Source organism: Sinohyriopsis cumingii, chromosome 19 (assembly GCF_028554795.1).
Source record: "Sinohyriopsis cumingii isolate HCF-2022 chromosome 19, ASM2855479v2, whole genome shotgun sequence".
NCBI classification, from domain to species: domain Eukaryota; kingdom Metazoa; phylum Mollusca; class Bivalvia; order Unionida; family Unionidae; genus Sinohyriopsis; species Sinohyriopsis cumingii.
The window spans coordinates 60352514-60462753 of NC_142979.1; the positions used below are offsets into that span (position 1 = coordinate 60352514).

At 36.0% G+C, this 110240-nt stretch overlaps 1 protein-coding gene across 1 annotated transcript; it reads left to right on the forward strand.

The window, feature by feature from the left end:
* Nucleotides 1-934: 934 nt before the first annotated feature.
* Nucleotides 935-80049, forward strand: LOC149775799 (uncharacterized). Its single transcript, XM_089943836.1, has 16 exons — nt 935-1087; nt 7146-7534; nt 9857-10111; nt 18551-18726; nt 28212-28412; nt 30281-30413; nt 39626-39851; nt 43955-44077; nt 46273-46520; nt 51843-52408; nt 55894-56260; nt 65842-65963; nt 67671-67970; nt 68427-68599; nt 70687-70816; nt 73857-80049. The coding sequence occupies exons 2-16, from the start codon at nt 7198-7200 to the stop codon at nt 73962-73964; spliced, it is 3465 nt and encodes a 1154-aa protein (XP_089799962.1). The 5' UTR covers nt 935-1087; nt 7146-7197; the 3' UTR covers nt 73965-80049.
* Nucleotides 80050-110240: the final 30191 nt, after the last annotated feature.

Below are 110240 nucleotides of genomic sequence, written 5' to 3' on the forward strand. Positions count from 1 at the left end.
ACCTACCGGCAATATTTCGTGTTTTCTATTATTTTCTATTTATTATTAATTTGAAGACGTTTGCTCAATGTTAGGTCTCAATATGTAGCTGTTTTTGTTGTGTTTTTATTTTCTATCCGTGCTTAAATGCACCTGTATTGAATGTGTGATTGAGATTAATGTGCTTGTGTGTGTGTGTAATCGTATGTATATGCGTGTGTAAACGAGCAGAGGTGTTTGATTAACATAGCTTTCTTTCGTGGATTTTTATATTCAGTATAATATAATGCCTTTATTGGACGTGTGTACAAGTGTAAGTGCGTGTTTTGTGAGTATAAACTGGCTAAATTGGAGTATATATGTTCGTCGTGTTTTAATTATTCCGGTTATTATACATTCGTATAGATTTTTACATAACATGCTTTTACTCTTTTTCTTGTAGATTTCTTGTAGATAAGGTTATATGCAATATTAGCATCTGCTATGTAACTCGCATGAAATAAACATTATTATTATTATTATTATTAACATTGTGCCTATTATTTATTTTTAATTACTTATCAATAAATGTGTCACTTTTGTCAAATAAAAAAGCTTTTTATGTCAGTAAAATATAGCATTTATTCTCTAAGAGTTTGTTTCTTTTCTTTAAAAAATATTAAACACTGACATTTTTGTTGGGTGTCACGGATTCAGTGTTTCAGGCAAAAGCGGTTTTTGCTTTTTTTCCATCTAAAGATGAGAATTGAGTGGCGAAGATCTAATTGCTTTAAATAATAAAAAACAATGGCGAAAATCTAATTGCTTTTATATTTAAAAAAACTCCACTTCTTCAATAGCACCCCCCCCCCCTCCAAAAAGTATGATGTGATCTAGCTGGTTAACTGGAGACGACACTTCCCAGCTTAAACTAGCCGGTACTAGTTCGGTCTGGTGAGTGATTGGTTAGAAAATCAATATGGCGGAGATTATGGAGAAGTGATAACAAATTGGGGAGAGAAATATCTCCGTAATTTTTTTTATTTATAAACATGCAGCTGTCTCTATTATTTTGATTCTAGCTGTCTGGATTATGTAATTCATCGTGTCGATGAAATATTATATACTGGTGAGTTAATCCTTGTGGAAGATAGTCTTTGATTACGTCACGAAGTACAACTGTCAAAAAAGGGGTGGGGTAGAGCGTGCACCAAACATGATCACTTGGAAGTATTTGTTGTTATCAAGGTTCATTCATCCCATAACATATTAAGAAAGAGTCGTATATTATTTTCATTTATAAAGCTTTTAATATGAGAAAAGCTAGAGTTCCATAAGTAGGATGGTACGATTTCCTGTGAGATGAAGATAATTTTCCGTCCCTACAACCAGGTTAAGTGTTGACGAAACAGCATTACTTACCTACCCAGTAAGGAATTACCAGTATTTAGTTCATTTAGTTTGCTACATTGTTTATGTTTACAGTGAAGATACACCAAGGTGGTCATGTATTAGTCATACATTATAAGACATCGACCGAGTCCTACAACGTAAGATCTCGACCCTGATACGGCGGCACGATTTACCCAAATATACCCACATAACCAAAATACTACACTAATGCTGCCCAAATACGTCCCAAGACATCCCAAAATATATCTAAATACTACTAAATACATACAAATACTCCAAAATATATTTAAATATACCCAGTTGTGATGTTTCTAGTCTATCACTTAACTTCAGTCTATATTTTCAAAGGCATGCTAATTATTTCTTCGTTTGCATCAATTCAAGTTGTAATTTTCACTGCTGATTTTGTTTGGCAATTTGTTTAGTTCCATTTTATGTAATCGCCGACAAGTTAAATTACGGGTGGAACTATCATATCTTTCTGCTATTCAGATCATCATGTGAAGTCATTATCTGATAATTGACAATGACAGTCATGGGAGGAGTTAATATTGTCCTGTTCGTTTTCTACTTTTCTGTCACAGTCGATAAGCAATTGAATTGTTAAAGGCACAATACTGTGTCTTTTTGGTAAATGTTAATGTTGTAAAGGTGATTACATTCATCTACAGATTCAAATGTAAAACTCAAATTAGAATTAAAAACATGTTTTATCTTGCATTAAATGAGCAAAACACATTAAAATAGCTATTATTTCCCAAATACAGACGTATCTGTCACACAACAATCAATAAAAGCAGTTACAGCATTATAGTATTATTTAACAATGCAGTCATTAACTAGGTACATGTACATGTTAGAAAATGTGTAAGATTACTATCAGTGCTTTATAGAGGTCGTCTGTTCAGCTCTTATCTTTTTCATTTGCCTGGTTTCCGACCAGCAGTTTGTTTCGGCCGCTTTCACTTATATATTCCATCTGATGAATTGACATAATTGGATTCAGCTTCCATAGTGATCCGAGAAGCAAGAAATTTCTTGAAATTTCTTTCCTTCTCCGTTACACTTTTTGAGTGCAAGGTTTGTTTGTCCAAACAAAATGAACAAGGCTGACCAAAAAGCCTGTAATGGCAATGTTGTATTTGGTAGATCTCATCAGTTTAAACAAATTAGTAATTCGTGAAAATCACCCAATATCGAGTGTAGATCAAACTCTGGCAAAGGTCAGCTGGTGCAAAAATGTGCACGATCGTTGAAATATGGAGCTACTCAAAAATGTCTCAGAAGTTAGACCATATCTGGATATGGTTAGCAAAGCAATTCTCATCTAACAGCAGAAAAAAACAAAACTGCTGCAACATTTGCCAAGTAAAAACACCAAGTGGTCCAGGGTCATCCTCATGAGAACGCTTTCTAAGATGTAAAACGAGGAACTTCGCAATTTGGAAGTGTTAGCCAATTAAAGTCAACTGCCAGTCTTGTCAATTGATGCATCCTCATTTCATGTAGAGGCTGTATTATAATAAAAACGGCCAAAAAATTATCCACTGAGGCTAGTGGTATGTGTTTCAAAGTCAGTGTTGGTCAAAGTGCAAAGATATACTTAAACTGAGAAACAAGCTTTGACAGTCACTTCAGTATGCGAAAGTTTTCTGTGCACTTGCTTGGTCTGAAGTTTCACATGGGAATCAATCACAGAACCCACTATTCCTCTGTTGAATACAAATAATCAGTAGGATTTGTCTTTCAAAGATTTTGAATCCAATTAATGCCGTATCCATTGACAATGTCCCATGTTCCTGGGAAAAAAATCTTGTTAATTGTTGATGCACTTTCAAATGCTCCAGCCTCTCATGGTGTGCCAGGTTTCACTGAATTGGAAAATGAAACTAGGGCATTTATTGATCAGGCTGTGTCCCATCTACTAGCCACAAGCATGAGATTAGGCAAACTCGTGCAGAGGTATTAAAATTGATATTTTGACTTCTTACTTGCATTTTTTAACCCTTATTTTATTCACTTGATTTTAACCCTGATATGGATACACGTACATGTATATTGTTTTGTAGCATGTGATCCACTGGGTGAATTTGATTAATTAAAGAATAAAAATTGCATTATACTTTTAAACTATCTGTATTTTAATTAGGCTCAGCATTCTGCTCTTTGAACATTTAATTTCAGAATACCACTAATGGATCATTCCGCCTAATTTTTTGTCCATCTAGCATGTACATCTGACTCGTATTTAACACCATTTCAGACTCAGAATTACTCAATGTTGTTTTCATTAACACTTTCCCAGCTCCAATAATTTGATATACAAGTATTTGCAGAACAAAATTCTAATGAACCATGCAGGGAAGCAAATATTTGGGGTTTTCTAGGTAGCCCGTATTTTCAACACGCATTTGTAAAACTTTCTTCATGAATGGTTCAAATTATGCTATAATTTTTATTCCTGTGCATGTTGTTCTAATAAAATTTAGTTTCACAACCATTCATGTCGTGCTTGAAGATCCCAGATGTGGAACAGTTGTTACCAGAAAAACAGATGACTCAACAAGAATGGTTAATAAAAATTGTATATTTCGCCGGGCACATTTTCATATTTGGGACTTTCAACAAATTTGCGGGAGTTCTTGTTTCACTTTTCTCCAAGTGCACAAATTTGTACAAATTTTGCACAGTCCACACAATGGCACACTCTGACAGCATCTCGTTTAAGTACTTGACATATCTAATGACTTTCATGTAAAGTCTCTCTGTTGCTCTGCCAATACTTTCTGTTTGTCATGCAGAGAATAAGCTACATTGATTTCTGATTGGTGGTTATTGTTTAACCTGGAGCAGAACAAGCAATAACCGCAATAGAAAATTTAATGTAAGATTTTTCAATGTGCAACAGACCGCTAGTGTAGTTTTCAAAGTGATCAAAAGAGTCAAGATACAATTCAAAGTAGTTGGTCCTAAATAAAAAAGATTCAGATCTGACATGCACAATATCCACTTCTAGCAGCCATCTTGAAAATTTTGTTGTTGCTACTCCTTCTGAATGGATGGTTATATCAGCAGTGCATTTTAAGTAAAAAAACATCCAGTGGTCATAAATGAAATTGGTGCTGCTATAATATCTAATGTGACTGCTTTCAGTGTATCCCCAAAGGGTGCAAAATTGAGAGTTGAAAATCACTTTGGTGTCAAAACTGGGGTGGGGGTGAGACTGAGTTAAACAAAAAAAACTTTGGTGTCAAAACTGGGGGTCAAATTAAAATGTGTGGGTCTTTGAAGCACAAATGGAGGTAAAGGGAAATAATGGCTATGGATTTCTATCTTGAAAATCTTGTTATTGCTAATCCTCCTGAGTGGGCTGTCATGTCAGCATTGAGTATTAACTTAAAATAGCTTCTCCTGATGCCTAATTGGTACTAGATCAAAATGGTGCTGATCTGATATCCATTATGGCCAGCATGGTAGCCATCTTAAAAATCTTGTTATCACAACTCTACTTGAGCAAGAAAGTAACGTTGGCATGATTTTCATAAGAAGACTTGTTATGATGTCCAGTTGGTCTTAAAATGGTCCTGAGCTGACATCCAGAATGGCTACCACAAAATGGTGTTATTGCTTCTCCAGAATGGATTGTCATATTAATACATATTGCATGTACATCTAACCATAGGGATATATATATATATATATATATATATATATATATATATATATATATATATATATACATACAAACACCCATGTGTGATGTGATTTGGATTTTTAACGTAGCTTTAACAATTTTTCAGTCATATCACTATGATGTCTGCAATGTGGCAGTTAATTGTGACGTCTTGCACTGTGTCATCATGCCACAGACATGTAGCATGATGTCCCACCCAGTCACATTATCCTGACACCAGGCTGACCAGTCATAACACTAACCTCTTAATGCTGAGCACCAAGTGAGGCAGCTGTAAGTACCATTTTTGTAAGTCCTTGGTATGACTCAACTGGGGATCGAACCCACGACCTCCCGCATCCGAGGTGGATGCTCTAACCACTAGGCCACCGGAGCAGTCAACACCCATGTGAATATTGACACCACATATAGATTAAGATCCTATCAAGTTACTTAGAATATAATTTTCCTTGGCGCTGTGAATTGTGACTTGCAATACATTTGAAAGTAGTCTCATAATCTTTGTTAGTGCAATTGTCTTTGACACTTTGAGAAAGTGCATCTGGGTCTACCTGGGTTCAAAGAGAGGGAGGTGTTAGGCTTGTGTCCGTAGATAAAGGAGTAAAGAAGTTGGATCTTGCTTTGCTAGCACCACTTAGATTTTCATTATCTTTGTTTTCTACAATTTGATGAAGTCTATCTGGGCAATGTGTAGCTTGTGACTGCAGTCTTGCCATTGTTAGCTATACCACCATTTTAAGCGCTTTTAGTCAATGACCAGAAGAGTTTATGGGATGGTTTGTTGTCGATCATTCATCTAGTAGCTCTACTTTGTTATCATTACTCCTCATAAACTACTTGCAGCATTGCCATGAAACTCTAGACATACATTACTTTCATAGACTTGTTGATCTTACATGATGTTGGTGTTGCTTAGACATCCAGTCTGGCCACCACAATTACCTTTGTTTCTCCTCCTGATTGGATGGTCATATTAACATGGGGTTTTGACTAAAAGACATCTTATGGTGTATCATTGTGAAAATAGTGCCAGTCTGAAATAAATTTTGTACACCATGGTAGCCATCTTGAAAATACATTTATTGCTACTCCTCCAGAATGAATGGTCATATATCAGGATGTTTTTTTATATACTAAATCTTATTATCAGAACTCTAACAAAACTGAAAGATGTATCAGTGTTGGGTTTTAACTAGAGGACTTCTTATGAATGTGCAGTTTTAACTAGAGGACTTTATGAATGTACGGTATTAACCAGAGGACTTATTATGTTGTCCATTTGGTCTTAAATGAAAATGTTGGCTATCTGACACTCAATATGGCCACCAGACAGTCCATCTTGAAAATCTTTTTTATTGATACTCCTGAATGTACATATGTTTGTATGAACATGAGGTTTTGGCTAAAAGACTTATGATGTCTATTTGGTCTTAAATGGAGAGGGTACCTATCAGATGTCCAATATAACCACCACTGCAGCCATCTTGAAATCTTGTTATTGCGACTCCAGAATGGAAAGTTGTTTCTTGAATCTTCTGTTATCTCTACTACTCCCAAATGAATGAGTATATCAATATGAGGTTTTCACCAGTAGACTTTTTATGATACCTGGTTGGTCTTAAATGAAAATTGTGCTTGTTGTCCAATGCTGCTGCCACAATGACTGTCTTAAAAATCTTGTCACTGCTAAATGACGGTATCATTTTATCCTTGGCTTTTTCACCAAAACACTTATAATAAGGTCCACTTTTTAAAAAATGAAAATGGTGCCAAGCTGACAGTTAATATGTGCACAGCAGCAGCAGCAGCTAATTTAAAAATGCAGTTATCACTGAATTGTTGTGGAGATGGTTTAAAAACTTGACAGTTGAAAGGAAGAAATGGTCTTTTCTTGAATTTCTGGAAATTCTGTTTTGTCCAGTAGAGCATCATTCCCTTTGAGGGACTTTTGTTTCATGTGTAACCTTTAGCATTGTAAATGACAATACATTAGAAGGATTTGTATTGAATTTGCAATCTCTTTTACTGATCAAATGCACACTTGCACAGCCTATAAGGAGATGAATATTTTCTTTTTCAGATTTTTCAGTAATATCGTGATTTTAAGCTTCTTTGGAAACAAGGTTTTAACCATGCCCGTTCAAACTCCACAGTGGACAGAATTTCTTTCATGCCCAGTGTGTTATAATGCTTTCACTGAAAATGTGTACAAGCCAATAAGCCTGGCATGTGGTCATACTATCTGCAAATCCTGCTTGATGAAGTTGCAGCAGAAGAAATGTCCTTTTGATCAATCCAAATTTGTGAGAGAATTTGAAGATTTGCCTGTCAACTATGCTTTACTGCAACTTGTTGGAGCAGTCATCCCAGAATTCTCCCAGGCAGACATTGAGGCCCAGAACAAACACTATGAGCCATGTAGAAAAAGTGTAGAGAAATTGGCCCTTCTCCTCAAACCCCTTTCACCAGGTAAGAATTTTTTAAAATAGTCTGTTTGATGAACCTTAACTGTCTATTAAACATATATAATGTGTTTGAGGGACCTTGACTGCCCATTAAACATGTGTAATCTGCTTGATGGACCTTGACTGCACATTAAACATGTGTAATCTGTTTGATGGACCCCGACTGCCCATTAAACATGTGTAATCTGTTTGATGGACCTTGACTGCCCATTAAACATGTAGTCTGCTTGATGGACCTTGACTGCCCATTAAACATGTGTAATCTGTTTGATGGACCTTGACTGCCCATTAAACATGTGTAATCAGTTTGATGGACCTTGACTGCCCATTAAAAGTGTGTAATCTGTTTGATGGACCTTGACTGCCCATTAAACGCGTAATCTGTTTGATGGACCTTGACTGCCCATTAAACATGTGTAATCTGTTTGATGGACCCTGACTGCCCATTAAACATGTGTAATCAGTTTGATGGATCGTGACTGACTATTAAACATGTGTAATCTGTTTGATGGACCTTGACTGTTTTACTGTATTAAATTTCTTTCTTTCTTTACTCTGCATAAAGATAGGTATCAAAATTAGTTCAGTCAACTCTTTACATTATCATGTGATCGAAGGTTTAGTAACTTTATTAGAAATCCTTTATATTCTCAGAATAATACCTATGATTCACAAAATTTTAATCTTAGTATTTTAAAACTTACATTCTTTGAGCATAGACACCCCCCACATCAATAAGAAATTAAATGGTCTATAACTTAATTGAATATCTCAGTGCATATAACAGATTCAGATTCATTTTTCGGAAACTAATAGTTTTATAGTGTTTGGTTTTTGTGAGAACAAAAACCATTTTTATTCAGCAGTTAATGTTTATTTTCAAACATCAGTGATTACAATAACATTGAAGCTTGACATCAGAGTGCCTTCCAGTATGTCATGTACATTACACACAATTTGGCATTTCTCCACATATCTTGTTGTGGTGGTTAATTTGCTTTGTGGAATCTCTGGTGGATGGGTAGAAACTCATGTAACACCACCATGGAGGGGGCTGGTGGGCATACTTGATAGACATTAGTCAATGCATGAGGACTTCCATTTGAAAGACAGAGACATCATGGTGATTTACAATATGCTACCAGTTAAAGAATTTATATTGTATATTTAATATGCATGCATATAGGTAAAGTTGATCTACATTTGTACAGTACTTCTAATTGTAGGTACTGTTGAAGTATAAAAATTCAGTTGAATTCCCGATTCATTTTAAATAAAGTAGTCCAAAACACCTTATAATGGCTAGTTGGTCCTAAATGAAAATGGTGCTGATCTGACATCCAATATGGCCACCATAGCAGTCATCTTGAAAATCTTGTTATTGCTATTATTCCTGAACAGAAAGTCATATTGTCTTGGGATTTTAACTAGAAGACTTCTGATGATGTCTAGTTGGTCCTAGATGAAAATGTTGATGCCAAGACCACCACAGTGGCTGTCTTGAATATTTTGTTATAGCTACTCCACCTGGATAGATGGTCATTTCAGAATGGGAATTTTCCTAAAGACTAATTGAGATATCTAGTTGGTCTTGAATGAAAATTTTTACCTAAGTGCTTCTTTGTGAACTGTTAAAATGTAGGGTACAATTTTTAACCATTTTTTAAAAATCCTTGTAAAAGGACGCAGAAGCATGTCCAAAAATAATTTGAAGAGCAAGTTAAGCTATAATTGCTTAGACATTAATGATCTGGAGAAAATAGAATTTTATTGCTAGTCGAAGGACAGCAAATGGATTATACATACATTGAAAAGGGATAGGCACTGCATTCTCTGTCATCACTTGGGTTTGAAACAGATAGTTTTATGATCCCCGTGCTTTAAAAAATAAAAAAATAAAGCCACAATTGGGGATATTATGAAGACCTTATTCTTGTCACTTTCTCTATCAGTCTTTCACCATGTTATTATTTCCCCTTTGACCTTATGTCCTAGATAACGTGATGAACATTTGATATCATAGCCAGTACATTAGTCTGAAAGCCACAAACTTTAAAAAGATAAGCGCTTTATTTTGTCACTAAAAGACATTACAAATACATTTTGCACCCCTTCCAACATAAAGTATTGCTTTACAAAGGCAAATCTTATTATTAATTTCATTGCATAAGTATTATTCATGCACCAATGATAATTGTTCCCAACAGTATAATGCAGTTTGATAATTGTTCGAAGGAGCAAAGATAATTTATTATGAAAATAATAATTTTCAGCAATTCTATGACATATTAGTCATGTTTTTATGTTTTTCTCTTTTCTGCCCAAGGGGATGGTGAGGATAAAACACCCTCATTGAACAGTAGCAACTGTGTACTGAGTCGTCCAATGCAGAGAAAGCTTATTGCCCTGGTGAACTGTCAGTTGGTGGAGGAGGAGGGACGTATTCGAGCCATGAAAGCCGCCAGGTCACTTGGGGAGCGCTCAGTTACTGAACTCATCCTCCAACATCAGAACCCACAACAGCTTTCCTCCAATCTTTGGGCTGCAGTGAGAGCTCGGGGCTGCCAGTTCCTTGGACCAGGTACATAACACATAGTCCCTAGTCTCAACATATTTTTACCATAGATACATAGAGAAAATGTGATTTTCATCCTGTTGGGCTGCCATTTCCTTGGACCAGGTACATACACACAGTCCCTAGTCTCAACTGATTTTGACCATAGATACATAGAGAAAATGTGGCTTTCGTCCTGTTGGGTTGCCAGTTCCTTGAACCAGGTACATACACGTAGTCCCTAGTCTCAATATATTTTTACCATAGATACATAGAGAAAATGTGGTGTTTGTTCTGTTGGGCTGCCAGTTCCTCGGACCAGGTACATACACATATCCCCTAGTCTCAACCTATTTTGACCATAGATACATAGAGAAAATGTGGTTTTTGTCCTGTTGGGAAAACTTTTCAAAAATTGCATCCTATTGTGGATTCTTTACAGCCAGCAAATACAAATTGATCTAAAAACTTTGGAATGTGTTTACATCATTGAAGTTATGACACATTTTGTAAGTGACATAAAAGTAGTAATTAGGCTGATATATAATGAAAATAATCATATTTTATTTATTTAGGGTAAAAATAAAAACATTTGTATGTTGTCTGTTATTTGATGTACATCAATCCATTACAATAAGTTTGTTATCTGTAAGCCTTGTAAACTATTTGGTGAGTTGCCATGAAACTTTAAACATGCATCCATCTGAAGGTCTTGTTGGTCTCAAATGAAAATTATGCTGCTTAGACATCCAGTATCTTGTTATTGCTATAGAGAACTTTATTGGATACACTAATTACATACTCTACAGTTGGTCGGGATCAACATCTCTGTTTAGATGGGATTCCAGGCATTTCTAGCTTGAAAGAAAATGGTGCCAATCTTATGGCCAATGTGGCTGCCATATCAGACATCAGAATCTTCTTATTGCTTCTCATCCTGTATGGAAAGTCATATTGGCATGGGAAATTTTGTGTGGAACTTTGTGATAGATTTTATTGCAGCTCTGTTGGGTCTTATAGCAACCCTTGCTGATTTTATTACATTCAGCCCACATGACATGTTGACACAACATCCATATAGGATACTCCATAAATCTAACTATGGCTGGTGTTAATTTCGCAGCTTTTGACATTTAGAAACTATAGTAGTAACATTGTTTGTGATATTTATCAATGACGTAGCTATGTGTAGGAGCAGATTAACTTGTGTAATGTAAAAAAATTATACCATGTTTTAAATTGTTTAAATATTCCCCCACCCCTGCCCCTTGATTGTGTGTTTCAGATAAATTGTCTAGCTTTGACATACGTCCCAATTTATCAACTACATATGCCTGTAAGGATTCACAAATGCAGAAATTTACATCCTGTCTTGCATTAAGTGGTACCTTCAGTGATCTTTCTCCATAAATGATATTTTATGAAAGCTGTTGTTGTACTGGTTGTTAATTTGTCATAGTTTCCCTTTAATTTGTATACTATTTGCAAGGCCTCATTTGAACAAATTAATGAATGTAGTATACAATTTAAAAAACCACAGAAAATTCCCATCTTATTGCAAAACAAGTTTAGGTAAGATTTGAAACAAGTATCAAGCATACATGTCAACCATTACCTTTGTGGTGTAATCATCATTCTTCTTTTTTAATTACATTTTAGCTTGTATATGGATTATACATTTTTGGTACATTAAAAGATAAAATGAAAATAAAGCAAATAAAGTTGCTTTTGTCGAGTTTTTTTATCATCTCTTTAATTTCACTTATATAAATTTGAGAATATTCTTAAAAAGAAAAACTGACAGGTTTCTTTAAATATGAACTTTGCCTCAGACTCATTATGTTGTTGTTGTTTTAGGGTTTAACACCATTTTTAAGGATAAGATAGGCTATACATGGCAGCCAGTATAAATGGTGAAGGAAGAACCCGGGAAAAGCCCGGAAAGAACCACTGACCCATGAGAAGCTACTGGCAAGGTTTCTTACATACCCACATTGGCCGAACCTGAAACTCGAACCCACACAGACAGAGGTGAGATGGCAATGATCCATAACGGTGAGTGCTTTAGACCACTTGGCCACTTAGGGCCTCTATAGACTCATTATATTGGTAAGCTAGTTAGTTAGTGGACCAGTCTATACTTTTAAAGAAAATGGTACTTGATATGAAGTGAATTGCTTTACAGTGTGACTTGTGGATGTTATATGACAGAAAATGTCAGAGCAGATGGATCTTTTCAAACTTCAAAACTGTCAGATCTGGAAAAAGGACAAAAGAAGAATATGAGAGTAATACAATACTGCAATATGAGCACATACTTATGCCCATAGCAAAATTCCATTTCACGATTATTAAAATAATAAAACAAAAAACCTATGCAAGAAAATGTTCTTCTGTAACTTTGTGAATAGACTTAAGAAATGGAATGTGACAAATCATCTACACTGTTTTGAAGGCTGCACTCAGTTGGTGGCCAATCATGTTATCATTAAAATATGTTCATTAAAAGAGTAACTGTTTGTTACCTTTTTTATGATCCTATCATAAAGCACCAGCTGGGGGTCCCAGGGAGTCGACTGGTCTAAGGTGCTCACCTTTACAAATCACTCTAATGTATTACCTCTGTTCAAGTCTTGGCTAAACCACTGTGGGTATGTTGGAAAGCTTGCCAGTACCTTCTAACCAGATCATCCTTCACAATATATCCTGCCTGCTATGCATAGCCCATCATGTACTAAACCCCACAAATCCAAATGCAACTAAAGCACCAGCTGTTGAGTGACATTCTTACTTTGAAGTCGGCAACCACATTTATTAGCTTCTTTTTGGTGGTATGTCAGGAAGTACATACGCTAGTAGTTCCTAACAGCCACTGAAAGGTGCCAAACTACAGTATGTCATAGCTGCCAACCCTCATGAATTTGGTGTGAATTTCACGACTTTTTCAGCGATTCACGAATTCACGCCGTAAGACAAAAATTCACGAATTTTCTGATCCTCAATTATTTTAAATCTTTAATAAAATAACAGATTTCCCGTTAAGCGCTAGTCGTGATATTCACAGTTGCCGAAACGGTCCGGTACCGCTGGTCACGATATTAGTAGATCTACAGCCGATTAGTACAGTTGGCCCGGTCGCAAGCATTTTAGCCTATTTTAATCTATATGTATTAGAGGAGTTTTACAAATGCTTTTGAGAGAAACTGGGGCCTAACCGGAAATTTGCTCCGCGCATGCGTCAAAACACCGATTCCGGTTAACGTTCAGCATTGCATGTAAGATTTTGAAAATGTTTTCCCCGCCACGGAAAAAGAAATCTATTACTCAAAAAGTGAAGTTTAATTTGGAATATATCAAAAATTGGCCGTGCATTCTGCCATTAAACATTGATATTCATTCATGCTTTTTGCACTCAGTGTGCCATCGCAGAGACGATGTGAGGAAGAATGTCGGTTGCAAAAAACACGTAAAGTTGGGAAAATTAAGAATTCGCAGATTTCATCTCTGGAATATTTTAAACCATTGGTGGAAGACCCGCAGGCTACCAACACTTAAGCATTATTTGTGAGTTTTCTTGTGTCGAACACAATCTACCTTTATCAGCTGGAGACCATGCTAAACATTTGTTCTGACATATGTTCCCGGACTCGAAAATCGCTTCCAAATTTTCCTGTGGAAGAACCAAAAATGCTGCAGCTCCTGTGCATTCCTCACAGCAACAGTGACAGCGAAAGAGTATTTTCTTTAGTGAGGAAAAATAAGACAGACTTTAAGGTCACCTTAGCTGCAGAAAATTTGTCAGCAATTTTAGTCCCCAAGATCAACCAGCAGGCAAGAAGTCGGAACTGTTTAGAAAACAAATTTATGATCAAGCAGTTGAGGAAGTTCAAGTCTGCCACAGTATCATGTCTTGATAAATAAATATTTCTGCATATATGTAGTGTTTTATTTTTATTTTGCGAACTTGATATAGTGTAGTATTGACGGTCGGAGTAGTCAGAGTGGACGGAGTTATTGTCATGGTATTATTCACGAATTCGTGTCCAAATTCACGACTTTTTATCCCTATTTTCACTAATTGTGAGCCTGGAAGGTTGGCAGCTATGGTATGTTTTTAGCACCAATGTATCAAAATAAACATTAACTTTTGAATGAAAATATTGTTGTCACAGAATCAAACATTATTAAACTTGTACTGTATTGTGAAAAAGCAACTTTAGACTTAATATTAACTGAGAAACATGGTCAGGTTAAGTTGTAGTATTTTAACATAAAAGTGGTTTTTATACCGCTTTTTTATTCCAAGTCAATAAGTAAATTGCTGCTTAGGAAGGATTGTTGTATGATAGTAATGCAATACTGCACTCTGAGCACATGATCATGCCCATAGCAACTTTTCCAACTTATGCACAGACTCGACAAGACCTTGTTGATCTTTTCAAGAGTGCCAAGTTATGTTGCTGTTTAAACATAAAAAGTAATTCTCTGATGTATGTATACATGTATTATCATATATAAATGCACAGACACATTAATTTCCTTATTTCTGTTGCAGTTCCACAATAAGCTTTGCTAAGTATCATATGAAGTTCAGTATTATTGCACTCTGCAGTGTAAGAACGATAATGAAAGATAGACATCACACAGCTTACAAGAAAATCACATTCTGGAAGTATCCCCATGCACAAGCATGGCCGGATCAGGTCAAGTGTTGGGGGAAGAGTTTTCAAAATTTCAAAAGGGCCCCAACTTTCCTCAAAAGTGCACCAAAGCAAAGGTCTGTGTGTCGATTCACTCAAAGGGTGCATAATGCCCATGAAACATGCATAAGAATAAAACTAGTCAAATTTCAAGTGATAAGTGACTATGTTTGTGTGTGTGCGTTTCATTCTTTTTTTGGTGGGGGTAATATCTTAGTAATATCTTGTACCATTTTTTCTGACATCCAGTCACAGGATAATAGAGGTGTGATTTAAACTTGAGATTTATATTATAAAAGGAACCATGCCATTCCTTTTCATATTTGAAAATAAATTTTTGTTTTGATGAATGTAATAACAAAAATATATCCTGGTCAGAAAGAACAATCTAGCCCCATAAATTAAATGGCCAGTCCCTTGTACTTAAAATTGAATCTGGACCATTACATGATTTGTAGATTCAGAATTTGCTCAGTTTGGGGTGGGGGGTGTTTTTTTAATTTTTTTATTTTAAAAAAAAAAAAAGTGGCTCTCAATTGCAATTTTATTGTCTAAACCTTAGGGTGTGTAAGTTGGTTTTGATTGCTTCGAATAAAGTAAATGTGTAAACCATATTGTAAAATAAGTAAATCAACCTTCTCTAAATGTACAGAATAGACAAGACATTTTTTTTTTTTTTTTACGGAAATTAAGATCACTTGGTTTTTGACATGGTATCTGATTGTAAATCATGCATGACAATTCTGTCTTTCTGTGGATGGTCATCATCCATCGACTTAAAATTTCAATCAGTAAGACTAACGTTGTTAATGACTGGACCATAATTTGAATTACATGTATTACATGCAATGTGCCAATCATTAGTGTGATATAAACGCACCTTTCTTGAGCTGAAAGTGACATCTTCTGGTGCTAACGTTTTATAACAGTGTTCACAGTGGTCACTGCCTTGAGTTCTGCTGAACATTCACCGAAGCCAAGTCTTAATTCCGCAGAGACCATTTAATTTCTAAACAGGGGAGGGGTAAATGCTTGAAAATTATTGTCATACATGTATTTTGATTTGAACACTGTGCCATTCCTTGATTTACTTGAAACAAACTTATCTTGTGATGAATGAAATAAAAAAAAAATAGCACAATCGGAAATAATAATTTAGCTCTATACAATTAAATGGCCAGTCCCATACTTTGCACATGCATTCAGAATTGAACTAGTTGGTGATTGTGTACATGTATGTTCAGTCTCGCAATAGGGCCATTATTACTTATGGACTAAACACATGGTTCGCATTTAAGTGTAAATTCAGTGTTTTCATTTTTGTTGTTTGTGTTTTTAAAAAGTTGCTGCTACTATCTGGAATTTATTTGTCATTACCTCAGAGGATTACTTTTCATATTTAAACGGTAGGATAAATTTACACTGTTCAACGAGGAAGCTCAACAAGGTAGGTCTCATCAAGTCAGCGCTTAAGTTTTCTATATGTACAAAATATACAATACTTATCAAATTAATTTTTATTTTCTATATATATATATATATATATATATATATATATATATATATATATATGATCGAAATAAAGATCACTGATTGGTGAAATGGTATTTGATTGTCAGTCACTCATAACATATTGGAGATGCCCTTGTCACGACAGCCAAGGCATTGTGGTGATTTGTTAATATTGTATTATTCCATGGTGGAATGAAAGTGGAGAGATTAAATCCCCCATCATGTTGTGTAGGGTTCTGAAAATACATGTGAGCTGTACTGTATTATACAGTAAATACAATCAGAGATACAGAACTATGTTGGCAACAATAGTGGACATTTCAGTTTAGTTTCAAAACGATGGTATAATTCATGTCCAGGAAAACTAATGACTACTGCAAATTGGACATTTTTTTCTTTCAAAACTAACCGACAAACTGGTCCCTCCCTTTTTTGTGTACATATGTAATTTTATAAAGCCTCTGATTATTATTGCTTTTAATTCTACTTCATCGGGTCCCGAGTGGTCTAAAGCGCTCACCGTTACGGATCACTGCCATCTCACCTCTGTCTGCGTGAGTTCGAGTCTCGGATTCGGCTAATGTGGTTATGTGAGAAAGCCTGCCAGTAGCCTCTCGTGGGTCAGTGGTTCTTTCCAGGGGTTTCCCGGGTTCTTCCTCCACCATTTATACTAGTGGCCGAGTGGTCTAAAGCGCTCTTCGTTACAGATCACTACCATCTCACCTCTGCGGCGGTTCGAGTCTAAGATTCAGCCAATGTGGGCATGTGAGAAAGCTTGCCAGTAGCTTCTCGTGGGTCATTGGTTCTTTTCGGCGTTTTCCGGGTTCTTCCTCCACCATTAATACTGGCCGCCATGTATAGCCTATCGTGCTGAAAAATGGCGTTAAACCCCACAACAACAACAACCATTTATACTGGTCGCCATGTATAGCCTATCTTGTGCTGAAAAATGGCATTAAACCCTACAACAACAACAACAACAACAACAATTCTACTTCATAGTCCCTGATGTGTTCAGGTCATTTTAAATTTAGTTTTTGTCCCCAAAAGATTAAAGAGGCCCTAAGTGGACAAGCCGTTTTAGGTGTTCACTTTACCGGTTACTGATATCTCACCTCTGTCTATCTGGGGTTCAGTCTCGGGCTTGTTATATCTGCATCAACTGAAAGTAAGCTTCCAAGTTTAACTCCTGCTGAAAATATTTAAGTGATTATGTTTTTTCATCGCTTTCACCCCTAAAATTTAGTAATATTAAGCTTGTCAGATGGCCAGACCAGCAATCATAAGTAAATTGTTTTGAGTTATTGTGCTTAGTAAGCTTAGTAGAGTTTGCATTAAAATAGTATCTCTGCAGTAAATGTCAACACTTGTCTGTCTTGCTTCTCAGCCCTTGTGGAAAATGTGTCACATATTCATGTGCAGAGATGCTGCCAGGGTCTGCAAGTCTGCAAAACAGGCAGAATTGTACAAAATACATGCACTTGGAAACCATTGATGCACAGCTCCCACAGATTGTTCAAGTTCATGCTTATAAAAATGTACTCTGCACAGTATATAATTTTTATTTAACTGTTAAGATATATTGAACCAATTGAATAAATAAGGATCTAAAAATAAAAATAAAAATAATGATATTTATTTCATCCATATGCCTCTGAGCAAGGGTGAACATGAAACCTTAATGCAGAATTATGGATCAGACAGGAAATTTGGCCTAGAGGTCAGCATTGAACTGATTCATTACAGTGAAACTTTGGCCGAGTTTATGTTAGTCAAAAATTGTGGAGTAGAGATATCTAAGAGGCAGTGCCTATGAGCAGTGGAAAATTGTACATGACAACCATACAGAACAGTGTCCCCACATGTTGAAACTGGCTAAGGTTGCTATGGATATGCCCCTTCAGCACAGAAAAGTATTCGTATAAAGATAAGGAACAGATTAAGTAATGTAGTTTATGTTATAATATTGCTGCAATTTCCCATTGAGGGTTATAAAACTTAATCCTTTCACTACAAGTGACATCATGGATATCCATGGTGACCACTATATCTGTTCTGTGATGGGCAACCAATTTTTCAAAACTGTGATGCATGTAATTTATTATTCTGTGCTGTTGGTTTGTACGTATAGAAAAGTTCATTTCTGGCTTGATTTCCACAAAGCTGGGTCCGTGGACATGTCTAAGAGTATCTAGTATCTGTGCTACAAATACAACTGTAAAACTTTTATTATTCAGATTACTTGCTCTTACAGCAATGCAGGAAGAAGTGTTGCGGTTGATTCTGCTGGCATTGGAAGATGGATCGGCCCTGTCCAGGAAGGTCTTAGTCCTGTTTGTTGTGCAGAGGCTCGAGAACCAGTACCCACAGTCCTCAAAAACAGCTATTGGGCATGTTGTCCAACTTCTTTATAGAGCCTCCTGTTTTAAGGTAGACCCTTGTTTCTTGTATTCTTTCATATTCTTATGCTGACCTTCTCCATGGTTTGCAGCTGACTTGAAAAACCCTTGAATCTGAAATATGGCCTTTGAAAACCCTTGAAAATTATAAAAACTGGGGGGGGGGGGGAATCTCTTAAATAGTCCTAAAATTTGCATCAGGTCTTTCAAAAACCTTTGAATTTCAGTAATATTGACTTACTACTATTAAGCATTCGGTATTTACCAGTTTAATTGTTTTAGGGAAACCTGAGTATTAATGATATTTAATGTTATCTGTTATTTTATCACACATTGCATGTATTCAGATATCTTTGGTATTATCCCTTGTCTTTTGGTAAGACATTGATACATTTTTACTCAGACTACCAAAGCATAACTTAGGTGTTACTGTTGGTTAACCAGTCAGTGCAAATGAAAGATGTAGTATGGTGAACATCAGATTTGTTGATGGCTTTAATGATGGATATATGCATGTTCAATCACAAATGGAGCATGGATCCCAAATACCTGTTGATTAGAAAGTCCAGAGGAGAAAAGTCCATGATATAGACTAATAGATTTGGGGAAAATGGTGTGTGTGTGCCCTTTCTTTGCATATGAGAAGTAAATAATTCCAGTTGTTTGTGAGCATTTTGAAATCCTCTGAAAAGTCATTGATGACTTTAAGTTTTGTTTTTGTTTCTAGACAGATTATGACAAAAATGATACATCAACTACAAATCACCCTCCCCTTCTGATGCAGCTGGTACACCAGGTCTCCCCTCTCAAATAATCACAGTAAAAGCTGACAACCTTAGTGAGAGAAGGGTACCTAATATTTACCATTTAGTCAAACTGTATTAGGAAATGATCTTAAGAAAATGATCAGGTTTTCGATAATCCTGAAGAAAAAAATTGAACGATATGGGTAGAATTACAAAAGAAGTAAGATGGACTTAGTTTGGTAGGCAGAATACTGTGATTTGACAAAGTACACAGTATACAATTTTAAAAGTAGTGGTGATGGTAACTTTGGTTGACATTACTATTATTGTATACATGTTGATGTTTACATTTGTTTTTTTAAAATTGGAAGATAAACAGAACAGAAATACAGTAAAAGCTGTTTCAGACTGAAAAAGTGGTCATTTTAATTCAGGCAAAGGGGCCCCGAGTGGCCAAGTGGTCTAAAGCGTTCTTCGTTACGGATCACTGCCATCTCACCGCTGTCTGCGTGGGTTCGAGTCTCGGATTCGGCTAATGTGGGTATGTGAGAAAGCTTGCCAGTAGCTTCTCATGGGTCGGTGGTTCTTTCCAGGGTTTTCCCGGGTTCTTCCTCCACCATTAATACTGGCCGCCATGTATAGCCAATCGCGTGCTGAAAAATGGCGTTAAACCCAACAACAACAACAACAATAATTCAGGCAAGCACTTCAAAAATTGTTTTAAAAAAAACCTGTTGAAAGGTCCTTGTAAAGTACTTAAATTTGGTTTTGATGTCATATGAACCATAAGCCAATTTTTATATTGTCATTGGAGTGGGGCTAGTGGTAGGGGTTGTGGATTATTTTAAAGTTCTTAAATGTAGATCAGAAAGTTGGCATGTATCATCATTGATGACAGGGCTATAACATATGGTTTTTTTTGGGGGATCACACACTTTGGTTTTGCCCATGGGGTTGGTATATGTTTCCCCAGGGTCATAACTTGAAAACTGTCTCAAGGGTATAAATAAATTGCCCAGGAGCTGATGACAACTGAGAGTTAATGCCAGGCAACAGTAGCATGGTAGGGTAAGCAAAGAATATTAGGAATGATCATTTTAAAAAGTATAATGGAATTTCATATCTTTCCCAGGTAGAGCATCAGACTTGTAATCTAAGGATTTCAGGTCTAATACCCACCCAGGCCAGCATTGATCAGCTGCCTTGGTATGTCCTAGGAAAAGGCACTTGATTGCCATTTTCTTTGCATGATATGGCCAACAGTGTATTAAAAGTACCAGTGGCCTAGTGGTTAGAGCATCTGCTTTAGAAGTGGGAGGTCATGGGTTCAAACCCCAGCCAAGTCATACCAAAGACTTACAAAAATGGTACTAAAAGCTGCCTCATTAGGCACTCAGCATTGAGAGGTTAGTGTTAGGACTGATGTCAGGATAATGTGACTAGGTGGGACATCACGCTACATGTCTGCGGCATTATGCCCCAGTGCTAGATATCACTGCAGACATTGTAGCAATATGACTGAAAAATTGTTAAAGCTATGTTAAAAATTATAATCACACACACACCCATTGAAAAATAACAAAGAAAGATACATTTCCCAGTGATAAATATTTGATCATTAAATTGTCACTCTGGGTACATACATTGGAGTGCTCAAATTATCTCCATATAATTCCATTGTTGAATGTTAGGCTATTGCTATCAGTAAGTGGCAACACTAATCTGCATGTGCTTAAATAACCACAGTCCACACTTACCAGCTTCTTAGGGTGAATTCTTAAAGAAACAAGATATATAAATATTCATCTTTTGTCAACACACTAACTATTGTAGCAGTATCTTTCATCTTTGCCGCAGTGAATACCTTTGATCTTGCATTTTGTTTTCTTCTTAGTCTGTTGAAAAAAAAATTGGGCACCAGCTATAGATCATATAACAGTTGTTTCTCTTGACTATCAAGTTCAGAAAATCAAACCAGAAACAATTGTTGCGTCTGCCTTGACTTATGGAATAGTGGTTAATTGAGATGTCGGAATTTTAGGAAACATCTACTGGGTACCTGAAAAAAGAGAAATTGTATTAAATATTAACCTGAACTGCTTTGTTGTAGATTCATACATGCCAACCTCCAAGAGAGGTATAAGCTTAACTATTACTGATTTAATTGGTAAAAAAGCATAATTTGAGCATAAAAGAGCAATCTTCATATTACATGCCATAATTACAGAAAACTGGATGAAAAACATGCATTTACTTAATCTTGATATTCAGTTAGTCAAAATTCTTGTCACAAATCAGCTAAATCCATGTGGATTAGTAGTTTGTACAAGAGTATTGACACAAAAGAAACTGATACATTATTTAGGCATAACACTGTCTTGAACTATTCTACATGTTTAACTGAGGACCCGAGTGGTCTAAAGCGCTCACTGTTCCGGATCACTGCCATCTCACCTCTGTCTGCGTGGGTTCGAGTCCAAGGCTCGGCTAGCATGGGTACGTGGGAAAGCCTGCCAGTAGCTTCTTGTGGGTCGGTGGTTCTTCCCTGGATTTTCCAGGGTTCTTCCTCCACCATTAATACTGGCCGCCATGTATAGCCCATCGTGTGCTGAAAAAATGGTGTTAAACCCTACAACAACATCAATGAGTCACATTGATAAAGCCCATTTGTTGTAATATCTGGCACCATTTATTAAATTTAGACTGGTCTGCTATGTGTGTGGGTATCAAAATAGAATGAATCTGTGACATGTTTCACATTCAAGAAACCCATCTGTTTTCTTGGAACAGTTTCATGTACAGTTGCTATAAATAGAAAATAAGGAAATTAGGCAGGTCTAATGATGAGCACGGGGCTCGTATCATTGCTACCAATTTGACAATCTGTCATATGTGTACTATATATTAATATAAGGGAGGACACTTTTTTCTTTCTTGGGTCACCCATTTAAGAATGAACACCAATATTTCAGGCTAGATTCTGCGTAGCATAATAAATTTGGTACTGATGTTTAGCTCAGGCATTTGACTTTGTGTGCCTGTCCATGGTTTGGTTTACTATCATACCTTTAAGGAATCCCATACCATTTATCCATGCTACTGCTTGACTTGGCCATGATCACATACACTTAATTTTAAAGTGCAGTGCACTGAATGGAATACTGCTTTCTCATTGGCCAAATGAAATTAAGGTATAAATAAGTGCAGTACATCATTTTCCTTTGGTCAGTGAAAGGGCAGTGTTCCATTCAGTGAGTTGCACTTGCTTATTAAGTGGATGCAATCATTGCCTTGTTGAGTGGCAGCATTTATTATGCTATGCGAAATCTAGCTTGAAATATCAGTGTTGATTCCTAAATAGTATTACGACTCTACAGTCTTAAAATAAATTGAACAGTTGTGATAAAAAAACAACACAAACGCCAAAAATTCTGTGCAATTAGTTTTACATTTGATCTATGCTTCTTCAGGCACGAAATGTTTTGAAAGTAACAGATGACGTCTTTTATTTTAAAACAACAATTACGTCATTATGTAACGTCATAAATGATATACATCATCATAACAAATATATATATACATGACAATATCAAAAAAATACACGAGTCTCTAATGAAACTTGAATTAGTAAAATAATAAAATAAAATAGAGACAAACAGTCATACTTATAATTATATTGTTATTGTTTTATTATTTTACAGTCTTAAAATAAGTAATAGAATAGAGTGAGAAGCAACAAGCTTTATACAATTCAGCAAATAATTTATTTCCCTAGAATACAAAGTGAAAATGTATATAAAAAGTTAACTTTTGTTATTTCAGATTAAATCCCAAATAATCTTAGAATTACATACACAAGTCCTAATCATCAAAGTTCTGAATAAACTTTAGTGGAAATCCAAATTAAATCTAATGTTGAAAGTGTTGATGTGCCTGTGACCTATGTTGTGGTGATGTCCCAACAGTCTTTTGTTGGATCAAAATGATACAATACAAGAATTAAATCATTACTTGAAATTTCACTATAAATTCAAGTCTCAGTTTCCACAAATGTTAATTGTGAAGAGCACTTTGTATTTCCAGAGAAGATTCACTTGAACTAAATAACTTGAATTTTAAAAAATTCCAGTTGAAATGAATTTCTGGACACAACAATAATACATTTGATTCAGCTAAGATCTTAAAGCATGAATGAATCATTTTTCCAGTAACAAGATTACAGACCTGCCATCCCTCACGATTTTGCCATAAGTCTTATGAAAATTACCCTTAAAATACAAACTTATGGCATACTAGCAAAAACTACAAAAAAATGATTGTTGCCGAAAAATCCAGATAATTGGTTAATTCGTGTTTTTTTGGGATCCGGGTTTCATTTTTGAGGTAGTGAAATTAGGGAACCAGACTAACTTTACAGCAGAACCCACATGTTTCAAACTACACCTATTTGTTCATGTGAAGCATCTGCATGATCATACTGTTGATTATAGAATTTTTTTAAATGGTGTCCAGAAAGCGATGCATGTTTAAGACGAAAGGGAAAATAAGCTCCTAGAAAAGTGTTAATAATCAACACAGAAGAATAAAAAAGAGGATTCAGATTCTTGTGAGTAAAAGCAACAAACCATTGAGCTGCATAGGGTTTGGAACTAGAGTTTGTGCAACTGTACTAGTGGGAAATAAAGTCTACGCGTACTTTACAAATGTTTCAGTTGAACAAACTTTTAATTACGTATTCCAGTTTTACAATAGCAGTTATTGATATTTTGTTACACCTTACTGAAAAGTGGTCAATCTTATGGAAAAAAATTTGCAGCCTTACTGAGACAGACTCATCAGGGTTGGCAGGTCTGAGATTATATAATCCTCTACTTGGTCTCAGGTCACAATTTATAACATTGTCTGAAAAAAACTATTACTTAACCTTCTAGAATGATCTGATGTTTACTAGATAAAATCTGGGTAATAATTAGAAGGTCTGTTACTAAAAATTACAATATACAATGTTGAATATGTCAGGTAGGCCAAGTATGTTAAATGGGGAATTCCATGACTCAGAGCCAAATAAATAAATATGTTCTGTATTATCCTTTCCTTTCCTTTTTTTTTTTGTGCATGTTGGTACCCATCATTTTAGTGTCCTGGCCACTTTTTACCTCAAATCTCAGTTATCCTACTTTTAGTAAAGGTTTGCCAGTCCATGTGCAGTTCAGACCAGTCTGCCTTAGATCTCAGGCCAAAAGTCTAAAATCTAGACATAAAATCCAGGTCCAACAACTCAGATTATTTTTAGTAAAAAAGTTGGGTCTCAAAAATTACATTTTCCCTCTGTATTTTGTAATGCAAGTGGAAAGTTGAGATTATTTGGTATCATTGTAGAGCTACATCTGTCTACTTGTCTCTTATACCACACATTTTGGTGTGTCTTAAATGGCCTTGACGCTGCAAAACTCAGAAACAGGGTACAACATCATCACACTTAAAGGCAGCACTGGGGCTTAATGAGTTAATAATATTAATAATGATCTTAATATTAAACCCATACAGATCAAGAATATTTTAGCTATATATTAGTTGTTTACAGAATTGAAACAAAAAATCAATAATTCAGGTTAAGTATAAAATGAATTTGATTTTTGACAAGGTTATGTCCAACATACAATGATACATTACAATAGTTTATAATGAAATAAGTAAAAAGAATCTATTTTAAAAAAACCTAACAGACAAACAATGCACATTAAATATACATAACATTAGGTTGCACGGGAAAGGAGAGAAGTGTCCTCCCTTGTATTATTATATAGTACATGTATGATAAGTAAATTGTATGCAGACAGTAGTCACACTACATGAGCCTCGAACTGTGTTCACTCGCTCCTGATGACTTTGATCTGAACTTGGAATATATTTTTATTTATATTTAACAGGTACCCAGTTGCCCATTTTATTACATGGGTTATTATTAACAGGCAGGCAACCGAGTACCCAGGTATCAATTGACATCTTTCACATGGAAAGTTTTTAGCCTTCCTGACAGTTCAGATGCAGGATTATTAGCACTGGATTAATGATAATGTGAACCATAATGTTGTAAACTAGGATAAAGTTAAAATACTAGTAAGTTTCTGGTCAGGGATGGCCATCTGCTAGAAAGCTAACAGACAATAAGACACTATCAAAACAGGAAAAAAATTGTTTGCTAATATTTTATTTGTAAATTACCTTTGTAAATGTGTATTACTCTTTCCATTAGCAGGACTGATGGTTGAGTTGCAAGTCTTATGTGGAATTAGGACTAACACTCTCTTTCTTTCTTTCTCTCTCTCTCTCTCCCTCCTCTCTCTCTCTCTCTCTCTATACACATACAGTCAACTCCGCTTATATGCATAACCTCGGGACTAGACCCAAGCTATGCAGATAAATGGAGTATGCATTTAAGTGGAATTCCTGTATATTTACAGTGTAAAATGGGGCCATACTTTCGCTATGCAATTAAGCGATATGCATTTAAGTGGAGCTGACTGTGTATATGTGTGTGTGTGTGTGTGTGTGTGTATATATATATATATATATATATATATATATATATATATACATACATACACACACACACACACACACACACATTCAGTCATAGAATAATTTTAATGACAGCTAACTTGGGGACAAGAGCAGTAATTTATTGGGCAACCAGATTTTTAACACTGGTTGCTCAGGGAAAACCATAGGTCATCAACATTTGTATACCCTTGTGTTGACATCCTCACCCATAACCATACGAGACTGGAAAGGACAAGAGACAAATTTAGATATATATCCAGTACAGACCCTTGGGTAGGAGACGAGCTGTCATAACATGGAAACTGCATAGTTGTACAATTTTGAATAGCCCAGTGCCCAAGATGTCCATTTTTTCAGTCTGATGAGTGCCTGACTGCAAGAATTTAATATTAGCTAAGAAGTTTTATCTTTGCACCATAGTTGTCCACCATCTACAGTTCCTGAACATTATGGATGGCTTGTACTTTGTGTAAGGAAGAATGGAGTCAATTTTGGACTGAAAATCTCGAGGGTTAAGGTCACTGTGACTGAAAAAAAAAGGAAAACCGTTTCTGCATAATGACTTGGTTTCTACAACACTAACAGTGGAAAGGAAGAACCCAATTGATTTCAGGATCAAAAAGTCAGAGGTCTTGGTAATTGTGACCGAAAAAAAGAAACATTATTTTTGCGCAATATCATTAGTTCTACAAGAAATAGCTCAGCCAGAACTTGTGGATGGCTTGCACTTGGGTTAAGGAAGAAGGCTATTGATACTTTGGTCAAAAGGTAAAACCACAAGGTCACTGAATGAAAGAAGAAAATGGTTTCTGCACAATAACATTAGTTTTTGTCTCAGACCTGGACCAGACTTGGTGAATGGCTTGCACTTAGGGTAAGAAAGAAGCCTATTGCTCATGGGGTCAAAGGACATGGTCACTCTGATTGAAAGAAGAAAAACATTTTGTGCATACAGATTGTAGTTACCAGTTATAATTACCACTGTATAATTTGCCATTCACGGCATTCTTGTTCAGAAATGAATAGCCAAATTTTATTTGCTAGATTTGTGCACCTTTTAATACAATACAATCTTCTTTTACCTCATAATCATTTTGGGGTCAAATGAGCAAAGGTCAGGGTCATTGTGGCTCAAAAAAAAATGAATTCTTCAGAAAACATTTATTCTAGAGTGTATTCCTTCTCCAAACTTTGTGGACAATTTGTACTTCTGGCAAAAAAGAAACTTTTAGATTCTGATATATAAAGGTCAGAGGTTATGGTCATGGTAAGTACAATAAGAAAATAATGATTTCTGCTTATTAAGTCTAGTTATGGCTGCATACCTTGACTTAGGGCCAAGGTCATTAAGACCCATTGGTCAGTAATCTCCAGTTAGCCAGCCAGCAAAGAAGACATAAACATGGGATGGGCATATAATGTGCTATTCACTGTACTTTTTGTACATTTGATATGACATGAAAATATGCTTGATATGATATGAGAATATGCTTAATATGACATGACAATATGCTTGATATGACATGTCATTTGATATGACATGAGAATATGCTTAATATGACATGACAATATGCTTGATATGATATGAGAATATGCTTGATATGACATGTCATTTGATATGACATGAGAATATGCTTGATAAAATAGCTTAAATAGTTGTGCTGACATAATGATGGGGATGTAATGGCAACCACCATTTTCCCGTTTGGCATATCAAAGATATTTTGCCTAGTAGGCCTTCATTCTCAAATTTTATCAGATGTAAAAGAAGAGATATATTTATTAACTTTAGACTCTTCAGAACATGTATTTTTCTTTCCTGATTGCCATTTATTTTAAAATAAATGATTTTATTAACATGGATATATAACTGTCTGCTACTTTCAAAAAAAAAATAATTACCAGACATTTTCTCTCATCATTTCTAATTGGAAGAGTGGATTTCAGGTGGTAAAATCATGATAAATGTCCTCAAATCGTCAAGTAGAAGGCCTTTATCCCCATTCTAAAACATTTCCGATAAATGAGTTAAGAAGTAGTTGCAAAAGATATTTTCTTTGGCACTGTGGAGGGTCATGATATAACACTTGTGTTCCAATTTGCCAGCAGTTTATTATCATTTTACATCTGCCCATTTTGATGTGCAGCCAATTTGAAAATGTGATGCATTTGCAGATTTGTAAATAAATGTAATATTTCTGTATAGGTGACAAAGAGGGATGGTGAGTCATCCCTCATGCAGCTGAAGGAAGAGTTTCGTACCTATGAAGCTCTGAGACGAGAACATGACACTCAGATCGTCCAAATAGCCATGGAAGCTGGCTTACGCATTGCTCCTGACCAGTGGTCTTCCTTGTTGTATGGGGACTCAGCCCACAAATCTCACATGCAGTCCATAATTGATAAAGTAAGTCTTTTCTCTGTTCAAGGCTAAGGATTCTTTTGTATTTCCCATCATGACAATATATATATTGTTATCCTTATCCTTCTATCCATCCATCACATCATGGTTAAGTTTCGTATTTAAGTTAGCTTTCAAGCTTTTGTGTATTTCCCATCATGACAGTGGTAGGGCATATATTATCCTTATCCTTCTATCCATCCATTACATCATGGTTAAGTTTCGTATTTAAGTTAGCTTTCAGGCTTTGGTGTGGCGTCTTTGTTTGTGAAGCACTGTGGAGATGTAGGATTTCTTACTATTATGGTTTGTGTCAAGATTTTTTTTAAAAAAAATTATAAAAAAAAGTCACTTGGAGTTTCAGGTTTGGCACTCTTCAATGAAAAATAATGTTCTCTAAAATGTTTTCTTATTTTCAGATGGGACTTTCAGATATGCGCAAATGTATTTGTGTGTGCCACTTTGAGTTATAACCTCTATGGCACTTGTTTCAAATAATTCATATGATGGTAATGAGATTCTCTTGTCTCAGCCATATAATATGAACTTTAGCTCATTTGTTATGTTCTAACATGTTGGTAGATACCTAATGAACTATAAATCACTAAGGATTTATCAAGCCACACACTGTTACAGCTCTTCCATTATCAAAGTATAGAATGTACATGTAATTTTAATTATACAAGTGAAAGGTTTATTTCTCTGTTTAGATTCCAACTTGCCAATGAGTTGTTTTGTAAATGTATATAGTGGTTTAATGAATCTGTTATTATTAGATATACTGGTCACAGACCAGATGAACTTATGAGACACAGCCTGTTCTCCACCTGTAATTTGTACACCAGTAGCACTCCTGAACTACATGAAGGATTGCCATGAAGTTTTGCACACATTTATCCTATGGTCTGGTTGGTCCTAAATGAAATTGGTACAAGTCTAACTATCACAGTGGCTGTCTTGACAATCTTGTTATCACTACTTCTCCTGGAATAATATTATCATATCTAGTTGGCCCAGAATGACAATGGTGCCACTTGGACTTCAGTATGGCCACCATAGCAGCCATCTTGAAAATCTTATTAATCCTGCTGCTTAACAGACAGTCATATTGACATGGTGTTTTCACTAGAAAACTTACGATGTCTAGTTTGTTCTGAATGAAATGGTACCTCTGACATCCAGTTGAAAATATTATTGCTGCTTCTTCTGATTTCAATGTCGTATTGACATGTGGTTTTCACAGGAAGACTTCATACAATGTCTAGTTGGACCTAAATGAAAATGGTGCCATTCAAACATACAATATGGCCATCTTGACAACCTTGTTATTGCTTTTCCTGAAAACATGGTCATATGAACACATTGTGGGTTTTTTGATAATAGACTTTATATGATGTCTATCTAACTGGTGCCAATTTGACAGCCAAACTTAAAAAACTTACTATCACTACTTGTGAACATAGATTCAGATCATTGTGGGAATTTCAACCAAGTTAAAAAGACCATTTTTTTCTCATTCATTTCTCTCTCTCTCTCTCTCTCTCTCTCTCTCTCTCTACCAAGTAAAAAGACCATTTCATTTTTTCTTTCGCTCCCTCTCTCGATTTCAGAAATACTTTTTTTAAAACTTGGTTCAGAGATCTTATAAAGGAAGTAAAAAGACCATTTCATACACACACTCTTGCTCTAATATTTATAAACATATATATCATAAAATTTTAGTCTATATTCTTCATCATCTTCTCTTACTTTCCAGTCATTGCTTTCTGGCCTTTATAGTGTCAGTTACTTTTAATTTTCTTCTTCATATTATTATTATTATTATCATTATTATTATTATTATTATTATTATTATTATTATCATCATCATGCAGCTACAGACTCCACAAACCTTTGGTCAGAGTGTAAATGAACTTGTGATTGCCCTGCAGAGAACTGGAGATCCACATGGACTTCAGAAGCTCAGGCCACATTTGGAGTTCCTCTCAAACATTGATCCTGGACCAGGTAGGTTTTTCATCACTTCACAGGAAAATAAATTAGAACTCCTTCAGGTCATATACAATACCACCTTTTTTTTATGCTTATCCAGGGATGGTCCTGGCTTTTAAAAAGCTGTCGCCAAAAAAATCGCCAACCTCAATATTTTGTCGCCAATTTTCAAAAAGTGTCGCCAAAAAAAGTAGTGTACAGTTTTCCAAGTGTTGATTTAGTCTATTAATGTAACAGGCAATGAAAATTACAAAAGATGGATTAGTTAATACTTTAATTACAACAAGCATTAACAAAATGTTACAAAGTGTTACATGAAGATCCGTCGCGATTTTAGGGCTGCCCACTTGTTGAATGCAGTTTCAAAGTCTAATTTTTCACATCTGTACATGTTGATTCTCATTAAATTCTCGAGAGATGAGATGCAGAGCTTATTTCTGATGTCAGTTTTTATGAGGTTCATCTTACTGAATCCACGTTCACAGTCCTCAGTGCTGACAGGTGACACCAGTAGTCTCTCAGCAGCCCCCCCCCCCCCTTTTTATGGCTAGCTTTACAAAGCTTGTAGTGAATTGCTTCCTAAATCCCAAGAATGATCACTGAATGCTGTATAAATTTTCTTGACAAGAAAAATAGGATCTCCATTCCCACGAATGAAACTTACACGAGTCAACACCTGGCAATATTGGACCGTATATATAAGAATAAATTCACACCCAATTTAGGGATTCTTTCACTCCTGTATTTTGAGAAATAAATAATTGTTATTAATTATGCAAAACTGGGGTTTTTTTTTTTTTTTGCTATTTTTTGTTGCGGAGTTTAAGTCTCTGCAGCCATAACACGGGACTGATGGCAAAAGGAAAAGATCAATGAGTAAAATGCTGCACTGGCGACAGATGTAATTGTGATTGAGATTTTTTCCATTTGCTTTGTATTTATACACGGTAGTCGGTACTTCAAAGGTTATCAGTTTTCTATGAAGGTTCAGCAAAACTATTGTATTGGTATATGTATAAATAAAAAAAACAGAAGGATTAGCCATACAATTAATTGTATCTGTTCTATTCGCGTCTTCAGAAGTCGGTCAGTTGTAGGTATAGTGTGGTAGCATGATTGACTGTATCACAGCATACAGTACTCAGCCCAGATGTCAGCATAAGCAGATTATGATGTAACAATGCACTGTAAAGATGGGGTTGTCAATAAGAACAAAGGATCGTTTGTGTAACAGATTGATTCCAATGCATTGCTTAGTCAAGTTTGTGGCTTCCTTTCGTTCTGCCTTTTAATTTATCCAGTCCAAATCCATGATTGTATGTACAAATTAAATAACCAAAAAGTATGTCGCCAAAAAAATCACCAGATGGGATATTTTTGTCGCCAATAAGAATAAAAAATCGCAATTTGCGACATTGGTGAAGCCCAGGACGATCCCTGCTTATCCAAGTCACTGTTAGAGCTTATTAGTTCTGATGGTCTGAGAGCGGATAAACTTATGTGGTGATCTGTTGTCTGTCATCCAACATCACATTTTATCACTACTCCTGAATCGCTGAATATTGCCATGAACTTTTACACATACATTCATCCTGTGGTCTTGTTGGTCCTAAATGAAATGGTGCTGCTCAGACATCCAGTATGGCCACCACAGTAGCCATCTTGAAAATATTGCTACTCCTCCATGGGTGCTCTTATCAACATGTGTTTTTATTAAAGACTTCTTATGATGTCTTGTTGGTCATAAATGAAAATCTTGCTAATCTTGTGTCCAAATGGCCACCATGGCAGTCATCTTGAAAATCTTATAATTGCTATTGCTTCTTTATGGATGGTATAGCAACAAGGAATTTTCACTAAAAGATTTCTTATGATGTCTAGTTTGTCCTAAATGAAAATGGTGCCAATTTGCGATCCAGTGTGGCTGCCATCTTCAGAATCTTGTTATTGCTACTCCTCCTGCATGGATAGACATGTCAGCATAGGGTTCTCACTAAAACACTTCTTATGACGTTTGGTTGTTCCTAAATGAAAATGGTGCCAGTCTGACATACAATACCTAATACCTACTTAACCTAAACAGAAAGTCATATTAACATGAGGTTTCCACCAGAAGAACTCTTATGATGTTCACTTGGTCTTACATAAAACTGGTGCAGAAATGCCTGCCACATAGCAGCCATCTTGAAAATCCTATGATACCTAGTTTGTCCTAAATGAAAATGATGCCAATCATACATCCAAAATGTCTGCCATAATGATGGTCTTAAAAATCTTATTGTCACTACTCCTCCTTAATAGACGATCATTTTGACATGGGGTTTTCACCAAAACACTTCTAATGATGTCTACTTTAGCTTAAATCACGCTGCCATTTGTCCCGTCAATTCCATATTTAACTCGTATTTTGGACCTGAATTCAGATGTATGTTTTTCTTGTTGAAAAAATCTGTTTATTAAATAGAGAAGTTAAATTAAAAATTTCCTTACAATTTTCTGTTTAGGATGGGCACTCGGTTGCATTCTGAGAGTAAATGTATCACATGTATATAGGGATACAGATTTCTAAAATACAATTGGTTCATTCGAAATCCAGACTAACATGCATGTCTTTCACAACCATATTTTGCACAAAGCAATTGCCACCACAGGGGCTCATTACCAAGAAAATCAATTGTATCCATCAATGAATTGAGGTCGGGGGGGGGGGCAGCCTGTAACAGTATAATATTGTTACAGGTTGGACACCCCAGTCTTCAATTCATTGATAGATACTCTTAATTTTCTTGACAACATTGTTACCGATTGGACCCAACCCCCAGCCCTCTATCTATTGACATTTACTCATAATTTTCTTGATAAATGCTATCACTGTATCATCTTCATAATAATCAACTTCTAGTGAGACTGCTCCGGTGGTCTGGTGAGTAGAGCATCATGGATCCAAACCCCGGCTGAGTCATACCCAAGACTTACAAAAATTGTACTAACAGCTGCCTCGCTAGGCACTCAGCGTTACGTGGTTAGTGGTTGGACTGGTTGGCCTGGTGTCAGGATATTGTGACTGGGTGGACATCATGCTACGTGTCTGCAGCTTGATGCTCCAGTGCTGGACATCATAATAAACTGCCACACTGCAGATATCGTAGAGATATTACTGAAAAATTGTTAGAGCTACATTAAAAATCAAATCACACACACAGACACTCTCAACTTCTAGTGCTGCTGAACAGGAAAGCAGAAGATTTAGAATTTTCCACTGCAAAGAAAAGAAAACAGAACTGGAAGGACAATTGTGCCATCATGCAAATTGTGATTTTGCTATTGGGCATGGAGGCGCCCATGACATAAAACAGCATGAAAAAGCTAATAAGCATTAGCTTGTTGCTTCATTATCAACAACACAGCCTGAATTTTTGTTTTTAAATACCAGAGAGAACCCTGATGTAATTCGATCTACAGTTCATTTTACTAAATTTCCATTCGAAATAAACCTTCCTTTTTAAGTTGCTAGTGTTGCTGGTGATTTATTTCACATACTTTTTCCAGAAAGTAAAATCTCAAAGGATTACTTGTGTGCTAGAATGAAAACAGATAAGTAAAAAAAATCACACCGAATTCAGATTATCAGTGAAAGATGGTACCTTGAAATCAACCATGATTGAAAACAAGGTGGGGAAAAGGCACCTGTAAACAGCCTATGTCTGAGTGTGTGTTGCACTCTTGCACCTTCTGAATGAGCACCCAAATGGAACAGTGTGCCCTTTAGAGAAGGTGCAAGAGTGCAACACATTCATCTTTGACATGAAATAAGTAAGTAAGATATTGTCCTACTTTACTGATGGTTGTAGATGTTGTAAATGGTTACATATGCATTAAAATTTATAAAGTCAGTATTTGTTCCTGAAAATCAGTATTTTGTCATAAGCAGTCATCATTTTTGTATTCTTGACTTGGCAGCTATGCTAAATGAAATTTTTCCAAACTGACATACAATATATTGAATAATGCCAGAGATGGTCTCAAACACTTTGAAGTTTAAAAGAAGAAATGGTCTTATCATCCTGGGAATTCTTTCTGCCCAGTAGAGCATCAGTCCCTTCAAGGACTGATGTCTTGCTAGACCTTGGTTAAATTTTGCCAATTTGGTCTTCAGGCACTGGGGTGGGGCATCTATGTTTTATGAGGGGCCCCAGGTGGATGAGTGGTCTAAGGCATTTGCCTCTATAGATCACCCACACATCTATCCATGTGAATTTGAGTTTCACCACAGCCAGTGTGGTATGTGAGAATGTTTGTAGCTTTCCATGAGTAGGTGGTTCTTATCTGGGTCTTCCTAAGTTCTTCAGCCACCAAATGTACTAGCTGCCATCTATAGCCTATCATGTGCTGCAAAATAGTGTTAAACCCCACAGAACCAAACTAAACCTGTATTTCATGGACATATTTCGGCTTGAAAATGTAATGTTTTATAATGGAGATGAACCATATTTACTGCTTCAATTCAATACGATATCAAAGCTTTGAACTGTGTTGAAACCTCTCAAAAAGCAAATTTCTTCATTTTCTTATATTTCCTGTCCACATTTGAAAGCCTTGAATAGAGGTGAAACAATTCATCGCTATATCAATGCATCAACACTTTTACTGTACCGACATATAAATACAAGAGGTGGAAAATCAATACAAAACGATAATTACTGTATGCAGGTTATTTTAATCTTCAGTAGTCGCCATTAATTATTCGTCATTTGCCTCCTTTTTCTTTAAATTGAGAATTCATTTGAAACAGCTGCTGCAGGCACAGGCACTTTTGTTAGTAAAAAACTATAAAAAAAAACTTGATAACATTAACTCATCTTCTGTAAAATGAACATGGGGATGTGGTTCATATATATTGCCCCCCCCCCCATGCCAGGCTAATTATTTTATCCAAACATTTTTTTCAGCATAAAAGAGACATTCCAAATGTGTTCCACTGGTAAATAAAGTACTTTACTCATCATTTATGAATCATTTTTATGCGAAGTTTCTTTGTTGATTTGTATCTTGGTTATTTTGGTTGAATTTGAAAGTGCCACTATTGGTGTCATGCCGTGAAATATGTTAAAAACCAAATTCTCATCAGTGGCTATTGTTTGTTCCAGACCAGGTTAAACAATAACCACCTATCAGCATTTAAGGCAACTTATTCACTGTGTGACAATCAGGAAGTACTGGCAAAGCTACAGAGGAACTTGGCTCAAAAGTTGATCATCAATTGTTCTGTAAAGTACATAAACAGAGATTATGCCAGGGCAGGCAAATCACAAAATTTGTATGAATCCATGCACTTGGAGCTGTAATTTGTGAGAACTCACACAAATTAATTGAAAGCCATGCACATGAAAATGTACTTGGTGCAGTATACAACTTCTATTTAACCATTCAGCCATTCCCATATAATTTACATATGCTATGATTAGTGAATTTGGATATGTTGGTTTATTGAGGGTGGGATTAATATTCAGTACAACCCTGCTATAGCGTGAATTCAGATATAAAGTGGTCGTGGCGTGGCTTCCGAAATTTTGTATATTTATTCGCACATGAAAAAATATTTTTTGTTCAAAGTACATGAAATAGTGTATAAAAAAATTATTATCATTATGGGGAAGAGACTGCGTATGAATTCAGATTAAATATGATCGTGGCATGGTTCCTGAAATTTTAAATACATGTGTGTATTTTTCTCATACCGGGAAAGAATATTTGTTTCAAGTATGAGAAATAGTGTGTAAAACGTTTATTATCATTTTGGGAAGGAGTTCACATATGAATTTTAATATAATACGATCGTGGCATAGTTTCTGAAATTTAACAATATCACCAGGTTCTTGAAGTGTTACGCCTAAATCAACATTATTGGATATGTTACTTATTACTGGGGGCCCCGAGTGGCCGAGTGGTCTAAAGCGCACTTCGTTAAGGATCACTGCCATCTCACCTCTGTCTGCGTGGGTTCGAGTCTCGGATTCGGCTAATGTGGATATATGAGAAAGTTTGCCAGTAGCTTCTCGTGGGTCGGTGGTTCTTTCCTGGGTTTTCCTGGGTTCTTCCTCCACCATTAATACTGGCCGCCATGTATAGCCTATCGTGTGCTGAAAAATGGCGTTAAACCCTACTACTACAACAACAACTACTTATTACTGGTCCATGAGTAAAGCCACTAAGTCGTCTTTGTGATTGTCTTCAATTATTCTGTATACAATCATTGCTCAAACAATAGCCAACATGTGTTTCTTTAACTGCATACACAACCAAGCAGCAAACACTGAGGTGGTTGATAAAAGATTCTCACAAGTTAATAAACATCAAAAAATGAAAGCTGCCAACATATTTGCTGGGCTTGGCGGTGTTAATAGACGCAATCAATTGCCCAGTAAATAATGTCTGCTTTATTAGGTGGAAATTGAAAGAGTACAAACATGTGTTCAGCTTAAATTTTTTTATAGAAGTGACTCGTGACCATTGCAGGCCTACTGCACTTAGTTCTCTGGTTTTACATGGGTATGGTATTTTTTTATGAACTCGTTATTAATTTCCTTTTTTTATACAAATATTTTACCATTATGGAAAAGCAAGTTCACAAACACAAGTCATTATCTGTACTTTGTGCAATGATTAGTATAGTTGTTTTCACACATTTCTTTCAATATTCACAAAATCTGAAGTAAAAGTTATATGCACACTGAAAGCATGTGTTGATTGTTAATTATTCTTGCTGTAGTCGTTCAAACGAATAGGCGTACAAGCATTAATTATTGGAAATTTGCAATGGATAAATGTACACTGAAACACATAAGAGAAAATTTTAGCATTATGAAATTTGTAGACACCGTTCATAGACCCTGGAACGTAATGAACCGTGCATGTGCATCTTCTTTCTTAACCTAATTTTACTGTTAATTTTTCCCATTGAATTCAGACAGATGATGTGGGACAAAATTATTGAATAGTTTAAATATGTATGCAATTTTTTGCAATGGAAATACATATATTATGGATTAATTGCAAGCCCCGACGGTACGATATCAGATGGCAAGTAAAAGGTGTTGATACTCTGTTCATGCTGTATATTAGATGTTGAATTCAGTCCCAATGACCTGGGAAAAAAATTATTGAATATTGTAAATCTGTGCAATTTTTCAATGGAATTACATGCATTATAGATGAACTGCATGACACGATGGCACGATAGTGAACAGTGTTAATACCCATTTCATCATATACATTAGACATGAATACACGTACATGTGCCAATGAGTTGTTCTCTGAAAAAAGTAAACTACTGTAAAACCCCACGTTAACGCGACCCCGATATTAATGCGATCAAATTTTTGGGACCCTAATTGTCGCGTTATAGTGGGGTTCCACTGTATTATTTCAAGGCATGAGTTCTGATGAATAACCAAAGGTGTGTCTGGAATAGCTGCACTATTTAATCTTGACCTAGTATTTATGTATCCAAGACCAGCCATTTTTCTGGATCCCTCTCGTAACATTTCTTTGAGAAATATAATGAGCACAGAGTGCTATATGATGTTTGATTTGAAATCAACTCACATGCTATAATTTATCCATGCTTTCTTTATGCCTTTTTATTTTGGGGGAAAAGAATGTAGTTCAAAACCCTTACTTAGTGTGCTAGTACACCCGTGAGCAACACAAAACCGCATGGTCTTTCACATGAACCCTAGCAACTGGCAGACAGGATGCTTGAGTCGCTACTGTGATGTCACATTATGAACGTAATTGAATGGGTATGGAAATTATGCATATGAGGTCATGAAAATTCAGTTCCCAGAAAGTGTCAATAATAACATATTGGCATTATGATTGGAGATGGTGCTTCAGAATAAGGTCTTCTCTTACAGTTCTTTAATTATTATTGTATCTTTCCATTGATTTCTAGTCCCCTTTAAACCTGTTTGGTGGATTTCAGGAGGGATCGGTGGAGGAAGTTTGAGTTGCCAATATTCCCAATGTTAGATATTTGGACAGTTATGTTGGGTGAGAAGTATGAGCACATTTGCTATCAAAAACATGGATTTCACCAAAACCACACAGTAATGACATGGGGTAGTCATCATACCTAGTGATTAGCAAATGTATCCGACCTTATATCAAACCATATCTGTCTGCAGTCAACAAGACTATTTGACAATTGAGCTTTTCATTCATACAGAAGTTATAAGAAAATGTTGCCTCTTTAATAAATCAACACATGGGACAGAATTGCAGAGTTTGCAAAATGGAACATGTATGAGACTATTTCTAATGATGCTTTGTCATGTGAATCAAATCTCCTAACCTATATTTTTCTTTATGTTAATTTTTAAAACTGAGAAGATAAATATTCAACGTAACGGCCTAGGTAGTGGCCAATACATTGTTGCATAATTATGCTTATCCTTTGGTAAAAAGAAATTATTCCAAATTTTACAGAATTCTAAAACAAACTTAATGAAAATTTTTAATTCTGAATTAACAACATTCCAGAATATAAAATTTTGGGGGGATTATGAACAAGAGGTTTCTGATTTGACACAGGGAGAAAAGTTCTTGAGCACAGATATGATCGATTAGCATATAGAATATAGTTTCTCATTGTATAACAAGAAACCAGTCAACTAGACTATAAATAGACGAAAAATGGTAACTGTAGTGAAGAGAAAAAGAAGTTAATTCGTTAGGAAAACTAATGTTTATGGGCTACTGTTTTGGCCCAGAATGGTGAAGGTATTCAAGTTCCTGTAATTGGAGGAATAGATACACCATTTATTGACATTGGATCTTTCCTTACTAAGTACAGCTGTACATAGATTTATTGGAAGATGCCTTAAGATTATATAAAAGTTCTGACTTTAAATGAACATGTTATTCATTTTGGACAGGTTGTCTTGATTGGGAAAATTGATGTTAGGATTCCTGATAAATATGCTCAAGGGTTGGCATCTCTTTAAAGTGACAACCCTGGGCTTCTACTGCAATCTTTTGGTGAATTCCATGTGTCTGATATAGAGGATGCACTTAGATTTCCCACCCCAACAAAATTGTCCAAATGTCTAACACAGACTGAGAAAGGTCAGAGTAAATGCCAACCAGGATTGAGGGTGGGGGGAACCACTATTCTTTTATAGTCTGAGCTCTTCAGAAACTCTATTTTCTGCACTGTCTTCCAACAGATATACCAGGGCCGTCCTGGGAGAATTTGGAGGTCATTCTCAAAGCTGTGGAAACTGTTGTCCTGGGTTTAGTGGATTTCCTGAAAACTGTGAGTAAAAGGCATGAGAACCAGACACCCTACCACCCCCGCTACAAGACCAGCATGTGTCGAGACTTCCTGGAAAAAGCTAAGTGTCCACGTGGTGCCAGCTGTACATTTGCCCACTCAGAGGAAGAATTAGAGAAGTAAGATTAAGACATTTATTACATTACTTGAAGAAGAAAAAAACTGCTGTAATAGAGACGGGTTTTTCATCCTGCTTTTGAACGAACAAGTACCATGTGAGAAAAGATATTGTATAATGTGAATTGAAAACCAGAGCTAACACAATTCAGAAAAGTTGCTTTTTTGGGACGATATTTTGTCCAATCTAGTGTTTCCCAAGCTTTTCAAATACGAAATGCTAATAGTTGTAATTTTATGCTCCTTTGGAATAAACCCATGGCCCCCTGGGGCTCAGCAACCCACAAGTTGGGAACTGCTGACCTAATCCATATAGAGGAGACTGTAGGAAAGATTATACTGTATGTAATAGCTTACAAGTCAACCCACCCCACTTTGGGCTTAAAAAAAGCCAATTTCTCATTTACCTTTCTATCAGTTGGGTGTATTGCAAGTCAGATCTGTCTGAAAGGGTGACTTGTTATCAGTGAGTCAGAGTTGTCCTTTGGAAAAATAAACAAGCCCAAGTGGATAGATAGATTTGAAAAATAACAGCAGAACAATGATATACTCGTTTATAAACCCATTCATGTATAAGCTGACTTCACCAATCTGAATAGGTAAAACTTTATAAGGTGCACAACCCATGCATTAGCTGACCGTCAAGACATATTGAAAAATCTTATTATTGCTGCTCCATCTGAATGGATGGTCATCTTCACGTGTGTTTTCAGTACAGGAGGTATTAGTGGTTCAGGTTAGGCATGTGAACTTGTCTTTGGTGATCTGCAATAACAATATATACTTGTAGGCAACAAGAAAACTTAAAAATGTTCAAGTTTTGACATTGTCCTGCAGATAAGCTGATCTTCCATCTTCTGGGATTTTATTTTTTAGTAAATTATTTGGCTTGTGTGAGAATATATATAGGTATAATATTGAGTGGAACATTTTACAGATAAATTGACAATTTAATATTTGTCATAATTAAATCCATAATGCTAGACATTTTATGTCCAGTTACATGATAAATCCATGAATTCAATTATAGGTGACATACTGTTATAAAAATAGTTCATAATAATCTGGTCCACAATGTGTTAATTGCACGTCTTACAAATAAACAATCAAAGTTAATTGCACATTGTTTTATTTCACAGTATCCTATAAATGTCGCTACCAAATATCATCAGTTACAAAGTCCAAGAATTCATCCTCATTGTCTGATAAAGTTCTGAAAACTGTCATTGTTGTCTAGTCATTGTAAGTCATCATGGTCATAAATATTGCCAGACATTTTCCATGGCCTCACTGTCACATGAGGGTGCTTAGGTAGAGACTGAGCTTGGGGTCAGTAAGTAAAAATTTTATCATACAGTATGTGAAACCGATTAAAAGACACAGCTGAACAGGTGTCAGTTGTGTGGTAAGATCACATAGAGTTCAAGTAACCACCCTCTGTTACTTGGCACTAAGCAAGTTCCAAACTTTTGGTTTGATCAAAGGGTTGTCACGTGGAAAATAAAGATGGTACTGCCTATACAAGCCAAGTGGGATGATGTTGAAACATTCACTGGTAGATTTAGAACTCTTCTTAACACTGAGCAAGTACATGTACTAAATTTGCAGCTCGATCGAAAGGATTGTCAGCTTGAAAGCAAGTGAGTGCTGCCTTTACAGGCCAAGAGCTTATTGGATCATGTGCACTGGCATAAAACTATGGGAAATATCACTTGTGAATTAAAGCTCTTGCTGATGAAAAAGGAAAAGTTTTATTGCATCAAGCACATTGTTTATATACCAAAACACAAATATTAATACAAACACAGGTTGTTAGGACTTGCATGGAAATGGAAGCAGTAAACAATAATTTAAAGTCTTAAATGAAATTTGTAGAGTGTTGGTGTGTCAACAGTCTTTGGTTGAATCACAGTAATATAATTCCAGCTTTGAATTCACTATAAATTCCATTGAATGCTTCTAACCAAGAATTTTATCAGAGCACTTTGGTATTTACAGAGAAAATAATCACTTTAATTCAATAATGTCAAGAAATAAAATTTCTAGCCCAAAAGTGAAATACTGGACACAACATATAATACAGTTTGAAAGTGCCAGATCTTAAAGCATGACTGAAAAATTCTCCCTGTTACAAGATTATATAGTTCTCTACTTGACCTCAGGTCACAAATAGCATTTTCTATATTTTAAAAAACCCATTACCTAATGGAACCACTCTGGTAGCCTAGTGGTTAGAGCGTCTGCCTCAGATGTGGGAGGTCATGGGTTCAATCCCTGGTCGAGTCATGCCAAAGACTTACAAGGCTTGGCGCTCAGCATTAAGAGGTAAGTGTTAGGACTGGTCAGCCTGGTGTCAGGATAATGTCACTGGGAGGGACATCTCCATGTCTGTGGCATGATGCCCCAGTGCTAGACCACTATAAACTTTCACACTGCAGACATCATAGTGATATGACTGAAAAATTGTTAAAACTATGCTTAAAAATATCAAAATCCATTGACTAATGGAAAATAACCTTCTAGAATGATCCTGATGTTTACAAAATAAGAACCAGAACCTGGATTATATGATATAAGAACTGAAGAAATTCTGAAACCTAGATCTTGACCCAAATAAACATATACAAAACCATATACATGTATCTATATCAGGGTCAAGATAAATTGAATAAAATAAGGGTAAAAAATGAAATTAGATAGTAAAGATATTTATTTTAATACCTCTGTCTGCACAAGCATTGACGGACTAAATACCTTTATACAGCATTATGGAACAGATAAGAAATTTGGCATAGTAGTCAGTAAACTACTGATTTAAAAAAGAAAATTTATGTTAATGAAAAATCCTATTTTGGAGCAGATGTATCTTGTTGTTGTTGTTGTTGTAGGGTTTAATGCCATTTTTCAGCACACGATTGGCTATACATGGCGGCCAGTATTAATGGTGGAGGAAGAACCCGGGAAAAACCCTGGAAAGAACCACTGACCCACGAGAAGCTACTGGCAAGCTTTCTCACATACCCACGTTGGCTGGATCCAAGACTCGAACGCAGATGTATCTAAAGGATAATATCTGTGATCTCTGGAAATTTGTACATAACAGTCAGAAAGATCAGTTTCCCAACATATTCAGGCTGACAAAGCTAGCTGTGTATATTCCCCTTCAGAAAGAAGCACAGAACAATATTGATATAAAGAAAAGGAGCAGAGTATGCTCAGAAATAATTACAGATCAATGCTTATACAACTGGAGCCGAAATCTATCAAAGATGTTGATTTCAGTATAGGTCTAGGAAAGTGGAGCATTAAGAAAGAAAGAGAGACATATTTTGAAGTTTAGATATTAACCTATGACCATTCCTTCCTCCACCTCCTTATATCTTTGATAAAGTGAGAGGTCTCCCTAAAGATAAACTCCTATCCTTTCTCCTTAAATTGTACATGGGGAACAAGTATGGAATTTCTCTTTTTTTATGCAGAGATATTTAATAAGTGAATGAAGGTGCTGATGCAATAAATGAAATTAGTATAGAATGAGCTATGGGGCAGATTTCAAACTGCTCAAGTTTATCACCCTGTGTAAGTTAAAAAAAGGTACAATAGGACTGTGACTTATCAGAATGTAACCAAATTTGATTAAAAAGAAAAAACAAGACATCCTCTCTTGAGAATCTGTCACATCTATACAAGTCATGGTGCTCCATATTCAAGCATGGCCATCATTACAGAGAAGAAGAATCTTGACATGACACAAAAATGGTGCTGCTACAGAATTTGACTGATTTTAACACACAAAAAAATATTTTTGGCATTAAGGCCTTTCACGTGTGCAAGGATGATGCCAATCTGTCATTAAATATGGTTTTTAGTACTAAAAACAAAAAATATATTCAAATAACTTCTCATAAATCACCAGCAAGGAGTAGATTCAAATTTCACAGAAAGCATTCTGGCACAAAGCTTTTCCTGTTGCATGAATGAGGCTGATCATCATTTTAGATAGTTGAAACAGAAACAAATGTAAAGCAACTGTCCAAGCATTTGGATTTTAGGTATCTGTCAGCTAGTGAGTGATTCAGACCGATTTGTGCCTCTTGTATTTCAGGTACCGGCAAAAGAATAGGAAGACTTCCCGTCCAGGACTGTCACAGATAACAGACCAAATTGTAGCTACAGATGGGACTGTGATGGATAACCATGATAATCCTGCCACAAAAGCTCATGACAGGTTACATGTTGCCTCCAATATACATAGTTCCAATTAATGCATCTGCATTGTTTCTCTTTAATCTCTTTTAGAACAGATTTTTATTTTTGTCATTTTAGACAGTTTTAACTGTTGAAAGAAGACAACTTCACTTGTTTATGTATGATTGTGGAAACACACACATGTGTGCATTTTTTTTAAAGATTATAAAAGCTTTACATTTATTGATATATTGCATCACCACATCTATGGAATGGCATATGGTGTTACATCCATCCATCCTGACTTGTTCCACTGTGTTCTGTCCTGCCTTATCATCTCCCATGAAGTTTTATTTTCACCATTTTCAGAAAAGAAACTTTGTACTTCAGTTTGATCATTAACTGGAGTCTCTTTCATGTCATAGAGATACATTTCTAGTTTCTGTTTAGCATAATGTTGTAGTTTCTTTGCTCCACCAACGAACGTTTTGGTTCACTGCTGTGATCCAGTTGGTTGGGCAGGTGGCAGGGCATGCATTGGGCTACCAGGTGACAAGTCCTAGTGGACACATTTTAGCAAAACTTTATTGCTTTGTTTTTCTTTACCTAAGGAAGAAACCTGTTCAGGGTAACAGTTGCTAAAAATAGATGAGCCCTAGCATTTTATTTTGCTCAGTAATTTTATTTTTGAGTATAGATTTCAGGATAACTTCATCAATATGTTTCTCTTAGCCAAAGTAAGAACTCATAAGTTTGTAGGTCAGCAGATGGAAGATTAATGTAACACTTCATAAAAACAGATTTGGCATTCCATTTATAGTAGAAGTTCAACAACATTTGGTAGATATGTTGCTTTCAGTTAAATTAAAAACTTTGGGGGATAGTAGCGTAACATTTTTGGACATCCTTTGATCCTGATTTTCTAGCTAGGGAAGATAATGACTGCTTGGATATGGAGGTGAACTCTCCTGTCTGCTGGGATGTCCTAGTCACCCCCTGTCCAATACTAGTCATATGACCTCACACTGCACTGGCGACAAAGGGGTATATAAACCTCACACTGACATAACAAAGTGATCAGTTGAACAAACAAATCAGCCCTTATTATTCCTTCTGATGAGTTACAATAGTAACAAAACCAGTCAGGAATGGGGTAACTAGGACACTCCAGCAGACGGGAGGGTTTGCCTTCACATCCAGATAGTCATTATCTTCCCCAAAAATGTATAATCTATTGGAAGTGAAGGCGACCCTCTGCAGGAAGCCAATCTACATGATTCCAAAACCACTGAGAGGCCAATGAGTCTATATGAGAGTGTGTTAGTACTCTTGTCCAGTTGTCAGGAGAAATGAGACTGTGAACAAAAGGAGAAAATTGAAAGAACCAGTTACAGAACGCCCAGAAACAAAGCATTTACTACTACCTTCCCAATACATTCTGCTTTAAAAAGAAGTGAGAAAAGTTCTTTACAAATATGTGAAATTAAAAAGGTGTCTGACTAGCCTAAGAGTGTCCCCTTAAAAGGAAAATTGCTCAAGGAATAGAAATTAATCTATGCCTGAGATCCACTATTTCTCCTGATTTCATCAGTGCTTGGACCACCATCCACAGAGAAGCCTCAAAACTAAGAGGACACTGTACCAATTGTATGTCACCTATTTACTCACCTGCAGGAAGTATATGAGACCAAAAGGGAATTCCAAGTGAGAATAATATAACACTTGAGGGATATCCATAATCATATAGATTCCCTGTTGTCTAAGCATTTTAATCAATCTGACCACAGCATAGATTACATTAAATATCAGATAATAAAAAAAATTAGATCTGATCCAGAGCTCTCTAGTAGAACTATTTTTAGATAGAGAACTTTACTGGATATACAAATTACATACTCTACAGCCAGTAGAGATTAACATCTTGGTCTAAATGGGAGTTCTGTAATTTTTAACTGATTTTCTAAATAATTTGGCCACTGTGATAACCCAGGATATGACACCCTTTTATGTACATGTTTTTTAAATCCAGAAAGTATAGTCCAAGAAATTTAAATACATGTGCATCTTTTTATCCAATCATGTATCTGAAATGTCACTATTTTGCACATTTATCAAATGATGCATGCAGTATATGTTTGCATGATGCTAACAGTGGCAAACACTTACAAGCTAATTCTGAACAGCAAGTATTATTGACTATTTTTTCTTAACAGAATCTTGATTGTATCTTTGCAGCCTTGTATCTAGCAGTAAAGTGCAAAATGTGATTGGACAGATTGGGTCAATGTCCATTGCTAGCCGGTTCTCGTCAGACCGTCCAGCCCACCCTAATGTAGCAACAGTTGCTCCATCAGCCCAGGTTTCAGCATGCAGTAGTGTTCAGACCAGTTCTCACCAATCAATGCGTGCCACCCGACCTGAGACCTCCCAGTCAACAGAGATGAGACCAACAATGATGCCTTTTGATATTGGAAGCATACATGGTAATGTTACCGTTATTATAATTTGTAACTTTGCTTTACAGAGGAGGGGATATGTGGGATTCCTTGTGTTTGGCTATCCTTCCAGCTGTTGCTCACACAGTCTTGTTTGTATAACTAGTCTCGCAGGTTTTGATGGATTGCTATGTCAGCCTGTATGCATTGTTATGACAGAATATCGTTAGTGCAGTTAGTCTCATGGATGGATTGCGTTGAAATTTGGTGTGTATCAAATCATCTGGCATGGAGAAATTTGGTATATGTCAACAACATCTGGAGATCATAAAACTGAGCTTGAGTTGGAGATTGAGTTTATCCATTAATTACATTACCTGATCATATTAACATTAGGAATTTAACAACTGCAACCTCTGAATCCAGCTCTCCTGAAAGACGTTTAGACAAAGGGTAGTAACTCTTTTTCATTCTCCTAATGTTAGTGTGATTGGGTAATGTATTTGATGGAGGAGGGAGATTTGTTAGTAAATTAGCTTTCTCTAAAAATATTAAACAACCACATTACTGTTGATTTCTCCCATCCTTCCCTGTAAATGTGAGCATCCTTATATGGATTTTGTCGAGCTTAAAAACAGGTAAACATCCAGAACAGTGGCAGCCACCTAATTGGAGGGAATGTAATTTTTAGTAGTTACTTCACTTTGTCTTCATATGATACATAGGCAGAAAGACCTTTTTTCCGTTTAGTAAGGACTGGATTTAGAGGTAGCAGAGGCTATTTTCCTAATCTTAATGTAATTGGGTAAATATTTTGAAAGAAACGTAATGTTCTTTAAAAAATAATATGTTCCCTTCTCAGTCAATGAGAAACATGTTTTTAAACTTAACATCGTTTGTGATTGCCTGGAACAAAATATGTTTAAACTGCAATAGTGTTTTATGATTTCCATGTCTGAAGATGTGGATATTGACAAATCACCAAGCTCTACATATTTTTGGGAGTTATTGCCTTTTTTACTTGGATGCACAGTGACAGAATCATATTAGCACAATTGGTCTTGTAGTTTTGAATGGATTGCTGTGAAATTTAGTACTTATCTGAACATTCACATACTGATCTGTCACTTTGTTCCTTCAGGTTATGGGTCACCTGGCCATAAAACAAATCAGAGTTTATAAATTTATTTGCAGATGGTTATTTCTCAATTATTTCTCCAAATTTACCAGTTATTTGCAATTTTTAAATATTTGGAAGTTTGATAGATATATTCAAATATAGTTTGACGGTGGCTTGTATTGCCATGATCAAGTGCCTAAAATATTTGTAATTTGACATTACATGTATTGTGCATTATTTTTTGGTATTGCATATATTCAAAGCGATTGCTCAAAATTATTCGAAATTTATTGTATTTTTAGGCTTTTATAAAATCAAAAAGTATTCTCCAAATATGTTTAACTGATATATTTATAGATTTAATTGTTAAAAATCATAATTTCTGTTTATGTGATAGCCATTTATGATGTGTACCACAAATTAAAGCACTATTTGTAAATACAAATTTTAGTTGCCTTCATTTATGAACAAGAGAATGTATTATGCCTTCCCTTTTTGGAAGTAAATTTCAGTATTGCATATCAGGCACAGGATTGTGTTTATTGCAATTTTGTATACCGTGTCCCTCAGATCTTTAATCCTGTGTGCCCCATAAGTGAAAGCTACAAAAATCTATCCATTCTTCTTTGGTGTATGCTTATCCATGTCTCTGTTGGCCCAAGCAATGGTTAAAGTCAATAGGCAATTAAAACTTGGAGATTGTAGTTAATTTCCATTTTAGAAAAAACTTGTTAGCATGGAAAAAATGTTATGTTATTATTATAAATGCTGGTAGACAATTGGTGAACACCAGTATGGAATGTAAAATTCCATAGTGCAACTTTTTTGTGCTGAACTAGATATTCTGACCTGTAAACGTCATTATGGGTTGATAAAGGAACTATACGATAGTGCAATACAGATGACAAACTTTTAGGTAGCAAAGCCTTCAAAGTAAATAAGATTTTTCTCTTCTTTCTATCATAGTTAGTGCATTAAGTACTGTCTTTATACCTTTGAAATGTTAGTGTCTCTTTTTGTGTCTCCAGATTTGGAGATGCAGAAACATGGTGTGCCCTACCCTTGGGAACCTAGGTACAAAACTGATTTTTATCAGACCTTAGCAAAATGCATTATCATCTTGGTCATGTCAAGGGAGAATGCAGTTCTGTTACTTGTATCCATTACTAGAGTATTACTATTTAGATGGTGGGGTCTATAATGACATCTACAGTGTAACCCCACTATAGCACACTCTGTTATGACACAAATTTGGATATAACATGTTAGTGGCGTGGCTTCGAAAATTTTATGTATATGTATTTTTCTCGTACACGAAAAAAGTTCTTTCTTAAAAGTACCAAAACAAGCCCCGTAAAAAGTTCATTATCAGTTTGGGGAAGAGATCGCATATGAATAATACAAGATGATCGTGGCGTGGCTTCTGAAATTTTATATGTATTTTTCTTGTACCCAAAAAAATAGGTTTTTCTTCTTAAAAGTACGAAAAATAATGTGTAAAAGTTTATTCTTGTCTCTCGTAGGGCTTCGCCATTGTCACAAACTGTGATTTCTTTTCCTTATTGGTGGCAAAATATACCATCTGGCAGTTTTTTTAATTGGTGACATTGTTGGCTGTTTAAACTTGTATATACAACCATTGGTTTGGAGTGGAGAAATTCAGTGGCCCCATGAAAGGAAGCTGCAAACTTGATATAAAATGCACTGAAATTGATCTATAATTGCATGAACAATTTCTTTGTCCATATTGACAAACCATCTTAACAGTGCATTGTTATATCATAACCCGCTTATATTAATAACAAGCATGAGTGCAGTATGTTGTGAGAGATCTGCTTTTTTTGTTGTTGACGTTTCTGATCAACCGGACAAGGTATTATTTTGTAATCTCTCTTGCTTCAGATTTCAGCTGCTTGCTAGTAATTAATATGTTTAAATAGACTGATATTTGTATGTGGATGGTAAGTAAAATTCCTCTTCTTTTCACTCAGATTTATATCCTTTCTGTGCTAATCCTTGTCATCAGACCAGAACACCTGTCTTTATCATCCGTTGACCCTTTGTTAAATTTCTGACTTGGGTATGGAAGGCAGCATCACTCTGCTACCACAAATGTAAAAAAAAAAAGCCCAGCATCTTACTTGTTGGTCTATTCAGTGGGCAACGAGGAACAGTAACTACAATCGACCAAATGATGGCCAATTCCATTTTTCAAAATGTACCCAGATAAAATAGTTTGCTGAAATGTCAAAGAAAACATTACCTTTGAAGCACCGATTGTTATGTATACGTACTAAGCAAATGGAAACAAATCAGTCTCAACCATGCACTACACTTATTTGATGATGCCACCACAAGAAACGGGCATTTGTTTTCTTCACCAAAGCTGTCCTTTAGCGGTGACTTCAATAACGCATGCACCCTTTGTCAAAGAAAGCCAACTACAATCTTCAATAAAAAACAAAGAACTTTTCTTTAGAGGAAGTAAGTACCAAACTTACATAAAAGCAATGGAATCTGATGGATTTTTCATTTTCTAACATGACTGGAACACGTTTACTGTGCCGTGAAAGTTTTCTTTTTGCAGGGAAAAAGTTTATGCTTATGAATGCTACCAATGGCAGCTTAAAACGCAAACTAACTTTTACCGACTTGGGACATACTGAAAAGTAAATGTGCTTCGTCATTTGTTATGTGATTGTGCTCTGTTTTTCCACTGAAATCAGACCTATGTGACCTGTGACAAAATTATTGAATATTTTCAGGGTTCCCACGCTACCAGTTTATAGGAATATAATCAAACTTGTTTCGTGTCATACATTTTGTGGTTTTGTACATGATCACCTTTTCTAGCTTAGATGTTTTGGTGAGTCTTGAAAGAGAACCATCTTTAGATTTAGAAAATGCATGTTTTGTAATCAAAAATGTTATTTAATTTCGTTCAGTAATGGTCATATGTGAACCTTGAAAAAATTAATGTCATCCTTGTAAAACCCTGGAAATGACCTGGAAATTTAACTTTAAAAAATAAAAAAGCATGGGAACCAGTTCCATATATACAAGTACACATCTTTAATGCGTATCACTTTCTTGTATACAGACAGTACATATCTATGGTAACCACTCTGGTGGCCTAGTGGATAGAGCATCTGCCTTGGACGCGGGAGGTCGTGGGTTCGATCCCTGGCCGAGTCATGCCAAAGACTTACAAAAATGGTATTTACAGCTGCCTCACTTGGCGCTCAGCATTAAGAGGTTAGTGTTAGGACTGGTTGGCCTGGTGTCAGGATAATGTGAATGGGTGGGACATCATGCTACATGTCTGCGGCATGGTTCCCCAGTGCTAGACATCACTGTAAAATGTCACACTGCAGACATCATAGTGATATGACTTAAATTTTTTTAAACCTATGTTAAAAATCTAAAACACACACACACATACCTATGGTGCCTACCACTAACATGTATACAAGTACATACACTGGTATAAATCAAGTACACAACTTTGATGCATATCACTATAAAATATACAAGTATACACCGATGATCCCTATCATTTTCATGTATACAAGTATGCACCTATGATGCCTATCACTACTGTATTATACAAGAATACACCTATGATGCCTATCACTACTGTATTATACAAGAATACACCGATGATGCCTATCACTACTGTGTTATACAAGAATACACCTATGATGCCTGTCACTACTGTGTTATACAAGAATACACCTATGATACCTATCACTACTGTGTTATACGAGAATACACCTATGATGCCTGTCACTACTGTGTTATACAAGAATACACCTGTGATGCCTATCACTTCTATGTATTATGTGCACACATCTGATGCCTATCACTTCATGTACACAAGTACACACATCTGATGCCTGTCTATCACTTCATGTACACAAGTACACAAACCTGATGCCTGTGGCTACCATGTTTACAAGTACATTCCGCGATGCCTGTCAATACCATGTATAGTTTGTAAATATGAATTAAACTTTGACAAATCCATCTGTCTCCTATCAGACATTTTGACAAGGATGGATATGACTGTCTTGGTGTTGGGTTGTGTTGGTGGTATTTGTGCATGCATGCATGTATGCATTTGTTTTTTAGAGGACAAGAATGCAGACAAAATGAGCCATAAAACAACCACATAATGTACCACATCATCTTTCCCTCTTGATTTTTCAATTTGATCTTTGCAGTGTCTAATGTTTTTATTATATTTGTAGGTGGGAACTATTCAAGGGCCAATCCTCCTATTGGTGACCGATGCCATGTTCCATTGGGTATGTCGTGTGGTCAGTTTGCTTATTCCGGTGGCCTACCACAATTTATGCAGCCTTTTTCCCATGGTTACAGATTTCAGCAGCTCAATCCATATGCTGAACCATGGTTTCCCTGTGTGCACCACCAGATGGCAGCAGCAGCGGCTGCCTCACAAGGAGATCAGCCTTGTGCTGGATGTGCTGCTCACTATGCTGGACATCATCATGGGGCTTCAATGGTATCACCAGCTCAAAGACACACCAGCCATCTTATTCCCCAGCAGATTGTGTCACATCAAACGGTGACTTCCCAGCAAATCCTACCACACCAACAGGTCATGTTTCATCCACCCATGTCTCCACAGGGTCAAGGTCATCTCTCAGTCTCTTCAGGTCAGGGTCACATGTCGGTTTCCTCATCAGCTTTATCAGCAATGCACACCTGTACCTCACAGGATCAGCAGCAGCATATGATATCCAGGGCCCCTACGAGCCATCATGAGGGTTCCTCGCAGTTCAGTAGTACAGAGGTGAGTCAACATGTACACTGCTTTTCTCCACATAGGTTCACTTAACAGAGTATTTCAGAAAGAATACAAGAAGTTGGAAAGTGAGTCTGTAAAAATATTGTCTCAACATGTTTTTGTGTTAGAAAATTTCAAGAATCACAAGATATTGAATATTAAAGGTAGTGTGCCAATAAGGCTTCATTTATTACATCACTTGATGCCAAATGGGCAAGGAAATTGTTGAGGTACTGACCTCCCTTATCCATACAAGATCAAATTTCATTTTTAATGTGTGTATAGCTACATTGAAGTTAAATAGATTCCAGTAACATGCAATTTTTTTAAGTGTATTTGTACAGGAAGCATTGCCTATAATTTCAGAACTATGAAAAAGTTTATTTAATTTGTTTTATAATACATCTCTATATTCGACCAGGGACATGTGTGTCTGTGATTTGGATTTGTAACATAGCTTTAACGCTTTTTCAGTCATCACTACAATGTCTGCAGTGTGTTAGCTTACGGCGATATCTAGCATTGGGGCATCATGCCACGTGCATGTAGCATCATGTCCCACCCATTCACATTATCCTGACAGCAGGCCGACCAGTCCTAATATTAACCTCTTAATCCTGAGCGCCATACAAAGCAGCTGTGGTACCATTTTTACAAGTCTTTGGTATGACTTGGCTTAGGTTTGAACCTGCAACCTCCCACATCAGAGGCAGACACTCTAACCACTTAAGCCACCGGATCAGTCCCACCAGGGACCATTCATCAGACTTAGATTATGATCATCCATTTGATACAGATTGATTTAAACATTATAGAAGCTTACTTTTTCTGATTTGACATCCGTGAAGGTGCTTACCTGATACATGATTCAGTCTGTGTTGAAGAAAACCATGAATGTTCATTGTCTTTCTTGTCAGGCCCGATTGATATTGAGCAGGGGTGGCACATGCTTGACTTTTGACTATATTTTAAAATAAAACAAGATGTGGCCTATAACAAATTAACACGGTTCTATCAAGTATGCTCTGCAGTTGGTACAAAAATGAATTACCTATTTGCCACATGAAAACAAAGTTAATGAAAGTCAATCACTTTTCCCAGTGTAAAAACTAAGTCAGACAAGGAAAAATATTTTTAAGAATGATTATGTAAAATTTACAATGAACTTTGATATATTTTCCAATGATAAGCGTTTGATTATTAAGTTGCCCCTCTCCAGTTGAGTGTTGGGTGATGGCTATCTGTAAGAGGCCATATACGTACACTACTCATTATGTGATAAAGTAATCACAGTCTATAGTACTAGCCCATCACAGTCTATACTACTAGCCCATCAGTCTATACTACTAGCCCATCAGAGTCTATAGTACTAGCCCATCACAGTCTATACTACTAGCCCATCACAGTCTATACTACTAGCCCATCAGAGTAAACCCTTAAAAAAAGTGAGACTTCATCTTTTGTCAACACCCAAAATACAATTGTGGTTTCTTTCGTTTTTCTTGTTGCACTGAATGCCAGTGATCTTGTATTAAGCTTTCTCATTGGTCTGTGTCTTAGTTGTCATTGTTGGGTTAGCTTTAGCTAAAGATACACAACTTTAAAGAATTGTATCCACTCACAACTGTTGTCGCATACTATATTCGCTTGTGGGGTCATGGTTAAACAAAATCCCACGTATAAAGTGTAAAGTTAACTAAGAGTTTAGACTTCATTAATGATATCGGATCAGAATAACATGATCTATAATGATATATACTAAGGTAAACATAACTTCTGGAAAAATTTTGGCCAGTGGCTGCTTGAGTAATGATGTACAAGATATGATCACATTGTGTCATTATTTGCTATCTCAAATAAATGTTTGCACTCGTGTGGCACTTTTTATTACATTAGCAGGATTGATGGTGAGTGATAACTAGTGTGTGCAGTTTAGATCAGAATATGAATATATATATATATATATATATATATATATACACACACACACACACATCTTCATAGGTGAAGGAGAAACAACCTGTGTTATCACTCAACACTTGTAATATTGACATGAATCTTGACTGAAGAGGATGTACAGTAATAAATTGCATATCACTGAATACAAATGTTCATTTCTGATGAGGCAGAGGACTACAGTTATTTCTACATATCAAGTTAATCAGTGAAATTCAGTTGTCACAATTCTTTGTCTTAAAATATGTAACAGAAAGAAGTGAAACCAACAATTTGAATAAAATCAAGTTATTTATTTCTCTACAATATAATGTAAAACTCAAGAGACACAATATTGTTAATTAAATCACAAATAATGACATTTGTCCTTTCACAAGTCCAAAGATATAGAATGTTCCAAATGAATTCCAGTAGTCTTGAATGCCCAGATGTAACACATTGATGCAATTCGAATGCCTTTGAATGCGTTCACACAAATTGAAAGTAATGTGTATAAATAAAAAACTGAATGAGCAGCTCGCAATTCCAATGTATATTTTTAATAATTCCTCTTGAATTACATCTGACTTGACTGCACAGCTGGATTCCTGGAAACTGATCCAAATCAGAAATGAATTACTTATCATTTCCCTATTTTTATACACATTTTCACTTGATATAGCAGAATGTGAAGATTTCCAACAGAAAACCTAGTGTAATTGTAAACAAGATCTTTTTACATAAATATGTTGTTTACAACTTCAATTTACAAAAGTGAAATATATAAACATTCTCTTTAAAACTTCCAGCCATGGATGAAAATTGAGCACACAATATAAATTAAATTTACATAACACAGCATAGTATGCACACTATCATGTTATTTTTTTAGCTGTACTGTTCATTGAACAGAAGAGTTTATAGGATGATTTTTCATCTGTCTTCTGCATCTGTTAGCACAAGTTTGTTACCACTTCTCCTAAATTACTCGGAGGAATAAAATTTTACACACATTCATCCCATGGGCTAGTTGGTCCTAATTGAAAATGGTGCCAGTTGGACATCCACAGTAGAGATTTTGAAAATCTTGTTATTGCTTCTCTTCCTGAGTGGATGGTGTTGTCAACATTAGGCTTTCACTAAACAAATTCATTATAGTGTCTAGTTGCTTCTAAGTGAAAATGGTACCGTTTTTACATCCAATATGGCTGTCATGATGGCGGTTTTGAAAATCTTGTCACTCCTCCTTCTGAATTGATGGTCATATTGAATGGGGTTTTCACCAAGACTTCTAATGATATGATCTTTTATGAAAATGGTGGAAATCTGATGTCCAATATGTCCACCAGAGCAGCTCATTTGAAATCTTGTTACTGTTGAAAAATATCAGATGGTTTCAATGCTAAGCAGGATAAAGGATGAAATGGCCTTATCTTGAATGCCTAGAAATTCTTTTCATTAAGTAGTGCATGTCCCCTTCCTGTGACTTGTTTGCTCTCACCAGAGGATTGATTTTGCTAACAGAAAATAATTAGCTTTTTTTTGTTTTATTGCAGAGGCAGTCTCTATCTCATTTACATGAGCGGAGAAATGAATTGTTAGCTCAGCTGCAACAGAATTCTTCAAACAGAGGGAAGACAACTTTGGTGGAATCTGTAGTTCCTGCTGTAGAGATGCCATTAACTGTGTCTGCCTGTGTCCGAACTGATCCCAGTCTTGCAGACCTTTTCCCTAGGGTCACATGTAGGGAAGATGACTCTATGCCTCATGTCTTGCAAAGTTTCACAGATTCTGTAGATACGAAGTACCTCTTTGAAAGACTAGCAGCACAGAGTGTAACACAACCTCGTTCTGTCACAGATGCCATGATAGCATCACGATTGACCTCTGCACTACCTCAATCTGTCAAGCAGATGTCTCAGAGTAAGTGGATTCTTTTTATCCTGCCGATATTGCTTAATTTAAACATTTTTTTTTCTCAGAGTAGAACTCTGCATTTCTATTAATATGGTCCATAGGTGACCTTGAAAAGCCTTAAAAAATGAATTACTCCTTCAGGGCCTTGAAAACACCTTAAAAGTTTTCAAGTTTGTCTGGGTACCTTGAAAAGCCTTGATTTTCATGAAACCAAAAGGAATTAATAAATAGTTTCATTTTGTTGATTTAAATATAAATAAAGAGAGAAGAAAAACAAAATCTCTAAGTTTGTACCGGAACAAAAATGTCCACAACTGGCCATACATTTTGAACTTCTGGATGTAGCCGTGATTTAAATTTGAATAATTTGTAAGCTTTGAAATGGCTGGTTGTCGATTCCAACTTCAGTGACTAGACAAGGAAAAATATAAAGTTTGGATTATGAGATCTTTCGCAGACAGCTTTGCAAAATGCAAATTATGCCAGATGGCTATTGATTTGCGTGCTGTGGGAGAGAGTGCTCTAAAGTCACATGCAGCTGGGAGAAAAAGCCCTAGCTCTTGTAAATTACTTAATTGTGACTAATACAGTAAAACAAGAAGCCTTAAGCATGAAATTGTTTTTGACAAAAGAGGTGTGTCTGCAAACAAGGAGCTTCAGATTTTAAAATATAAACTGTATGTAGTCTTAATTATTAAATTTATTTGATCCAGATCTATTTTCTTGGATTGAGTGGAAATAGGACAGACAATAATTGCAATGAGCAAGATAAATTTAAAAGTGTTGAATACAGCTAAGCTGAGAGAAATATTAATATATCTAATATGAAATAGTTTAAAATATCGTTTTTTTTTAAATAAGTGATAATATAAAGAACAAATATTTTTGTTACTTTTTTTGTTTTATGGGGGTGGGTGTGGGGTATAAATAACGAGGCCTCAGCACAGGAGCCCCCATTAATTTCAATTTTTTCACATGAATTTAATATTCATATATGGGTTTCAGATGATTTTACAGCAGGGGTTCACTTAAAAAAGTATATTGTTATTCGGATCTCATTTTCATAGTAGGAATTATTGAATAGGGGTCCTGTAAAGTCTTCCCATGACAGGCTACCATTGAGAGGGTTTTTTCTATCAATAAAGAGTGTGAAGATGTAAATATGAAGGAAAGGAGTCTGGCTGCAAGGAGAGTGAATATTGACAGTGTAAGAAATACTGGTGGAATTCGACAAATTGATATGCTTATAATTGCAGGCAGTGCCTACAGTAGTTACAGCATGTACTTTGATGAACAGAGGAAAAACCTTGAGCAAGAGAGAAGAGAACAAAAATATTTCCATGTTACTAAAATATTTTTTAAAAAATTAAATGATTTCTCAAAAACTGCTCTGCTTAATTCTTCCAGTTTTATGGAAATCATAGTCGTAAAGGGCTTTAAAATTTGTACAGATGAAAACAATCCACTACCAGATACAACTGCCATTACTAAAAATGGGGGTGGGGTGATGGAAGGGAGAAAGTTGGGATGTTTGGTACGGTGTTTTGTATATTTGATTTAATTTATATTTGATTTAATTTAATTGTCTGTTTGTAAGTTTTAATTTTTTTTAAAACATTCATTACATGTCATAGTATTGTAACCTTGTTTACTTGATTTGACATTTTTTCAGAAAATTCAGTTTGACCTGACTCTTTCATAAACACCTAATAATAGAAACACCATTTCTAATTTTGACTTAGTTCCCGACCTTGATTCAGAAATCACTGAGACAAGTAAACAACTTTCTATTTTTATTTTATTCTCTGAGTAAAATGATTGGTTTTTATGAAGGTTATACTGGGAGTACATGATTTTAGATGTAAACAGCCTCTGTTTTGCAGTTCTTGGTTTTCCGAAATTGCGCAGTAGTTAGATTTAATAATGATGTTTAGAGAGAGATTTCTCAGTTTGTGGTTTTACCTTTACACTGGCAAGTGTTTGTTTGTGACCAGTTTGGAGTTGCATTTTAATCTTTATTCAAATTGTTTGGATTCTAAAAGATTAATTCTTTTTCCTGGAAATATTTGAGCGCTCATACATAATTCTTGGACAAAGACATTTCTTTAAATTTTATTTGGAAATTCAAACACCGGAATATTGTTTGTGAAACAACAAAAGAACTGTAGACAAAACAGCACAATACTAGCTACAGTGTATGTCATTCCATTTTGGAATTTTCATTGGGGCTCGAACTTGAATTCATTAGAACATTTCATTACTAGGACTTATAAAATTGAATTCATGAATTATTCTTCTATTTGATTCTTAAAGCCATAAGTTCTTATTTTTTAATTTTTACATGTGTTTTTTTTCTCCTGGGAAATAAATGAATTATTAATTTTTTTCAAAGTTTATTGTTTTCACTCTTTCTTTTGTTACTGTTTATTAGAGCCTAAACATGTAACATAAGAATGGCAGTGGACAAAGTCTGCAGACTCCCATCCCTAGACACATGTCCTAAGCCCTCTGGTGCTGAGAACAAAAAGGATCTCTCCGGCATAGAGAGAATTTCATCTGCCTCCTCTTTTCCAGATCCTTTGCTGTTACAACACACTTGGATAGTTTGAGAGCTAATGCAAATGTGCATTCTCCAGCTTATATACTTAAGCCCCCCACCCCATTTCCAGCTGGACGCCAGTGTGTCCCTTGTGGGATATTGGCTCGGGCCTAATCTCACTTCCCAGTAAAATACCTTGGAGTGTAAGGCCTTTCATCCTAGTGTCAATTGCCTCGGATTTCAATTTCTTTTCTCCAGGCTCCGTCAGTGTCTTAAGGGAGGAATCATTGCCTCTAGCAGCACTATGTGCTGTAGGCTGTAGTGAAGTTGTTATATCATGCTTTCCCTGTCAATGACATTCTTGGAGGAGCTTCTTCACTTTGGCAGGAATGTTGCTTTAGAGACATATAGGGTCTTGCTGGACCTCAGCAAGAACTTTTTTAAGGTCTGCACTTTTTAGGGTAGAGAAGTTTTTAATAAGTTTCATCCCATTTTTAGCATCACAGGATATGAAGGACCATCAACAGATCAAAACTGACCAAGAATTGTGCCCATCTTGCCCACCCTTTCAAACCTTCACCCAGGTTCTTAGGCAGGCACATGCCTAACAGTCTTACAAGTAGTCTCAGTTAAAAGCTCCCTCCTACCTGTCATTTGCTAGGCAAGATGGTCAGAAAGGCTGAGGGAGAATGTCTTCAGATTCCTTCTCTTTCTGTAAGGAAGGTTGTGGTTGACTCAAGGGAGATGCACACTCACCTGCAGTGTCTTCCTTTTCTCAGCAGGATAGATACTGGCTTTATGTTGGGAACGTCTTCACCAATCACAGACCCCATTTTCTTTCACCAGCCCAAACTGGCTCAGTTAAATGAAGAGGTACACACCTTTATGCAGAGGGGCACAATTGAGAGGTGGAAAAATGACCACTTTTTGGGTTTCTCGTTACAGATCTTTCTGGTGTGGAAAAAAGTTTAAAAGTTTTGGCTCACCAATCATTCCATCTTGAATAGATTTCTTCTGGAAGAATGCTTCAAGCTGGAGACTACTGCATCAGTCAGGACCATAATAATGTCCTGAGACTGGGTGATCTCCAGTGATCTTCAAGATGCATACTTTCATATTCCCATCTTCCCACCACACAAAAGATACCAGTTTTTTCTTGCCCAGGAGGTATTTCAGTTTTGAGCTCTACATTTATCATTGCCTCTGTCTCCACAGACTTTACCAGGGTGATGGGAGTAATATCAGCTCACTTGAGGTCTTTAGGGATCCCCATCCTCCAGTATTTTTATGACTGGTTGATGCACATTGTCCTCAAATTCTCTTTTGAAGGACCAGTACCCACCATTGGTTGATGTTGACTAGTCTCAGTCCATGATAAATTGGATCTCATCCCCCTCTTAGAACTTTGTATATGTTGGGTTGAATTTCCTCACCAACCTTGAGAGGGTTCATGTTCCATTCGTCAGATTAGACAAGATTCTGTCCCTTTTATTGGATCATATGGTTGAAGCCCGGTTGGGTTGCCTTTACCTCAGTCTCCTGGGAACTTAGAATGGGGTTGCAAAATTGATTCCTCTTGTGAGACAGTACAAGGACTTGCTGTCAGTTCATATCCCTTTGGCATCAGACTTTCACCACAACCTGATTTCGTGGCCAGATCAGTACTGGTTTCTGACCATTGTCCAAATTCACACTCCCTTTCTGTAAATAGACATATCAGATTTGGGATGGGGTACTCTCCTAGAGCCGTTGAGGGTGATTCTTCAGGGAAATAGGTACAGCCTTTCTAGAGGGGGATGACAAATGCGAATAGTAAATACATATGAAAAATGTCACAAGTACATTTAATTTTAAATATTTAATATTTTAATTAAAAAATCACATGCATGATGTGAAATAAATGTAAAACAAACTTTGTCATCATTTTGAAAAGAATGCTATGAATAACCATTGATATAGTTTTAAAACTGTCTTTATAATTATGTTACAATTCACATCATCTGTCACTTTGTTGGTAACAGTCTAAAAAACAAACCAGTCTCGTCACATTAAAAATATCCTTGCTGTCATATCCCCTGCATATATCGTTTAGTCTTTTGTTCCAATCTTCGACAACTTCATTATTAATGTCAGCTGATTCGCGGCTAATGACAAAACACTTGATATTGTGTCGCACTTGAAATCTGTGCAACCATCCGTTACTTGCGGTAAAGTCGTCATATCCCAATTCAACTGACAAACTTTTCGCTTTTTCTTGTCTTTCAAATCAGGATACAAACGTCTTCTGGCTCAAACAATCTTCCTTTCTCCGTCCATTTCACCTTTCCACTTCTGCAAAATTGTTTCATTATCTTTCGCAATATTGTTTTTCTTAGTCTTCCCAACGTTAGTTTTGTGCAAGGATCCTTGCCGACACCCCCCCCTGCATGTTGAATTACTTTCACGTTCTCCTCTAAACTGAGAATTTTTATTTTCCTCGATGACATGTTGATCTTTTTGCAGTAAGTTATTCATGTTGCCAACTACAATACTGATGAAACAATTTTGTATGCTTCTAAACAAATTGCTGTGTGTTTTTAAAGGAAGTGATCTTGTTATGTGATTCATTAGTCGCAGTCTGGTACCCCATTGTTTTTATACATTTCTTGAAACTTAGTGAGAGAAGCCAAAACGGCTTCGATATGTACCGTTAACATCACGCAGATTTGACCTCGTGGCCGCTAGGATTCGTAATTTTGACAATTATTGTCAGTAGTAATAGCCACTGATTACCAAAGCGAACAAGCTCAACATCTTACTAAGGAAAGCCATAAAGGCTATTAAACCATTTTCCTGCAGACTTGGGTATTGTACATCGATACTGCCACTTCTCAGCTGTTACTACTGTTCGATAATTGTAATCTTAACAATTATCAGAGTGACTAAACCGGACATCTTATGATAACACAGCAGTAAGGCTAATTGGATTACATGTACGTGCCCTTTTGTATGGATTAATATTTGAGTCTTACTTGGTTTTTATGGAATAAATTTGGCTTCTCGTGAGGTGCAAATGATATAATATTAACCTTGGTGGTAAATGTACTTTATCCAACACTTCTTTCAGTAACGAAAACCTGACATCGGGAAACAGAAATCGGATTACTTAACACATGTTATGAATAAAATACTGGTTCTGGATACATATTCATATAAAATGCGGCCGCTTGTGAGGGGTAAATTTTATAATTTTGCACTAATATGCTGGCCGCTGGTTGCGTTAGCCGGGTGGTCTTTCGCGAGGGGTACTTTTGAACACAAACTCGTCGGTGCCAACGGATTCTGGCCGTAAGGAGCGGGTGGCCGCTGGTCAGGGGGGCCGTTCAAGAGGGGGACTACTGTATAGAGAAGAAGTGACACATCATATAAACGACTTGAAAATATAGGCAACATTCCTTTCCCTACAAGGGTCTGTCAACCTCATGAAGCCTTTAACAACACATCAGTAATTGCATACCTCAAGCATCAGGGAGGTACATATGCTCCTTCTCTTTTTGTGCAAGTCGGGAACCTCCAGTACACTGCAGTGAACCTTCAGTCCATGATATTCAAAAGGAATATCCTAGGTAACATCATGTCCAGATGGGGCTATACTGTCCTCGCATAATTGTCTCTATATCTCTATATCACTTTATGCAGAATCACTTCTTCAAGTGAGGGTGAGATCTTTAGTGGACTTTGTTGTTAAGAGACTGAAGAGCAAATTCCCTCTTTGTGTCTCTCCATTGCAACAACTAGCAGATTCCCCACTTTGAAACTTGGCTCATCTCATGTGATTGATGGACCAGTTTAAGGCTGCAAACTACATTGACCATGCTAGGAGGCAAATGTACTTATACGTTTACAATGCATTGTGGAGCATCTTCTGTCAATGGTGCAGTAGGAAACATGTTGATCCCACATTAAATGGATCAGATCCTCGTCTTTCTGATCTCCTTTGGTGTTTTGAGCTGCATGAAGCTGTTCTCACTAATGCATTGAGTCTTTAGCGTGTTAATTTGGGCATTGTATAGCTCCCTAATGGACATCTGCATGAAGATTCCTTCTAGAACCTTACCCATGAGAAGGAGTGAAGCTTGTCTTGTCGATAGTAAATAGTTGTTTGTATTTCAGCTAAAGCTAAGATTCCGTTTCTCTTCTTTGCCAACCAGGTTTTCTGGTTAATAATCAGCTACCTTGAGTAGCCACTTCATATTTAGGTCCTTAGTCTCAGTACTATATTTGCTAGTGATGATCAAGATAAGCTCCCTTGTCCAGTTGGGGCCTTAAGGTTTTATTTGGCTGCCTCAAGAGTGTTTTGTCAATACTGTCCGGAGAGCTTTTTTTCCTTCACCAAAAACAGCCTTTCTTTCATGAGAATTCAAGCCCATTAGGTTAGGGCTACATCTTTGGCCTACTTAAATCACTTAGAGCTTTCTTTCTGTTTTCCCTTCCTTTTACCTTCACTCGTTGATACACCAGAATGAAACCTTTTTTTATGTTCAGGCCTATAAACTTCACAATGCATGTGGCTTTACCTTCTATCAGCCTATAGTAGTGAACACTTACATGTAAGGGTAAGAGCAATTGTTTTTTTTTACTAGTTGAGGCCATCAACCTTACTCCTAACTGGTAATTGAATAATTGTTAAAGCTACATTAAAAAGTCACACAGACACACACTCCTAAATGGTAAATTCAGCATCACAATCATAGCGGGGAATGTAGTACTATTAAAAAATTTAGTTTTTTATGTGTGTGTGAGTGGTAAACCTAATTTTAATTAAATAGTTAGACCACTTCAATGGCCTAATTGGCTGGAGCATCTGCCTCGGATGCAGGAGATCATGGGTTCAAAACTCTGGTCAAGTCATGCCAAAGACTTTTAAAAAAGATACTAATAGCTGCCTTACTTAGATTCTCAACATTAAGAGGTTAATGTTAGGACAGGTGAGCTCAGTGACACTATAATGTGACTGGGTGGGACATCATGCTACATGTCTGTGGGCATGATGCCCCAGTGCTAGACATCACTATAAACTGCCACACTGCAGACATCGTAGTGATATGATTGTAAAATTATTGAAGCTACATTAAAAATCAAATCACATTCACACAATTATGTGGCTGTGGTTACCTCCTCCCACCCCACTCTGATGTCCTGTGGTCCAAGTCAGAAGAGGAGGATACTCTGTTATATCATCTTGGAATAAGGAATCAGACTCGTATCATATTGTTTTCAGTTAGGGTCCAGCAGTACTAATTGGAAGAAAGAATATGGATCCTACATATATATAAGCATATGCAACTGTTTACCTTCTAGTGTCTGTTGCTTTGTTGTTGTCACTAGATAGAGGCCATAGTCACTGAGTGCTGCAAATGTGTGTGAAAACGTAGCTTTAACAATTTTTCAGTTATATTGTTACAGTGTGTGCAGTGTGATGTACATGATTCCATTCAAATAGACCTGCCAAAAATAACATAAAGGAGTAGTATATGTTACATTCAACCTAAATTTCAACCATTTTACACTTTTTGTACATATTTGTCATCTTTAGAAAGGTTTTAGAGTAAAATCTTTATCTTAATGCCTGTATAATTGTTTTTCATCAAAGATTTTGTAAAATATACTTTAAAATCCAGAGAGAATTCATTCACTGTCATGTCAATGAAGTTGTGTGACCAACTGTAATCTTCCTCAGCCTCTAAATCTACTGGATTTTAACTGTCAATATTAGTATCGCCAAATCATCTGAATCTGTCAAATTATCAAAATCACTGTGACCTACATCAATATCTGTGCCTATGTTTGACTTGCTGAAGCCTTCATAGTCATTATTCTGATCATCCAAACGTGAGAAAGTGCTGAATGAAGTCTATGGCCTCCATTTTGGATTAGAGAGAATCAGATTCAGTTAATGTTTTTAAATAGCAGATTATGACTTTATCTTCAATAGCAACAATGTAATGTGGCATCATGGTCATTTCCTCAGTGCATATAGTTTCTAATAGAGAGTATTCCCCAAAGATAGTGCTACAAGAATCAGCTCAAAATGGTCAGTCTCTACTGTAAGCATCAAAACACACTTCTATGCAAATGGTATACAGATGTACACATTCACTAATTTGCAAATGGTACACAGGTGTACACATTCACTTCTATGCAAATGGTACACAGGTGTACACATTCACTTCTGTGCAAATGGTATACAAGTGTACACATTCATTTCATGCAAATGGTACACAGGTGTACACGTTCACTTCTATGCAAATGGTACACAGGTGTACACATTCACTTCTATGCAAATGGTACACAGGTGTACACATTCACTTCTGTGCAAATGGTATACAAGTGTACACATTCACTTCTATGCAAATGGTACACAGGTGTACACATACACTTCTATGCAAATGGTACACAAGTGTACACATTCACTTCTATGCAAATGGTACACAGGTGTACACATTCACTTCTGTGCAAATGGTATACAAGTGTACACATTCATTTCATGCAAATGGTACACAGGTGTACACATTCATTTCATGCAAATGGTACACAGGTGTACACATTCACTTATATGCAAATGGTACACAGGTGTACACATTCACTTCATTGCAAATGGTACACAGGTGTACACATTCACTTCATTGCAAATGGTATACAGGTGTACACATTCACTTCTATGAGAATCTGATCAAGACAATAAAATAAGTTCGTTGAAAATGCGTTAAAGCTATTCAGAAACACCTATGCAAGGTCAAGGGTTAAGTGTATCAGGTGCTAATAGCACAGACCCAGGTCTTCCTTTGCATTTAATATCAGTAGGTTGTTCTAATATATTTATTTTACTTCAGACATGATTTCAGATGCCAGTGCATAATGGAACACCTATAGTGCTTCACAGAGTTTTGCAGATGGATATGCATTATACATTGCTAAAAATGGCATTAAAAATGTTTCATAAATACATGTATGCATTACTCCACCTACTGGATTTAAAAACTGTCCATCTTTTTTTCTACAATTTTAGTGACAATACCATGCACTGTCAGTGTCACCAGTAGCATGTATGAGAGTCCTGCATCCAAACCAACAAAAGATCTGGATTTGGATGGAAAAGCCGTATCAGCTGCTAAGGCAGAGTTTCTTAAGGTAGGTGACAAAGCGTTTTAAAAATTAAAAAATAATGTTATTTAAAAGTAAATTTAAATTTTGTTATATGTTTGATAATCAACCTCTGATGTATTTTTCAAGACTGCAAAATATGTTTGGTCCTGGATCATGCAGTGGTAACATGCTCACACTTCACTTCTGATTGTGGGTTTCATGTCTTGTATAAAAATTAAATAAATTATTTTTTATGCCCAGGCCTAGAACTTATTGCATTTTTAAAAAATATTTAATGGGATATTTTGTAAGCAGTGCAAAACACTAACTTGTGATACCAGACAGTCTTAATCATCATGACATTAATCATGTCTTTTAGAGAGTGTCCGAAGGCTATTTTATTGTGTATTCAGTTATCATGATTTTCTCACTCTGGTCAAGTACATTATTTTAATTTGATCAAAATAGCCATCATAAAATAAGGAACTGTGCTTAAGGCATGAGTACAATGCCAGTGTCTTTGGACTAATACTTAGAACTAAATTGCTTTGTATAATTTTAACACATTTAAAATTTCCTCTATGCATTTCTTTGTACACGTACAATAAGTAGATATGTTGCCCATCTAAGTTCTTTAGATTTGACCCCATCTGTGGTGCCTCCATCTTATGCCCATCTAAGTTCTTTAGATTTGACCCCATCTGTGGTTCCTCCATCTCATGCCCATCTAAGTTCTTTAGATTTGACCCCATCTGTGGTTCCTCCATCTCATGCCCATCTATAGTTCTGTTAGATTTGACCCCTATTTGTGGTTCCTCCATCTCAGAGATCTGGCCCTTAATTCTTGAACTGTTTTAATGAAACTCCACAATAGTAATGTACTTTCTTCAGGAATTTTTTAGCTTTGGTTTATCTACTATGGTACCATATATCAATGACCAAGAAGTACTCCATATATCCTGTTAGTCTCATTCATCCAGGTGTTTGCATGGCTTTATGCTATCTTCACCCCATACAAGGGTCTGGGTTTTTAAAAAAAAAAAAGTTTTTTCTTATGATGCTAGAATGAGGCTAAAAAACAATTGGTCTAATGATTTTGTTGACTGATTGTTATTTTGATAATAAGATGACATCATGTTTCACTTAAACCTGGAAATTTTTTGGGCTGATCCAAAGCCATGCAAGATATTTCAAGGAGACCAGAATCCAGTCTGCTTCGAGAGTGGGGGCAAGTTAAGTTTTTGGTTCAGAAATCAAAAGGTTTCAAGTGGCTGGTTCTAGCACTGTTTAATTGTGTAGCTTCAAAATGTTTTATAGAAATATTTGTGATCATAATTTTTCCATGTCAGTTCATTCTTGATAATAAGCCCATACCCATTTGAATTAATTCTGGAAAACATCGAATAAATTTTTTCAAATGTCAAGTCCCTCACTACACCCCTCTTTTAATTACAGAATACTAGAATGTTATCCACCAACCACCACCACTAAAACTAGGGTTTTGTATAATCCTTTCTAAGATTGGTCCAACTGCAGACTGCATAAACCCAGATCTGACGTTGCAAAATGCAAAGTCTATGCAGTTTGTTAAGAGTAAGAGTAGAACAAACATACTGTGATCTGCTGGTATATTATATAAGGGCAGCTCATGGTCTATGTGGCTTGCAGTTGGGCCTGACCAATGAGTAAGTATGTACAGTATTATTGGAAAAATAGAGTTTTAAAGGGCATAATTTTTGCTGCCTTTTGTAGAAAGAGGATGGAGACAAATTAACCTGGATGACAAACATGTGTGGTGACACTGCAACTGACATGGTGGTCAGATCCATCCAGATGAGTAGACCCCAGTCCACAGTGGTGTCATACCCTAGGGGCAGCAGCTCTCAGGATGAGGAGAACAGCAGCAGCAAAAGCCACACACCAGAGGAGAAAGAAGATGAAGAAGCTTTCATACCTTTCTATCCCCCCATTGTTTCCAAGTATGGCCCAATATCACGAACATCACGTGCCAAGTTCAAAACTACTGGGCCACTGCAGGTGATGGCTGATGATGTAAGTAGCGATGATTTGAATATTGTATAATTGATAAAAAGTAGCATTTGTTCTCATAAAATTAAAGATCTTCATAAATCTGAGAAGTTCAACTTAGAAATACACAAATTAAAATATATTAGCAAATTTAAGATTTATATCCTCACCATTTTAAGACTAATTTATTCCAAGAGAAAATGGACCAAAATGTACTCTGATCATGACTGGAAAGACACAAATATTGAGTCCTTTATGTGGCCCCTCTAAATGAAAACGTAGTCAGTAATACCTTCTTGCAGAAGTTAATTGTATTTGGAAATAATATTACAAAAACACAATAGGATATTGCTTCTTTTAGTAACTACATTATCAAGATAAAAATGTCAGAGAAAAATTTAAGTCTTTATGAAAAACCAATTTTAAGTTTTTGAGAATTCTGTCGTTAGAAATTCTTAATCCGTTGTTTTTTTCTTTCAGCATATGAAGATAACTACCCCAGTAACAGCAGTTACGCCATTGACTCATCCGATCCCTAATGCTATAACTGTGCCAAGCCGGTACACTGCAGAGAATGGCCCTTTTCTTGCTTCAGGCAACTTGCTGTCAGATTCAAGTCCATTGGACCCGCTAATGGAACCCTACTCATTATGGTAAGCAAATTGCAATTCACAGTAGCCATGAGATTACTATGCCCATTATAAGCATGGCATAATTACATTAATGTTTTGTGTGGAATATGGATATGTTTTATTTGAAATCATCTTTGCCCTTGAAGTTCTTGAATAAAACAGGTATCAGAACTAAATGCTGTAATATGATGTATATCGACTGCACTATACATATTTATGATGAACCACTCCACAGTTTAGTTAGCAATTTGCCAGTTTGTGTATTGATGATTTGTTGGTTTGTGTGTTCATTCTTTCATTTGTTTATTCTTTAAGCCTACACTTAAGAAAACTGATATATGCATTCATTTTGAGAGGAGTAACTCAGCCATAACAAAACTAGTTCACATTGATCTAACTTTAATCCATGAGTAACATTTGTATTTAGCTGTCTATTCATAACCCTTTCATCTATTCATAACCCTTTCGTCTATTCATAACCCTTTCATCTATCTATTTATAACCCTTTCATCTATTTATAACCTTTTCATCATCTTAGAACCTGTTTCACAATCGCGTGAAATTTGGTATGTGGATGCATCTTAAGAAAAGTAACTCTTCATGCTAAAACTGGGTCACTATGAACTAAGTTTTGTACACTCAGAGTGACTCTTGTATTTTAAAAAGTCCAGTCATTACACCCTCACTATTGTGTACCCAGCTATAATGAAAATTGTTATGTTGATGCATTTTAGGTAGATTAACTTCACCATACTCAAAGTATGTCAATGTGACATTTTTCATGCTTGAGTGAATTGTATTTTCACCTATTACTTTTTACACCATCAGTATCATAGATCCCACTTCTCTGCCAATGAAAATTGGTTTGTGGTTGTATCTCAAGTGTAGTAACTGAGTCAAACCAAAAATAAGGTACATGTTTGAGCAATTTTTGTAATTTTAGACATTCCCTACACACTTAGTGTCTGAGACCCAATTTCACCTGCGCTTATTAAAATTAGTACATGGCTGCATCATGACAAATTAAATGAACTGTACCAAAATTAGGTCAGTTTGACCAAATTTACATGCTTTATAGTTTCAGCTTTTGGATCGTTAGGTCCTTAATATCTTTGACCCAATGTCAACTATTCTTATGAAAATTGGTATGTGGATATATCACTTGATGAATAGTTGTTTTATAGCAAAACTTGTTGTTGTTGTAGGGTTTAACGCCATTTTTGAGCCTAACATAAGTTATACATGGCGGCCACCGACCACGAGAAGCTACTGGCAAGCTTTCTCACATACCCACAATGGCCAAATTAGCAAAACTTGGTGACTGACCCAAATTTTCATGTCTAGTGACTTTTGTATCTTAAGGTATCCATTGTTCACACCCTAACTGTCTATCATGAGTTAAGTTTGTATTTTCAGCCTTTGTTTCTTGCTTTTTCTGTATCTTTAACCTTATTATATTATATCTAGACAAATCAGACTTTGTTCAGAGATGATTCATGCATCTTAAAGCAGACCTTTTATCAGTAACTGATAAAACTTTATTCTTGTATCCTGCTAAGTAGTGTATTTCAGTTATATTTCTTTACCCTACTTGTTGGTTCAGTCATTAGCTAATGTTTGCAACCAGTGGGCTGTAGTATTGAATCCTGTCCCTGTTAAGGCATATCTCTCTACAGGGCACTTACCTCAGCATCAATCCCCCATACCAGTGTCAGTATTATAAAATTCTCCAAATGTGCTCCTGTTGGTAAGGGGGATTAACATTCACAAATAAATGCTTTGTCATAACTGCTACAGCAAAGGCAGTTGTGATTATTTTTTAGTTTTCTCATAGCAATGACATTAAGTTGTATCACTTCATCATCATGTCAGTTTTTGCTGAGTATCGTATCAGTCACATCTTTATGTATGCATGTGCTTTAAAAGAAATTCTCTTTGTTATGGTCATTTATTTCTTGAATCGGGGTTACATCCTGAATATAATTGGCCAGAAATTTAAATATTTAGAAGAGAATTTTTTAAAAATCAGTTTTGTCTTTCAGGCAGAGTTCTACACTGCCCTACTGCATATAAGTGGCTGTTTATAATAATTAACTATTTTATTTCAGGAAAACAGAAAGTTTTCATAACTTGATACAACAGGAAGTGGCACGCTTGGAAGAGCGGGCCAAAATGGCAGTGTCGGAGGATGAGCGTCTTTCTTGTGAACTGCAGGCAGTAGAAATGCAGATCTCACTGGTATGGATAGAGTTCTTAGATGATCTTCCATGCCACTGTTTTCAGTTGAAATGCAGTGCTGGATGACATTCATAACCTCTGATTCAGCCAGTCAAGCCTGACTAAATCTTTGCAGTCTTTTTCTCTAAGTCATCTTGGAATTTGATACATTTGGATACTAACATTGATTCTCTCCCTAACATTACTTGTTGATGCAAGTAAAGAGATTAGAATTCTGATTCTCTCAGTCCTTGTTCCAGTCTGAGATATGAATAATTTATACAGGTTTACTTAGTGTTTCCTCAAGCATCTGTACAGATGGTGCTGCACCATACCTTTTTAGTGAGCGCAATGCCGCCCTTTGCCATGCTGCCACACAGTCGGCTTTTGGTACTTCCAGTTACATCCCTCTCCTTTGTTGACAACTGCTTGAATCCTATTAATTACCCCATGACCTTTGGGGTAAATATCTAATGAGAAGTTTAGTCACTGATTATAATCTCATGTGGTGCTTTGACTGTCATTGCTCATGAAATTAATAAGGTAATAGCTATGTATCAAATCAAGGCCTGTAAGAAAAATAAATCTTAGCAAATGTTTCTGACAGGTTTTGATAGTTTTAAGTTCAGTTTAATAACATTACTACACTCAAGTAAAGCTGACAAATGAATTGATCAAAATTTAACTGGCTGAAGATTGTTTTGTTGAGTCCTACAATATTTTGATGATTTCAATCCAGTTATCAGTAGTATAGATCTTCCCTTTTAGTTCTCATCCTGAATTTGATTTACACTAGTTTCCTGCAAGACACTTTGAGACTTGTATGACTAACTAAATCTCACAAAAAAGCACAATATTGATAAAAACTTGATGAAAATTGTTCACGTTTTGTACATATTTCATATTTTCAAACCAATGCCTTGTCTGAACTCTGTTGTCCATTGTAAGCAATAGGCTTTCCGAATGCCGTCAACTGGATCCTGAAATACCCCTTGCTGATCACGATTCCTTCATTCAGACTTAGATGCTCACTTATGTTTTGAAAAGTGGTGAAAATTCAGAAATACATGTATTACAAAACAGCCACTTTGGGTCATATCCAAAGGTAGATGATTATTATGAAAAGGAATGAAACTTGCTATTTTTTGTCATGAACCACATTGAGAAACGTCTCTTTAAGGTTAAGATCAAAGGTCGGTACTTTAGTTTTCAGTACCCTTTTCAAATCCACTCTGTAACTTATTACTTCTTTAAGATAAATGAATTATATTTGGTACACTTGCATATTGGCACTAAAATATGTGTCTCATTCAACATTTGTTGTCATATGAAGGTCAAGATCGCTGATATATATTTTATGATTGCTTGTGTTTCAGCTTTATATCTTGAAAGCTGTTTGAGGTTGAATGGTGAACCATGGTAGACAACTTTCATTGGTTTGGTTCACATACAAAATTATGTGGAAAAGAAGAACTATTCATGTATAGCTAGTTTATTTATAATATATTCTGCTAACTCAAGACCTACTCCAGTAGTTATAATCATTGTTCTACTCAAGGTTAAGCCTCAGTGCTGTTCAAGTAAAACATGTGGGACCCTGGGAAGGCACTTTTAATGTGGGATACTCACCCTAAGAAGCAGTTTAGAATTTTCTTTTCATTTTAATATGAACTCTGTGCAATCAATTTACCCTGACACGTTTTTTTTATTTTAAAAACTGCCTTCCCAAAGTACCATGTATGTTTAAATGGAACAGCCCTCAGGAATATGATATAGGCATTTTAATATTTTTTATTAAAAAAAATATGCTGAAAACTTGTCTATTCATTTAATCTGTGGTATACATTTTTGTGGTTTGGCAAATGACATTTTTTTTAGCACAGTTTGAAGGGTTCACAGAATCTTGAAAAGTGCTTGAATTTGAGGTTAACTCCAAATGGGACATGAAAATGTTTTAAAATGTGCAGTAGTCCTTGAAAAGTGTTTGAATGTAGAAACAAGGACATTTCATTGGTAACCATATATTTACTGATATAATTATATTTTTAAAAATAAAGATCTGTTTGAAAAGTCAGTAATACTGAGCTCTTGTTAATGGTCTTCCATGTTGGTTTGCTGACATTCATCTGGGTCAGTTATCTTGTACTGAGCTCATTGTCACTGCTGTGTTGGTTAGATAATAGATGATGTGTTTACTCAGCTGTTAAGTCATAAAAAACAAGAGCTTTTTAATGTTGGTAGCCTATTTTGGAGTGTATTTGCCGTAAGTACTGTAGATGAGTAAGGTTGACTAACAGCTTCAGTGTGTGTTGTGTTTGTTGAAAGGAAATAATTAACATTAGAGCAGTGTGGAAAAGTTGTTTGAAGTTCATTGGTCAGAATGAATGAAATAACAGTAATTGGAATGAATTTAGGATGTTGCTTGCTTACATATGAAAAACTTAAGGAGCCAGAAACTCCCAAATGCAGATGAAATGTGTGCAAACCCCACCCCACCCCCACAGTTGCATTCAGTTTGGTGGCCATGTGTAGAAGACCTGATTAGGTTTTCATTTTTTTTGTTATGGGTTTTCAGTGCATAATAAGCTTTATGTGGCAGCCAGTATGTCTGGTGGAGGAAGAAGCACCAACCCACAGGAAGTGACTGGCAAGCTCTCTGAGATACATTGGTTGAGCACAAGACTAGAAACAAATGCCGACTGAGGTGTCATGTCAGTGATCTGTATAGACGAGCGCCTTAAACTACTCAGCCACCCAGAGCCCAGATTGGACTTTAATGACGTCCCTGCCGTAACTGCATCTTGAGTTTGTCCTATCTGTCCTTTATTCCAGAGAAGCTTGTTAGCAAGATTATAAACATGATTTAACCTGGGCAAATGAAATTTCACAGAGCATATTTGTTTGTACATGTAGATGACCTTATTAGATTTTCAGACCATTGCAAGAATTTTTCAGTTTTTATTGTTGTTTTTAAACATTTTTGAATTCTGGCAACATTTTCACCTTTTTTTTGAAAACATTGTTTGCCAAGATAAACTCTACCCATGCCATCTCTTTACAGAAACAACTTCAGACACGACAAGAGCTTGAAGCTCGTGAGGTGCAAAAGAATGCTTCTCTCTACTTCCAGCGCCATCTGGAGAAAGAAGACAAGAAAAGAAAGAAATGAAAATAATCAACATAAGCCTACCACTACCCTTTTTGGGGGCATCAGCTAATCTACACAATCAGGGTAGTTTTTTCAAGTTGGGTATTTTTATTACATATTTTTACAAATATTGTTAATCTTTATAGCATTACATTATGCTGATATATATTTGTTACAATGAGTTGATTGGTACACTTAGACTGAGGTGCTGTATGTATGCTTGAAAAAGTTGTGGTGTGAGACAGAGAATCACACTTGCAATATAAATGGGAATTAAAATGTTTATTATTCTGTATCTGACATTAAGACTTTTTATTATTTACCAAAAGAGCAAGACCTGCTTGCCATTGAATCTGAAGGCTTTAAAGTCTTAAAAATAACTAATATGCCAATTTAAGTTGGGTTTTTTGACAGTTTCTATTAAATATATTTTGATTGAGATTTTATGGTAAAATTTATGGAATTGTGGGTATTAATCAACATAAAATGGAATGTGTTGCAACGTGGCATTGATTAGTCTATGATTAAATAAAAGAAATGTATGTATAACCTCATTTTATTTGCTTAACTTTTTGTAACTTAAAATTAACTTAGTTCATATTCATGTATTTTGTTATAAAACTGGTTGTATTGTCATGCAGGACTTCTAATTAGAATTGTGTATTGTAATTGGAACCATGATCCTATATGTGTGTGTATGTGTATATATATATATATGTATGTATGTATGTATGTATATATATATGTCAATCATTGTAATACCTTTATAAATTTACATACCTTGTCCAAATGTGTATTAGTTAAAATCAACATGATCTTGTAGCAATTTAGTGCTCTTCTTGCATTTGCCGACTGAAAAAACTTGCTGCAGTATTGTAACAAAGATTAAATCAGACTGCAAATAAGAAATTTCAATTCATATGTAAATTGTAAATAATATTACAAGATTTCATCGTGCTCTGTATTCAAATGAGGCACAAGATTATATTCTTTTGCAATATTGTGTATATCATGGGAAGTGGTGGTGACAATACAGACAATTGTTTTTCCATAAAAATGGATATATTTGATACATATCACTGTATCTCGTGTTAAATACCTATATTTAGGCCTTAATGACTTGATGTAGCATCCCTCATGCTTCTTTGAAAGCATGATATGCATTGTTGTATTTGTTGTTCTAAACATTTGCAATATAGACACTTTTTTTGTTCTGTGAACATGAAATTTTATCCAGGCTGCTAGGTGCAATCTAGTTTTATGGATTATTACCAGTAGTAATGGATGCATGCATGATATGTGTTTTTCTTATGGCACACCATATATGCACAGCATTAACCCAACTGCAATCAAGATAGTCCCAGATCTGCTGGCACATTGTATGACTCCAGATTTGGGGTTAAGGCAGTCTATACTACAAGTAATTGTAAGTGAACAGCATAGGATCTGTGTGCATCAAGTCTGTGTTCTGATCTGTTAGCACATTATATGACAGATCTGAGTCTAGGCTGCTTGCATTTGGAGAAATGTTTTAGACAAATTTATAATATGTCATTCATGGGTGCATGACATTTTTTAATGTTGATGTGTACATGGTGTTATCATGCATACCAGTCACCATAACAATGTTTCAATCTGGCAGTGATATTGCTTGATTGATTTGTTGACAGGGTTTGAGTGCTGTCCAGGTCCTTTTTAATCTGTCATCAGATGTTGGAACACCATGCAAAATTTGGACATCTAGGTTTAAAAAGTTGCCTTTATTTACATACAGTTAATGAAATTGTTTATTAGAAAGGTTTGGTCTAATAAGTTTGGTCATGGATCATTTATACTATGGGCTGGCCAGTTCTCGTTTACAATGTAAACATTAAGCAGTCATCAACAGGTGGGGATTTATAGGGCTTTGTATGCTTATGCCACTTTTTGCTATTCAGGCAGCACATAACTTTGAAACATTTTCCCCCATTGACCTCTTACAAATCATAAAGGTACTGACAATTATGATTTTTAGCTCTACTGGTTGTAAACAAGGAAAGCTTACAAGGATGGTATGTTGTCCATCATCCGTCTATCCATTAACACAGGTTTGTTGTCACTATTTCACCTATATTACCTGAAGGATTGCAATGAAATGCTTAACACACATTTCAATGGAGCCACTTGGAAATCTAGTATGGCATACACAGGGGTCATCGTGAAAACCTTATCCCTACTCCTGATAATTGTCATATAAGCAAGAGGTTTTCACTTAAAGACTTTATATGCCGTCTTGTTGGTTTTAAATGAAAATGGTGTCAGTACAGCTACCATAGCAGCCAGCTTGCAAATCTTGTTGTGCTATTTCTTAAAAGAAAGTCATATTTTCACTAGAAGATGTGATGTCTAATTCATCCTAAATGAAAATAGTGCTGATCTGACATCCAGTATGGCTCCCACAGCAGCCCTCTTGAAAATTATTATTGTTTCTCCAGAGTGAAAAGTAATACAGTGTTACCCCACTATAACACGGTAGTTGAGAGCCATAGAACCCAACCATGTTATAGACCAAACTGTGTTATAAGCAACCAGGTCAATTAGCTGAAGAAAATGAGGCATGTACCCCCAAAAATTTGCTAGGGGGTAGGTAATAAATGCGGGCAGTAAAATACGTGTTTCATCGGCAGAGTTACCATCTTAAATCGATACTTATTAAATGAGAAATATGCCTGTAGTGAAAACAGAGTAGGCATATATAATAGTTTATTTAGAGAACACGAATTGGAACATATACGTGAATACTGTTTATATATACAGTCTAATGTATAGCATGAAAGAGTATCAACACCATGTACTCACCCACGAAGCTCATATACATTGAATCCATAAGTGATTCCATCAAAAATATGCACACACAGAGATTTAAAATATTCAATAATTTTGTCACAGGTCATATTGGTCTGAATTCAGTGGAAAAACATAGCACAATCACGTAACGAATGACGAAGCACATTTACTTTTCAGTACGTTCCAAGTCGGTAAAAGTTAGTTTGCATTTTAAGCCACTGTTGGTAGCATTTGTAAGCATAAACTTTTTCCCTGCTAAAAGGAAACTTTCACAGCACAGTTAACGTGTTCCGGTCACGTTGGATAATGCAAAAATCCATCAGATTCCATTACTTTTATTTAAGTTTGGTACTGACTGCCTTTGAAGAAAAGTTCTTTGTTTTTATTGAAGATTGTAGTCAGCTTTCTTTCATGAAGGGTGCATGTGTTTTTGAAGACACCGCTAAAGGCCAGCTTTGGAGAACCAAACAAATGCCCATTTCTTATTGGGTGGCAACATCAAATAATTGTATTGCATGATTGAGACTGATCTTTTTCCATTTGCTGAGTACGTTTTCATAACAATCGGTTCTTCAAGGTGATCTGTTTCCTTTGAAATTTCAGCAAAACTATTTTACTTGGGAACATTTTTAAAAGGGAATTGTCCGTTGTTTGGTCTACTCTATGTACTGTTCCTTCCTGCCTGTGGAATAAACCAATAAGAAAGTAATGCATCAGAAATTTAACAAAGGGTCAATGGACGATAGAGACGCAGGTGTTCTGGTCTGATGACGGGTTATTACAGAAAATGTGAGTGCTCTGAAGGATTTAATTCTGAGTGAAAAGAAGAGGAAATTTACTTATCATCCTCGTACAGATGTTAGTCTATGTAAATATATTAATTACTAGCGAGTGCCCGAAAATCCAACGAAAGATAAATTACCAGATAATGCCTTGTCCAGTTGATCTCCGTTACCAGAAATGTCAACAATAAAAAAGCGGATATCTCAAAACATACAGTACTCATGCTAGATGTCAAGATAAGTGTATTATGATATAACAATGCACTGTTTAGAAGGTTTGTCGATATGGACAGAGAATTTGTTTATGTAACAGTAGATAAATTTCAGTGCATTTTATGTCCAGTTTGTGGCTTCCTTTCATGGGGCCTCTGAATTTCTCCACTCCAACCAAAGGTTGTATATACCAGTTTAAACAGCCAACAATGTCGCCAATAAAAATAATAATTGCCAGATGTTATATTTTGCCACCAATAAGGGAAAAAATTCCAAGTTTGCGACATTGGCAAAGCCCTACATGATCCCATAACAAACTTTTTACACATTATTTTTCGTACTTTTAAGAAGAAAAAACTATTTTTCATGTACAAGAAAAATACATTTAAAATTTCCAGGAGCCATGCCACAATCTTCTTGTATTATTCATATGCAATCTCTTCCCCAAAATGATAATAAACGTTTAATAAAATGTTTTTTTCGTACTTTCAAGAAAGAATATTTTTTTCATGTACAAGAAAAATACATGTATATGAAATTTTGGGAGCCACACCTTGACCATGTTATATCCGAATTCGTGTTATAACAGAGCATGATATAGCGGGGTTACACTGTATTGCAATGGAGTTTTCACAAGAGGGCTTCTTATGAAGTCTTCTTGGTTCTAAATGAAATTGGTGCTGCTTGTACATCCAGTATGACTGCCAGAGAAGCCCTTTTGAAAATCTTTTCACTATTCCTCTGGCATGTATGGTCATGTCAACATGAGGCTTTAATTAAACAACTTTTTATAATTGTCTGCTTGGTTCTAAATGAAAAATGCTGAGATATCCAGAATGACCATCACAATGGCCATCTTGAAAATATAGTTATTATTACTTCTAGATGGCAAGTCATATCGGTATTGCACTTTCACCAAAATATTGATATCTGTTTGGTCCTAAATAGAAATTGTGACAATGCAGTATGGCATCCATCTTGAAAATCTTGTTATGATTACTCCTTTGAAAGTTTTATTGACCAAGGGTTTCCACGAGAAGACTTCTTATGATGTATTATTGGTTTTTAATGAAAATGGTACCAATCTGGCATCCAGTAGGTCCAACACAGCAACTGATTTGAAAATATTATTGCTGAAGACTATCAGAGATGGTATCAACCCTTGGCAGTTAAAGAAGGAAATGGTCTTGTCTTGAATTCCTGGAAATTATTTTCGATCAGTAGAGCATCCCTTTGAGGGACTTTTGTTTTTTTTATTAATTCTGAACACTCACAAATGCAAAGTCAAAAATGAGACTGGAGATCATTAAAAACTGAGATTGAATTTAAGATGGAATTTCCAATTAGAAAACCTAAACACCAAAATCTTTTGTGATAGGTCAAAGCAAAATCCCAAGGTCAAATTTTACTGATTTACAGTTTAACCAGTTTGTGATGCTTGAGAAAAACAGAGAATGAAAACTACAGTGTTTGTACAATGATTGGCTTTGAGTTGAATGATAAAGACAGGATGTGAAAGGAAGAATGACTGCTTTTGTCATTTTATCTCTGGCAGTGAAGTGAACAAGAGACCTGAACAAGTACTTGATGGATTATTTGTATCGTTGATTGTTTTGACAGGTTGGTCTGGTCTCACATCTGTAGGAGACTAACTTGGTGTTTCAAAACCCTGTCTTTAAGGTGAAATGATGGATGTTAACTAAATTTGACAAAATTGCATCTTCACTGATACACAGAGTTGACTTAAGCAATATTTTCTCAATATCTCCATTATGCTTAGTGGTAAATGCAATTATACTTGATACTAAATATGCAGAGAACACTGGTCACCTTGAAGGTCATCAGGTAACTAGGTTGATGACATAATCACTCAATTTTGAGGGTTTCTGGAAATTAACACAGGATAGTACAATAATCTTTATGCTGAATGTAATTACCAATTTGATTATTATTTTCTCTCAATATTTGTTTTTTCTCAATATTTGTTACATACATTATAGCACTCATTCATTTTATTTAAGAAAGAAAACTGTTTGAGTAGTAGATTACATTTTTTTATTTGTTGTAATAAAACTAAGTTTATTTAATTCTACTGATATTCCATACCATCATTTTTTAAATTTGGACTTTGTATGATAGTGGTCTCCATGTATATTGGTTGTACAGTGTACATGGTGTCAAAAGTGATAGAATGGACTTAAAATGAAGTCATAGATGTGAATTGGTGACTTCATATTACAGGCTCTTATGAGTGTCTTTTTAAAATAAAATTGATTGAGAGACAAGTCTTTTTTTCTTGGCCTTTGAATGGCAATACATAGGTATCACTTTTCTGATGGCAGCATTGTCACTATCAGTGTTAAGGTCCAATCTTAAATGACTTTTTTTAAGGTTACACATCTACATCAGATGCCGCATTAAATTGTAACTTTGAGCTAGGATTCCTGAGTTCCATCCATCAACAGAATGCTTCATTAAGATAATCCTTATCACAGGTTGAATGCCAGATTCTGCAGAACACTTGTCAGTTCTGCTGGTGTTAAAAACCCACAAGGTTTCCTATCACAACCTGGCATTCACCTGTCGTGTAGCATTATACTGAAATTTAACATGCATTCTTCTAAGGTCTGGATGGTTTTAAATAAAAATAATGTCCCATGGACATTCAATGTGACTGTAATCTTAAAATTCTTATTCTGGCTTCTTTTTCTAAACCATTAATAACACAAAACTCCCAAGTGAGCCTGATGTCATTTGCCTGGGTATTAACATATGGACCACTTTGGTGGCCTAAATGGTTAGAGCATCCACCTAAGATGTGGGAGGTCATGGGTTCAAACCCCAGCCTCATCATGGCAGACTTATAAAAATGGTATCAGCAGCTGCCTTACTTTGGCGATCAGCATTAAGAGGTTAGTGTTAGGAATGCTTGCCCTGGTATCAAGATAATGTGACTGGGTGGGACATGATGCTACATGTCAGTGGCATGATGTCCCCCAGTGTTTGACATCACTATAAAATGTCATACTGCAGACATCTTATCGATGTGACTAGGATTGTTAAATCTGTGTTGAAAAATCACACACACATACATTTAACATGTTAACTTGGGAGGCTGCAAACTCACATGTAATAAGAGAGGGAAAAGTAATGTAAACTTTAATAATTTTAGCACTTTTTGTGTTTATTGTTTGTTATCTCTCTATCTCTCTCTGTGTAATGTTTTGATAGAGCTTTGACCTTCACACATTGGGTTTTTATTTGTTATCTCTCTATCTCTCTCTGTGTAATGTTTTGATAGAGCTTTGGCCTTCACACATTGGGTTTTTATTTGTTATCTCTCTATCTCTCTGTGTAATGTTTTGATAGAGTTTGGCCTTCACACATTAAATTGATGATTACGACCAGATGTTTTTAATTGTCAAGATCATAACATGGTCAGATAGAAATGGGGTCAGCAATGTTTTGAAAGGAATTTGGGCTACACACAGTTGATTTTTAATTATTTTTTGTTGTTGTTGTTAAATTGATGATTTTGAACTATATAATCACTGGGAAAAGGAAGTAAATGGAAAGAGAATTATTTTAAATATGAAACAACGTATGTACCAAGATTTAAGTAACGTTTTTGAATAGTTCTGTAATGCACGTGCCAACAGTATCCAACCCACAGTCCACTTGTAAGAATAAGAACTATTAATTTATGTTACCTTGAAATAACTCTGTTTTTAAGACGAGAAGAACATTTTAATAATTAATGCTACTTTTAAATGAAGTTATTAACTGCTTTAAGTTATATGTAGATTTCCTGCTTTATGCACATATACATCTCACAAATATAGCCCCCATCTCGAAAGGCCACCCATTTTATAAGGCCACATTTGCAGTGCAGAAGGGGTGGCCATATAAGAGGGGGACCACTGTATATGTATGTATGTATATGTATATATACACACACACACATAATTATGTAGATAAACACACAGTGATCCTCTCTGAATGTACACACACACATTTATGGCCAGAATTGCATGGCATCAGTGAGTTTGTGTTCAGAAATGCACTTATAGGGGTTTACTGGTTGAAATAATGAATATTTGTTCTTTCTAAATTCAACACATCGACTTTTATTCCAACACGCAGATTTACACTGCGTGTTTCTTAGATGTTAGGTTTTGTCATATATAATTACTGGCTATTATTCTCTCCAGTCAAGACAACAAAAGCTAACCACAGAGTTGTACAATATTGTTGAACTCAAGTCGGCATCAGATCCAGTTGCCATACAGTAAGGATAGTATGTTATTAGCCATTGTGACTTTTGAATCACATGACAGGGTCACTTATTTTGTTATCCCTGAATATCTTTTGTAATAACTTATAATTGCCCATCTTATAATAACTTATAATTGCCAGTCTTATAATAACTTATAATTACCAGTCTTATAATAACTTATAATTGCCCGTCTTATAATAACTTATAATTGCTAGTCTAGTAATAACTTATAATTGGTAGTCTTGTAATAACTTAAAATTGCAAGTCTTATAATAACTTACAATTGCCAGTCTTGTAATAACTCATAATTGCCAGTCTTGTAATAACTTATAGTTGCCAGTCTTGTAATAACTTACAATTGCCAGTCTTGTAATAACTTAAAATTGCCAGTCTTGTAATAACTTAAAATTGCCAGTCTTGTAATAACTCATAATTGCCAGTCTTGTAATAACTTATAATTGCCGGTCTTGTAATAACTTATAATTGCCAGTCTTGTAATAGCTTATAATTGCCAGTCTTGTAATAGCTTATAATTGCCAGTCTTGTAATAGCTTATAATTGCCAGTCTTGTAATAACTTAAATTGCCAGTCTTGTAATAACTTATAATTGCCAGTCTTGTAATAGCTTATAATTGCCAGTCTTGTAATAACTAAAATTGCCAGTCTTGTAATAAGTTGTTGCACAAAATGCATAATAATAATAATAATAATAATAATAATAATAATATACTTTTTTCAGTAATTTAGGACACCAGTCCATATTACAAAATCATGTAAATATAATGTGCACAATAGTGTGAAGTTCAGTATGGTGTGCATCATTGACTATACATACATACATACAAAGCTGTCTCTTCTTAGCATATGCACTGAGCATATAAATTTAGCAAGTAATATGCGCTGAGCATATAAATTTAGCAAGTAATATGCACTGAGCATATAAATTTAGCAAGTAATATGCGCTGAGCATATAAATTTAGGAAGTATCTTCCTAAGAAAATACGATGATCTACATGAAAGGTCTTTTCCAGTCCTAATTCAGTTTTATACATTCTAAAATAGTCATTCATGTGATTTTTTAATATTGCTTTGCCAGTTTTGTAGTGTCAAATCCTTAATTCTTTGCCAAAAATAGTGAGAAAAACTGTTTTTCATCTCCAACATCTTGATTTAGCCAAACATACCTGTAATGTTTTGGTTTTATAATGAGAGAGGAAAATACTTTTTTCTGTAAACACATGTTTATTCCATGGCATACAAACTGTAACTGACTTGCTTGTCAGACCTACATCTAGCACCCTATCCATCAGCCTTATCTCAGATCTCTAAGATGCCGATTCAGCAGTGGGGAAAGTCTATATTACCATATAGCACTGCTTTTAGAACACTACATCTCTCCTTTTCTTTCAGATTTAAAACTTTTGTTTTTAAATTGAGAATTAGTTTAGTGTTTCAAATTAGTCATACTGATAATAATACATTTCTTAAGAAAAGAAATCCACATAATACAAATTGACGAGTGTACTAAAATTTGTGTCTTGATTTTTTCTTTTTGATAATGTACAAAATGGTCAACTTAGAACTGGGCAAAGTAGGTTTACAGTTCTCACAGTTTAGTCCTAATAATATTCTGGGTTTTGACTGATGATCGAGTTCAAGTCCACCATTTCAAACTGGATTGCCATTTAATGAGATACAAGTTATTGTTATTAACTATCTAGATCTACATAACAGTTTACAGTTATAACATACTACACTATTTATATGTAAAACATCATACAACACAATGTATGTAGTAAGGCTTTTAAAAGTTTTACATTATTTTTCACACACATAATCCTGTAGATAGTCTGGTGGTTTTCTGACTCTGGATGATCTGCATAATGCTAGGTCGGATGTTGGATTTGTGTCACCATCTTTCTTTAGATTTATTGTATCCTATGTCTGGTCATTGGATGGTGGAATATATGATGAATTCTTTACTGTCTTGAAGAATGATGAATTTATAGTTATTGATGGTCTTTTCTTCTTGTTATCATTGAGCCCTTTTTGTTGACAACTTCATATGGTTTTGGGTTGAATGGAGTTGACAACTTGTCTTCTTTTCTTGCTTTACTAGCACACTGTCTCCAACTTTGAAATTTTGACTTCTTAGCTTTTCTAGTTTGATCTGCATAGCTCTTCATTTTTTCCTTTTTCTCAGTATCAGTTTTCCTAGTTTTGTTGTCGTCTGATTTAATTTGTGTACTGCACTTGTCAGTTTAGTTCTCATTTTTTGTCCAGATAGCATTTTGGTGGGATATTTGTTGGTTGTTGCATGAGGTGCCACTCTGTAATTGCGTAAAAAGTTGTACATTTCCTGTTTCCAACTTGAACGTTCTGTATTAGCCACTTGAATTGTTTTTTCAATTGTCCTCATGAACATTTCTGTTTTGCCATTGATGCCATAAAGGTGTGGTTTTCCTATGCTTGAATCCCATTATTCTGCAAACTTTGTAAACTCTTGTCCATTGAATGGAGCTACATCATACATATTTACAACTTGGTATTTCCAACATTGAAAATATTTTGTCAAGCTGCGGAAAGACTTTTTTTAATTTAGTTAATAATTTCAACTTCTGGATAACTTTGAGTAGTCATCAACAAGTACCATTAACTAGACTCCTGACTGAAGAGGGCCGCTGAAATCCATGCTAACTTGACTCCAAGGGTTGTCTGGTAGAACTGTCATGTTTAGCAGCTCTTTCATTTGCTTTGGGGTTGATGCAAGGCATGGAATACAACTTTGACAGAAATCCTCTACCTGTTTATCAATACCAGGAAACCATACTTTCTCACAAAGAAGTTGTATTCTCTTGACTATGTCCTGATGGCCTTCATGTGATAGCTTTATCACTCTATTTTGTAGCCCTTTTGGTATTACTAGTTTCCTGTCACACAGTAGGACAAAATCATTTATAACTGGAACGGTCATGAGTTCATGTCTGAGTCTTGATATTTTCCAAGGTTTTGTTTTGTTTTGTATGAATGTTTCCAGTTTCCAGATTCTATTGATTTGATGACAAGTTGAAGGTCCTGATCCACTAAAGTAGCCATCCAAATCTCTTCAGTGGTCATAGCTTTTGGTATGGCACTAATGGATATGAATTGAATGTAAGCGTCTGCAACTTTGGAAAGTTTACAGCATTCAGTTCCAGCCTTGGGATGTCGTGAAATCTGCTGCATTTGTTTTACCTGGCTTGTATACTACTTTGAAATTGTATACTTGTAATCTCAATATCCACCTCAATTCTTGCAGGGGGTCATGATTTTGGATTGTTGAAAATGACTTCCAGGAGCTTGTGGTCACTGATTAGCTTAAACATATGACTGAACTCCAGACTGTTGCTAGTGCTTCACGTTCCGTCTATGAATACCACTTTTCCACATTTGAAAGTGCACTACTGGCATAGGTAATAACCTTTCCATTCAGAGTTAATAATGCACCTAGACCAACATGGCATGCATCTACAATTAATTGTGTTTCCTTATTAGGATCAATATACGGTATTATTGTGTCACTTGCTAAATTTTTTTCGAGTTTTTCAAATGCTTTCTCGTGTTTTTCAGTCCATTCCCATGGTCTGTTTTGCTTGGTGAAGGCTTGAAGAGGCTCATTGATTGCTGAATAATTTGGGATAAATCGTCCCACATAGTTTGTCATGCCTAGATAACTGCTTAATTCTGATACATTTGATGGAATGCTAGCACTTTTAATTGTATCCAAAGAATTCAGTTTTGTCTTTGTTGAACTCACACTTGTGATTGTTGTTTAGTGTCAGACTTTTATCCTTTATGCAAGTGAATGTATATTCTATATTTTTGTCCTGTTCTTCCTGAGTGTGACGAAATACTAGAATGACATTGCTAGTATTCAATGTGCCTTTTAGTCCTTCCACTGCTGTACAGAGTGTTTTGAAATATTTCCGCTGCAGATGGTATTCCAAAAATGAGGCATTTTGTTCAGTGTGAGTAAAGAATGTTGTAATGTTTCTTGATTTTTCATCCAATTCCAGTTGATGGTAGCTCGAATTTAGTTCAAGCTTGGAGAACACGTTGCACCATTGAGATCTACTATTAGGTCGTCTATTGTTGGTGTGATGTGTCTCTCATGAAGTACTGCTTGATAGGGCAAGTGCATATCAAAGCAGAACCTGATTTTGTCAGGGATTTTGGGTTTGGGAGCAACCACAATTAGAGATAACCACAGAGTTGGTCCCTCTACCTTTTTTGATAATGTCTAATTCTTCAAATCTTGCCAAATCTTTTTCAGTTTTCTTCTGAATGTGAAATGGAATACGACGGTGGGATTGAGTTACAGGGATTATGGTGTCATCAGTTTGAAGGTGTATCTGTACATCTGTTAGTTTTCCAATTCCTTTGAAGATATCTGTGAACTTTTTGCACAGTTCTTCAGACTTGCTCTTCACTGTAGCACAGATTCTTGGAATCTTTTGTAACTGTATACTTGTTTCATAAGCTCAGTAGATTTCCATAATTTCCATTGGTTACATAGAATGGAGCTGTAGTGATCCTATTTTTGGTCTCAATCTTGGCTTGAACTTTTTTTGCCAACTGTATGTAATTTGATTTCTGATCCATAGGCAAATACATTTGTGCCTGTTGTTTTCAGTTTAGGTTTAGGTTTCAGCTTTGTGAATGTATGTTCATCCATGACATTAATGGCTTGATCCTGTGTCAATCAGCACCTCTGTTTTTGTTCCATTGTGTGAGGTTGTATTGGTTTTAGAGTATTGACTTTATCTTGAGTCTGCAAGGTTTACTCTTCATTTGAGCTCTCAGATATAATACATGTACCTCTATCTTTCTGGATTTCTATTTGATTAACTTTGCTTTCTGCCTTGATCTACAGACTTTTGCAAAATGGTTTTTCTTCTTTTAATCATTATTCATAATTATCTTTGGGGGGGGATATTCACCACCACAATTTCTGCATTTTTGGTTATTGGTAGCTGCCTTGAGCTTTCTCCATGAGATGTGTCTTGTTTCTGCAATGACTTTGTGTCCTTCGTTTTGTTATGGCATTGGCATTCTTTCTTTCAGATATATATATAACTTTTCTATGGCAGTTGGATAATCTTTCCCTATCACTTGGAGTGTTTCAAAACTGTTTTGTGTCTCTGATGTCCATTCCAGTCAGAAGGTTATCAGGTGAATTTTCTTGGACTGAGAATGGTGGGAAATTAGGCAACCTTGCTGACATTATCAGAAATATAGACTTTCACTACAAGTGTACAGCACGCTATCAGGTCTGTAATAATTCTCTGAGTAGAATGACACAACTGTCCTTATTCCCTCGTTATCCTCAGCATTTTCAGCTATATCCAATCCTTGTCGCTATTGTACTGTTTGGGTTTTGTAATGAGAGAGGAAAAGTCTGGTTTCTACTAACAGGTTTTTCCAAAGCATACAAACTGTAACTGACTTGTTTGTCAGAGCTACATCTAGCACCCTATATATCAACTTTATCTCAGATTTCTAAGATGCCGATTCAGCAGTGGGAAAGTCTGTATTACCGTACAGCACTGCTTCTAGAACACTGCAGTACCCAAAACTGAAGTGAAATAATGTCTTTAACTTTGGTACCCTAGATGACATGGTTAGTTTCATCTCATCTTTTCAACATTAAATAACATTGGTATCTTCAGCACTCCCCTAACACAATTCATTATTGGTAGTTTTAGGAAAACTTGAATACTGCTTGCAAAAATTGTATTGTACAATTTCAGTATCTCTACTCAATTCATATCCCCAAATTTACGACCCATATCAAGCAATTGGTTTTATTACCAAATCAGAACTTTTAAAAGCATGCTCTTCACTAAAACAGCAAAATCGTTTTTGATAATTCAAAATCTCTGAAGTTGCTTTCTTTGCCTAAGCTGCTAGTATCTGCTTTGCTTTCATCCAAACCAACTTTGGGGTGAAGAAAATTCAAATTTCTTTGAAAAACTATACCTCCTTTTGCTTTGAGATATCGCCTATTTCGAAAATAATGATTTTAGTTTTATCGAGATGACCATCATGTCAGTTTTTATCAAAGAAATGTTCGGCACCTTTAATTTGGTTCTGAAGAAGCTTTACTATATCAGTGCAATTAGCAAAATCATCAGCATGAAGTATTGCAGAAATATCAGTATCTTCTAAGATAAATACACCTCTACTGCATTTGAGCTTTAACTGTGCAATTAAATCATTAATAAAATGGGAAAACATGATAGGGCTTAAAACACAACCTTGCCTTGTATCTAATGTACATTCAAAGTAAGTTGTTAAACCTTAATAATAAAATTACTAGTCTTGGAGAACCAGAATCAAGCCATAATGCTGCAATGAAGAACTATGTTGATGATAGCAACATTCCAATGATGAACTAGTTAATAACAATGAATGATGGAATGGCCACATTTAGAGCTGAATACTTTAATCATGTACAAGCATTTACAAATTTTCATTGAAAAACAAAAAGAGCCATTAACGAATTTTTTGGAAGTCCAGGGGTTATTGATATTAAACTCTCTGACATAAATTTTTTTTTATTGATTGTGGGGTATATACAGTAGCGTCAGGACAAGCATTATAGTCACCACTCAATAAATCCATTAAACATCGTGCTGAGGTTACTGGGTTATACAGATTTTCAATACTCGGCACTACAACAATTTCACAGTGTTTTCCACTAACTAGAACCTCTATATATATGTTAGTAGCACTAGACCAAAACGACGAGGGAATATATGTGATGGAACCTGAAGAAAAAGGTAACCCCGTGTTGTATTATTGGTGTCTTGAATTAGCTGCTAAACTACCACCTACTTAAAATTGAATGAGCTCCCCAATCAACGTTCAACGTTTTAGATATAATCAAGCACGTGAATGGCAAACAAAACTAAAAAATATCATTGACGAATATACAGTAAAAGTAAAAAAGTATCGCAGACGTGTAGTTGCTGTTGACAGTTGTATATTCGGCATCTGCTGTTATTGCTGGAGCCAGCATATTATTATCAACAATAGCAATGACATCACCAGCAGTTGTAACAGTTTGTATTTCATCTGCAACAATGATTGCTGGCCTTCTTAATATCATCATAAAAAAATATGCACATGTACAAACACAAAATTGCATGATTATATAATAAAATTACACACAGAGATGGTATCATATTCCAAATTATCCTCGTTATTATCAACAAGTCTTAGTGATGGAAAAATGTCAGATTTTGATTTTGTGGAGATCATTAAAATTTACAATGAAGTAATGACTTTGATAGAATCCACGCCAGTTTTAGAAAATCAGGATTAAATGTCATCTCTACTTAAGCAGATTGTCGTTAATACAACTCCTTAATACAACTCGTCACGAACAACGATGATATCAGTGAGCTCAACTAATCCAGAATTTAGTGTTAACTTTCCAACTGCAATTCCAGCAAAAGAAATAGTGCTAGCACAATTGTGAGTATTCTACAGCTGGCCAACTATCAGATCAAAATAATTTGGTGGATTACCATCAAATAATTCACTGGTATTTGCAAATAAGAATACAGATGATGGAACTCCTGATTGGCAAGATGTCAGAATTCCCACAGGTAATTATCAAATCGAACAAATCAATGCTGAATTCCAACACAGAAACAAATCTGTAACTGGAGAAGAATTTTAAAAAATAGCTATAACAGTGCACGAACCAACGTTATCAGCTGCAATTGAAATAAACTCTCTAGATAATGTAGTAGATATCTATCAATCATTTATCAGAAGTGTGTTAGAGCGGCCTGAGATAGCACCTGTTTGTCAAGGACCACCAGAACATCAACGAGATGATTTCTTTATTAACGAAATTATTTTTTAAAATATAAAATGAACCACAATATCGAAATATTTGGCCATGGAATCCTGATCTTAGTTATTTCCCTCATACTGTACATAATTTTGACTCAAAAACCAACACAGCTACTGTTTATGAAAAAAGATTTCAAATCACTGGCTAATAAAATTAAAGATGAATATATGATTTTATCAAATCACATCAGACATTGATTATGCTATACAAGCTCTTATTAAACATTTAAACGTTGGTAGTGTTCTGATAAGAAACTTGGGGGAAAACAATATCTTTTAAGCAACTATTTCTCGATCATTATAAAGTAACAAGCAGTTTTACTAAATTTTATATTACCACGATTTGAAACCGACGGACTAAAACAACAACTCAACGATACTATCAATGAAAACTTTCCTAAAATTGTTGAGTCATGGTGAAAAATAACCCCGTACTTGATTTACGAAATGAAATTTTGAATATAAATCTCTACGTAAGGTCTTAACGATTTCATGGGTGTATTCAAATTATCGAAAAATACTGTTTCGTAATAATTTCATAACCAAATCTAATTTCTTTCGACTACGCTCGAGAGAGACCACGCTCGAGAGAGACACGAATTTTTTAACTCCCGTATCTTTCACAGCAGCCAAAGTTTGGAACATAGCTTGTTGGACGAGCTTAATAAATCTGTATTCTGCTGGTAGTGTATATCTATCTTCAAATTTACGTAAAATCACAACTAATTTTTTCTGGATCAAGTTGAATTTTTATGCCGTCTTTTTAAAAAAAAATTTATTGCAGAAATAATATCATTAATATTTTCATGATTCATTATATAATAAATATCTATTTAAAATATATTAGGTCATCGTTGGCTGTTTTATAAGCCAGCATCGACCATTTTTGTTTTGGATGGCACAGCATATAATCTTAATTCTAAGGAGGCCACAGATCAGATGTAAAGTCCTAGATTACGAAACGACATTCTTGGATGTTCAGAGTATACATATATAATTCTTCGTTCTATAACTTGATTTTAAGGACGGCACATCATTAACTTAATTAACTTAATTCAAAGGACGGCAGAATAAATATGCGGTGGCCTTCTATACTTTCAATAGATTTGTGCAACCCAGCCCCATAATCAACCCCGGGAGAGTGCAAAAATCACCCACCACATGGTGTGCTTTTTCTGTTGAAGTTCGAGCTTGGAGTTCTTAATGCAAAATTACGAAATATCGCCACCGTCGACAGTTGTCAGTCACAGGATTCGAACTCCAAACGTCGAGTATAAGAGTTCTGCGCTTTAGCAATACGCTACATTACAATCTTACATATATACGAGTCAGAAATAGATCTGATTGAGAATAAAATATTCTTATACTGAGTAAAATTACAGCGTTGATTTATTTCTGTTTCTAAACACACCGTATTAAAATAATCGACACGCATATTTCTGCCCTTGACTCTGTCAAGATTAAAATACATGTAGGTCTGTATACTGCTTACCTAGAGATCTAAAAATAACTCATCTGTATTACAAGTACGCTTTACTTATTGTTTGTTTGTTTTTTTTACCTTGTCTTAGTCAAGGGTGATATAATTAAGATGCAGATATCCCTTCACTGATTTGAACTATTACAAAATTATATTACTTCACTGATACTAATTATCATACAGATGGTTAAATTATTATACAAGTTAGTCACTCAGTAACAAACGAGATAACTGCTTGACTACTCTACTGAAAGAACTTAACGGAGTTATCTCCCTTCAACACAGTGAACAATATTGTAACTTGATCCACCTCGGTTTAATTTCCCAGCGCAAGCTCCCTTATATTTAGAGAATTTCTTCCTGTTTCGATGGTTCGGCAATCCTTAAACTGAGACTTTGAATTGGTTGTAATAGTATAATATACTGGTAGTACATAATAAGTCGTCCGATAACAGACGAAATCTCTGTAGAAATAATGGCTTCTTATACTAGCTACTTATGTGGGAGGAGATTATTTATCTAAGTATATAAACAACATAAAATCTGAATGAGAAAAATAGAGGATTTATTTTAGTCTTAAAATGTCAATAAACAAATTAATATAAAATAATTCACATACTCTCTTCCTAGTCAATACATAAATTAGTATAACAGAATGTACATATACTTATAACCAGCAGTCTCAACAATTAGTATTAAATAATAATATTGATCAAATATAATTTACTATAATAATTTTATAATATTCATGGGGGTAACATTAAAATCCCAATCCAAACGGATTCAAATAAATAGAATTATCAGGCGAAACGGGTGACCATTTCTTTTACGATAAAAATATAAAGTCCTACAAGTGTACTGAAATAGCGTTATGGAGGCCCTATATCCCTACGTGAGAGTACTCAACACTTTATCTTTGGCTTTGATTTTCCTTAGTACATAAATTTACTATTAATTTTTATATTGCAGAAATGAATGTATATATTCTAAAATGATTATTTCTACTTAATTTCTCCTTAGAGAATTATATCATTCCCTATCACTTTTGGAAGCCGATTATATATTGCATTTGCATACGAACCCGATGCCGATTGAAGGGAAACTGATTGGGTTGCGCGACACCCTTATTTATAACCTTCGGTTGCACTATACTGTGTAACACTCCGCCAAAATAGTACATATTGTAAACAAGTATGAAAGACTCAATAACTATTAAATATCGTTAAATTATTGAGGTACAAAACAAACATTAAATGCTAATTATATTATTACAATCTTAATCGCAAACGTATGATCAAACACTAAAATCCTTGTGTCAGACGTATAAACAGTAAACATTGGCCTCCAAACAAGTTGGTGGTGCGGGAAAATTAGAACATGCACCATCCTAATGCGTTATCCTTGCAGGAGAAGGTAAGTGCATTATTTTATTGTTGAGCATAACTTATTCTACGTAAAAACTAGTCATATCAACGGTAGTGGAAATCTGAGGTGCCTCCAATACGTAAATTGCCTCCAAAACAAAGATGGCGGACATCGTGAAGTACATTGAACGTTGTACATAATATCAATCATACAGAACATTTGTTTTGTAATACATCGAACTTAACATAGTCTCAGGATATCCATTTGTACATGAAACTATTATATTACAGCATTGAAACAATGTAAACCAATGATATGACACACTGGAGGTGCCTCCAGTACATAAATTACCTGCAAAACTAAAGATGGCGGACGTCGTGAAAAGACATTTAACGTTGTACATAATATGAATGATACAGAACATTCTTTGGCAAAACATCTTACTTAACATAGTCTTAAACTACCCATCTGGACATGAAACTAGTATATTTGTCTTCATGTAAAATTCGTAACACTATCAATGATACAAGCTTCAGAATGACCAACTGTTATATGTATTTTGCGACTGGCGAAACGGGACAAAATATTATATTATTATAGATAATTGTCCAGTTTCGCCACCAACGATATAAATCCCAGATTGAAAATTTTCCTGTTGTATAATGACATTTTATGCACACAATAATACATTACATACTTCATGACTCGGGAAACTTCCTTAATTATATAATTTTATATGAAAATGTAAGTTTCCCCACCGACAATAGAAGCTTCAGATTAATCAAATAGTTGTTCTATCAATATTTATTCTAACAATGAGTATAATGACACACAAATTTAAATAAATAGTAATATAATCGAGATAACTACTTAATTACTCTACCGAAGATAGCTTCACTTGACAGTTATCTCTCTTAACAATAATGGAAAATTATTTTTTGTTTATATATATTTTTAACGCCTATTTGATTATATTATTTGCGACAGATTGTACTGAAGGTATACAGATAACAAAATATTGACCAGTTCCATACAGCGATGAAAATATTATTTCTTCGCCAGTCTCTGTATTTACAGACATAATAGCCCTCATTGCAATTGTTTTATATTTACCAGAACTACCACTTCACTTACAGAATTCTGACTCTGCGTGATAACTCGTAAATTATCCAAGGAATTTTTTCTTAGATTTGAATCAATATGATCGATCACAAGACCGTCTCCGATTGCTCCGTAATAACATTCGAACGTAAATCGGTGACAGTAATACTTTTTCTTTCCAGCATTAAATCTGAGATAACCAGTATTAATGACAGCACAGACTGATGTTTTCTTTAGTTGACAGTGCCTGATGATACCACCACGGGATGCTTAGTAATTCTTGATGACAGGATGTTTAACAAATTCTTTTTGTTCCATTTATATATAACATTATTTGTTTAAATTATTATTTTGAAAATCTATCTGGATAATCTTTCACATTTCTTATAACCTTATTATTATCAGTGTTATTTTTAAAAAATCATAATATCCTTTCAGTTCTCTGTATTTTTTAACACAACATTGCACACACAACATTCCGCTAATCCCAACACCAAACTTCAAATACGGTTTAGGTAATAAACTCTCTCCCAGTACACTTTGTAAATGATATCCGCAGAATTCGTTTACACAAGCGTTGTCACAAGGAGTTGTAGAGCATATCATAAGCCATTAACATTTGTTCTTTGTTTGAATATATATATATATAACATTTCAAATTAAATATATATTTGTTTTAATCATGATATGAACGAAGTAACAGATTAAAATTACGCCTTCTAAAGATAAATTTATTCTTGACAGAGTATCCTCTGACTTACCGAGGCAAGAACTGTTTGATCCGACGAATACAAGTTTGGTTAATACTATTCATGACGCCAAAAAAGAATTCAACAAAGATGTTGCATCTCACGTGTGGTCGACGTTCAAAATCGTAAGCAACACTGATGTCGTCGATGCTATAATGAACGACCAACGAGCGGCAACGATTATTAATTATCTCGAGAATCGAAAATATTTTTTCAGAGTAAAGTTTATTGTATTAGCAGAAACAAACAATAATACTTGGATTATAAGTGACAAACGTGACCATGTCCTTCATAATGAAAAAAATGCCGTATTAAGTCAAAATTCCGGACCAGGAATGTTGACTGGTATTGACAAACCGTATTATGAAAGAGCGTATCATGTAACCGCGGTTATTTATGGACTTTATATGATAAATGATAAACCAAGCATTAATAGCCTAAAACCGATGATATTTTCATAAATAAATCGTGTAGCCGAGCGAGTAACGGAATATTTTACAAACGCGATACGTGGAAATGGTTTAACGGATCAGTGACGTGAAAAAATAAACAAATGGGCTGAATCAGTCAAGGATAAAGGTGTTACAATAAACGATGTTGCTGAATTAGGAAATAAATAAAATTCCCAATAACAGTAAGAGCAATAACTGGAGAGATTTTATATCTCAAAGTATAAATCGAAAGGACCCTCGATTGAAGTTATTGATCATGTTGCGCGTGCGTGGACTAATGCATTAACACCATTTCCACGAAATCGAATTGTTCAATTTTATAACGGTGATGTATTTGATTTTATTAATCAGATTAGTAAAAGTGGTCCTGTATCCGTGTGGCTGTTTCAAAGCTCTGAAGATGATAATGATCTCATAAGGCCTGATGGAAGCATCTGCATCGACAAAAAAAGCAGATTTGATCAGTTTGTAAGACCTAATGGTGAGATTTGTCGAACATAATTTATTCATGCAAAAATGAAACATCTTGCGTCAAAATATACACGACTATGTCATACATGAAAAATTACTGAGTAATTGTTTTACGATTCCATGAGTCGCAGCTCATTTTGCTAGAAAGAAAAATTCGTGGAAGCCTATGAGGTTTGATTTTCTGAATGATATAATATCGAGTTGTGTCGAATACGGACACGATGGATTATGGAATACTAAATACGATTATAGGGATGTTATTTCGGTTGATATGGTTGCAGGTTATCCCAGAAGTTTTCTTGGTATGGGAGAGTGTTATAAGTATTGTGAGGGATTTGGACATCCCACACACGAAATGACCAGATTATCGATAAACGGCCCATTAACAGATTTTGATTTGACTGGATTCGCTTGTATCGAGTCATTTAAGTTTGTTGAAAATCTTCATCCGATCTGTAATATCTGGTTTGGTAAACATTTTTCAGAAAAATGTGGGCACCAACAGTATTATTACGATTTATGATTGATGTAAAAATACTATTATTGTTAACAGTAAGTGAAGCAATTGTATCATATCGTCCGCAGAAAGAAATTTGGTTACCATAACAACAAAAAATATTCTGATGATGAAAATCCTGATATGACTGATTTTTAAAATAAAATAGGAAAAGATCTTGGCAGAAAAATAATCGGTAAATTCTGTCAAGGATGATGATATGATCATAAACGACATTGCACGAGATTGATTATAGATTATGCTGAACTAGATTTTATAGTTGCTGATACAACGAATAGAAACACATTTATAAGCCGAAGTAATGTCAATTTAGCAGACGGAACTAAATTAGGAACAATTGTGAGTTATAGTGATGGCGAGTCAACGCAGATTACTAATTTAAGATCTTCAATGCTCGCGTACGTTTCCATAAATCTATTATCAATGATCAATAGAGTTTCTGAGTTTGTTGTCATAGTCGCTACGGATTCGTTTTATATCAATACAAAAATTACAGGATTGCTAGAACAACTACATATCGGCACTTATGCATCATGGGGTAGATGGAGAATAAAACAAGAAAATGTACTTAATTATTCTCAATCCGCTGACTTTGAAATTAAGGATATTTATTTTTAAAAAAATCAAATATCCAAATTATCATCTGCATCATCTGTATATGATCCTGTAGCTAGACATAAAACAGATTATCTCAATGGGCCTCATGGTTCTGGTAAAACAACTCGTCTGATCAAATTATTCTTGAACAGTTGTTCAGAAACGTTGTATTGACACCTACACACATACTCGCAAGAGAAATGAGAAAGAAATATTAAATCTGGCAGTTATCATAAATTCTTTCGATGGAAGGGAGATGAATGGACCCTTGAACGAATGGGAGAGGAATAAAGTCCAATGATAATTGTTTTGGGATGAAATATGCACTGTTTCATTAGAAACGTTAAAAATATTTCTTGATTGGTTATTGACAAAAAATAATGCTGTGATAATGTGTGTCGATCATGGCCAACCACCGCTCTTTCTTGGATTGTCTCCACATAAATGGCTGAGGAATTTTGTAGATTATTATGAAGAAATAACTGATGAGCATAGAACACTTGATCCAAAATTAAGAGAGTTTAAACAATTATTCAGACTACAACCGAATATAATTCAAAGTGAAATAATGCGTGAAATAATTTCAGAAACTGCTCTTAACAAGTTTTGGAATATATGGAGACCAAATGATTTAATAGTGGCAAGTAGAAAGATAGTTCATGATACACTTCAACAGCAATTATTCAGGTTACATAAAGAAAAAATTTCAAATCTACCCGTACCATTGTGTTATTGACCAGCATATACGCGACGACAGAATATCGACGTTGATATACCAGGATCGTGAAAGAAACAAAATCTTGTATTAAATGACATTGCTTTAGTTCCTGCCAATGTTGTTGTTATGGAAAAAAAAAAACTCCATGGACGCTAGGATACTCAATGACAATTCATTCATAACAAGGATTAACCATCTCTGATACAAATGATGGATCGTCGATGATCGTATCGAATGGTAAAATTTAGTTTATCTCGCAGTGTCTCGAGTCAGAATAATATCTCAACTGTGGAGAATTGTCATAGACTTTACAGAAACTGCTGGTAATCGCGAAATTATTGATAATGATATAGTAAGAAAAAAATCAGTTAATTATAAGCAATAAAAAAAAATAATTAAGCGCGACTTTGATCTCGATGCTGAATTTATCATGACATTAAAACAACGACAGAATAATCATTGTGCGAGCTGTAACACAGTAATTTTGTGGCAGTATTCAAATAATAATCCATGACAATTTACCCTAGACAGAATTAATATGAATTTTGCTGACCTATCTTGAATGTAATCGACGTCGAGGTGCTAGTTTACAAAAGTGAATGCTGTGGTAATTGTGTGTCTTCAGGAATTACTTGTAATTGTTCACGCAGAAATCCACGTTGAAGAGCATTTGAATCTTTTCTGTATATTGAAGGTCTACCCATGGATCTTACCATGCTAGAAATTGTATGTGTCGTAATACTCCAAATAGGACCAGTTGCTCTTTTTTACCACCTTCAAGTTCATAGGGTTCATATAAATATCTTACAGTTACATTACCTAATACTGGTTGTTTTGAAACTTCATGTCGTTGTCTTGGTATATGTTTCTTTTTTAATCGCATTAATAGGTTCCATGGCAGCTTTTAAGTAATTTCATTATTTAATGCATTTATCACGCTTGGTAATCTTGCAATCCACTCAAGAGATCTGGTATCTTTAGAATTATTTCCTTCGCATATTGATATCCAAGTAACCGCTCAGCAAGTGTTCGATTAAATCGTTCAACATGTACCTGATCACGATGAATTGCGGTATGTCCTCGTCTAATTTTGACGTTATGTTTTATTATCAGAGATGATAAAGTACCAAGAAATTCCTTACCAGGATCAACCTGTAGCAACTTTAGCCATCGTAAGGGTCCTCGCTGATTAATTCGTTCAAAAGCAGAAGAAACGTCAGTTGCTGTTTTAGTTGATAACGGCTCTGCTTCCTTATTTCTACTTTCAGCGTCAACGAGTGTCAACGCGTATTTGTATGTACGTGATTGACGTCTACCAATTTTCATTGTATCATGTGGTAAAAATAAAATATCTGCTTGATGAACTTTATTAGGAGTGCTGACATCAAAGTGTACATGCTGAATTTTTAAGTGGTGGTAAATAAATTTGCCATATTGACTGTCTTGCTAACCATTTTGCAGCAACATAACGTGTAACATTTGCTGCATCAGCGAGTTTACTAACCGCTGCTCTACCCCTCCAATATCCTCTTGGGCTATAATAAGTCGATTCCATTATTTTATAATAATCGGTTGATTTAAGTACCAGCTCCGAATAATATTTTACCTTTCATCGCAAGTCTTATCAACCAATTAGCTAATGATTCTTTGAAAGATTTATTTTTTATAGTATTTAATGCATGAATCAACTTCACATCTGCAATATGTCTTTGTTGCAGGTCGTTACTTTTATAAGCTACATCATGAATATGACATGTTTTATCAATAGCGTTTTTTGGTTATTCACCAAGTTTTTGTTTATCTTATTTATCAAGTCGAATATCAAGTCGAGTTCTAGGACCGCAATAATTATATTCTGGATGATGTTTTTCTCCTGGGTGTTTAGCCCATGGAGCTCCTGGTAATTTTCTTAATGAAGCAGCGATATCACCACCTGACACTTTGTGTCCGGAGATAAATTTAAATTTTTGTACCACATTTGACACATTTACCTGTAAGTGCACGCTTTTTTTTTTTTTGTTATTGTTGTTAATTCACTTGTGGGGGTAGATGCTCTACATCGAACACAATATAGATCCATATTATTTATTATATTTGTACACCAATGGATGTCATTGATTTCTCAGCGAGACGAATGCAAGAGCCACTCAAACACATTTCAGCATTACCAAATTCCATCAGAATTATAATAATATGTCCATCTGAGTCTGGTAAAACGCAATTATTACTTAATTTGATAATGAGATAGCTCAAGTCGGACAAGTTATATTTAGTATTTCTGTTGATGATCAGAGATGTTATGACGTACTTAAAGATTTTAATGAAAATGCAAATTTGTTGGACGAAGATGGTAATATTATTAATTTTATCACCGATATGGATGAAGCCCCGTCTGTAGATGACCTTGATGGATTTATTAATAATTGCTCAGATATTTTCTTAAGGCAGACATAAAAATACTGATGTGATTTATGTTACTCAGCGGGTCAAATACCATATGATTTCGTATTGAGAATTATGTCGTCTGACATCCTGAAAAGCTTTAAATACATGTCGTGGTGTTGAAACTCCCTGTTGTGATGAGATCTGCCATGCAAATGTACCAACAGTTGTGCTTGTAATCGAGTTTGTGGTCATCGTCATCCATGACGACGTTGATTTTCCGCCGCTATCCATGAAAGAGAGCAGCCATTGTTTTTCAACTAGTAATGATATCATTGTTGCATCCACGACGAAAGCTTTGTCAGCGTCACATTTCCATGAAGCGCTGCAGTTGCAGCTGTATCAGCTCCTTCAGTGTGCTAAATAGCATCGTCGTCCATGGTTTTTCGCACATGTAAAATTGTGTGTTTGGCCCCGAAGATAACGTTTCTAAAATTTCTGCAAAAAACAAAGATATGTGACAGCTGTATTGTACAGCTAAATCTCCCTTGAGTATCAATTTGATTTTTACGTGCTGCGAATCCCATGTTGAAATCTTCGTTGGCGTTGACGAGCACATCCTCAACATCTGTGTCATATACTCCACCGTTACTTTTAGGCCTTCGACGAAGATAAGGTCGGTTATCGACTTTGTCCACTGGATCTTTTGCGAACATCTTTGATGGACCAGCAGACCGTGAATAATCGTCGGAATATCTTGCGAGACCAATATCGTTGTGGCATCGTCAACGTTATCATGGCATACTTCAATTTCTCGATCATCAATGACATATCGTGTACTGTTAAATAATGCCACAATTCCATTATTAGCAATTCCACCTTGTTGAGCACCATATGGATTTCCATCGATTTTTACAAGTCTACCCTAAAGTTCAACTAATGCCTCGGCGGCCAGGAAATACCTTGATTTATCTTGGACTTGTAGTTCGATTCGGTTCGATCCGGTTCTCGTGCTTCATAAGAATAATACTGATAATCACGCACATATTCATCCTTGAATACTGGTGCATCCATCTCAAATGCCAGATCAGACAAACGATTGAACAGTTTCTTTTTTCATATTTAGTTTTTATACCTGATCTTCTTCTTCTTCTACTTTTTCAAGTTGACGCTAAATTTCTTCATGTTTTATTTCCCATTCCCAGTTTTTTTTATAACACGCGCATCTACTGCCCTGTTAAATGTTCAACATTTTAATCATTTTCGTTGACGTGATTACTATTGGTAATAAAAATACGATATAAATGTTTACGCCATTATTATTAATTTTTTAAAACATTTTTAAGATATTCAAGTTTTATATATTTTTCTCTTTCTTTCCACTCAAGCGGGAAAATATCAACTATTTGGTCTTTGTCTCTAATGGTATTTATTTCTTCCTCCTTAAATTTATTTACCAAGTTAATTTTAACTTTCGGTGGTGGTTCAACAACTTCTGATTGATCTTCTGTATCATCAGTCTCATAAGGACATAGTTCAATATCCTCTAAGGGTTGCTGTATTGGTGGATGAGTAGCAGCTATTTAAATTGGAAGTTCTCGTAGAATAATGATTGTTTTTTTTAAAATTCTTTTTGCTATTTTTTTGGTCGATTTAGCGGTTTGTTCCAAAAGACGGACGATCTTTATGGCTTTTGTGACTGGTATAAATAACTGTTCTGTACGCTCTGTCATTTCCGCATGACTATCCTGGCGTTGTTGTAACCATTACTTGACAGAATCACGGACTGGAAGATACTTCTTAATTGCATCTTGTCGTTGTCGAGTTAATTTTGCCGTAGGAAATTCCATAGTAAGCAGAGAATCACTCATTAGTATTATCACAACAACGATTTAATTACGGATCATTAAGTCAGCAGATATACAAGGTTTTACTGTATTACAGTAACGTAAGGTATTTTTGCAGCTACAGCGAATTTACCGAATCTCAACTTGACTCAAAATTTAGACATTGCCCTGGTCACGTGTTTGATTGCACTAAAAAATACCCATTCTATTAATAACACGCAGGGTTTCCCACAACATGGTCACTTTGTTGACTATGCACTCTTAATAACTCGCTAAGACTCTGCAAGGTAATAATAATAATAATAATAATGAGGACTTTGTATAACGCCTAAGCTTTAGAAGCTGTAAGCGCTTTACAACATTAGACAACACCTATAAGATAAAAAAACATATAATAATATTATTACACAAACAAACACCATGAAATTAGAAAAACATTAAAAAATATTTAAAAAATGCTGAGAATATTTCAGGTAGGAAACATTATTAGGTCTTTAAGTTTGTTCTTGCAGTCGAACTAAAATACACATGCTATTAATAACACGCAGGGTTTCCCACAACATGGTCACGTTGTTGACTATGCACTATTAATAACTCGCTAAGACTCTGCAAGGTAACAATCAGTAATTGTATACTAGTCAGAGAAATACGTACCTGTTCCACTAAACATAAAGTTTAAAATACTATAATACTTAATAAATAAATATTATGATCTATATTCGTCACGATTAATTTTTTATATGTTTGTATATATGTCTGTTCACAAATATAATATATTAATATTAGGTCGATAAATCAGCCCTTCACCCGTGAAGATGCTGATTTTCGGGTGAAGGGCTGATATCACGTATTCATTAAAAGCTGCAATTATCTGCATTCAAATCTGATGCACATATCGGTGTACATTTTATACACTTACCCTTATTTCCCGTGGCTGTGCAGCTACCGTCGGCTGTAGAGTTCTTTTGGTGACATGTACATTATAATTCCTAAGCATATAATATGTTTGGTGACTTGTGAATCCACCATGAATAGCACAAACATTTTTACTTCGCGCTTGATGTGGCTATTATCAATTACCGGTATGTGTCTAAAGTCTACTGTGAGGGGAAAATTTCTGTCGATCTACGAAGGCACATTAGTTTGGGCCAGAGAACAATTAGATTTATGGGGACAGACGCTTATTAAATCGCTATACTGCAATGATTTCTAATGTCTGGTCGGTAGAGGTAGAGATTTTTAATCAAGCTTTCGTTTACTTAAGCGCGAGACGGACTATTAGGGACACGGACAAACTTCGATTTCATATTGGAACTGTCAAAATTGAAAAATTCCAGAAACAGTTATTCGAAAACCTAGGGCAATCTTACCGCCATTTTGGCGCCTAGAGGAAAAAAGGTGGTAAATATATTTCATCCTGATTGCCTGATTGGTTACGCTAAATAGGGGCGTGTTTCCCACACGAACTTTCCTTTCCTAGCTGTAAATATTCCTCCCATCGAAAAATCTAATTAGTCTCAGCTTTGCTGCAAGAGTGAAGGTACCAGGGACTGAATTGGGATAAAATTCTCTCGTAAAACATTTGCCCAAGGGACCGGATGTCTGGAAGGTCGACGAACACACTTTTGGCGGTAGAAGCAACGAATACTTGCATCAATTTCATGAAAATGGTTGATACCAATATCATGTTTTGCTTAAATTATTTGAGAATATGTGCATGAAACACTTAGTTGTTTAATTGTGCAGATCAATTCTCTTGATATGAGTATAACTGTGTTGAGTTTATATATATATATATATATATATATATATATATATATATATATATATATATATATATATATATATATATATATATATATTCGTACAATAATATTCTTTACATAAGGTTGTCGAATTGTTTGAATTAGTCATCTTGTTTTTATAGGAATTAGGTTCTGAGAATTTCATGTATTACTTTAGTTGATATGAATTACGAGAGTCCGTTTGTATTCACCAATCTTATATGATTTCACATATGATAAAGACTTGAATGTGTGTATTCACTGAAATGGCGTAGTTTATTCATGTAATGAATTTCATTCATTCATTATTATAATTTAGACTAGAAAAGAACTGTCAAGTTTCGTGTGTTAATGCGAAGTGATAAATTAGCCATTAGGAAGTACACTATCTTATGAAACTATGTTTGTTTTGATCTGCCAGGCTTGGGCCGACTAATAGCTTTGGTATCAGTTCAATACTGATAGTAAGATCTGATAACGAGAGGGGAGTAATGACCTATCCCCAGTAGGATAACGGACAGAAAATTTAGGTTTTTCTCTGTTTGTTTTAAAAGGGGAAAATTGCTCTTCATACATATTCCCAGACGTATCCTCAGATGAACCTATGCACTGACGTATCCAAGCATATGTGTATCTACATGCTTACATATCCACCTACCCACACAAAGTTTGAGGGCCGAAAGGAGGCGAGACAGTAGGATGGATTGGAGGAAGAAATGAAAAAGGCGAAAGGACAGAGAACAGCTACAGTGAAATTGGAGTGAATCAGAAATAAGCAGGTTATGCAATTGAACAAGGCAATGACTTCGATTGTTCACTCGATCGTATGATGAACTAATTCTATCAGTAAAACAGATCGGCTATTTTTATAAATATATTTGTGTTTTGAATGTCGGTGAAAGATTTATTCCAAAAAGAAGTGTATCCTCCTAATGTATTGTATTATCACCAATGTTTATGTAATTGATTAAATTTGTATTTTCTATGTACGGGGGTCGAGTCATTCTGTTCTATATATCTGCTCAAGTCTCTATTTATTCTACCTGTAAGTTTACTCGATCCGGGGAATAACACCGAGGGCGAACATCTCCTAGATAACGAGAACCGAATAAAACGGACACCTTGAAAGAAAGTACAATCCGCCAATCAACCCACACCCCTTACAAAGTGGGGTCTCGTCCCGGGGAAATTTTGATTTTTATGTACGGGGGCTCGAGTCATTCTGTTCTACATATCTGCTCAGATCTCTGTTTATTCTACCTATAAGTTTACTCGATCCGGGGAATAACACCGAGGGCAATCATCTCCTAGATAACGAGAACCGAATAAAGCGGACACCTTGAAAGAAGGTACAATCCGCCAATCAACCCACACCCCTTACAAAGTGGTTCTCGTCCCGGGGATCAGAACTTTTTATTCGAGTAAAGAGTCTGAGCAAATACAGAATAGAATAAGTATCTAAACATTTATAATTTCAGTAGCACTTGTCAAGAAGTAGCGATCAGTGTGAATCGAATCATTGTCTGCTTATTCTGTTTAAATATCTTGTGCATGCAAATGTTCTTGCCATTTCTTTTCATATTGTGATGAAAATATTGTAAGAAATTGAGGCACATACCTTGCTGTCGGGTCGTATTCTAAAATTGTGAAGTGAAGAATTACCTTTGTATTCTCTTGAGAGAAGAGATATTTAGGCCAACCTGCAGTAGTAATTACGCCTTCTTAGTGTGTTAGCGTTACGCTTGATTTGGGGAAGACATTCCAGCTGTGTACTGGCCATTATTATTGTTGATGCGGGAATAGTCTGGTTTAATTGAGTAGGCCATACTAGAGGTAGGATAAATACGTGTGGAGCTATTTTCGACTAGGGCAGTAAAACTTATGTATAGGTAAAGGATTTAATTCTTGTGTCACCGTACAAGTAGACCAGGATGGCGACAGACAGACAATTAGTTAGGGAATTTAAATCAATTGGTAAGGACGAGTTAGGATATGAAGGGGCGCATTTCGCTGAATTTGTTGAGCGAAGTGGTAGAGAACACAAGGAACAACAAGCAGCTGAGCGTGAACGTGAGCTCGAACTAACCAGATTGCAGGCCGAGAAAAAAAGAACGATAGAAAGACAGACAAGCAGCTGAGCGCGAACGACAGCTCGAACTAGCCAGATTGCAGGCCGAAGAAATAAATCTAGAGAACGCGAACATATGTTAGCCATGGAGAGACTGAGGATCGAAACCAGAAGGGGTGAAGACCTGAATGAATGTTCAGGACCCACAAGTAGGCAATCTGAAGACAGACGACCATTACCATGTCCATGTTCAACGACATGGACGAAATCATTGACAACTTTTTGACGCAGTTCGAAAAGTTGGCTCTGGTTCATCAGCTACCCAATGACCAGTGGGCTATCAATGTTTTGGCATTCTTACAGGGAGCTGCGAAAGACGCCTACCATAATATGGCGCCTACCATAATACGATGCTCTGAAGAAAGAAAACGCTACTACGGCACTATAAGCTGTCGGCGGGAACGTTACGGCAACTCTTCAGAGATTCGTCGAAGAGAGCTACCGAAACGCACGCGTAATGCCATAGCCGCGTACGTGTGATTTTTGATGAATGGATGAAAATGTCTGGTACCGCGCTGACGTATGAAGGCATATGCGAAGAAATTCTGAAAGAGCACGTCTCAAGTACATACAGAAAAGACTTAATAGAGTTCTTAACGGAGCGTGAATTTACAACCTTGTAAGATATAAATGTGATGGCCGATTGCTATGAGAGTGCGCAGTCGCGTACAAGCACCGGGGGTGGCAGGGACCGACCTTGCATCGGCGAGCATAGAAAGACCACTGAGGTGGCACCCCAAAGACGGAATTGTCATAATGGTGGGATGCCAGCGGACGGAAATCTCAGCAGAGAACATTTCCGTGGGTCGGGAAAGACTCAGGGGACAGAGAAGGATACCACAGGGAGGAAAGGTGAGCCGGTGTGTTACGGCTGGAACAGATCAGACGATGTCATTAAGGATTATATGAAGTATCGCCCGACAACGATTATTTCGGTAACTCCGAATGCTGTTAAGAAACAGAAAACAGTGGAGTTGACTAACACAAAGGTAGCTACGGTTAATGGTGAGATGGCAACCGTGTTATATGATACCGGCTGTAGTTATCCGGCCTTGGTAGATAGTAGATGTGTCAAGCCTGGAGATTACACAGGCGAGACAGTTGAAGTCCAGTTTGCTAACCGGACGAAAGATTCTCTCCGGGTCGTTAACATTGATCTTGATTCGCCATATGTAAAGGGACGAATTCAAGCGGCGTGTTTGTCTGACTGTCTCATTACTTAATATTAGGGTGTGGGTATGTGCTGCTACAGCCTAACCCTATGACGTGTACCACCCCCACCCACCCCGTACACGTCGGGTCCGTTGAGACGAGGGCTATGAAGCGAAGGTCAGGGGTCATAGACAATTTGCTACCTGGCGACTTGAGGAAACTTCAAGAGGAAGATTTGTCTCTCGACAAAATAAGCAAAAGATGAGTCCATATGGATATTGCCAGACGGCGAGGTGAAGTTCGCGACGAAACGCGGTATTTTGTACCGGTACGTCAAGAAAGGGACCGATACGTTTAAACAAGTTGTTGTGCCCACAGCAAAGCGAGCAGAAGTGCTTAGGCTGGCACATGAGGGTGTACTTGGAAGTCACATGGGTGCGACGAAGACCAGAGATAGGTTTGTGAGGGACTTTTACTGGCCAGGTGTGTACGAGGATGTTCAGAGGTTTTGCTTGTCATGCGACAAGTGTCAGCGGGTGGCACCTAAGACCTCCCATCGCCCGTTGCCACTGGGAACCACCCCACTGATTGACGAACCTTCCTCGAGGGTGGAGATGGACCTAGTAGGTCCGACAAAGCCGGTGGCAGAAAGTGGTAATCGTTATATATTAACGATAGTCAATTACGCCACCCGGTACCCGGAGACTGTGGCCTTGAAGAAGATTGACTCAGTCACGGTGACTGAGGCCTTGTTAGGAGTTTGGTCGAGAGTTGGTGTCCCTGAGGAGATACTGACCAGGGGACGCAGTTCGTGAGCCAAGTGATAGAAGAGGTAAAAAGATTACTGTCCATTAGACACCTGACGACTACCCCGTATCATCCGCAGTGCAATGGTTTGGTGGAGCGTTCCAATGGAACATTGAAACAGGCTCTGAAAAAGATCTGTGAAGGTTGACCCAGGGACTGGGATCGATACCTTCCCGCTATACTATTTGTGTATCGAGAGGTACCACAGGCTAGTTTGGGTTTTCGTCTTTTGAATTAGTCTGTGGGAGGATAGTCAGGGGACCCATGGCTGTATTAACGCAATTATGGACGGATGAACAAGCATCCGAGGAAGTGCGGACAACATATCAATATGTTGTTTGATCTCCGCAACAAGCTGGAAGAGTTTTCTAAATTTGCTCAAGAGAATCTTCGTGAGTCAAGGGTGCATCAAGCCAAATACTACAATAAAAAGACGAAGGAACGTCACTTCGAGATAGGTGACAAGGTGTTGCAGTTGCTGTCGTTAGGGCACAATAAACTTCAAGTCTCATGGAGGGAACCATTCGTGGTAACGGAGAAAAAGGGTGGGTGTAACTACCCTATCGGGGAGGAGACATGGAGAAGCTACACCACGTAAATATCCTGAAACGTTACCTTGAAAGAGAGAAACCCACAGAGTTCGTGGTTGCTACGGTTGAAACTGAAGAACTCGACGACAGCAGAGGAGAGGCGGAAGTACTCCCTAGTTGTCCTTTGACAAGGGAAGAAATATACGTCAACGTTGTCCTTGACGGGACGTTAACGTCAGAGCAACGTAAAGAGGTGGAGTCTTTACTCCAAGATTACTCAAGTGTCTTGACAGAACGACCTGGCAAGACGGAATTGGAGGAGTTCACCCTGAAGTTACTGGATGAGATGCCAATGAAGTTGAAACCATATCCGCTACCCTATTTGGAATTAGAAACTGCCCGAAATGAAATTGAAGCTATGATAGACTTGGGAGTTATAGAACCAACTGAGTCGGCGTATAGCTCTCCTGTTGTGTTGGTACAGAAGAAAGACGGTGCACGCATATATTGCGTCGATTACAGTAAGTTGAACATAATCACGGAATCCCAGAACTTTTACCTGACCCCGAGTCCATATTTGCCGGGGTGACCAATGCGAAGTATTTTTCGAAAATCGATTTCTCCAGGGATACTGGCAAATTCCAGTTCGAAGTGAAAATATAACAAAACTCCAGAAAGGACCTACAAGTGGGTAGTCATGCCATTCGGGGTCCAGAATGCGCCGGGTGTCTTCATGCGTATGATGAGAAAATTACTTGAACCGTTTTGGGGGACTGGAGTTTCAAACTTCGTGGACGATTTACTCTTAGCGACAGCTACACGAGACGATCATATCATTTTCATGGAAAATGTTTCAGAGCAACTTCGACAAACGGGACTGAGAGCACGACCATCAAAGTGCTATATAGGGTTTAGGAAACTAACCTACCTAGGTCATACCCTCAGCGAAGACACGTTAACCCCAGATCGTTCAAAGATCGACCAACTTAGGGACGCAGTACGACCGACAACTAAGACGGAAGTTCTATCTTTCTTGGGACTGGCAGAGTATTATGGACGATATGTTGCTAACTTCAGCGCTATTGCAAGCCCATTGACTGACTTAACTCGGAAAAAGGCTCCGACGAAAGTTATATGGATAGACGCATGTGAAAGAGCAATACAGATTTTGAAGGACAGACTGACGTCAGACGCAGTAGTGAGATTGCCTGATGTGACACGAGATTTTGTTCTACTTACTGACGCTTGTGATAGAGGTTTAGGGGCAGTGTTATTACAAGAGCACGGCGGAAACTTATTCTCAGTTGCATGCAGCAGCCGGAAAATGTCAACTGCAGAACGCAATTATTCAGTCTCCGAGAAAGAATGCTTGGCAATTATCTTTGGGATATCTAAATTCCAACGTTACCTGTATGGACGAAAATTTATTTTAGAAACTGACCACCAACCACTCGCCTATTTAGCTCACGCTAAGTTAAATAAAGGACGATTAATGAGATGGTCATTATTTCTGCACCAGTACCAAGTCCAGGTACGGTATATTATTGATCCTTTGTGGTTTCTGTGTGGATTAAATATAGGCCGTTTTATAGAATTCGGGGTGGGGTGGGGTGGTGCGTCAAGTTATGTACGCAGGTAGGGTGTGTGTAAAATAGTACGCATGTGTACAGGGAGGGGTCCAGCCTTGCCAGATTTTTTGCGTACGTACTAAATGGATGACCTCTTACACAATCTGTGTACTCTGTGTAGTATTGAGATTTCATTATATTTCGGGGCTGTCCATTTAGTATGTACCCATGGGGGGGGGGGTAACCCTAATGCATACGCTTGCGTATGGGGGTGGTGGTGTCTACTAATGATGTACATACATATATGAAACGGAGGGTGGAGTGAAACCTCGATAGTTTGTCTAATCCGTAACCTGTTCGACTGAGTCGGTCGTCGTTTGAATTTTAGCGGACACGACAAACTGTTTAAAGTTACGCAGCTTATTGTTTTGATGCATCCAGACATTCAACGTCGGTGGACAATCTGTTTTATTAAACATATTAATATTATTAATCCTTTATGGTTTCTGCGTGGATTAAATATAGGCCGTTCTTTATAATGGGGGGGGGGGTGCGTTAAGCATACGTACGCATGTGGGGTGTGTGTAAAAAAAGTACGCGTGTAAAAAAAAGTACGCACGTGTACAAGGTGGGGGAGTGGTCAAGCT

What these genes read in the sequence shown, in the direction of transcription:
- LOC149775799 (XM_089943836.1), top strand. Translation starts at nt 7,198, where the DNA reads ATGCCCGTTCAAACTCCACAGTGGACAGAATTTCTTTCATGCCCAGTG. An exon ending in CTGCCAGTTCCTTGGACCAG is followed by an intron (nt 10,112 to 18,550) that starts GTACATAACACA and finishes TTGCTCTTACAG; the next exon opens with CAATGCAGGAAGAAGTGTTG. An exon ending in ATGGAACCCTACTCATTATG is followed by an intron (nt 68,600 to 70,686) that starts GTAAGCAAATTG and finishes ATTTTATTTCAG; the next exon opens with GAAAACAGAAAGTTTTCATA.